The sequence below is a fragment of the Solanum verrucosum genome, unplaced genomic scaffold (assembly GCF_900185275.1).
Source record: "Solanum verrucosum unplaced genomic scaffold, falcon-dt-bn FXZP01000060.1, whole genome shotgun sequence".
NCBI classification, from domain to species: Eukaryota; Viridiplantae; Streptophyta; class Magnoliopsida; order Solanales; family Solanaceae; genus Solanum; species Solanum verrucosum.
The window spans coordinates 7,505,603-7,648,516 of NW_026020129.1; the positions used below are offsets into that span (position 1 = coordinate 7,505,603).

The 142,914-nt window shown below is 33.3% G+C and overlaps 16 protein-coding genes, 1 long non-coding RNA gene and 3 pseudogenes across 20 annotated transcripts; 11 read left to right on the top strand and 9 right to left on the bottom strand.

The window, feature by feature from the left end:
* The first annotated feature begins 4,288 nt into the window (after positions 1–4,288).
* On the top strand, positions 4,289–7,795 carry LOC125826586 (phosphatidylinositol/phosphatidylcholine transfer protein SFH11). Its single transcript, XM_049505937.1, has 11 exons — positions 4,289–4,666; positions 4,772–4,871; positions 5,076–5,342; positions 6,086–6,163; positions 6,376–6,477; positions 6,578–6,627; positions 6,746–6,854; positions 6,951–7,034; positions 7,307–7,426; positions 7,501–7,542; positions 7,616–7,795. The coding sequence occupies exons 1-11, from the start codon at positions 4,305–4,307 to the stop codon at positions 7,685–7,687; spliced, it is 1,386 nt and encodes a 461-aa protein (XP_049361894.1). The 5' UTR covers positions 4,289–4,304; the 3' UTR covers positions 7,688–7,795.
* Positions 7,796–8,772: 977 nt separating this feature from the next.
* LOC125827132 (vesicle-associated protein 1-1-like) lies at positions 8,773–13,849 on the top strand. Its single transcript, XM_049506493.1, has 7 exons — positions 8,773–8,955; positions 9,057–9,127; positions 9,208–9,289; positions 9,768–9,883; positions 10,084–10,239; positions 13,164–13,241; positions 13,483–13,849. The coding sequence occupies exons 1-7, from the start codon at positions 8,904–8,906 to the stop codon at positions 13,594–13,596; spliced, it is 669 nt and encodes a 222-aa protein (XP_049362450.1). The 5' UTR covers positions 8,773–8,903; the 3' UTR covers positions 13,597–13,849.
* Positions 13,850–14,422: 573 nt separating this feature from the next.
* On the top strand, positions 14,423–15,575 carry LOC125827133 (small heat shock protein, chloroplastic-like). Its single transcript, XM_049506494.1, has 2 exons — positions 14,423–14,724; positions 14,951–15,575. The coding sequence occupies exons 1-2, from the start codon at positions 14,517–14,519 to the stop codon at positions 15,376–15,378; spliced, it is 636 nt and encodes a 211-aa protein (XP_049362451.1). The 5' UTR covers positions 14,423–14,516; the 3' UTR covers positions 15,379–15,575.
* A 3,371-nt stretch (positions 15,576–18,946) lies between these two features.
* On the bottom strand, positions 18,947–20,248 carry LOC125826696 (F-box/kelch-repeat protein At3g23880-like). The gene has a single exon (XM_049506047.1). It carries the CDS (start codon positions 20,246–20,248, stop codon positions 18,947–18,949), a length of 1,302 nt encoding a protein of 433 aa, XP_049362004.1.
* Positions 20,249–20,676: 428 nt separating this feature from the next.
* Positions 20,677–21,894, top strand: LOC125827136 (small heat shock protein, chloroplastic-like). Its single transcript, XM_049506497.1, has 2 exons — positions 20,677–20,918; positions 21,504–21,894. The coding sequence occupies exons 1-2, from the start codon at positions 20,687–20,689 to the stop codon at positions 21,857–21,859; spliced, it is 588 nt and encodes a 195-aa protein (XP_049362454.1). The 5' UTR covers positions 20,677–20,686; the 3' UTR covers positions 21,860–21,894.
* Positions 21,895–24,860: 2,966 nt separating this feature from the next.
* Positions 24,861–26,421, top strand: LOC125827134 (14.7 kDa heat shock protein-like). Its single transcript, XM_049506495.1, has 2 exons — positions 24,861–25,047; positions 25,970–26,421. Exons 1-2 carry the CDS (start codon positions 24,873–24,875, stop codon positions 26,305–26,307), a joined length of 513 nt encoding a protein of 170 aa, XP_049362452.1. The 5' UTR covers positions 24,861–24,872; the 3' UTR covers positions 26,308–26,421.
* A 577-nt stretch (positions 26,422–26,998) lies between these two features.
* Positions 26,999–28,249, bottom strand: LOC125827135 (uncharacterized). Its single transcript, XM_049506496.1, has 3 exons — positions 28,119–28,249; positions 27,924–28,005; positions 26,999–27,189 (listed from the first exon to the last, which is right to left on the bottom strand). Exons 1-3 carry the CDS (start codon positions 28,179–28,181, stop codon positions 26,999–27,001), a joined length of 336 nt encoding a protein of 111 aa, XP_049362453.1. The 5' UTR covers positions 28,182–28,249.
* Positions 28,250–31,013: 2,764 nt separating this feature from the next.
* On the bottom strand, positions 31,014–33,887 carry LOC125826697 (putative late blight resistance protein homolog R1A-10; annotated as a pseudogene).
* Positions 33,888–34,951: 1,064 nt separating this feature from the next.
* LOC125827130 (uncharacterized) lies at positions 34,952–37,793 on the bottom strand. Of its 2 annotated transcripts, none has more exons than XM_049506491.1 (2): positions 37,023–37,793; positions 34,952–35,572 (listed from the first exon to the last, which is right to left on the bottom strand). In XM_049506491.1, the coding sequence occupies exon 1, from the start codon at positions 37,696–37,698 to the stop codon at positions 37,024–37,026; it is 675 nt and encodes a 224-aa protein (XP_049362448.1). In that variant the 5' UTR covers positions 37,699–37,793; the 3' UTR covers positions 34,952–35,572; position 37,023. The 2 variants fall into 2 exon arrangements, with proteins under 2 accessions (XP_049362448.1, XP_049362449.1); XM_049506492.1 differs by lacking the exon at positions 34,952–35,572 and adding an exon at positions 36,550–36,567.
* A 1,287-nt stretch (positions 37,794–39,080) lies between these two features.
* Positions 39,081–59,732, bottom strand: LOC125827129 (uncharacterized). Of its 3 annotated transcripts, none has more exons than XM_049506488.1 (15): positions 59,622–59,732; positions 59,378–59,549; positions 47,673–47,724; positions 47,537–47,576; positions 46,814–46,888; positions 44,762–44,874; positions 44,599–44,664; positions 42,689–42,831; positions 42,353–42,455; positions 42,216–42,274; positions 41,307–41,411; positions 40,730–40,805; positions 39,872–39,984; positions 39,318–39,377; positions 39,081–39,235 (listed from the first exon to the last, which is right to left on the bottom strand). In XM_049506488.1, exons 1-15 carry the CDS (start codon positions 59,707–59,709, stop codon positions 39,133–39,135), a joined length of 1,368 nt encoding a protein of 455 aa, XP_049362445.1. In that variant the 5' UTR covers positions 59,710–59,732; the 3' UTR covers positions 39,081–39,132. The 3 variants fall into 3 exon arrangements, with proteins under 3 accessions (XP_049362445.1, XP_049362447.1, XP_049362446.1); XM_049506490.1 differs by lacking the exon at positions 47,673–47,724 and adding an exon at positions 59,192–59,243; XM_049506489.1 differs by lacking the exons at positions 47,537–47,576; positions 47,673–47,724 and adding exons at positions 59,056–59,095; positions 59,192–59,243.
* Positions 48,960–74,762, top strand: LOC125827127 (uncharacterized; annotated as a pseudogene).
* On the bottom strand, positions 50,963–53,469 carry LOC125827128 (BTB/POZ domain-containing protein At1g63850-like). The gene is made up of 2 exons (XM_049506487.1): positions 52,477–53,469; positions 50,963–51,978 (listed from the first exon to the last, which is right to left on the bottom strand). Exons 1-2 carry the CDS (start codon positions 53,467–53,469, stop codon positions 51,037–51,039), a joined length of 1,935 nt encoding a protein of 644 aa, XP_049362444.1. The 3' UTR covers positions 50,963–51,036.
* A 1,477-nt stretch (positions 74,763–76,239) lies between the features above and the next one.
* Positions 76,240–78,808, top strand: LOC125826370 (uncharacterized; annotated as a pseudogene).
* Positions 78,809–80,654: 1,846 nt separating this feature from the next.
* On the top strand, positions 80,655–84,215 carry LOC125826371 (uncharacterized). Its single transcript, XM_049505676.1, has 2 exons — positions 80,655–82,802; positions 83,858–84,215. Exons 1-2 carry the CDS (start codon positions 80,843–80,845, stop codon positions 84,142–84,144), a joined length of 2,247 nt encoding a protein of 748 aa, XP_049361633.1. The 5' UTR covers positions 80,655–80,842; the 3' UTR covers positions 84,145–84,215.
* A 2,448-nt stretch (positions 84,216–86,663) lies between these two features.
* LOC125826698 (uncharacterized) lies at positions 86,664–89,716 on the top strand. The gene is made up of 4 exons (XM_049506048.1): positions 86,664–87,689; positions 88,318–88,689; positions 88,795–89,313; positions 89,412–89,716. Exons 1-4 carry the CDS (start codon positions 86,834–86,836, stop codon positions 89,714–89,716), a joined length of 2,052 nt encoding a protein of 683 aa, XP_049362005.1. The 5' UTR covers positions 86,664–86,833.
* Positions 89,717–94,115: 4,399 nt separating this feature from the next.
* Positions 94,116–94,448, bottom strand: LOC125826597 (uncharacterized). The gene has a single exon (XM_049505948.1). It carries the CDS (start codon positions 94,334–94,336, stop codon positions 94,163–94,165), a length of 174 nt encoding a protein of 57 aa, XP_049361905.1. The 5' UTR covers positions 94,337–94,448; the 3' UTR covers positions 94,116–94,162.
* A 9,616-nt stretch (positions 94,449–104,064) lies between these two features.
* LOC125826425 (scarecrow-like protein 22) lies at positions 104,065–107,056 on the bottom strand. Its single transcript, XM_049505751.1, has 2 exons — positions 106,602–107,056; positions 104,065–106,408 (listed from the first exon to the last, which is right to left on the bottom strand). The coding sequence occupies exon 2, from the start codon at positions 106,406–106,408 to the stop codon at positions 104,306–104,308; it is 2,103 nt and encodes a 700-aa protein (XP_049361708.1). The 5' UTR covers positions 106,602–107,056; the 3' UTR covers positions 104,065–104,305.
* Positions 107,057–126,661: 19,605 nt separating this feature from the next.
* LOC125826969 (autophagy-related protein 8f) lies at positions 126,662–130,487 on the top strand. The gene is made up of 6 exons (XM_049506321.1): positions 126,662–126,712; positions 127,065–127,106; positions 127,241–127,296; positions 129,353–129,405; positions 129,852–129,970; positions 130,077–130,487. Exons 2-6 carry the CDS (start codon positions 127,070–127,072, stop codon positions 130,178–130,180), a joined length of 369 nt encoding a protein of 122 aa, XP_049362278.1. The 5' UTR covers positions 126,662–126,712; positions 127,065–127,069; the 3' UTR covers positions 130,181–130,487.
* Positions 130,488–137,142: 6,655 nt separating this feature from the next.
* Positions 137,143–139,363, top strand: LOC125826572 (uncharacterized). Its single transcript, XM_049505923.1, has 4 exons — positions 137,143–137,439; positions 137,603–137,747; positions 138,395–138,438; positions 138,860–139,363. Exons 1-4 carry the CDS (start codon positions 137,317–137,319, stop codon positions 139,019–139,021), a joined length of 474 nt encoding a protein of 157 aa, XP_049361880.1. The 5' UTR covers positions 137,143–137,316; the 3' UTR covers positions 139,022–139,363.
* A 986-nt stretch (positions 139,364–140,349) lies between these two features.
* Positions 140,350–141,885, bottom strand: LOC125826561 (uncharacterized). The gene is made up of 2 exons (XR_007442944.1): positions 141,453–141,885; positions 140,350–140,437 (listed from the first exon to the last, which is right to left on the bottom strand). It is a non-coding gene; the product is annotated as an uncharacterized LOC125826561 (long non-coding RNA).
* Positions 141,886–142,914: the final 1,029 nt, after the last annotated feature.

The following is a 142,914-nucleotide window of genomic DNA, read 5'->3' on the forward strand; positions in this document are numbered from 1 at the left end:
ACATATATATTTAGAGGTAGCAAAGTTCCAGTTGTCTTTTTTAAAATTTATATGTTGTTTGTGCTTTTTGGTAGGGAGCCATTTGTCTGGTATAGACTAATAGCAACAACAAATTATAATAAGTGAAATTCTAGACCTATAATATGCCACTTGAAAAACAATGGCTTAAAACACAACCAAGTGGTTCAACCATTTTCTTTCCATCCATAATTTTTTATTTTTTATTTGTTAAATAAGTGAAGTGGAAAAGAAAAAAGAGGGGAAATTGTCTCACATCAAGTAGCTTTTATTGATAGTGGTGGAGACAAAAATTTAAAAATACAAAAATATCACACCTAGAATTTTAAATTAGGGTGTATTTGATGCCGATAAAAATATTTTTTTGAAAAATAAGTAATATGACAGATATTTTAAAAATATTTATATATATAATTTAGATGAATATTATAAAAGAATAAATACAACAAAAGTGTAGCGGAGATGAGGGGTTGGGGTGAGGGTAAATATTTTCTCTATTTATACTAGGAAAGTTCATATATGACGATGGAATATTGGTGTATCTATTCATTTTGTCTCAAATTAATAGTATGAAATTGATAATTTAAAATCTTGAATCTATTTCTATATTCAACACAATTTTAATTAAAATATGTTGCGAATTAGTACTTCATAGGTAAATAATGAAAGGAACTTTCAACTATTATGGTACTTTATTATAATTTTGGTACTTTATTATACTCGATTCCTTTTATTTCATTTGAATCCAATCAAAAGCGTTTTATTACTTATTCTTTCTCATACATAGAGGCGAAGCTACAGTATCATTAGGTGACTAGTTGGACACTCTTTATTGAAAATTACAATATATGTATAAATGAAATCTTACTATTTTAAACACCCTCAAAATCAATAGAGACCTGTAGCATAGTGGCAAAGGTATGCACAAAACTTTCACGACGTCCAAGTTCAATTTCTTGTGTCCGCACAATTTTGATGTGAAGTGAGTAGTAGCTCGGTGACAATTGGGTGCAGAAGTATGCAAGGCATGCAAGAATCGAATCCCTATGAAGTTACTTTCTTTTAGTGTGCTATCTAAAATTTGAACACCTTTAATGAAATTTTCTGGCTACGTTACTTTTTATACTGCCTTTAGTAATAAATAGCTACGTAAAATAGTAATAGTCACATTTAAAATTTCAAAGCATCATTAACAAAAGATTAGTTTAACATAATATTTCCTCTAACTAATACATTCTTAAAAGGTGTTTCAGGTCAATAAGGATGAAATAATATGAAACCAATGAAATATTAAATTTAACACACAATATGTCCATAGATGTAAACTTCTAAATCATTGAATTCTTAACCCACAATAATTGAAGATTTCTGTGGTTCTAAATTTGTTAAGGTATCACACTCAACAGTCTTTTCCACCAATTTATGAACTTTGTCAAGTAATTGTTAGGTCCCCATAATTAAATACAACCCCATTATTACATATATATATATATGCTAATAGATCAAAGAACACTTATATATGTACAACAAATTTGTCTTAGTAAAAAACAAGATAACAAAATATGATGGCTATTGCAATGATTGTGATCATGAGTTAAATTTTTTTTTCTAAAAAACTGATTAGGATATGAAACCATGAAAATTGAAAAATAATACTTTTATTTTTCAGTTGTAATACAGTTAAACTTCGCTATAACAGATTAACAATATTGTTCATTTATTCAAATATATATTTTGGCTGTTATAAAAGAATGATGTTATTAAAAAATAATAATATAAAATAATATGTAAAAAAGTTATAGTGAAATGTTTCTATAGAGAATGATTGTTATAGAGAAATCTAATTGCATGAGAGATGTTCTCGCGAAAATTAATTATTCAATGTACCAACTTAATCATTGTTTGTTTAGCACCTCATATTTTATTTAAAATACAAAGTTTTAGCATCTAAAATTGGTGAAAAATTAACCTTTTGTTCCTTTGTACTTAATTTTATTTAAATAAAACTTATGAATTTAAAAATTACATGAAAAGTAATTACATTTAAAATATTTGTAAGTTGTTGCCAAAGAAAAAAAGTTAAATTTGAATCTTTAAATAATTGTGACCCAAATTTAACTATTTTGGTGGGCGAAGCTTAATGGGTTTCTGATGATCCAATATGCACGATCCACTTTAAAACTAAAATTGGGCCTTGAGTCCAAATTGGAGAAAATAAACAAAAATAGTCCCTTATATTAAAAAAATTAGTCTCTTAAATATTCTCCCAAGTAGTTTTGCTCTTTTAATTTTGTCAAAAGTGAGCATTTTTTTAATTTTCGTAAAATATTTAACAAATCTATTAGTTAGACAAAAGAGATTATGGGAAAAAAACTTTTTAAACTAGAAATATCAAAGAAAAAAAACATATCAAATCCTATAAATCGTAACACCAAAAACTATTCCAAACACCGAAAATAGAAATATAAAAAAATATAAAGTAGCAAAAGTCACACATAAATCAAAAATAGATCAGAAATAACAAAAACTTTATCTCCAAATATGAGTTCATGTTAAATTATTTTTTCACAATTTCTACTAAATTTAACATTTGATGTTTATTATCAACTTTCGATAGACCAAAGTCATTTCCTTTGTTCAGATCGGGAAGAAATGAGGTGACTGAGCCCTATCACAAAATGAGCAAATTAGCGACTTATTAAAATAATACATACAATTTATGCCGATGCTAACGCCTATGTAAGGGATTATTTTGAACCTACCCTCACACTTTCTTTTACCATCATTTTCTCAAATACAAGTAGCTACTTTCCTTAGTGTAAACCACGTTTCACAATAAGAATATGCATTTCTCTCGGATTGAGAAAAGGTATTTTGTGCTTTTTTTTGTAACCTATATTTTACTTTTATTTGTTGTTGTACTATTGCTAAATACTTTCGCCCATTTCAATATGTTTGACATATTTTAACTTACACAAAATTTAAGAAAGTAAAGAAACTTTCGAATTTTGTGGTAATCTCATAGTATTAAATATGTCAGGTGAAAAGTTGAAATAAAAAAATTGGAAAAAAAGGAAAAGAATCACTTTTTGAAACAGACTAAAAATGAAAATGGGCTAAACAAATCGAAATGGAGTTAAGTTCTACTCCATCTGTTCTAATTTATGTGACTTACTTTTCTTTTTAGTCAGTTAAAACAAATGACATATTTCTATATTAAGTAACAATTTAACTATAAAATGTCTATTTTACAGCCACACAAATTTCTATCATTTATTTTGGATTACAAGTTTTAAAAGTCTTTTTTTTTTTAAACTCCGTGTCAAATCAAACTACCTTACAAAAAATGAGACGGGAAGTAGTATTTATTACTTATAACAGTTAATCCATAGTTAGCTGTCACTAAGGTTTCCCGGGGTTTTCTTGACATTAAAACATTCGAAAATTATGAAGTATATGATTCCATATACTCACAAAAAGTTAATTCCTTTCAATAACTCTCAATGCATCTATTTATCTTTTCTTCATTCTTCAATCAATTCATTCTCTTTTGGGATTCTTCTTTCTTAATTTTCCAAAATTTATTGGCAAGTTTCTCTCTTTTCATCATATTTATTTTACCTTTTTCCAATTCTTGATTTTTGATTGTACTTTCCTTGTTTCAACCATATATTTGATTAAGATTATTGTTGGATTTACACTTAATACAAAAAAAAGAACTTTTTTTTTCTTCTTACATTGTGTTATTGTGTATGGTATAATTAATGTTGTATGATGTTTGGATTTGATATTAGTTGCAACCCCCCTCCCCTTAATGTTGTATGGAAATGAATGTTGCCCCTCTAAAGCCAATATCCTCGAGATGAGTGATCGTAGAGATGCAAATGTTAGGATGAATATGCGGTGTTACAAGATTAGATAAGATAAGAAATGATGATATTTGTTAGAAGATGCAAGTAACTCGCATAGAGGATAGAATGAGGTAGACCTAAATTTACGAGGAATGAAGTTATCTCGTAAGATCTAGCAAAAGATAGAACACGAGGAAGATTAAAAACTAGTGTGCTTATGGAAGACTGATCTTCGTAATGTTAAAGATATAACCACTAAAGTGTATTAGTGAAACCTCTAGTAGTGTTAGATTATCTTTTGATACAGAGTATTTAGAATTCACATTGCTGATCCCAACTATAGACAGGGATTGAGATATGAACTTGTGCTTTAATTTCATGATTCGCAAACTAAAACTTGATTCTGTTGTTTGTTTACAGTTTAACTAGCTACACATGCGTACATCCAAAGAAACGTTTAAGGAAATACTAATTTCCGCTGGCATTAAAGGAAGCAGACAATCTTCAAGTTCTAATAAAGAAGGAGAGTCTACTAAACAAAAGGCCAAAATTCTCCATCCTCCCATAGAAACGTTTTGGCATTTACCTCCAACAAAAGAGCAAAAGAAGTCTACCAAATCAAGAACCAAGAAAACCATAATGTCTTTGCCATTTAAGAGAAAGAGCAAAGATTTGCAAACAATTCTTGGAGGATCACATGATCCTAAGGATGAACAAATTGTTGATTCATTTCGTGAGTTGCTTTTTCTTGAGGGTCAGCAGATAGATAAAAACAATGACTACCATACACTTTTAAGGTAATGTTTCGCTGGTAAATTTAGTCACTGCTTCTACTCCATGTCAGACTCTAGTTAGAAAAGAGAAAGATTAATTGAGTTTGATGTTACTTTATGTGAATACAGATTTCTTAGAATGAGGGATTATGATCTTCCAAAAGCAAAGAACATGTATTTGAACTATTTGAAGTGGCGAGAGGAGTTTCATGTGGATGAAATTTCCAAGGTGATTGAAAGACAGTATTGTTAGTAGACGTCCTTCGATTTCTGTTACTATCAGTTGTTCCTTGTACCTCGATTATTGTATTGTTTTGTTACTATCTGTTGTTTTTGTTATTATCTGTTGTCTCTTACTTCTTGATTGAAAACTTGCTTTATGTTCGACAGTCCTTTGATTCTTTGTTCATTTTTGGGTTGAATGATGCTGCAGGAGTTCAAGTTTGAGGAATTCAATGAGGTTAAACAGTGTTATCCTCATGGATTTCACGGAGTAGATAGATATGGTAGACCAATTTACATTGACAGAATTGGAATGGTAAATCTCACTAGGCTCCTTGAAGTAACTACTACTGAGAGATTTGTGAAATATCATGTGTCTGAACAAGAGAAAACATTGAACTGGAGATTCCCTGCATGTTCACTTGCTGCAAAGAAACATATAGCTTCCACCGTCAGCATCGTGGATGTGAAGGATGTGGTGAAAATCTGCTTGTCCATTTGATCTTTCACTTATTTGATAAGCATATTCACACTTTATTTGTTTTGATAAGAATATTACAGAGGACATGGCCTTAGATTAGGAGGTATGGATGACATGGATTATGGTTGAAGGTTATTTAGATAGTTGAGCGTTGTCTCTCTTATCCTTCTGGCTTCTGTGTAGGGATTACTGAGGACATGATCTTAGATAGGAGGTATGAATGACATTGTGTTCGTGCTGCATAGCATTCTCTGTCCCTGACCTATCTTGACAAAATGATTTGATCTTGGCTTGGTTAACACAATGAAATTAATTTGCTCAACGCAACCATAAGATGCTTGAGTTGTCCCACCACACATAGCAAGTTTAGATCTCTTACCGTGTCTGATCATTGGACAAATCTCTGGCATGATCTATCGAGTCTTCATTTATAGGTATCAATATACGTCCACAGGATAGTTTCTTTAAGTTGTATTTTCATGTGAATTGGCATATTGTATGGTTTTTTACTAAATTCAACATTCATTCTCCTGTTATGAGTTTCACATATTATAAATGGTTGACTAGTTGTTTCACTATGTCAGTTGCTTTAAGAAAAAATCGAACTTCTTTGATGACAAAGTTCCATACATAGATGCTCAGCACTTCCAAGAATTCTGCATTGCTGATAACAAATGGATGCTTAGATTCTTTATGCTTCGAAGAATCTCTAAACGAAACAAACCAATCTTCTTTGACAGGGAATTTCAAGTTTTTCAAAGCCTGCAAGGCTTCTCTTTCTGGAAATTCAGAAGATAGACAGTCACTATTATCCAGAGGTATGCTAGGTGATGCAAGTCTATTCTTTCTCTTCTCGAAATACCAACTTTTTCAGTTAGTTTAACTCCCTATAAGAAAGTGGGAAGAAGGAGCAAATATATATTGGCATAGTACTGTTATGCACATGATAATAGATTCAACTATGGTAAAAGAAGAACGACTAAACGCAAGAAAACTTATATTTGCTAATCATCAACTTGCATTTTTACAGACGTTGCATCGCCTTTTTATCATTAATGCTGGATCTGGATTCAAAGTCCTGTGGAAAGCAATCAAGGCATTTCTTGATCAACGCACCCTAGCAAAGATTCAAGTACTTTCTTTTCCTTCTCCGTCACCCTCCCTCTATGTTTCTCGACTAAGGCCAACTAGGGAAGGGAATTATACTTTTAAGACATACACCACAATTACAGGTGCTCGGGAGCAACTACACGAAGACCTTACTAGAAGTTATTGATCCAAGGTAAAAAATTAATCAGCTCAACATTTTTCCATTTTGTGTTTAGCACCTGATGAATGGATGCAAATACAAGGTTGCTGTAGGAGTTGTTTTCTTCTGATGCATGAAATTGCTACTGCAGTAATCTTCCAACTTTCCTCGGTGGCAACTGCACATGTTCCGACTATGGAGGCTGCCTCTTTAGCGATAAAGGACCATGGAATGATCCTTCAGTTACAACTATATTTCAGGTTTTAACCTGTCGCGATGTTGATTCAAATTTAATGATGTTTGGTATATCATGACATGTCTGAAAATGTTGAGTAAGATGTCACATTTTTGCATAGGCAATGCTTGAAGCCGAAGAGGAGAATATCGACGATGAAGAACAGAATTGTTCTGCTTCAAAAGATTCCTTTGGTGGTTTTACTGTAAGCAAATTTAGTTCAAAAAACATCAATAAGTAGAGAACATCTAAGATAACTTACTAACATATTTGTTAGGCCTATCTAAAATGTCTAGTAAATACTCCATCCGTTTCAACCTGTTTGTCTGGTTTTGGCTTGACACGAAGTTTAAACAAGTAAAGAAGACTTTTGAATTTTGCAGTCTTATGACTTAAACTAAAGAATGTACCAAAATGTCTTTTAATCTTGTGGTCTTCTGAGAGTCAAGAGTCTGATCTCGAGCTTTGTAAATGCAGCCGGATAATGTAAGTATTAAGGATGTCTATGATGTGACTCCATCAAGAAATGATACTTTTGGACAGCCAGTTCTACAGAAGATCCTAACACTTCAAAGTGTTGTCAATGACACAAAATCAGTAAGTTGATTTTTTTTCGTCTTCCTGGTTCTTCCTCTGTACTAAAGTACATCGATACGATGTTTATGGCACAGAAAATCCAGGCATTGGAAGCTGCTCTTAAGGACACAACATCGGTTAGTATGACAAAAATATTGTTGTACTGTTAATTGTTGCTGCAAACAGAACCTAAATGATCATGTTTTATAGGTGATAGAAGGACTTGGACAACCAATTGAAGAGCTGAAAAAACATATTTTAGTATCAAAGTTAAGAGCTTGAGTTACCAAATGAAGAATTTCAACTTTTTTTTTTTGAAGTTTCTTGCTGTTGTCAATTGATTTTAAATAAAAAAGAGTAACTATGTTAAATAAGACAACCTGTTTACAGATAAAATTCAAGTTAAAGAATCAGTTCTCTTTAAATTTTGGTATAGTTTTGCTCCTACCTTTTCAATTTTTATGCATGTTGTTGTATCTATGGCTAAATACAAACTACATATCCGATTTGACCTATGGACGAATATGTTTATATGTTACGAAAATTGGAATAGACAGGGGTGTGGTGTGAAGTATATGTATCTAGAGTTTGTTCTTCGTGGAATAACAATAATAACTACGCCTTAATTCCAAGCAAGTTGAATTCGATCATGTTTCAGATAAATAGACAAAATTGAATGGACTGGGTAAAGACAATGATTTGAATTTGAGCTGCTGGAGACAAATTAAGTATTTGACATATTATTGGTTTTGGTTAATTTTACTTTGCATGTTAATGTACCACAGCCCTTCTCTTTTATTCGAATTTGAGATCAATAATATGAACAAGCTCACACATAAATTTTTATTTAAAATTTAATAATTAGGCAAGTCGCAACTAAGCAAACCTACTATATATGATCGCCAACAAGCCACCCGTGGAAGCTAAACGTTTTCTTTTTGGACCAAAGTATTAATGATAGAAGCATTTTTTGGACCAAAGTATTGACAATAAAGACATCTTTGAACCAAAGTATTAACGGTGGACATTTTACATTTTTGTTTAATTTTACATAATCTCAGAAATATTTTTGGACCAAAATATTGACAACATCTTTAAACCAAATTATTAACTGTGGATATTTTTGTTTAATTTACATAGTTTAAATGCATTTTTAATCTTTTTCCGTAATATATATAGATTCTAAATTTTTTTAAAAGTAAATATTTTCTAATTATTGTAAATTCGAGACTTGAAAAAGGAAACAAATATTTTGAAATATATGTAAACTAAAGAGAAGAAATTAGTATTTACGGATCACTCCCCATATTTTTACTAAAATGTAAATTGAGTCCACTTCAAAAAGCTTTGTGAATTGGGGTTTTTTCCCTCACAAGTACAGAATCAGAAGAGATATATACGGATCACCCCCAAGTTTTATTACATTGTAAATTACCAGACGAAAAAAAAGTATCGATTTTTCCCCTTTTGATTCACCTTTTTGTGCTTTCAGAAGAAAATGAGCAGTGGAGAGCTTCTGAAAATCGAACCCCTTGAGCTCAAATTTTCCTGTTAGTTTCCTCAGTTTCTCATACCCTTTTTTCCTGTTTTTTTGCACAATTTTTTCGTATTTTTTTTTTGATGCATTTCTGTGTATAATGTGTTTGATTAGTCGAGTTGAAGAAGCAGATCTGTTGCTCGATTCATTTGTCAAATAATACTGAAGAGCATGTCGCTTTCAAGGTAATATTAATTATGTAATTATATTTTCTTGTTGAATTTTCGAATTAGCAACTTCGAATTGTTGTATATACTGTTTTCAGGTCAAAACGACAAACCCCAAAAAGTATTGTGTTCGACCCAATACAGGGATTGTGTTGCCCCGATCGACTTCTGAAGTTATAGGTACATATTATAATTTTGTCCACTAAAAATAGTGATAATAGTACTTTGAATCACTGAAAATATTCTTAATTTAGTCCTTGTGATGTTTAAAACATATTTAATCGTCGATTGATTGAAATGTGTATGTTTGGTTCCTTTAGAGTAACAGTGGAACATATGGTAATCATGGAAAAATTGTGAATTTTCACAAGCAAAGTATCAACAGTGCGCATTTCAAGTAATTGAAGGTTAAATGAGCTTAGTTGGATGCACAAGGACTAAAATTAGAGTTTATCAAAAATTGAGACAAAAATTATTATTAGCCCAAAAATATTGAAAAAAAAATGATTTTTTGGAAAGTGAAGTCATCTAAGATGTTTTGAATTTTGAGGATGAAAAGTTAAAGAAAATGTAGATTGAATTTTGAAATAAGCGTTGTGATTTATGCTAGTAAAATGTCATGGTTGGTGAATAGTGTTTGGTTATGCATCTTTTGTAGTTACAATGCAAGCTCAGAAGGAGGCCCCTTCTGACATGCAATGCAAGGACAAGTTTCTACTTCAGAGTGTTGTTGCAACTCCTGGTGTCGCTGCAAAAGATATTACTCAAGAAATGGTAACAGTACCATTCTTTTTTGTCCTTTTTAGTTTGTCAAGACTAGAAATGTGGAACCGTTGCATATTTTACTGTCCAACTAGTGTTTGATTCTAAACTTAGTGTTGACGATTGAATAAGATAAAAAGAAGTTGGATCAACTATAGTTTCTGTATTAAACTTAAGTTTTAGTTTGCTGAATTGTAATGATCTCTTTGTAGTTCAATAAGGCAGAAGGACGTGTTGTTGATGAGTGCAAGTTGAAAGTGATTTATCTTCCCCCAGCTCAGCCACCATCCCTGGTTGCAGAAGGATCAGAAGAAGGTTTTTCACCAAAGGAATCCATGAAAGATAATGGCCATCAAAATGGTTCTGAGGTTATTTACTTATTATATCACTTGTTTATGATGTTAATGGATGTGAGTTTTGTGCACTGGGAACCATGATCATTATTTTGATATTATTGTTACTTTCAGTTGTCTAGAACTTCATTGAAACTGATGAAAATTATCAGAGATGAATGTTCCACTTGCATTCTATAGTTTCTAACCATGTTACCAATAAAATGTCATTAACCGATGTGCTTCAGAGTGTGTGCCATACTTTTATGTATGAGGATCAAAATTTAATGCATTTTCTAGACACATGTCAAATGAAAAATTCATTAATATGTGTTTCTGAGTGTCCATACATATATGTGTGAATATAAAAAGTTTTTAAGAGTGTGTAGCAGGCTCTTATTGGTTACTAGTTACATCTGGTGAGTTGTGGTAGGTCGACTTTGGCATTATGGCATGTGTGCGATGCCTGTTCCTACAATTAACTCAAGCCATATTTATTCTATGTCCTTGTATAAATGTCATATGTGGATAAAAATAGCACAAATGAGCTAGATAATTCAGAAATATCTTAGATGTGCAAGATACGATTTTGATGGTGTCAACATTAGACACAATATGTCGTGGCTACAAGAACACTGATTCTTCCAAAATATCTCTAAAGCCACAAAGCATGAATGCTCCATTGGTATAGGAAGCTGATAGTGGTTTGATTAACATGAGAGAGAGAGAGAAGGGTGTTGTTGGGATCTACGCCTCCTGCTAACAATTGGTATTGCCTTCTTAAAGTTAAGATTTTCTCATGACATTTTCCTTACATTTATGTTATGGTAGAAGATTTTAAGCGAAATTGCAATTTGTAGTGTGTTGGGATCTAACCGCTCCTGCTAACGACTTGTATGGTAGAATGGTGTTAGCAACGTAAACTTATGGTTGTTGTTCACATCAGAAAGGATATTTAAATTCTTTGGCTGAACTATAATTCAGAAAGAACTAGCTTTATCCTTGACCTCTTTTCAGTTAGTTTCAAGTTTTTACATTACCACTCAAGAATATCAGTAATAGAAGTCTACCATGCTGAAATATCTGTTTCACTAGTTTTCTCTCCCAAGATGTCAGAAGTGTCTAATATGTTAAGATCAAAATCATTTTGTATAACTTTGGAACTTGATCACTCATTCGGTCTGCTGGCTGCTAAGGTACCAGTAATGTCCCAAAGCTATCTTAGAACAAATTCTCTTTGAGAAACCATCAGACTATACAACAACATACCCAGTATAGTCCCACAAGTTACCAGCGGACTATAAATTTTCATATTATCCCATGTGACATTGAGCTGTGAACAAGCTGGTTTAGCACAGTTGCTTTCTTTTCTTAATTAGTCCATGGAATTATTTTGCTTCGAGCAATTGATAAGCTGAGATAGATGGTAGAAACATGTGGTATTACAGTCATAATCACCTATTCATCTTGATAACTAGGTCTACGCAACTATGACATAGCATTTGTTTACGCAAGAACTTCTAATTTATTATTCTAACCTTCCTAATTTGTTTGATACTCTTTCCATTTTTGTCCATCCCCAAAAAATATTCAGAATGTATCTACTAATTTTAACATTCCAATTTTACCATTGACATGACTTCTTGTTGGCTCCACCAGATACAAGACAGTGTTTGGTACAAGGGCACTTTGGTAGTTTATTCATAAATGGGTTAAGTTTCAAACGTCTTTTTTTTCTTTCTGAAACTTCATGTCTGGTCAAACTTCATGAGGGATAGATGGACTATTAAATATTTTTAGGTTTTTTCTCCAGTGTTGATTCTTTCTGAAACTTCATGTCTGGTCAAACTTCATGAGGGATAGATGGACTATTAAATATTTTTAGGTTTTTTCTCCAGTGTTGATTCTTCAAACATTCTTTATCTTGAAATCTAGTGGATGATGCAATTAAGTGAATATCACTCTTTTCATGTTTAATTCTACATTTCTTCCTTCATTCTTTTATGCTATGTATGGTTCCGAAAAGTAGGAGGAAAAGATAAGTGAGGGAAGTTCACTGGTTAATTACTTCCTAGGTGGAGCATCAGTCATTCTGGGGTATAGTTGCAATCAGAAGGTTGTCGTGAAATAGATACTTCCTCTCCTTTTTATCCAAAACTTCCTCATTTCCTTCCTTGTAGAATGAGGGCAATGACCAATTGGCCTTCCTCTTTTACTTCCCCTTTTTACCGTATAACTAAAATTAGTGTGCATATTAGTGCACTTGCTTTTTGGTCCTATTTTGGGTAAGTGGCTGCTAGATTTGTACTACCATCTCACTTTCTCTTATACATTTAACTCCTTTATCAAAACCAAAAAAGGTGAAATACCTGACTTAACTACAGGACGTAAATCCAAAGATAGCTTGGTGTATGAGGCAGTGATACTGGTGTCTAGTTGACATAGTGCTGGCCTGGTTAGTTTCACCTTTTGCTTTGTTAAAAAGTGAATGAACAAAGCTGTCATGTATTTAATGTGTTTGTCGGTTAAGCATCCGTCAGATGAAAGCACTTCTTAAGGTATGTGGTTGCATTATGTTATGTCTACTAAGAACAAATGAGGGAAGGAAACACAGGATTAAAATTCCTGATTGGCTTTCCAATTGGATTACTTGCTTCAATTATGTTCCCCTTCTTCAGCAAAGGCTTTTCTGTTTCCCCTTTCCTAATTTTCCCACTTCTGGAATGGACTACTATCAGCGTAGGACCTTTTGGGTCCACTTGGTATGCGTTAATAGTTCCTTGGTTGTTGAAAAGTGAGAACGCCTACTATTTATAATCTAGCAACTCAGGCTTTATGTCCTTCTAGATTCCTTTGATCGTTTGATGCTTGGAGTTAATCTATAAATATGTCCAAAAGGATATATAAGCCTGCTTTCTTATTACAGTTGATATGACTAAACGGAACGTTGTAAATTTCAGGCAAAATCAGTTATTTCCAGATTGATGGCTGAAAAGGCTGCTGCCCTTCAGCAGAGTATCAAACTTCGTCAAGAGCTGGTGAGCTTTCATCTTTGTTTCTTTGATTTCTTTTTCACGTCGCATAAAATTCCAATGCTTTTCTGTCATTCATTTAGCTGTCATCCTTTCCCATCTTTGGTTTTGTTTTTCTTTTCTCCTGATTAGTCCAGGTCTCATTCTTGTGCTTTAAACTTTAAACAATGTCTGCTTTCAACAGTTTGGGTCTGACTGTTTGTTATCCTTTAGTCACAATGCTCTACTTCATGAATCCTTTCTGTAGGAACTTGTAAAACGTGATATGACTAGAAGTCGCAGAGGTGGCGTTTCCTTCATCCTTATCGTCGTGGTTGGCTTGCTGGGAATACTTTTGGGGTACATTCTCAAAAAGTCATGAGCATTCATCAGATGATCAGTCATTTTACATTGTATCTCGACTCTACAGAATCGATCAGTGAAAAAAAGGAGATTGTGGCCGGTGATAGCAGCAATTCTCACATTGTCTTAGTTAGCTGCAGCCTTTAGTAGGAAAAAATTGTGCAGCTAGAACCTTTCAATTGGCCTATATTTATATTTTTATTTAACTCATAGTTTCTCTTGTATTGGATCGTTAATTGTTATGAATAGCTAAATCAATCGTTTGTCCTCGAGGAATCTGCTCGGCTTCTGTTTCTACTTTCTGTAAATGTGAACGAGCTTTTTTGAATACTTCAAGTATGATGGTTCAAAATCATACTTCAATCAAAACATTTGATAATGTAAGGTAGAACAAACATTTAAAAAGTCAATTAAGGTAAAGGGAGAAGAATGACTGTTTTTTGCAAAGTTGAGGCACAAGTTAGATTTTTAAATCAAAGTTGAGGATGTAAATGACTTTAATTAATATTTTAATTGATAAATATTTAATGACACTATCGACATATTGTTCATGTTAAGTCTCACTTATTTGATAAAGAAATTACATATAAATTCGAACCGCTTCACATAAATTGAAAGGGAGAGAATTTTATGTTTTAATCTTAATAAATTAAATGAAAAGTTGAGAGCATAATACTTTAGTAATTTGAAAAATCCGGAAGCGTTATGTCTATTTTCTACTAGCTTCTAGAAACGTCTTCATAAATCGTCACGCCACAATTCTGGAACTTTCTACATGGTGCTTCTATGAGTTTCTCGAGTCCTTTTTTCCCCTTCTCCAAGCCGCTAACAAAATATAAAACCCAATCACCAGAGTCTCATTTGTCATCCTTATCCAACAAAAACACAACGTGAAGCTTACTCAATCGGCAAGTTATTCAGAAATCTTTGATAGCAGAAATGGCAACTTCACTTGCTCTCAGGAGGGCCACCGCCTCAGCACTCTTCAACAAGCTCGTCAATCCTGTTCGTTCTGCATCTGCTTTCCGTTCATTCAATACTAACACTCAGATGACAGCTTATGATCAGGATGATCGCGGTGTTGATGTTAACCGCCGGTCCGATCGCTCTGTCTCTCGCCGGGATGCTTTCCCTAGTTTATTCTCAGGTTACTTCTCCAATCTCTGTTTTATTCAAATATGTGATTCAGTATGACAATTAGTTCGCTCAGTTACTGTTAAACTAGAAACTACTGTACTTTTAGACTCGTTTGGACTTTAACTTGGTTTTACAAATGTATTTCTTCAGATTTGTGATTTAGTGTATAATAATAACAAGTCGGATCTGTTACACTATTATTTTAGTGGACTCATTTGGAATTTTTGGTTTGACAGATGTATTTGATCCATTTTCACCACCAATTAGAAGCGTGAGCCAGCTGCTGAACATGATGGACCAAATGATGGATTCTCCATTTGTAGCTGCACCGCGTGCTATGGGCACCGGAGTTGGAGCAAGAAGAGGATGGGACGTGAAGGAGGACGATAACGCTCTGTATATAAAAATGGACATGCCTGGGCTCGATAAAGAGAACGTAAAGGTGGCGGTGGAGGAGAACACGCTGATAATCAAAGGAGAAGGTGAGAAAGAGTCAGAGAATGAAGAGTATAGAAGGAGGTACTCTACCAGACTAGAAATTCCTCAAAATATCTACAAATTGGATGGAATTAAGGCGGAGATGAAGAATGGAGTGCTGAAGGTAGCTGTTCCAAAGGTGAAGCAAGAAGAGAGGAAAGATGTTTTTGATGTTAAAATTGAGTGAGCTTTTTAGCTATGCCAAATTTGTGCAATTTGAGTCTGATGTTGTAAACTTCTTCCTCTTTTTGGTTCTTAAGCTAGGTTGGTCTCTGGAAAATAAAAGATGATGTGCTAAAAATTGGAAATGTGATTGTAAGAGTCTGTTTAATTAGCAAACTGGAAAGTTGTTGAGTGTACTGTTCTCTTATGTTTTTTTTTTTTTGTTCTCTTAACAATTGCAGCTATCTTATGAGCTTTAAGACTCTTCTAATTCTTTTTTTTTTTTTTAAGTCAAATTTTTGGTGGCCTAGAATTTAAGGCTGGGCACCGGACCCAGTCCGGTACCATTTTGGTCCTTTCCAGTCCGGTAGTCTATGGAACGGAATGGGACACCGTGAATTAGTACTTGAGACGGAACCATTTTAGTCCGTTTTGGTCCCCTAGTCTACGGAACGGAATGGGACACGACCCGAATCACAATTTCATCCCGGAATTATCGGTTGATTCCAATATATTCCGGTTCCGGTAATTTGGTTAATTATTTTTTATTAATTAATTTATATTTATAATTTATATGTAGGCATATTTTTTTTTTAAAAAAAAATATTGGATTGGATTGATATTTTTTTAATTTGTGTAATTGTTTTATCCTTATTTTTATTTAATTTTTTAAAATTACAAACTTAACTTATTTAAATTACAAGTTATAAGTATAACTTATAACATATTAATAAGTAATAACTTACAAACTTCAAAATCTTGAAAACTTAAGTTCAAAAACTTTAAAACTAATTTTTTTTATTAAACTTAAACTTAATATTTTAAAAATAAACTTTTAAGTAAAATTAAGTTATAAATTTCAGCGTACCACCAACACTTGGTTGTCTGTATTAGATTTTTTTCTTCTATGTCCAGACCTACACAAGAAGCAAAGTACCTCCACAGCTTTTAGGCTATGTAGGCGGTTAGGAATAAGTGGGACATTGTTTCTATTTGTTGTGTTTCACAGCACTAACATCGGGATACAATATTAATTCTCATCCTCCTCAAATTATCATCAGTGGCAATCCTCCCTTTCCATGATCTCCATAGGAAAAAAATGATCTTAAAAGGCAGCCTTTTCATCCATATTAGAGCATATTTTTCTTCCCTCTCTCTTTTCTTCCTCATAACTTCCCATACCGATTTTACAGAAAAAAACCCATTTGCATTGCTCATCCACCATGGTTTGTCCTAATCTCCACTACTGATTTTCGGCGATATCGTGGTCATAATATGCTCAGTCATTTCCTCCGATACATAGTTTAATAGTTTGTCCTTGTCCCACTGATTTCTAACTATGAAACTTCTGACTTCCATCTCCTCTTCCCTTCTTCTGTCCTCTTCAACATAATACAATGCCTCTTGCTTTGTCCAGTTATCATACCAGAAGCTCGCATCTCCCGATTTGATATGCCACCATATATTATGTTCTACATCTTCCCTGATTTTAATCATTTTTTTTTCCACACAAGTGAGGCTCCAATTCCCTGAGCCATAATAGGATGCCATTTTTTACAGTATTTATTCCATATGAATTCACTCCATAGGGAATTGGTGGCAGTTCTGAATACCCACCAGAGTTTAGCAAACAAAGCATCTGAAACATCATGGAGCGATCTAAATCCCAAACCACCCTCATCCTTAGGCAAGCATAATAAATCCCATACAACCCAATGTTTCCCTTTAACTCCTCTTATATGTCCCCAAAAGAATGTAGCTAATATCTTGTGAATCTAATTCACTAACCCTTTAGGGGGATTCATTGCTGATAATAAATAAATAGGCATTGATTGTAGAACATGAGCTATTAAAACATACCTCCCTCCATATGTTAGCAATGTATTCTGCCATCCCATCACACCAAGGCCGTCTCGATCATAAGGCTACTAAAGCAATCGCTTGGGGCCCCGACTTTTTTGGGGCCCCCACTTTCTGCCAAATATATATAGTTAAAAAAATCTTATGTATTGATGAATTTGAGAAGAATTTTTTTGATAAAACATATAATAATTTTCTACCTCATATAATATAGGGATCAATAATTGAGAAATGGAATAGTGTGAGTTAATCGTAGCATCATTTCTATGTGACTATCTATATTGTTGCCTCATTTATATTCTGGCAATTATCATGAACCAACATTCTTATATTTACTTTTCTTATTCTCCTTTCACTATTTTTATTCTCTCATAATTGAATATTTTAAAGCCTCTCAAACAGTCAAACCTTCTACATTATGCAAAATCTATTGTTGTATGTTCATAAACAAATCAAATTTATTTTTTGGTGTCTTCTTCAAATTTCAAGCACTAAAACTAATCAATACTGTATTAATATCATTATATCAACCTATCAAATTCAACACAACACTATTTTGATATAATTATATAAATTTTTCAAAATTTGAGTCAGGTTTTATTATTGTAACCTTATATTATATATTTTTTGTTTGAAGCTTACATTGTTTACATTCTTAGTTCATAATTTTCGCGTACATCCAACCTCTCCAACCTCATGTATAGGATTAAACTGCGTATGTTATAAAGGCCTCTTTATGAAGTTTGGCTTTAGGCCCCCAAACTCGTTGAGACGACCCTGCATCACACGTTTTGTCACTTTTTTTATGAGATCTTCATAGTGTGCTATCCTTCTCCTCCCATAGAATATAGGACATCCAAGATATGTAAATGGAAAAGCTCCTTGAGAAATACCAGTAATTCTCCTAATCTTGTGACAAACAGCAATCAGCACATTCTCATGCAAATATACCTAACTCTTTGTGAGATTAATGAGTTGCCCCGATACATATTCATATCTCTTCAACACTTTCATCACTTTCCTCATCGACCTCTCATGCCCCGAACAAAATAAGAATGTGTCATCTGCATATAATAGGTAATTAATCTCTTTGCTCCATTTAGGCATGCCAAATTTTCTAAAATTCACATCATTATTCAGTCTGTTAAGACTTCTCGCTAGCACCTCCGCATGACGAACACTGTGGGAGATAGGGGATCACTTTGCTTCAATCCTCTCGATGATTCAAAGAATCCAAAGGAAGGCCTGCCCGTTGACCAACATTGAATACCTATTATCTGATATTAATCTCCATACCATATCAATAATTCTTTCATCAAATCCAAAGTTCCTCATAACTTTTGTAAGGAAAATCCATGACACCCTATCGTATGCTTTTGTCATATCTAATTTCACCACCACATTATGAAATTCATTTCTTCTATTAATATCTCTGATAATCTCTTGAGCTAAAAGAGCATTTTTTGCAGTACTTCTTCCTTTCATAAATCCCGACTGATTTTGTGATAGGATATTAGGAAGAATTGGTGCTATCCTCGCATGCAACACTTCTAATTTTGGGTTCTAAATTTTAAATTTTATAATATTTAGCCTTCAGGTAAAATTGAAAAGATACTTTTTTTTTTCCAGGTGCATTCAAAAAGATCAATTCAGAAATGACAAAAAAAAAACAAAATTTAAGAGTTGTTACATGTGATGAACATAAAAACGACTCAATCATACCTAACCAAATATTAAATAAGTGTCTTTGGATCGATCAAACTCTCGTTGAAAGTGACTATATTAATCATGTCACCACGTTTAACGAATGAATCACACCATAACCGAAATCTTCCTTTGGATGTCTTGAATGAATCACGTATTACATCGCGGTACTGAAATAGTACATCACCATCTGCAAACCTATAAACAGGTTTGACTATAGAAATAGCGGCAATTTTTATTTTAAATAATTGAGTCCAAGATTCTTTGACACCATATTCTTTCATTTCCCACAATGTAAAAGCATACTCCCCATCAACCTTACAAGCAGAAGAAAAGCAAGCCATTCCATCTAATATTGAAACATGATAGTCCCCGGAGACAATATGGGAAAGATAAGAGGACATTTGCTCTGAGAATGGTATAATTGTATATACCTCATTTGAAATATTGAATGAACCCACACAAAGACGCCAAGTAACCCAATGAAATGCTCCATGTACAAATGACAAAGGATTCTCAAAACCGAACGGATCCTCCCGAGTTGTAAATAAGATAGGTGACTCAATATAAACATTTCTCCAAGAACCACTTTTTAGTGCGAGAATTCCACATTGTGGTTGTGATTTGATTTTGTGAATTGCAAGTATCTTATAGTCATGAGTAGTTGGGTCATATCCAAATCCAAAAGTAGAATTTTTTAATCCAAATATCGGAAAGGGAATATGTACTGATTCTCTTGTTGAGGGGTTCCACAACAAGAGAAGTTCATGATTGGGTCTATTAGGAAGTCGGATGAGAACCAATCCATCACAAGAACCACATAGTATGTGAAAACGTGTATCGTCTGAAGTGAGATAATCAATATTTTGTAGGTCGTCAGGGGAGGATAAAGAAGAAGTAGAATATAAGTTATGAACATTCTGAGGGCGACGGAAGTTGGTATGGGCAAGAAGAAATCTAAGGGAATTGACATTATGCTTCAATCTAAAGTAAGGATCGGATGTTATATCCCAAGATTTTGCAACCCATTTGAATCGTAAAAGAGATTGCACGGGCAAACAACTGAGGATCTGCCTTAGTAAGTCTTGTTGGGAAATAATTGATCCCTGAGAATTATCCATCTCCACAATGCGGCAAGTATGAATTGATTTCTTCTTTTTCTTTTGTTGGCATCTGGAAAGATTGAACTTTTTGACATCGCTAATCCGATTCCCTTTTGTGGTATTTGCATTGGATACCTTCTTCTTCATCATCCCTGCCTTTGGTGTCATCCTTGGAGCTTCTCGATTTGCTAATGTTCCCCTCACCAACTTCATCCTCTTTTGTGTCATCTTGGTATACTGGGTTTCTCTATGGAAATGAAAATATCCCCTTATTGGATCTGGAAATGCTAGAATCTTGGCTGGTGAGATGAACAGAAAGAAAGATCTACATTGCAAGGCTCAAGACGAAAACGACGGCGGCGGCAGAGTAGGGTTTTCAGAGAGTATTGAAAAGATACTTTAAATATTTATTTTTAATTTAATTCTTTCATACATACCTAAAGTAGTTAAAATCCCAATTACATACCTAGTGTAGTTAAAATCCCTTATTATAAAGGCTATATTTTTAAAAATATGAATAAAGTCTATTTTACCCTGTCCAGTCAGTCACATTTTTAGCGTAAATATTGGGGGAGCTGGCTTGAAGGTCAAGACATATCTCTATACAAAACTCTGTTTTCTGCTTGGGCGAGAAGATTATTGCAACAACTCTCTTCTGCTACAACAATGGCGTTTCGTACTGCTTTACGGAGAATGAGCTCTTCATCAGTTCTTTTCTCCAACTTACTCAACAATGCGCCTTCTTCACGAGGACTTACTGGTTCGCTTGCACCGTTAACTTCTCGTTTCTTAAGCTACGCAGGTAGTGTTTCTGTTACGGATTCCAATGAAGAAAGCTTCATCATCAATGCCTGTGGAGGTTCCTTTGTTCGATCTGAGCAGTTCCCTATTCAACGCGGTATCGTTGTTTTTTTCTTTCTCTTTAGCCCAATTTCGTGTGGCAGAATTTTGAATATCCTTTTTGTTTTATTCCGTGATCACTTCTTCAACAACAACATATCTAGTGTAATCTCACAAGTTGACCCATGATCACTTATGACACTTTATCCTGAAGCTAGACTCAAAAACATATTGATCACGCTTCATCCATCTAGGCTCTAAGACATACTTTTTCTTACTAATTAGGGTAATACAATTGATATTTCACTTTGTCGAAGTTTTGTTTCAATTTTTTTGTGCATATAATTATTTGAGTTGGATTACACATGTATATTTGTATTTTTTCTTCATTAGAGCCCTTTATTTGTTCTTTGCGCTTAGAGACCTAACAGGCCTTAGAGTTGTTTTTTGAGCCTTTTGCCTTTGATATAACATTGCTAAGTACCTGAAAATATTGTTAACTAGGACTCAAATTTAAGAGCTGATGTTAAATTGCTTACCATATGTATGTTAGAGATAGCTGATTTTATTCATTTATTTTATGTCTGGAACAATTTTTGAAATGTCTGATAATTTTTGGGTTTTTTTCATACTCTATGTCAAGGTGTATGTGATGTATACATGTTAAATCCGTTTCAAATTTCTGGACCTTGTGGGGCATACGAGGCGAAGAATATAGATGAGGGGATGTACGTGAGAATGGAAATGCCGGGAATTAATAAAGAAGACGTGAAGGTGTTGATTTCGTATGGGACTATCATCATAAAGGGTGAAGGAAAGAAGGAGTCTACGCATGAGGAAAGCGGAAGAACCTACAGTGCTAACATTGAAATCCGTTCGAATTCGTATCAGGCTCAGTTTATGGAAGCAAATATGAAGAATGGTGTTCTTAGGATGCTAATCCCCAAGTCTAAGACTCCTCAGGAGGTGACTGGTTCTTATGAGAGAAAAGTTAAGTAAGTTTGCTTTGGAATATCATTTCATTGATCTCATTAGGTGAATAGATTGCTATTTGATAATTATGTCGTTTTGGAAAATTTTCTCATCTGGCATTTTTGAGTATTTGAGGGTAGCACGGGGTTTTTATTTGTCTTATTTTAGTATATTAACCGTGAAGAGAGTATGTGTGCGTGACATTTAAGCTCCATACCGTTGGTAGGCTGAAATCTTATGAGCAAAGACTTGTTCTGCTCCTATGAACGTCAGGATTCGAAATGGAGTAAGCGAAAAATAATGAGCACTCCTGCACTATATGGACGACTTTTTGGTAGTAGGGGTTGGGGTGGCTTGCTTGAGGCAGATTAAAAACATAAGTGATTGATTACTCAAATTGGTTCTCACATCCCTATATTTAAGGTAGCATTGGTTAGTTCTGTTTAGGCATGATGTGTTATGATATGAGTACTAAAAAAAAGAACATTGGTTTCTTTTGGAAATTTTGATGTGTTATTGAGCTTGATTGTGTACTTCTGGTATAATTACTAGTTTACTACAAATCAAATGCACTGTCTTTGCTGAAATTAGAACGTTTATTCCATATCATTAACATCGTGAAAATCAACTCATTCTCTTATATAAACATGTTTTCTGGGAATCTTGTCGGTGATATTTAAGCAGTAATGAACAAGTTTTTTTAAGCTTCTTGAAGTTTTTAGTGATTTGTCTAATGAAATCTCAACAGACTTTACTAGTAAAATAAGTGTTTATTTGGTTCAATTACTATCAACATGGACATGTAGTACCATGTCTGGTTTTCTTAATTCTTATGATTGCAAAGCACACAACTAGGAGTTACTTTTGAATTTATTATCAGAAGGTCTGAACTTGCACCTTGTAAGATCTAATCTATGTTGCTCGGACTCTTCAAAAATAATTAATTTTTTAGGATCCGACAAGAGTGCAGCAACATTATGGAGTATTTGAGCAGTTTTTGAACACACATTGGTATGTTACAAGAGCAACAATAGTGATGGTGATACATGAACTATGTTGTACAACAGGGTGAGAGGATAGGGAATAACAGAAGCTGGCAAATATTAGCTTTATTTTCCTTTAAATGGATCGATAAGAAGTGTAGCTACTCATTTGTTCAATTCTTAGTGGACAGAGTTATCCATTATCTTTGAACGTGTGAGGTAGCAGATAATCTGTGGAACTAATCGAGGTGTGCCCTAGACACTAGTCTGGAAGTATATTAATAGTAAATTGTTGTGCTGTATTAATAACGAAAAGCTAGATAACAATTAATGTGTAGCTAGAAGAATTTAAAATCCCTTTGAGTGGACTTCCAAAATTGTTCAAGTGAATCAAGATTTAAAATTTTATGCCCCTAAATTCATGTTCACAATATCATACCCAACAAGTAGTTCATGTTACGCAAAGGAGTTTATACTTTTAAGTGTGCACAATATGAATCTTTTGCTTAAGTACTGATATTTAATCTCAACACAATTACACAATTAATTAAATAGGAAATCAATAATTGAAAATGTATGATATGAAGTGAATGTATGACGTACATGATGCACGTATGAAACAGACGAGCTAATTTAAATAAATATATTAGTAAAATATTCACAATGTATTTCACTCCTCAACCAAAATTTCTTATTTCTTGGTTATTCATAATTTTACGTGCATTTTTCTCCTTATTCCCAAAATTAATTTAACAGCGTATACTGAATTGATAGATGACATGTCCTATTTGTTGCCAAGATTATAATCAAATCATGGCTCAATAATTATTTGATTTTCTTTGTTGAATATTCTAGTCGATGGATAGTAGTTTCAATGATTAATATACAATATTAATTATAACCTTACATGGTGAATATTAATATTCAAAGAGATTTATTGGCCATTTTCTTACATTTTGTGTGATTTATTTAGATGAAACGTCCGACTTTCATCACGATTATAGCCAAATTGTGGCTCAACAATTAATTGTTTAAATTTCTTTGTTGAATGTAGTCTTATAGAAAGTTTAAAATAAGTGGAAATGCACACAAACTCGCTTCATTTTAAAATGTTAATTAAAATCAACCATTGGCTTAAAATAGCCAGAACTCCTCATCTGAAAAGTTTATCAGTTTTTTTTTTTAACAATTGATCAGTAGTTTGCACAATGATCTTTAACATTAGGGCTAAGAATAAAGACTATTTTTATTTTTAATTTCTTAAAATTTAACATCAAGTTGAATCATGGTGTTTTTTTTTTTAAAAAAAATATTATTTATTTAAGGTCTTAATTAGCTATTTTTAATTCTACAATCAATTTTCACTCAATTCTCACATTGGGGTCTCTCTTTTCTTTCCACGACTATTTTTTAAAAACTAATATTATGATTTTTTTTTCTCTGTTTTCTTGGGGTGGGAGAGGGGGGAGAGATGAGTTTTAATTAAGGGGAAACTTTCGCAAATAGCCACTATAATAAACTTAATTATGCTATATAGCTATAGTTTACATATTTACGGGTTGTAGCTACAGTTTAAGCTGTCTCATTGGTATAATTCACAGGTTTGTTTAATTCATGGGTATATTTTTATTTAGTTATTTTTGTATAAACTCAAAATAACGAATTTATGCAATTACAAACATCAGAAGTGTAATCAGTTATTCAAATTATATATATTATACAAATTTTGAATTATACAAAAGTTATACAAATTATATTATACAAATTCCAAATTATACAAAAAATTTATAAATTTTATTATACAAATTCCGAATTATACAAACGTGCAAATTATACAAAACTAAATCAACTAATTAACTAGTATATGTTTGCTTATACGTGTAATTTTCCCTTTTAAGTGTTGGTTTGTTTGACTATGGGCCTATATGTCTCAACCCATGTAGTTAACATGGGCCTAATGGTCCAAAATTAGGCCCAAGATAGCAAACAGGAAGGTACCATTTCCATAAACCACTCTAAAACCCTTGATCGAGATAATCACAGATCGATCGGAAAAAATGTCAATGGCTCTAAGTATCAGAAAAGCCGCCGGAGCTTCGACACTGTTCAAATTACTCAACTCCAAATCCCAAATTACTACTGCCGCTCCTTCAATCACACGCTTTTTTTCCTCCATTACAACTTCAGATTCAAATTCCTTGAGCAATGAGCAGAAAAACTCTACTGAGCCAAGTAATTGATTCATCCGTTTACCTCTTTTTCTTATTTACACTTTATGTTATGTGATATTTGTTCATTTACATTAGGTAGAATGTATATTTTATGTCGAGCCGATTATCAACACATTTAAGTTGGCTGTATTTCGCATATGGTTATTCAATTAATAGTTATTATCTCATAAAGTTGTATTTTTGTTGAAGAAAATTGGAGTCTAAGAAAAAGAAAGCGACTAAGTGATCATTTGAGAAATCAACTCCATTTATGTTGTGTTCAGAGTATTTTTGGTTTAGTTAGAGATTTGATTAAAGTATTGAAATTGGTGTGTTAGAGAATATTGCTAATTTATTTATCCTAAAAGAAATTGAGTAGGAGTATGAAACAAACCAAAAATGGAACTATAGGTTTCTTTCCATTTGCCGAAACTTTGCTCAATTTTTGTGAGTAGAGTCACTTGGTAACTATGTATTTGTGCGGGTGGGAGGTAACATGTATCTAGTGGAATAGTCCATGTGCGCGCAAGCTGGCAAAACATCATCATTATTGGGGGAAAAAAAATCTATACTTGATTTATATATATGGCTGGAGCACCCAAAGGTGTAGCGTAGTAGCATAGTGGTCAATGACATGAATGCAAACCTTGGAGTCTAGGTTCAAATCTCAGCAAGAAACAAAAGCACAATAATTAATTTCTTCTCACGTGCCTATGCCTTGGTGAGCCGAGTTACTTGATGTGTCTATGTTGGGGGAGGTAGCGTTATCTGGTGGTAAAGTTGAGGTTTACGAAATTAGCTCATACGTCAGTGTTATCCAAAAAGAATTAAATGATTAATATGGCCAGTCGTAACTAGTTTGAGATTGAGCTCTAATGGTTGGTTTTGTTTACTTCCATTGAAGGTCGACGCTCTGTTATTCATTTCCCTGTGTTTATTTGCAGTTCTGGTGACGGGTGCTCCACAAGAATTCAAGATGGAGAACCCGTTTCAGTCAGTAGGACCAAAAGAGGTGCTAGAAGTGGATACACTGAAGGATGGTATACTTGTGAGAGTGGCAATGCCTGGCGTTGGTGAAGATGGGATTAAGGTCTGGTTAGAGAACAACACGGTTTACTTCACTGGCAAAGGAGAAATAGAAGTGGAATCTGAGGAATCAGGGAGGAAATACGGAGGGAGTCTCGAGTTTAGTACTGATTGCTGTAAAGCTGAGAAGGTTGAAGCACAAATGAAAAATGGTATTCTTAGAATGGTAATTAAAGGTGAGATGGGACAAGATTGAATGTCTTAATGTTCTCTTTTTGTTCATCTTGTTGATATATCCTTTGTAGTATGAAAACTTTGTACTATTTTGGGAAATGCTTGTTCAATGGTCTATACTATATGATGGTTGTTGAAATTACTCAATTAATATGGATCAGAATGCTTGCAAATATTGTTTGAGAAAAATGATATTTCTTGTTGTGCGTCTCTTGAATCTTTGGTACTCCATTCCACTTAGTTTGACATGTTTACTATTTGGAGAGTTTGAAGGTTCGTTTTAGCTACACAAATGAAATGACTTGTAGCCACACAAATATCTATGGTTTGTTCTAAATCACACGTTTCAACAGTCTTTCTTTCATTCTGAAACTTTGTGCCTAGTGAAACACTATCACATAAATTGATATGACCTTACCTCTTCGTTAAAAAGGAAGAGAGGTTGTTGTTTCCAAAAGATCCTCAACTAGCAGGTTGTTTAAGTTCACTATTGAATTGATTTATGTTTTTCTTATCTGGTACAGTATAAAGAAACTAGAAACTTTATACAAGGAACAAAAGGAGAAACTCAAAAGTAATCAAATGGAAACACAACATTCCCAACAAATAAACATTTGAAAGAATATGTATTTGACTCCTTTGTTAGCATGATAAATTCATACATGTCAACCCCATGAATGAATGTTCATCAATCAAACTCTTTGTTCTTTCGATTAATCAACCATCTTCATGGTTGTGCTCCAACGGAAGTTCAGTAAACTAAAGAAGAAGGTGAAAATTCGGCTATGGTGTTCATTGATCTTGTGGTTCTTTACTGCACCATTTTTTTCCTGGTGATGATTTCTAACATCTCCTCTTACAATCACTTGCTTTTTCCCAACATCTATTGTATACTCCCTCATCCCTGTCAATATTAGTCACAATAATTTAAATTTCAGAACTTTATGAGCATGTATAAAAACTCTATACAAGTGCATAAAGGTAGCTAAGAGTAAAACACCTAATTAGTAGAAATAGGCAAATTTAACTTAAAATTCCCGCTTCAGGAGTTGAGAATCATAAAATTTCATGTCAAATTACAGCGGAAACAAAAATAGTACTCCTTATGTCTCAATTTATATGGTCCACTCTCTTTTTTAGTCCATCCTAAAAACTAAAAAGAATGAAATATTTTTATATTTAATAATAATTTAAGTTTAAAATATTCATTTTATTCTTGATGAAATGATTTATACCTACACAAACATATACAACTTATTTTAAAGTACAAATTTCAAAAGCTTTCTTTTCTTTCTTAAATTCTTCGAACTTCATCACGTACATTAGAACAGAGAAGAACAGAGCAAGTATGATTTTTTCCATTTGTCGATATATGTAACCGTGGGAGGCGTAGGTACCCTATGTAATTAGTGATTTATGCAAGCAAGAATATGATCAAGTTGTCAATGAAATGGATTAAGAGCCATTCATTTCTCGCTGAGGCAAAAAAAAAATACTAACACCTCATACAAAATTTCTGAACTTCCCTACTTTTACTTTTATATGTTAACATAAAAATAACGAGCTGACTCTGGAAATCACGATTATAAAAATGAAATAAAAATTCACAAACATATAATAACCCTAAGTTTTTTTTACCTGTTATCCTTGACATGATTTGAGATATTCTGCTCCTGCAATGTGTGCATCCCAAATCTGCATTCACCACCACCACCTGAAACTAATATCCACTAACCTTCATTAGAAAACTAAATACATAATTATATTTTTTCCTTTGCTAAAACACAAATTAAGATGATGAAAGAAAAAAGTTATAATTAATTAAGAACTTACTGATGGAAGCTTGAGATTAGCAACACTTAACAAAGTTTGTTTTTGACATTTTGATTTCTCCATTCTATTGCTATGAGATTTTTCCTCTGATTAAGAGGAAGAGAATTGTTGGCCTAATGGACTAATTATTGTATTCTAAAGCCTGGTCAACATATATATTAATACATCCTACTAAAACTTATCTATCCTAATTATATATTTAATACTTTTCAACATTTATACTCTAATACATTTAACGTATAGGAACAAACTAGAATATTTATTATTATAATCCTGGCTTTATGTCATTATGTGCCAGATTACATAGATTGTTAGGATGTGTTTGGAAAACGTTTCTCTGCAAAATTAGCGATTTTTAATTTCTTACGTATTTGATAAGTAAACAGAAAATATTATTCCAAAAATATTTATATATAATTTACGAGAATTAGTGCAGAGAGGCGGAGCTAAGTGGGGGTTTCTTGTATTTGTATTAGAAAATTAAATAAATATATATGTATACTAAGTTGTAAACCCCTTAATAAAATGATTTGATGGCTTAGTAGAACCCCAAACTCCTAATCCTGACTCAACCTGTGTGTGTATGAGTGGGGGTGTGTTGTGGGTATGGAGGAGACCAATAACGTGGAATTGTGACTTGTAAAATTTATCTTTCCTACTCTTTCTAAGAAAGTCGCTTTTTTTTATTTTTGAAAACATTTTAATTAATCAAACATATGAGATAATAGCAAAACATTTTTTTTTTTCAAAAAAAATGTATTCCTTTGGTACCAAACAGACCCTAAGATAAATGTATTCAAAATTAGAGTCATGAAGAATAGTTGGGTAAGAGTTTGGCATGTTATGGCCATCAATAACGAACTTGTACCTTCAAGGTGGTTTTCATGTTCCCATCACATACTTTTATTTAAATACTTTATCTTAATATATGTCGCACTCTTCCTTTTTTTAATCTGTTTCGAAAAAAATGTTACCTTTTTATAATTAAAAATACATTAACTTTAAATTATTTTTCTTACACTTAATGAGATGATTTATAGTAATTCAAATATCTAAAATTTGTTTATTTTTTCTTAAATTTTATATGAAGTCCACTAGTATTACATAAATTGAGACGGAGTAGTAAAATAATAGTAGGTGCTCATATTCAGAAGAATCAGAGAGCTTTGCCAAAAGGTATTAGTAGTTTATTTTATCTGTATGGGAAGTACCATAATTTATTTATTAGTCTGTGTAGCAGGTAAAACAGCTACTGGTAAGAGATGATTGAAGTTTTTAATATACTCCTTCTGTTTCAATTTATGTGATACATTTCATTTTTTGAAAATCAAACCATTTCAGTTTGACTGAAACTTTTTTCATGAAATCTTCAAACTTTTTAAAATGAAATTTATATATTTGTAAACTATATAAAAAAATACTATAAGTCACAATAATTGACAATTTAAAATATTTAAAAGATACAAGAAAAAATTATTATAAAAAATATTCTTATTTAAATTTCAAAATACGAAATATATCACATAAAGAAACATATGGAGTAATATATAAGAACGAGATACCTAATTATAGTTGGAATAATTTAATAATGCCGCCAACTAACCATATGAGTAATGAGGAGCAGGTCGATCAGTTGACCCCTACTAGCCTAATCCCACTAGGTCCAGTACTTTAGACGGTTAGACCATATTTTTTTTCTTATTTGGTAATTGCTATGTTCGAGTCAGTTTACCTGTGCAGTTAAAATTTTGGACATACGAAAAGCATTTTTGTTAGTAATTTAAACTTGAAAATTTATAATTCCTAACTCACTTTATCAACCGTTATATCACATGTTACAATTAGCTCATATGTATACTCTTATTTTTATAGCATATTTTCAAAAGGAAAAAACAATCATAAGGTTACACACAAATTTTATACTAGTACAAATGATAGAGTTTAAACCAAGTAAATCAGATATGTTGTGATAGAATTTCGAACTTATAAAATTTAAATCTTGAATTTGATGTAGATCTTATCTCTACCTCAAAGATAGAGAAGTTTTTAAACTCCTGACTCAAGGAAAAACATTCCAAGATAAAAATAAAAAGTAAAAGCATAACAAAGCATTCTAAACAGTGACTACAACAAAATAATACATAATCAAAGTATAAGAAATAATATCTAGTAGTAGAAATCAAAGGACAAAAAACTACTCGAGCAACACCACTACCTACTAACCTATTACCCTAATTTGTGTTCTTCACAACCTCCTATCTAAAGTCATATTTTTGGTAAGTTGAAACTGAGTCATGTGTGGCCTAATCACCTTTCTCCAATACTTCTTCGTCTACCTCTCTACCTCTCCTAAAACCATTCAAAGTCAACCTTTCACACCTTCACATTGGGGGCATCCGTACCTCTCATCTTCACATGCTCAAATCATCTAAGTCTTGTTTCACACATTTGTCCTCCAACGGACCACTTTCATCTCGTCTCAGATATCCTTATTTCTAATTTTATCTCTCCTAATATACACACACATCAAACGCAGCAAAACACGATTTTGTAAATGAAGAAATTTGAAGATAGACAAACTTGACAAGTACAGCTTTCAAGTCTAAGGGATATCAAACAAATACATGTGGATGTGAAACAGAACTTCTAAAATATTTAAAAAGGGACAGCCCGGTGCACTAAAGTTTTTTATTCTTATAAAAACTTGAATCGGTGACTTCCTAGTCACATGATAACAACTTTACCAGTTACTCCAAAGTTCTCTCTTGCAGAATACTTGCAAATAATGCCCGTCGAACAATATGTGCAAAAATCTTCAAATTACAATACAAAATCTTAGACCAAAGGTATTTTTGTTATCTGGAGAAGTTTTGATGATGAAATCAGCTGCTTTTACTACCAGGAGAAAAAACAGAAGAACAAATTCCCACAGGGAAGACAACACTTGGTGTCTTCCTCTGAATCTTCGTCAACCTTGTCCGAAATTCCCTCTTTTGCTTCTTCATCAGTATCTCTTTGTACAATGGCCGGGTTTACAGTAACTGTAAAGCGAATATTATTGAGAGATTGAAAACTCAATACAATGCAAATTCACATATGTATACTTGAAAAGACTTAAACATACTAACTTCGATTAGACAACCAAATTTGATCGTAAATCATTTTACTTACCTCTATTATCAAAGGCATAAACTTTAAGCAGGTTGTTTCCCAAATCTTCCTGCTCTTTTTGAATCTGCTCGGCAAAATTCACAAGGGTAGGAGAACATTGATGCAACTCAACTAACTGTAGTGTCATACTATCCGCGAATCCTTGAGGAATCTCTTCTAAATGACGGCAATATCTGATAATTACGCGCTCAAGGCATGGGAAATAATCATCAGCAGCTCTCCAATACATGATGTCCAAATCGTCAAGGAGAAGGAACTTCAATTCAAGATATCCTATCTCTGTGACTTCCCACATTTCTTCTGACCCCACTTCAGCATAGAAGGCACTAGACTTCAATTGGAGCACCTCGAGTTTGGGCAACTTGCTAATGATTGTCATGTCCTCCCATGGTAAAAAAGTGCGACGAAGTGTCAACTTTTTGAGATTTTGTGGGAAAGAATCCGCACACGGAAGCCTGAAACCTGAACATTTCAAGCCATAGCCACCAGCTGCAATTTTTAGTGCCTCAAGCTCATGCAGATGTTTTAGATTATCTAGCCATTCGGGCTCATCAAAAAATTCGTCAGAACCACCAAGAACCCCCAATTTTTTAACATTCCTAATCCTTTCAAATATTTCCCTTGTACAACAAGAAGGATTCAAACCAGAAACATTTAGCAAATTTTCTAAAATCGGGTGCTTAGCTGATATGTTCCGAGGAGGATATAAGAACATGGATGTACAACGAAGATACCTCAACTGATACACTTGCCAAATTCCAATTGGTAAGGATACACTCCTTTTTAGTGCTAGACGGGGTTGAGAAACAATGAGAGTCTCTAAATTCCAAAAATCGGCAAGTGCTAGATCCTCAGGAACCTTACAAGCTGTCAATGCCAAATACCTTAAACCAACTAGGTGTAGTATTTCACTAGGGAAATCACTGAATCTCACCGCCTTCAAGTCCAATACTCGAAGAAGTTTAAAATGACCCAGGCTGAAAAATAAATCTGTCCATAATTCATCGGCAGAAGAATGAAGAGAACGTGTTTTTCTTATGAGTAACATCATCAAAATGAATATGACGATAAGTACCATTTGAACAAACTGACATCCAGCGACAACCTTCAGGAGGAAACTCAGGTCCAATGGATTTGCGATATATAACATAGGAATACAAAAGCCTCTCCCCTTCTGCTTCTCTCAAGCATAAATCATGTAGAAGATCATGAATTCTACATGCCTTGATTGATCCTGCCAAATTTCATCTGCTAACAACAAGAAGATTTTTATCAATAAGATCATGTAAAAGATTAGCAGCCACTTTTTCCAATCCCTCGAGCCCCTTTAGCTCTATGAGTCCTTCTGCAACCCATAATCTAATCAGTTTCTTCACAGAAATCTCTCTAGCTTTCGGAAAAACTCCAAAATACAGAAAACAAGCTTTCAAATGAGATGGAAGATGTTTATAGCTCAAAGCGAGCACACTTGAGCAATGTTGATAATCATCAAGGTTTACTAATAAGCTCATACTTTGAGCTACTTTCATCCACTCATCGAGTGTCTTGCTAGAAGGAAGACCTGCAACCACAGAAATCATTAGTGGTAATCCTTTGCAACTTTCTACAACTACCTTTGCGACGTTGTCAAATTCATTTGGACAATCCTTTTTGCCAAACGCCTTTTGGCAAAACAAATTCCAACTTTCTTCTGGCTCCAGGAAACGCATTGGAAACGGATCCTTAGGAGAGCTAGCACATTGAGCAACATTCATGTCCCGAGTAGTCAACAATATTCGACTTCTATTATTGTTTTCTGGAAAACATAATCTAATGTCATCCCATGCCTCCGTGCTCCATATGTCATCCACAACAATCAAATACCTCCTACTCTTTAAACTTTTTTGCAAGCGATCTGCTAGATCTCCATCGCTTACCTTATCAAGCTCTCCTTTCACCCCAATAGCATCTTGAAGGAGACATAAAAACATCTTTCTTAAACTGTAGTCCTTGGACATAGTAATCCATCCACGTACACCAAAGAAGCTCAGAATTGAAGGATCATAAAACATCTTTTTGGCAAAAGTTGACTTACCCATACCACCCATCCCAGCAAAGTTGAGATGAGTATCCCATAAGTTGACTCCTTATGAAATCCTGTTCAATGTTGTACCCCACCATATCATTCTCCAACATTGAAACATGCGATCGTGGTACGCTAGAACCACCAAGTGAAAGACTTCCAGGTTTCAAATTGTTATTCTTGATTTGCTTGATGAGCTCTTTCTTGACAGACTCAACGTCTTCTATAGTTTGTTGCAACATCTCAAGAAGCCTCTTGTTTGCCTTTCTTCGAACATTTTCATCCTTCTCTATAATCAGTTGTTGTAAATGTGATTCAATTTGGTCTTCTGCTTCATGTGCTAGATCTTTGACTTTCTCTTGCAAATCATTTGTTGGTTCGTTATCAATATTGTCAAGAAGCTCTTGCAGAGAGCTAACCTTTTCGTAGAGTAATTTCAAATGTTCTTTGTGACTCTCCTGAAGGTCCAAGCGAGATTGTGGAAACTGATGTATTGTTCCTATCAGAGAAATTACAGCAGCATAAGCAGCCATATCTGCAAAGCAGAGATCTATGCAAAATTTGTGAATAGTTGGAACTTAAAATGATAAATAGAGACAAGCACTTGGACTTAACTACAATTTGCAAATTAAGTATGGCAATTGTTAAGTCAACTAATCTTTTTATATTCAATCTCACCTTCCCTGAAGCAACACATAAGCAGGGTAGAGATATATAACAAGGAAAATAAATTTTTTATTATAAGTTACTGTCTCCATTGACTTGATCAGTCTCTGAAAAGTTCAATGTATAATATATCTTTATATCAATCTCTAAACTTAATTTTAAAGATGGAGGTTAACATGATTGGTTTGTTTACCGAGAAGCAAAAAGAAAGAGTAATACTTGGTTTTATCTTGAAAATGTAGAGTAATACTTGGTTTTATCTTGAAAATGTATTTTCAATTATTTGGCTTTAATCTCTTTCTTGAATGTTAACATATTGTATCATAATATGAAAAGAATTAAAACCAAAGAGCCAACATTAACAGTTCTAAGACTTTTTCTGAAGCTTTGATCTGTAGATGTTAAAAGAGAGCCTTGGAACAATGGTAAAGTTATCTCCACATGACCTATAGATCATGGGTTCAAGCAACCACTAATATTTGTGTTAGAATAGACAGTCTATATCACACCTCTTGGGGTGTGGTCCTTCTCCAAATGCTACTGACGTGGAATATTTTGTACACCAGACTGCCTTTTTTTTTTTTTAGATGCTATAACCGTTACTTAAAATCAAGTTCAGGGTGCTAAAATGATGCAGTTAGCAAGTTACCCAATTATTAGGTATCTAAAACGAATTCTCCAAAGAAAAGGAAGACACCGAAAGAAATATTAATCAACATTCAACACTAATGAACTCGTTTCCACTACAATGCAGAAAAAATTAACCTGGAAAGGTCCAATCATAGTGAAATAATACCTTAAAAGCCCAAAAAAGATATAAGGAAAAATAAAACAGAATGACGAAAAAAATTCAACAGAAGACCCCCCTAAAATTTTCAATTTTTTAAAGGGAATTTATCTTCAAGTGAAACGGATGACATGAACATACAAAAATGCAAAGAAACAAAACCCAGCCAAATCAAAGATCCAAATTAACAAATTCAAGACTTCTTTTGGATAAAGATTTCGAAAAGCCGATTATCTTTGAGAGTCTTCTGTAGCCTATGACTGTCCTAATTTATTCTCTAAAGCACAAATATCTTCAGCAACTTACAGCTAACAATACAGGAGCAATACCTACTATAAGAAGGAAATTCAACTTTTCACTTCATAACTTCTATGGCATGTACACAAGGGAAGAAAGCAGAACATTTTGCTGCTCAGAAACATTTTTGGAATCGGCTTCCCAGGGGTATTGGTTTGTGACTTATTCTTTTTCAGAAAGTATAAACCCAGGCTAAGCAAGAATTCCATAATCCACTCCCAGGTCAATCAGGCCCTTCAAACTGAACGGTTCCCTCGAGCATACGATTTGCTCTCTGTAAGATATGGACTCTCCGATGCACTTGACAAACTAAAGTAGATACAATGAGAGCATGGAACTTTTCGCACATGTTCCTGTGAAATGAAAATAGACATATTCAAGAATGGAACTGCATCCAGCCATGCTTTTTCCTGGAGAGCTCTCAGTAAACAATTCTAGGTACACAGATCCACTTTCTTTGTGTTCTTTGCCCTGCATGAAGACGTACAAAAAGGAAAAGCAATCATGCTGATGATTCCCCAGCTCCCGAAGTATTGCAAAATCTAAAGTAACAATAAACTAGAGGAAAATACAGACAAAAAGGTAAAGAAAGATTCCAGCTTTTAACAAATGAAAACAATCTCTACTCAGCCAGAGATTTTACCAACCAACCGAAGCTTTGCAGTTGCTCAAATGATCCATAATTAGAAATGCATCAATTCCTCCCACCCCACCTTTTTCTAAAACATATGATATACAGATGTACCCTCAAGAACTTTCCCTTTCCCCCACACACAATCTCTCCTTTCTCCAAATTGAGTACACAACACCGTGTGGATACACCTCAAGAGTGCTTCGAAAATACAAAAAATCTATTGAAAATAAAATAATATATGTCCCACTCTTGACTCGTCTTGTAACTTAAGCTATATCAAAATGTTCGACAGCATTCTTGTTGAATGAACAAATATTTTAAGGAAAAAAAAGAATCCTGATGAGATTTATAAGAGGTCTCAAAATGGAAATTACTCTCCCAAATTAATTGCCACAGGACTAACAGGTATTCTCACAAGAAGTCTGTGTAAGCAGTCAAGGAACAAAACAATCTTGCAGAAATTCCATTTAAATCAGTACCAAGATGACTCATAAATTTTTGGTAAACAGACTGACATTTACCTTCTCACCCACTATTTTACGCTGGGTCACCACACTATAAACCCTGCAAAGCCTATGTAATGCTCCAATAGAGTTCATGAAATTCAACTCAAAACCCCTAACATCCTACAAGAAATCTGAAGCATGGGTTGATTCTGTACCTCTATGAAGCTTTCTGAAACCAGAAGACACAGGATGGAAAACTACAGAGTTCACTTGGTAGAGTCTTGTCGGAAATTCTTCTAGAATAGGGACTACTTCTAACTTCTTTTTCTTTCAGAAAAATAAGGAATCATGCAATCTACCCATGAGAATCTCTCCATCTGAACCGCCTGAAACTTAGAGAAGCTCGGTAAAGAAGAAATCTTTACTTCATTATTCAAAGAGCCATCCTTGGTTTCCAAGAGAGAGGTTTAGGCTTTATGTAGTATTGTTTAAAATGTTAGGATCACAAGTAATTGAGATTTGGGGCACTTTGATTTGCTCACAAAGAGAAATCTTTATCACTTGTCAGTTCTAATTAACCTACTTCTGAACCTAAGCCACCACCCAAGTACCAAAACTTCACTTACTGAGAAATTGTCATACCAGCTTGAAAGAAGTTGAAATACATTAAAACTCAGGAAAATGTTAACTACAAGCAATGATCTTTACAAAGCTTTACGAATCACCAGAATTGGTAGCTTGTTACATTGAAAAACATCAACAAATTGTAAATCAAACAAGCAATGATCTTTACAAAGCATACCGACTAACTCATTAGCCACTTTAAAGTGCCAATACTCACCTCATCTTCGTCGTGAGAATCCTCCATCTTTTCGATTCTTCTCCATTAACAAAGCTCTTTCTCTTCCCTTTTCCTTCCTCTCCCTCTCCAACCTCTCTTGTCGCAATTCCTCCACCGTCTTTTTCCCATTACTCTTTTTCACAGGCCTTGAATAATCATTATCTTCGTCACTCTTTTCACTAGAATCCTCTTTCGGTTTCTCCAAATACCAAGGCAATTTCGTTCCTTTACCAACAATTCCATACCCTAACCTATACTTCTCATCCTCCGGAGTAATAACTCTCGGTGGTTGCTCTTTCTTCGCTCTCTTCTTATCCCTTCCGTCTTTCTCCTCATCTTTTGCTTTAACTGGATCGAAGATTCGAATCCCTTCGAACAAGTTGATGTGGTTAGAATCCTTCTTTCCCGGTTTCTCCTCCGGCGATTTCTGTTCTGACGACGATTTTTTGACGTGACTTGACGATGAAGACGACGGCGCTGCTGATGATGATAAGCCACGGGCTTGACGGAGCTGCTCGAGTCGATACTCAGAATCGCGCTTACGAGATTGTTCCTGCTTGAGCTGTTCCTCTTTAGCCGCGGCTTCCTCGTCTCGCTTTACTTTCTCACGGTTGTCGAAGTTGTACACGTTCCATCGCTTCTGTGGGAGAATGTTCAAACCTCCATGGCCTCCCATAGCTTGATTGCTTTAGATCTCTGGAACAACAGACGATGAATTGGGGAAACTAATAGACCTAATTTCTGATGAATTGAAGTTGATCAGGAAATCGATATCGGGTCGGTTTCTAGTTCATGCTTTGTTTTATAATGGGCCGAGCCCGACGCTTTACAGCACTGGCCAGGCGGGTGATTTAAAACTTTTTGACCTAGAAATGTCAAATGAGCGGGTTGGTTTGAAATTGAAGATATTAAAATGGAAAATTGTATGAAATAACAAATTATTAATTCAAATTAAATGTTATAGCCATAGTTTATTTTATTTGTAATTCGTAGCAAACATCTCATTTTTTTGACATCTGATTCGGTATACAATTAGTCATTTTCGATATACAATTAGCCATTTTATACATTTCGATATACAATGCGTTTGTGTTTGTATAAAGTGAGAGAAAACTGTGTATACAAATACAAATACATATATTTTTGTCATATACACTTATAATTAACAAATATAGATCTTATTATACAAATTACAATGTATAAATGAATTTATACAAAACTAAACAAATTGTATAAATTTGGATGTATCTAGCGAATTATACAAATCAAAAGTTTTATAGCAAACATAAAATTTGCTATGGAACGCAATTATGCAAACTATAACTATAACATACAAATATGATTTTTATGTTTGCTATATATGAAAGTTGCTCTAAAAATAATGGGCAGTTTGGCAGGTTACTATAGTTAAACTCGTTTTTGACACCTCTATTTTAACCTTATTTTAAGTTTGACAAGTTTTTTGACTTTTGACCTTCAAAGTTTGTTCGTGGAGCAAATGAGAAGATCAAAGAGTTCAAACACTATTCATTTTCAAGATTTGGGTAAATTTTTTTGAAGAATTATCCAAGTGATTTGCAAGAATAGCCTCCATAATGGATGATTTTAAATTTTAAATGCATGAACTTGCTCATATGGTAATAAGTTTTGTGGTAAAAGTAATGTATGTTGCTCAATTGTTCGAAAAGTCAAAAACAAGTAAAATTTATACATAGTTCCGCCCCTGGTTATGGTATATTTACAACATAGAGAACATGGAAATGAATGTTATGGCATCATAAGTATCTCATATCCTCTCCCACCTCCAAATTTCCAAGAATATACAAACCAAATGGACATTGGCACCTCAGCACACGACAAACATCAGAAACCATTGCCTTGCAATTGACATTGGCAAATCCTTCTCTCTTTTCAGCTGTGCTTCGAGAAAGCTTCTGGAGTCTGAATTTAGAATGGTGCTAGAAAGTTGAATCATTTATCGGACAGTAGCTCAGCAAACATCAACCACAGACGATGATGAAAAGTAGTATAGCAGCTTCAGACCGAATCTTCACACAGATTTTCGTACTGCTCATGATTTCTGATGCATGGAACCTTGCTGCTCATCTATTCAGAAGATGAAGTCACTCAAAGCATAGTTCTCACTAGCAGAATGTTTCTTTAAGATGTAGGAACTGTCTTCTACACCCGCACTCAAGCAATTTATCCTGTGCCTGTGGAGGTAGCTCTTGTAGTAGAGTTGTGGAGAAGGGGTATTTCACGACATGCAAGAAATTATTAAAATTTATTACTTACCATTCAAAGTGATCCTCACAGCAAATAGAATTGCAGATAATTGAAAGTCCAGCTGCTTTCCTGAACATAGCAACATAAATTAACTGCTTATTTACGAGGAATAAAATACTTACCCCAGGCACTGAACAAGTTTCAGAGAGGTGATAACTTACGAATTGGATTCAAGAGAATTTTAAATGTAACATGCTATACAACAGACATCTTTTGAACTAAACCACATTGTAATGGAATATCAATCATTTTATCAAGACATTAGAATAAGTTGTCTTAGTTTTTTATACAGGAGAAAAGTTCTGTTTCCCAGTTGGGATGGGTCTTATGAAAGGGGCATCAATAGCAATTATCGCTCTGTCCCTGGGACCTAAATTCTTGAACTTGAGAATTTCAAATGACAATGATATGATCTGGTGTTCTAATGAGTAGGAGTCACTGTCCAGTTAGCTAACACAATGAAGGGAGTGGGTCGGGAGTTTCCAGGCGATTACTGAGTTGACCGGCCTAGTCATGCTTTCATATAATACATCAGCATCATTAGATGTAACACCATCACATACCAAGTTGCTGAATACATATCGTAGAACTTGTCGAAAGCCTTATCAAAACAATAGTGACAAGCTAAAAGATCCTTGATGTCTGTCACTCTGCACGTAGATTTGCAGCATTTTACCTATGTTTAATAAAGATTGCATCATTAAGCATGTCAAACATACAGGTAAATATGATAAACTCAAGCTACATATAAAAATATCAAGAGCAACCAAGATGGTGATAAAATTAAAATCAGTGTCAAATATAAATCAATCAACTATACGTCAATGCAAACAAGTTGGGCTGCCAAGGAACACAACACAAGGACTTCGTAGGGGATCACCTACCCTAGTACTACCCTCTCCCATGAATGCTTTGGTTTGGAGTTTGCATCCCTCACATAACTAGATTACTTTTACATTGGCAATCAACCTATAGCAATCCTCCTTTAGGGTGTGGGAATGGGTATACCTGGCAAATCTCTCTTAGGAGGAGTTAAAAATCAGAAGCAGTGATTCAGAATGCTGACAGACAATGAAACAGGGAGTTCTGCTCAATCTTAGTACTATGACAAGCTTATATGACTTTGCACTCCAATGATACACCACATTAACTAAACTTTTTTCATGATGCTCCAAAAGTAAGTATAAACAAACTAAAGCTTGTATTTATTTAATACTCCAATATTATGTTTTGACACAATTGATCTTCAACAAAATTGATAAACGTCCTAATAATGACTAAAATGCAAAGAAATATAGTACTACAACAAGAATTAGAAGCCTTAAACTCTTCATAACTGTCACATTTTACATGTATGTACGATATGAATCATAACTTAAGACAAATTGAAATTACAGGAACTAAGATAGGCATAGTTTTACCAAACGCTTGAGCTTATAGGAGTAATATTGTCGGTGAGAAGGGTGTCCAGTGATGTGTTCTCTCAGGTGACCTGCACTGAGATCACCATAGATAAAGATTAATCAATTCTCCTTAATTACAAATTGAATAAATCATAAGCTTCACTGGTTAAGAAGACCAAGAACTGTGATGTTCAAAAGGTATCAGAATTATAAATCCTAGCATCCCTTCAGTTTCATCACAAAATCCCAGCTCCTCATTTGAATCCTTATAGGTTATGTTCAACCATGATAGTAGGGGACCTTCCCCATTATCTCCCAATAAAAGAGAACAGATTCTTTAAGAGTCATCGGTCACGTTGTCCCATGAAAGCTCAAGCAACATGTATAGACCTACTTTAGGGGTCACACAGAATGAGGAAGGGAAAAGGGTGGGGGGATTCCAAACTAGGAGAAGGCACCAAAAATTATGCCATCCTAACATGTCATCAATCCCTTCTGGTTTGAGCAATTTGATGCTGTCAAAAGAGGTGACACGTGAATTCACCAAGCAACATAGCACATAAAGCTGAGCTCACTTCAACTGCTGCTAAATTACCTGTCACAAAAGGTATTACTACAATCAAGACACATGGCTAAAGTAGTTGATCTTCGGCAGGTGTTACAGTTAGCATCCAATGAACTTTTGCCAATTTGATGGCATCTGCAGATAAAGAGAGACCAAAAACCAATATTAGTGATGGGCCTTCATATTCGGCATAAAATGCATACATTTAACTGTTACATATGTGTTCTTTTGCCACCACTTGATAATTATTAGAATAGTTATGTGCTAATTACGTGTGTTTGTTTGCATAGAAGCTAGGAGAAGAGCCGATAACTTGGAATTCGCAGGTAAACTGATAACTTGGAATTCGCAGGTAAACAATTGATAACATAGGGCTGTCAATTGTGTTGATTATCTTGAACCATACTTGCTAAATTGTCCTAAATTGGTGGAGAGAAAGAGCTATCATCTCCTTATATCGTTTTAGACATTCCTCAGCTCGGTTGACTTAGCCAAGATCTATTTTCATAACAAGATATTAGAGTCAAACCATTGCTATTCTTGATATACCTGATGTCAGGCCCCCCATGGAATGTTGTTCACATTCCAGATGTCTAGACCTTAGCATACGGGGCTAATTTGTTGAGGGAATATGTTGTTGTGACCATACATGGTCTTAGGCAATTCTCATGTCATGAACTAACTTTTGAGGTTGAGTTACGCCCAAGGTCCATTTTCTAACGACAGTGTATGGAGGATACTCATTCACACACAAAGTGTAGGTCAAGACACACCAAACATATAAAAAAACTAGCATACACGGTCAATGTACTCTCTCCTTCTTCCACCTTCCTTCGGCAGGGAGGAAGCGGGAGGCTGCTGTATTGTTGCAGGGATACAAATTAAAATGTAGTATACAAGACGAAACTTAAGAAATAAAACTACAAGGAATTAAGGAACCTTTTATACAGTTGCAGAAGCTCTTTGGATATACTGGGTTTACTTTGAGCCACTTCCACCTGCGTAAGGCATTTACTAAGAATAGCATAACAAAATATAACTAGACTTTTCTAAGATCTTAAGAAAGGAAGTAGAACCTGTTCGCTGGATTCACCAGCTTGACCAGAGGAAAGGGGTAGAACTTTTGATGCCATGATCAAACAATCTTCAGGAAGATGACCTGGCCTCTTACATTTCCAACTACACCAGTGAAATTGTAATTTAGAAAAAAGATCAGGAGCACAAAACCAGGCACATTTGACTTTTGATCATAAAGGTGGTTGCCACATCCAGCACATAGTGTAATTATCCTAGTCCAAGCAGAGCTTGATTGCTGAGAATGACCATCCAAATATAACAGATCAAAGTCTTCGGTGCCCAAGACCCAATCTAGAGAGACTACTCATCTTCAAACTGAATGTCAACAAGCTTACCACTCATAAGTACAAAGAGCAGATCTATTCTTGGACCATCGATGACGGTCATAATCCCAGATGTTGCCTCCAGATCCAGGAACCTCCAATTTGCATTTTTGTCCAGAAAAAGTTTCAGCTTTGACTTTGCTACTTAAGGCCCCCTAAGACATCGTCAGAGAAACAGTTGGAGTTGAAGAAGCAGGAATCTCATTCATACGTATATAAAAGTATGTATAGCTCAAATGTTTTTTTCATTTTTTGGTGTAACAGTATAGCTCAAATGATTTACAGATTGGGTGCGTACTCTACATATCCTAAATTCTGACCAACATATTAGAAGCTCTAGTGTTCAAGACATGGGTCCCTTTAAAAATGCTGAATTCTTATCGGTTTAGACTCTAACATTCTCTAACGAATTAAAGTAGTACAAAAACACTATAAAAATATAAAAATGTGTCTAGCAAGGGAATTAGCACAATCAGATCAGCTGTTTTTTGTTCCTTTTGACAATTGTTGGCTCCCTGAACTTGTTTGGGACTGAGACGTAGTTGTTGAACAATTGTTGGCTCATCAAGCTTCATAGTTAATTTCTGTTATTAGGTTTGAACTTTTTTATTCGAAATTCGTATAGTTTCTCTTTGAAATATTTTCAGAACCCATATGCATAAGAAGTGCTAAAAGAACATGCATCATTCTGAGTTATAAGTTTCTATTTTCATTAGCTTTCTATTTCTTCCTAGACTTCCAAATAACCAGGTATGTTGTATGAAGAGAAATAAAATCATTTTATTCAACTTCACCTTACAATAGAGTAGCCAGAAAATTCTTAGTTCATTTGACTTGTTTCCTAACAGTTGGTTAAATAATACAGTCTAAATTGAAATAGTGAAAGTAAAAAAATTTACCGTCATAATTCTGTCAATTAGTAAGGTCTCTCAAATTTCCAAATAAAATACTCTTGAAAAATAACATAATCCACTTTGGAATGGAATCATTTCTTCAGAAAGAAAAAAATGTATTATGGTAACATATCCAATCATAAGTTTGAGAACTTTTATGAAAAATAAAAATGAGTTCTAGATCATAGAATCTAATGTAAACCGACAGATTCTTATTTGCTACTAAACATTGTGATCTTTCCACTTGAATTAATATTAAATGCTAAACTACTTAAATATGTAGTACATCTATCTAAGAAATTAGACTAATTTACTATATAACTTTATTAACCAAACTAAATATGAAGAGTATCCTTTCCAGGTTATGTATATTTCTTCTATTTTACAAAATTTTCTGTCACTTCATTATTGAATTATTGTATTACCTATTTAACGAGTACATAACCTATTTTCAAACAAACCTCACTTTGTGCGATTTCACTGGGTATGTTGTTGTATTATTTTTTAAATTGGATTCTTATAAACTCCAATTTGAGAGTAGGAATCTTAGTATGTCCCATTAAAAAGCATGAGGGGGGAGGGGGGAGAGGTGAAAGAGAATATGAGCAGGTGCCAACACTTGTATCATCGAGTTAAATTAATTTTTTAAGTATGGCGAGTTAAACTAGTGCATGAAAAAGAAAATAATTCAAAAAAAATGCAGCATAACTGAGTCTGAGCGTTTCTTTATGTTTGAATGAAAAGTTGAACATCTCAACTCTACATTTGACCATTTCTTGGAAGTTTAATTAGTTTTATTGAGTCTTACTGTTTAAACTTATCTACATTTAAAACATATCAGAGAGAATGAGAACTCGAATAATAAAAAAGAAAATCTCAAAATGACCCAGAATCTCTACTACTTGACCAATCAATTTTCTTTTACCTTTTTTTTTGCATATACCATTTTGAAAAGGAATTGTTAAATCCCAAATCATTACACATGTATCCATGCTGGTCTATATATATACAAATAGAAAGAACAAATACCTGCTGGAGTTTAAGATTTTGCAGAAGGTCAGATTTGCAATCCGTACTGCAGATGTCTTCTTCAGTCTACAAGCAAAGCAAACAAGGATTTGGGGTTCGTTAAGAGAGGAACACAAAGTACAAGCTAACAAAAGAGAAATAGACCCGTGATCCAGTGACTTACCTCATCACATATATATTCCCCATACTTCCCACATACCACACAAGCAGGTTCTCCTGGAAGAGGAAATCGCTGCTCACTGCGAGTTTTAACTCTATCTGTTTCATTTCCACTACCTAAAAAAGTTAATGGAGAAAATTAGGCAAGAGAGAATGAACGGAAACCTCTTGAAAGCCATAATAAAAAAGCTGTTCACAAATTTCAGACTTGAAGATAAAATTTATTAACAATCTGTCAAGGGGTTTCGATGTGGTGGGAATTATATTATATAGATACAATGCCAGATTAGTAGTTAACGGATTCCTTTAAGAATATTGAGTCAAACCTTTAAAGATAGGAAAAACATTTGTTCCATGTTGCTAAACACCTTTTATGGCATTCTTTCCTTGGATGCAATCAAAAGGTGGCACTATACTCAATTTGACTTGACGAATAAAAAGTTTTATACATATGCATATATCTGCATAGATATGTATATCTACATAAACAGACACATCTGTATGTATGGACATATATACCTTATGAAAATGCATGGACAGAGATTTGATAGCAATCCAGAGTGGTGAAAATATAGCAATGTTTTTTCTGTATTTGGTATTTTCCGATACAACAACAAAAACCCAGTAGAGTCCCAAAAGCGGGGTATGGGAAGGGTAGAGTGTACACAAACCTTACTACTACCTCGAGGAGGTAGAGAGGTTGTTTCCGGAAGACCATCAGCTAGAGTAACAAACATCAGAGCAGCTAACAGTACAATACAGAAGTAAAGAGGACATAGAAAATGATAAGGAAAACATAAGATAACATATCAAAGAGGGGGAATAACCATAACAAACTAGTGTGATAACTGAAGCACAGTAAATAACGAGGAATAACAAAAGTCATAAAATAGGCCAACTATGAGACAAATGCTACTACTACTGGTAAAAAAATAAGAATCGGGAAACAGATACAATGCACCACTTTATCCTGCTAGGAAATGAAACAAACTCTCAACTGCCTACTAACCTTTTGCCCTAATCCGCAACCTCCATAACTTCCTATCTAAGGTCATGTCCTTGGATAGTTGGAGTTGCACCATGTCTAGTTTAATCAACTCTCCCCAATACTTCTTCGGCCTACCTCTACCTCTCTTTAAGCCCATTGTGGCCAACCTTTCACACCTCTTCACTGGGCCTCTGCGCACCTCCTCTTCATATGCCCAAACCATCTCAATCTCTCTTCCCACATCTTGTCCACCGTAGAGGCCACTCCCACCTTGTCCTGGATATCTTCATTCTTAATCTTATCTCTACATAATTGAAAGAAATCTCCACTTGCACAAGAATCTCCTATAATAACCTCCATTATGATAGAAATCGACGATTATTTTACAATGGCTTTCGAGTAGTGTGGAATAGGATAACCACCAAATTGGCATGGAATAAGTTCATTATTAGAAACAATGTCGGAAAGAAGAACAAGTGGATCTAGTTTCAAGAGAATGCCTTACTCTAATGGGCATATAGTTTCCAAGTGAAGGAAAGTAAAAACATATTTTTATTTTGGTTTCCTGGCCAGTGTCCAGTACTCGCATTGGGCCCCGACTAAACCAGATTCATGCCATGTTAGGCCCATTTAAGGGGGAAGCGCTCCCTAACAAATTGTCTTCCACACCTAGGGCTCAAACTCAAGACCTTTGGTTACGGGTGGATGGATCCTATCCATCCCACCACATAACCCTTGTTGGTGAAGGGAAGTGAAACATATATGTAATGTCCTAGTTATCTTGCCGGTCCATTATAAACCCTGACTGACCAGAAAATCTTTTAGAATGAGAAAGAGCAACCAAAAGGTTGTTCCATAGATGACTCTAACAGGAAGTTTTTTAAGAATGAGAAATCCAACTAAAAGGCTATTCCATAACCAATTTATGTATAGACACATATTCATACAGATGTGTGTATGTACTTCTACCCCGCATGACCCTTATAGATACTTCTGATGAAAAGAATACATAACTAGACAGTATACAAAATCACAAAGTAAAAAAAATGAAATTCCAGTTCTACTAACCTTTAACCAGTAAAATTTCTGTATTCAGATAAGGATTATCCCCCTTTTCACATTCTGACGAAGTGCTCGCATCACCTGAACAATTCATGAACATTTTTCATGAGCTCAGTCTTGGCAAGAAAAACTTCCTACTCGTAGCTCATTCAAGTAAAAGGACAAAAGGAGAAATGGGAATTAAAAGATTCAACAAGTCTAAACTTAAGGGATAAACACGATTGACACATAGGAGTACTTTTTTCCTGACAAGTAGATGAGTGATATGTATCTAGAACTCATAAAACATATACAAAAGAAGAGAAATGACTCATGAGAAAGAGAGAGAGACTCCCTAAGTATGACTGATATTTTTCTGCACAATAAGTAAAGGATGAACAAGGGAAGCGCAGAGAAATGTCAAAGATGTTCAATTTAGCAAGTATATGTAAACGATAGACACCAAAGTATCCAGTACACCAATCCTTGCTCTTAGCATCAGTAAGAGGAACCCTCAAAATACAAAGATAGAGTCCTTTTAAAAGTCAAACTACTCTTTTCCAAATGAATCCATATAACACAGATGATGGGAACACTAAAAAATATGGACTTCTTAAAACAAGCAAGGATGCTTTGAGTTCAAATCAACACACATAATCAATTGCATACCCAAACTAAAATTAAACCTTTTTAATTCATCGAGAATTAACCCAAAAGAAAAAAGAGAAAAAAGCCAAATGAAGCTCTTACTGTCGTACTCCACCAAATGCAGTGCTGAACTTGACGGTTCCTGGAACAGAATTAGAACCCAAACAATCACTAAACTATAGCTTACGTGATATTAAACAAAATTACAGAACACATTAAAGCAAACAGTTCCAATTACCAACACTTCTGCAGTCAATTCTTCATAAGGCTGCGTTGAAGTAGCCTCCTTCCTGCATTTCAAATACAAAATGATCAACTAACAACTCCAGATTTCACAAGTGAATTTTTCCTTTCTGGCACACCCTAGCTTATTGAAGTGAATAGTAAAATATACTTGATAATTTGAAATCAATACTAAAATCACCTCCTTTTTTCAATGTAATCCTGATGAGACATAGGCAAATCAATCACTTCCACTTCATTGTTCTGCTGCACCTTAGATTTCCGTTCCCGTCGGCGTTTCCTGTGGCTCGTTTTTTCCTCGACGGAATTCGTCTCAGCCGGAGGAGGAACGTTACCGGTGACGGCATTATAAGCTGGAATAGAAGAAAAAACACGAATTAAATTGAAGAAAATACAAAACCGAAACGATGAATAAGAATTGAAACCTTGAAGATTTTGAATTGCAGAATTGAGATTAAATGCTTTGTTGTATGCATAAGAAGGGTTCTTGTAGAAATTGCTCCTCGTCGTCATTTCCCTCTTTTGCCTTTCTGTGTTTTTTTTAGCTCAAGATTTTGAACTGTAAAAGGTGCCTAAATAATTTACTTCACCTTTATTTTATTTTTTTGAGTGGCAAGGAAATGCTAAATAATAATAATAATAATAATAATAATAATATATAACAGTCTAGTTTCGAATCTGGAATAAAAAAAGTCGAATTTTAATATAAATATGGAAAACTAGATAGAAATTGGAGTTTTATATACAAGTGTTCGATATGTCCTTTTAACATCAAATAGATGTAGGAAACTTATCAATTGCCAACAAGTTTTACACTTGCACTAGAAAAAAAACAAAGAAAAAAGAATTCCAATACGAGGAACTGGAATCTGTTATCCAGCTCAAATTTGAAGTGATGGTTAACAGGTTTCCACGAGTTGTGTCCCATTTGACATGGAAATTTCCCAGTGAATGTCACATTAGATGCTGAAAGGCTTGGTCTTTAGTATCCAGATACTTCCTCCGTTCTCCATTTCAATTTGTTTGTACTTTGTAGTCTATTTAAAAAAGAATGTCTTTTTACATGTTAGACAACAACTTTTTGAAATTACATGTTTAAAACTACAAGATTAAAAGACATTTTAGTATATTCTACATATATTTGGTTTGAGACCGCAAGATTTAGAAGTCTTCTTTTACTATTTTAAACTCTGTGTTAAGTCAAAATCAGACAATCAAATTGAAACAGAGGAGTAGTACATTAGAAGGAAAGCATAGAGAAAACACTGAACATAGTGATTTGTGGTGCTCTCTTTGTGGAAAAGTCTTTTGTCACTTTACATCAAATTGTCAATCATCTAATTCAATTGAAAGCTCAGTCATCCTTCCATGTTGGTTTCAAATCACAAGGCAAAAAATACAGATAAACCATTTGATGTAGGTCTTCATATTCTTGCTCCTGAATTTAGCATCCACAAGGGAAATAGGAGTCTGAAGATGAATGAGGCGTCGTGTGATAATCCTTAATGCCATACGATCACCAACGCATGTAACAAAAGATGCTACAGTGAAACATTCAGTAGCCCAATGCCAATGATCGGTATCTATGTAGCAGCAGCATCTCTACTTTGTATCCTTGCTATGGCTGCTGATGCTTTCCAAGCCTTCCGCTTAAAGAGACTTTGGTTCCCATGCAAATTATTTGCTCTGAATGCTGCTTCTCTTACAGTGTTAGCTGTAGCAATGAAGTTGCCTGTCGATATATCTGAACCGATGCCAGGTCATACCGGCCAGCACTGCTTTCGTGTGTGTTGTAATAGGTAACTTCATGCCATCAATAGGAGCCACGAGTAACAAAGAAATCTTGTCGAACGTTGTAGCTCTGGACATCCTGGTAATCACAATCATTGTCAATCTATGCATTGAAATACATACTGGTTTGATTGTTAACCTGATATATGAATTTATAGCAACTATATTCCTCATGTTTCTTCTGATATTGGTACTGAGTTTCTCCTCTTTAACACTTGCAACCACCAAAAAAATTCTTGAACTTAACTATAAAGAAGCATATCAAATTACCTTGAAGAATGATGCACTAGCATTCGGAAGGTTGTCCATCGATAGACTGAGAGACACTGTGGAGAAGTGTTGGATGATGGTCGAAACTAGTAACCCTCAATTTGTGATGGCACGTTCTGTAACCCTTTCGACTTCAGGGACAATCTGTGTGTTGGCATCTCTAATTTTGAAGGAAGCTCTTATAAGGATATATAATTCACCTCCATATTTCCCAAATAGTTCAACATACAAATGGACAACAAGCTTAATTCTTATTGTTCAGTCTATTGGGGTGGTAGTGGGTACTTTTGCTCCAGCACTCAGATGGTTTATCTGTATAAGCTTTAAGTGTTCCAACAAAACAGGCAATGCCAATGCTAATTTCTTTAAAGTCAAACACTACTGGATCCGAAAGCTGATTGAGTGGAAGGAGAGACCATTGTCATTAAACATCAGGGGAACAAAATTTAGAAAATATCTTCTAGGTACAAGAAACTTAATTCTTGCCTTCTGCATAAGAAGTCAGATTCTGTCAACGAGCAAATTTGTGCGGTTTGTCTCAGTTGTTTCCTTCAACTTGATGTTTTTGTGTCAACTTCAGGGCCCAAACTATCATCAATCAGAACCAGAACACAGAAGAGAGACTGAATTGCACCACTATGTTCTGTTACTAGAAGGCGAAGAAGAACTTCCTGAAAGAATCTTTAAGAACATATCTGGTAATGCAAACCGACTAGTAAACACAGGAAGGAAACGACAGCCAAAACAACTGGTTAATTTGTTAAGAAAGTTTAGCAGCTTTTCTGGGGTGGCAGATATTTACTGCCACCAAGTTCCAGTACTGCATTCAGTAGAACCTTCAAACTACTGGACCTTAGGCCTAGTGACACTCACTAGCATTACTGTTGCACTTCCCAAAGTGAGAGATCAGATAGACTATCGCCCTTATGTCTCAAATAACCTAAATTGTCAACTTGCTTGAATTGATCATCCATATCTTGTTATACTGAGGATATGAATTCTCCCTGTCACAGAATTTAAGCATTTAGGAAGTCGCACAACTTTTAAGTAGGATGACCCTTTGTGATAAAACCACTGATTCAGGAAATTCAGTCACAGACAAGAGAGCTCTACATGGGATCAGAAAGAAAAAAATTATCATATCACATGACACCTAAACTGAAAAAAAAAAAGTGTCTACTTTCTTCCGGATTAAAAACAATAAAAATTGGTATAAGATGAGGGCTGAGGAATAGCAAGAGTTGAAACAAGACAATCACAGAGTGGTTGTCGACCTCATCTCATTCACAGGTTAAGTCTCAAGAGTTCTCAATTGTTGCAGTCATGACACGCATTTGACGAGGGCGTTCAGGCTCACCATTTCGCCTCCAGAAAGACCTTCTCCACCAAATTTCAAATCCCCTCTGGATATTTGGACAGTCATCTCCGGAGTTCAAAAACCGATCAAACCAAGACATCAGAATATCTTGCTGCAACGCCATTGGTAGGGTCAGAATAGTATTGCTGAGACCATCCTCAATTAAATGCCGATCAAGACCTCTTGATGCCCTCCTCATCCATCCAAAATCCTCATAGAAAGGCACTAACCATGTTTGCAAAAGAGAGCACCTAGCAACCTTGGAAGCTAGTAATTGCCCTTTACCAATACCAACAAACAGTCTAGCCGTGACTCTACTAACCTCATACCTATGGAGTGCAGGCACCTTAGAATGTGCTTCAGATAATTCAGACTGAGAAGCCCAAGTCCTCAAAAAATCTTCAGCTATCTGTCTATCAATCAAGATATCCAAAATCCAATGTAGATTATCAGCCTGTCGTGCAATCTGACCCACATCCATCATGTCTGCCTCTGCTGCCCGTAAAAAATGGTGGCGGAGCAATTGCAGGCATGCATTGCAAGCTGAATACAATGACTCCTTCCTCAAATCGTTATGAGATGAATTCTCATGCAACATTTTGGATACTAACCCTTTCATCTCTCGTCTCGCCTTCTCATCTTTCCCTTCAAGAACCACATGCAATAGCTTGAGAAGCACTTCCTCATTCCCATTTCCATTCTCTGTTCCCGATGTAACATCAAGAGATACCCTCCTTAAAACTTCCCCAGCACCTACTCCTTCAAGCTGAAGCTCAGACAACAGTGAAGCTACCTTTTCTTCTTCATCTTCAGCCCAAGGAGCAGCTTCCAAGTACTCCAGGCACGATAACACCCCCGCGTCGAACCCAATTTCAGCAGAAACCTATAAAACAATATAATCGGCTAAGGTAAAATACAATTGCACATTTCTATTCACCCTATGAGTCTGAGCATAAAGACTAGACTTCATCTCTAAAAGATTTCAATATCCTAAAGTAGCACAGAAAATCAACTATCCCATCACAAAGCACATTGCAATATATTTGCAAGCAATACAGATGCAGCCACATGAATTAACTTTTGGACACAAACATATATGCATGGGCTAATGAACAAAGACGATAACTTTGACACCTAATTCACATGAATTCACAGTTCAAAATTGAGCAAACATATACTTAATTTGAGGTCACACATCTATCTAGCAATGTGATTTCAACAATAATCAACCAGGAGTCAATTCCAAATCAGTTAGGTCGGCTATGTGAATCCTCTATTTCATTAATCACAATTTACTTTAAAAAGAACACATTGTCGCACAATTCCGTTACTAGGCAATTATACAACACAAAAAAAGTAAATTTAGATGCATAGGCATTACCTTTAAGATCCCAAGGACTTTGGAAACATCTACCTTCATGAGCCTTCTCCTCAAATCCTTGCAATACATCAATCTCAAAGTCTCAATATACACTTCAATATCATCACAATCCGCAATCTCAACAATGTAAGGACCTGAATTTCTCTGTTGCTTTACCCATTTCTCCGACAACTTCACAGCGAAAAAACGACTATGAACCACCAAGATCTGCCTATGAACATTCATAGCAACACTCAAACCATCCTTAGAACTCAATGTTAACTTCACATCACTTGAACCCGAATCATTAAACTGATTCCCTGGGCTTCTACAAGCTAAAAGATCCAAAAGTCGCTGTTGCATTAACGCCTGTTTGTCCAGTGGTACAAACGAAGCTGGCTTCTGATTTGAGCATCCATTCGAAATGGGTGTGTTAATAGTCGATCTCGTAATACATTCAGGTTCATTCGCCATCATTTCGAAAAGGGTCGGACTCGAACGAGTCTTATCCATAGAAGGTGGCGGTGACATTGGGTTCAGCAACCCCGCCGTAAGCGCTGAGTTGAATTTACTGAAAGACGACGGAAATCCTTCGTGGGTGTTGTTATTTGGGATCGGAGTACCACCTCCTCCACCACCGCCGTAAAGGGTGCCGATAGATTCCATTACTCGAGGGAACGTCGTCGGCGAGTATCGGATCTTGGTATTATCCGAAATCGAGGAGGAACAGGAGGAAATGGGTTGCGGCGGCGACGGCAACGGCAACGGCGACGGTGATTTAGATGCAGGACAACACCATGAGTTGTCCGGTGAGACAATAGTGGGTGTATCAACTTTACGAGTTTGGTTGAGGCATTGTGTCGAACAGTTGGTGGGCGAATAATGTGAAGGGTTAGTAGAAGTAGTAATGGTGGTTTCACGGCAACGTCGGCGTTTGGGTTTAATGGGTTGGATTTGGTCTTTGAGATTTGTAGAAGTAGAAGTAGAAGTAGTACTAGTTGCACTTGCAGCCATATGGTAAAATCAGGGTGGGTCTTGGTAGTAGTAATATTTTGTGGTTTTAGTTTGTCCTTTAGGGCCCAAAATCTCATAGCATTCATCGTCACACACATACATATGGACAACATCAATAAAAATGGTGGTTGATAAACCCAATATGTGTCTGTGTTGGTGAGAGATAGCAGGTATCACGTGTAATAAGTTGGACTAAGTGTAGTGGTTGATAAACTTGGTATGTATATGTGTTGGTGAGAAATAGCATGTATCACGTGTAATTAGTTGAGTTAAGGTCGATAAACTCGATAATACATGTGTTGGTGAGAAACGATAGGTATTACGTGCAATTAGTTGAGTTAAGCATAGTGGTTGATGAACTCGGTACATACATGTGTTGGTAAGGAATATCATGTATCATGCGTAATTAGTCGAATTAAATGTAGCGGTTGATAAACTCGATAGTATTAGTGAGAAATAACAGTTATCACATGTAATTAGGAGAACTAAGCAAAGTCGTTGAGAAACTCAGTACATAATGACATAGCTATATTGGTGAGAGATAGCATATTAGTAAGTATCACGTGTAGCTAGTCGAGCTAAGTGTAGTGGTTGATAAATTTAGTACATACATGTGCTGGTAAAATATAACATGTATTGCGTGTAATTAATTGAATTAAGCAAAGTGATGAATAAACTTGATTGTGCATGTGCTGGTGAGAGATAGCAGAAATCACATGTAATCAAACTAAGCATATAATTGATAAACTCAGTATATACTTATACCGGTGAGCTATAACAAATATCACATATAATTAATGGAACTGTGTACAAGCTGAGCTTAACAACATAATCATATAAAAAGATAGTGGATGATTCAAAGGTTTTAATATTACTATATGTATATGTTGTTGAATGTCAAAGTGAGATGAGAAAAAAGGGATGGGAAAGGTATAATGAGCATTGAATGAAGGAGATAGAGTGGCTTTAAATTAAATTTTGTTTTTGTTTAGATACTATGCTTTATTTATACGTATGGATATGGAATTATCTTCATTACTCTTTTATCAACTTTACGACACAAATTTGGGGACCATTTAGAGTGAAATGACTACTAATTTCAATCATATAAATAAAGTTGATAATGACATAATGGATAAATTTTATATTCCAATATAGTATTCGAGGCATAACATTTGTTACAAAAGAATATTAATATTATCATTAAATTATTACTGTAAAAAAACATTTAAATATTATTCAGAGAAGAATGACTCAGAAAAAATAAATTTATTTACCTAAAGTTTTGTTATAGAGTTGTTGAGTGTTAAACAAACTTTTTAGCTATTGTTATTGAAGATTTTAAGTACTTGTTGAAAATAAAGAAGACGATTATTATTTATAATTGGAAAGAGACAAACAAATGTACAGATTTTTTTTAGTGAATGAAGATTTTACACACATAAAAAAGAATTGACAATATGAAAAAATGTAATTAACGAGATGAAAGTTTTTTCTCAACTGAGTCAAACGATATTATAGCTTATAACTTATGAACAACTTTTAAGTAGTCTACATAGTATTTTTCAATGTACCAAAAAAAATTCAAGATTAAATTTTATCGATCATTTAACCACTATTGTGTAATAACAAAGCAAAGCTAGAGGGACGGAAAGGAGTTTATATATATATTTCATGTTAACACTCTTCGACTCCTATGGAATTTTGCTACTTTATATTTTGACACCCCTTGATCAAAATTCTGACTTTGCCATTATAATCTTTAAAAACTTGACAAGAGACAGAGAGAGGGTCCTCCCAAAAATAAACCACACTTGAATTTAATTCTTTAATTGTTTTTTGTTTCTTTACCACCACTCCCTCCCCCCCCCCCCCCTCACCCACACCCCTTCACACAACAACAACTCCCTTTTTTACTTTTTTTTTTCTCCTACAAAATCAAAAACTAGCCATAGATTTGTGCCAGTTGTGAATTCTCATTGCAAATTGGTTTTGGATTTTGTAACCTTAGTGGTGAGTTCAATGATCACTGTTTTTGTCACATAGAAGCATAGGACCACAAAAGATCATTATTTTAAAGCATGTTTGTCAATATTCTTCTTGCAATTTAATAATTTATATGCATTCTAATAACTACTACTAGTATTTTGTATAGTTTGAGGTTTTGAATTAATGTGTATATACACATTGGAAAAGTTGCGATTTTTCCGCACTTAATCAGAATTTTCGAGTTTAAATTTTAAACATGGAGAATCTCTTAGTAAAAACAATTAGGAGTAACCTAGTTTGAGCTTATATTATGGTGATCTTAATTAACGTCGACAAACAGATCAAACTGACATAAACAAAAATCTGAATTTGATTTGAGCTTGTTGTATTAATGTGTGTGTACATATAAAATATGTGCCAAAATTAATGAATATTATCAAATTCGTAATCGAAATATTGACTCTATCCTAACATTCGATGCGAATAAATATTTACCATAAGGTACTAATTATATATAGGCATAGTGAAAAGCATTAAAAATAAGACCACGTGATGGTCCCTTCTAAAATTTATTATCTGTCAGCCTTTATGTATAAAGAACTCATAGGCCATGTATAATATGATTGATTCAGAAAAAAAATTATTCAATTTGTTTCAATATGTTTACCTATTTTTTTAGTTTATTTGAAAAAGAATTATTCTTTTTTTTTAAGCAATTCTTTAATTTCGACTTTCGCATGATTACATGTTTACAATCATGAAATTAGAGGATATTTTGGTACATTTGACATTTTTTAATTAATTAAAACCACAAAATTCAAATATTATATATATTCTCTTAAACTTCGTGTTAAATTAAAATAGACCAAACAAACTTAAACAGAAGGGAGTAGCATTCTTAGCTAGCCGGTTAAAAAAAAACGTTCACCCGTCTAGCCTATAGTAGCTTGTAGCCGTATAGTAAAGGTATCGGGTTCGAGCCTTGAGTATAGAAAAAATCTTGTTGAGAGTGTCATCCCCGAAGCATGATTCGAATTTAGTCTAACTCCAATACAGACTCTAAACATCGAATTGGAAACAAACAAAAAAAGCTTATAGTCGCGGTTGATGTTTATTAAGTATATAGTGTACAAATTGAATATACACCATATACTTACTTAAGTTTATAAGAGATATAAAGATTAAATATATTTTTTGTTGTGTATTTTATTGCGTAAAACTTATTTAATTTCCTAGGATTGCTTTTTCACTTTATTCAGTGCTTCTTGAACTCTGAGTATCATGTGCTCCTCTGCCCAACACTTATTTATTTATACCAAATTTTGGTATAATTTTTTTAAAAAAATAATGTATTTTTTGTTCTACCGACCAAATTTACAGTTACGTAGCCATTTATATATAGTGAAGGGTGGCCAGTCGAATACACTTCACCAAAAAGTTGTACTATGTATATAGAAAACTATATAGGTCAATATTTTTCATACATATAAATTCAATCTTGAACACTCTTAAATAAAATTTCTAATTTCGTCACGGCAAAATTGGTACCATCACTTTCCAATTAACTTGCTCTTTTCTGCTTGTGCTTTTTGGGCCAAAATAAAGACCAAAAAGGGCCTAAAAAATTGGTTTCTTAACAATCAATTAGCCCAAGACTTTCTTGGATTGGGCTGAGCTAATATGAAAGAGTTTGATATGTGCAGCATGAATTAGGCAAAACTACCGAATTACACAAACATTCCAACCATAATATTTATTAATTCTCCCTATAGTTTAAAATAATTACATTTTATACCACTAATTCATAATTTTGTACCAAAATTCAAGTCGGATAAACTTAGATACATGTATTTTTGCCACCAAATATAGATGCTCTAAAATAACAATCATAGGGAGGAAGCAAGCACAAGAGAAGGAGAGAGGCAAGTGGGATAGGAGAGAGATGCACGAGATTGGAGGGAGGCGAGTGATATAGGAAAGAGGCTTAGCGAGAGAGTCATATATATGTGAACTCAATTGGATATAGTGTATCTAGAATAAATTACACCTAATTTTGACCTGATGTATTCGAGATACATTGTATCTGGACACGCACGGGTACATGTATGTAGAGACCAAAATCTGACATGAATGATAATTTTAAAAACTCACGAAAAGTCACATAATTAAGTCATAAAGTAGTGAGATTTCTAAAAATTATTCAAAGAAGGCCTCACTTGGTTTCAATTAGCACAAGACTTTCTTGGGCTTGGGATGATTTGCTTACTGAATAATTTGCATAGATCCTAATATGTTTTCTTATAAATTTGCATGTCTATTTATTTTTGGAATAACTTCGTAAAGTTTCATATGATAAAGTTCAACCATTTTTATATAAATTTTTTAAAGTCATTTACCCCTAATTTTCATGTAAAAATGTATAAACTTCGGACATATTCAATTGCATATACGGTATATATAAAGTTATTTCAAAGTGAGCAATAAGGCTATCTTGCTGTTGCTTCATAGTGAAGGACACAATGACTTGGTTGATGAAAAACTATTCGAGAGATTACCCATTACAATAGCAGATATACCAAGTGCTTGCTTCACTAATCTGCCACGAGCTATAACTATGGCTTGTAATTTTAGTGCCATTGAGGAGAGGGAAAAAAGTGTGCACAGAGCAGCTTTATTAGTCGGTAAAACCGAAGAGATCTTGAAGATAATTCAACATCATGAACTTCCAAATATAAATGCTGATCTATCAGCTTATATTGATCAGTGGAACCTTACACGCCAGCCAACAAACCTTGTTCCTGTCATCCCTTTCGATAGTGACATACCGATCTGAGCTATATACCTAATCGAGAGCCATCATATTCAGATGGTAAGTTACATATCTTGAGCTATCATATGAGTAGCAATGTATACATAACCAGTATTTCCAGACGAAGTGCTCGCATCACCTGAACAATTCATGAACATTTTTCATGAGCTCAGTCTTGGCAAGAAAAACTTCCTACTCGTAGCTCATTCAAGTAAAAGGACAAAAGGAGAAAATGGGAATTAAAAGATTCAACAAGTCTAAACTTAAGGGATAAACACGATTGACACATAGGAGTACTTTTTTCCTGACAAGTAGATGAGTGATATGTATCTAGAACTCATAAAACATATACAAAAGAAGAGAAATGACTCATGAGAAAGAGAGAGAGACTCCCTAAGTATGACTGATATTTTTCTGCACAATAAGTACAGGATGAACAAGGGAAGTGCAGAGAAATGTCAAAGATGCTCAATTTAGCAAGTATATGTAAACGATAGACACCAAAGTATCCAGTACACCAATCCTTGCTCTTAGCATCAGTAAGAGGAACCCTCAAAATACAAAGATAGAGTCCTTTTAAAAGTCAAACTACTCTTTTCCAAATGAATCCATATAACAAAGATGATGGGAACACTAAAAAATATGGACTTCTTAAAACAAGCAAGGATACTTTGAGTTCAAATCAACACACATAATCAATTGCATACCCAAACTAAAATTAAACCTTTTTAATTCATCGAGAATTAACCCAAAAGAAAAAAGAGAAAAAAGCCAAATGAAGCTCTTACTGTCGTACTCCACCAAATGCAGTGCTGAACTTGACGGTTCCTGGAACAGAAATAGAACCCAAACAATCACTAAACTATAGCTTACGTGATATTAAACAAAATTACAGAACACATTAAAGCAAACAGTTCCAATTACCAACACTTCTGCAGTCAATTCTTCATAAGGCTGCGTTGAAGTAGCCTCCTTCCTGCATTTCAAATACAAAATGATCAACTAACAACTCCAGATTTCACAAGTGAATTTTTCCTTTCTGGTACACCCTAGCTTATTGAAGTGAATAGTAAAATCTACTTGATAATTTGAAATCAATACTAAAATCACCTCCTTTTTTCAATATAATCCTGATGAGACATAGGCAAATCAATCACTTCCACTTCATTGTTCTGCTGCACCTTAGATTTCCGTTCCCGTCGGCGTTTCCTGTGGCTCGTTTTTTCCTCGACGGAATTCGTCTCAGCCGGAGGAGGAACGTTACCGGTGACGGCATTATAAGCTGGAAAAGAAGAAAAAACACGAATTAAATTGAAGAAAATACAAAACCGAAACGATGAATAAGAATTGAAACCTTGAAGATTTTGAATTGCAGAATTGAGATTAAACGCTTTGTTGTATGCATAAGAAGGGTTCTTGTAGAAATTGCTCCTCGTCGTCATTTCCCTCTTTTGCCTTTCTGTGTTTTTTTTTAACTCAAGATTTTAAACTGTAAAAGGTGCCTAAATAATTTACTTCACCTTTATTTTTATTTTTTTTAGTGGCATGGAAATGCTAAATAATAATAATAACAATAATAATATATACTAACAGTCTAGTTTCGAATCTAGAATAGAAAAAGTCGAATTTTAATATAAATGTCGAACACTAAATATAAATTTTGATTTTTACATATCAAGTGTTCGATATGTCCTTTAACATCAAGAGTAGTGCTAAATGGCAAGACACTTTTTTGGCATCAATTGGCAAGACACGGCGAAATGACCAAATAGCCCTTAGGTGACAAAACTACTTGTGGTTTTCCCTCCAAAATAGAAAACCACTCTTTGACTTTTTCTTTCTTGTTTTCTCTCTCTCTTACTTTACTCATTTTTTTTCTTTACTTCACTCATTAGTTTTATTTTATTTTGTTGTTAGATTTATATTATTTTATTTTGTTGACATGTACCATAACTAATTGTATTATCCGATTATTGATTATGCTTATATAATCGCATTCAACTGACTTGTATTTGTGAGAGAGCATAACTCATATAATACTATATCTATTACATTTATTTAATCATAATGATTCGACTTATAATAGTGAAAAATCTTCAATTTTTGTGAAACAATTCAAATATAAACTTTTACAATCATATTTACCAAAGTAATATAAAATTAAAAATTATTTAAGTACTAATAGACATTGATTTTTTAGGATAAATTTTTACATTCTATTATTTTATTAATAAATGGTCCGTAATGATTTTACGTATAACCCTCTTCAAAACTGAAAAAAAAATTGTTCTCTTTGTTAGTATTCATGTGTTTCTCTTTATAATAATCAAATTTTATTGCATTTACTTCGTAGTTTAATTTATAGTTTTATTTTGATATTGTTGATAGTGCTTTTTCTTGTTGATATGACTCGTAATTTTATTGATTATTTTTATTTAAATCAAATATTAACAAGACATCTTGATATATCGTCATTAAATAATAAAATCATTGGAAATAATTTATCATATTTCTTTAAAATGATTAAATTCTTAGATAATGCGTAATTTGTTTTTTTTTGAAGGATCCTATATAGATGTACCCTAGAAAAAATTTATAGTATCGTATATTTTTGAGAAGTCCACAAAAATTAAATAGCAAGAAAAATAAAAAAGGTTAAAGTGATGAAAAATTTCACCTAGCTGGAATTTCAAGAATAAAAATCGTATAAATTGACGGAAAGAATATCCATTTATATAGGTATTTATGGATGCTTTCCGTTTTTTTAATTTCATGAAATTAGTATAAAAACTTATGTAATTTAAAATTTATAAATTTTAAACACTTACAAAAAGAAAAAAAATGTTATAATAAAAAAAATTGTAATTAATTATATTTTGTAAATTAACAAATAATTTTATCTAACTATTTTTAGTAATATAAATAATTAATTTTAAAATATTAGAAATTGAATGAATATTTTCTTTTTGGATTTCATATTTTTATATTTTCCATGAATAAAATTATACAAGTATGGAAGTAGAGAAATTTGAAACATTAATTTGAAAAGAAAAGTCAAAGAAAAAGAAGTAAAAAAAAAGTAGGAAAGAGGAAAAAAACGTTTAAGAAGAGAGAGAAAATCATTTTCTGAAATGGGACCCAACACTTTCCACGTGGCACAATATAAGTGGAGCCGATGGTCAGTCAAAATTTTGGCATGAATTGACAAGACACAGGTAAATGACAAAAATGTCCCTTTTGCTCCAAAACCTCTTATATTTCCCTCCAAAAATGAAAATCACCTTTGACATTTTAATAATTATTTACTCTCTCTCTCTTACTTTACTCTTTATATCACCTTCCACCACCTCTCCTACATCTATCACCCTTCACTCTCATCCTTTCTTATTTTAATTTGTTGATCAAGAATTTATTTTGTTGTTGGTTTTATATAATTTTAACAAAATGGAATCGATTAGTCAGAATAACCAATTAAACGATTTATTGAATAATGTTTTGGGGTTAGATGAGGATGATAGTTTGTTGTCCCAAAATGATGAACATTATGAAGATTCTGATGATGCATACGATGGGCCAGAACATTATTTGCATAGTGATGATGAAGATGTTATTAACAAGCTCTTTGAAGAAATGAATCAACCGGAGCAAGAGGAATCAATAAGTGTTAGTGACGGAGAGGAATATGAAGCTGAAAAAGAAGGTGAAGAACAGACAGATTCAGCCAATGATGATAATTTTTCAGACCAATAATATATGGAAGGCCTTCTTGTAGATATGGTCTATTGTAGTGTAGAATCTCTTTTTGCTTTTTATAAAGAATATAGTCGTTTAAATGGATTTGGAGTTCTTAAAAAGACTTCAAAAAAGAGAGGTTGTGAATACGCTAGGTATGTCTCATTCGCTTGTGATAAAAGTAGAAAACCAACTGCTAAGAATTATAGTAAAAGGGTTGATTGCAAATGCAAAGTTAATTGTGTTGTGCTGCCTGATGGTTCATGTTGCGTAACAATAGTTACGACGGAGCACAATCATGAGTTGCAACCATCTTTAACACGTTTTTTTGGTTGCCACAGGAAAATAAGTAAGGCATTAAAACGAAAACTTGAAGCTTATGACATCGCAGGAATTAGACCTGCCAAAAGCATTAGACTTTTGGAAGTACAAGCAGGTGGTCTAGATAAAATGGGATGCACACCTAAAGATTGTCGAAACTACATTCTTCAACAACGCAGGATGAGGACATTGTCATGCGATGCTGCGACAATACAGAAATTTTTCGCTTTAATGCAGATGAAGGACGATGAATTTTTTTATGTAATTGACACGGATAATGTTGGTAGACTTCGCAACGTAGTGTGGGTTCACACACATTGCAAGTATGCGTATCGGGAGTTTAGTGATGTTGTTTGTTTCGATTCAACGTACTTGGTGAATCAATGGCGCATGCCGTTTGCATCTTTTGTTGGTGTGAATCAACACAAACAATCTATTCTTTTGGGTTGCGCTTTGCTCACAAGTGAGGATATTGAAACATATAAATTTGTTTTCTCTACTTGGCTGGCAGCAATGAGTAATGCACCTCCAACGGCTATCCTCACTGATCAATGTGAGAGTATCAAGGCAGAAATTGCAGAGGTACTTCCAGACACCATCCATAGGTACTGTATTTGACATATTATGATAAAGCTGCCTGCAAAGCTTAAGGGTATGTGGGACTTTAAGACTGCCAAGTCCGAATTTAAATCAATAATATATAACAGCATTACTATCAACGAATTTGAGGAAAAATGGGCTGGCTTTATTAAAAAATACGAGCTTCAGCATAGACTATGGTTTCATAATCTATACTTGGAGAAGGAAAAATGGATCCCTGTCTTCCTGAAGCATTATTTTTGGGTTGGCATGATGTCCACCCAAAGAAGTGAGTCAATGCATGCATTTTTTTATGGTTATATATCCGGTCGAAGCTCTCTAAAGCAGTTCGTCGAGCAGTATGAATTAGCCTTGCGATTTAAATATGAGAAGGAACTTCAAGCAGAAGCTGACTCACGAAAAAAGCATGCAGCGCCTTGTAGTGGTTTTGATTGGGATTTGCAGCTTCAAACCCATTATACTCGACCTATATACGATGCCTTTGCAGCAGAGCATTTGAAGCGGTTGTACCATTGTGAAATTGAAAGACACCGTGACTTCAATGTCGTGGAGGGAGTTGAGAAGTACAGTGTAACAGATTATTCCATATCTAATGATTTTCATGGAAATCGATTTGTTTACATTGTGGAATATCGGCCACAGAATCAATATCTGGATTGCAATTGCAAGAATTTTCAAAGTGAAGGTGTTGTCTGCTGCCACATTTTAAAGACTGTCTCATTGTAGAATTAAAATGTTCCATGACAGATATATTTTACGCCGGTGGAGAAGGGACGTAATACGACCACACATAGGTAAATTCTTTCAAGGAGGCTATCCATCTATAACGGACGAGTACAAGAAGTACAATTCCTTGAAGAAATGGTTTGATAGGAATTGTGATGCTGTGTTGGACAACAACGCTAAATATGCAGATTTCAAAAATGTTTTGAAAGGACGTTTCAATGCATATTGTAATTGGAATGACGAAATGACAGTCCCTAGCGTTGGTGATCCAGACTCGGAAGAAGATGTAACATTCATTAGGAACCCAAGGGAAATCCGAACACGTGGAAGGCCTCCGACTAATAGATGTAGGAGAGGTGGTGGAAGGTGGAATAGAACATATTTTCATGCAGATCAAGTGGGTGAGACTAGTCAAGGTCGGAGGGGTAGTGGGAGACGGGGTGTAGGTCGAAGGGTTGGTAGAGGTAGTCGAGGCGGTGGTATAATGACGTAGATTATTCATCCTTTGATAATAGTTTGCTTGGTGAAATTGTAGAAAGGGTTGTAGTGCTGATGAAGAAATTACATAGTTTTATGGTGGCTAACAATGCTTATGATTTAATTATGTCTTTTTATCCGTTTTTGTAACTTTGTTTTTTAATGGTATATTAGTTCGTCATTGTTTACTTTCGAAAACATGGATCTATGTTAAATTTTATGAGTAAATTTAGCAAACACACCTAACACTAGAAGTAGCTAATGGCTATTTCATAATCATAGATAGAAAACAAAAAAAATTTACATACTAACCCATGCATTATGCAATGGGAGTAAACATAACCAAAAAAAAAAAACTAAAATAAAATACAACAAAAAGGACCTCATCCAGCGTCCTTGTGCGAAACCTACAACTCCAGATTCCTTTTGCAAGCCCTCTTTTCCTCGGACCAACCATCAAGTGAAGTTCCCTCTCCAACTCGTGGAGTAATTTCAGAAACTCTGTTAGCGCCAACGGCGAAACCATTTAGTGATTTAGCAACCACTTTCTCGTATATTTCGAAAGTTTGGGTGAGGGGTGGCTCATCCATTAAAAGCATCATTTCGACCCACCTCTTACCCTTCCATTCGATCAGCCGCTTCAGGAACTCAGCTATTTCCTTCTCCATTTTCTGGTATGACTCCCGTTTTATGTAATATAACCTTTCCACAACCTCCGGAGAGGTTGGGAATGACATTGCCCTTCTTTTGTTATAAGGAGTTACGTAGTTCTCAGAACTCATTTTTTTTCAAGTAAGTATAAATTTATATTTTGGAATGGTTCTGTGTGTGAGGAATACATTTATAAGGAGTCTCAATTTATAGTGAAAAGATTGGAGCCAAAAAGTGACGTGTTTGGCTCCCAAAAATTTGTTTATCGAAGATAAAAGAGAAGGAACGATTATTTATCTATTTTTTACTACAACATTAAAAAATTTACTATTAAATTTGCCACTAGATAATAAAGAACCAAAATGTGAGAATGGATGGAATTATTCACTCTTCTTTTTTAATCCATTTATTGAACAAGTTTTTAGAAGGTAAGAATATAAAATGTTACGTGTGTTCAAAAATGATTATTTGATACGAGTAAATTTGTCACTAGATAATTGGTCTCTAACAATTGTTAGTCGAAAAATAAAAGAAAAAGAAATAAATTTTGTGAATGAACGAGAAATAAATGACTAATTTTATAAGGTAAGAAAATATAGTTCGATTAATTAATTTAATCATTAATATTTTCAATGTTACGTAATAATTATTTGAGGCATTTAAAATACAAATTTCATGAAAAATAAATTTTATTCTTATATCAAAAGGTAAATAACGTGAAATGACGGAATGAATTAGTTGTTCAAACCTAAAAGAAGTACTTGAGTACACCTAGAGGCTAGGAAGTTGACAAAATTTGAATTGATTAGTTGAATTTTCTTGCACTCTTCCTTTGTAAGGCAAATCCATTAATTAAGATCTTTTATTGGAAGGTAAGAATATAAAATTTAATTAATTAATTTAATCATCAAAATATTCTATGATATAAAAATTTTCAGACCCTTAGTTATTATTATTATTGAAAATAAACTTATTCTTATATCAAAAATTTGTAGTAGTAAATATAACAAAGGCGAACCGACGGAATAGTTTTATTATTTTTTCAAGTCTAAGATAAGTTCTTGAGTACACCTAGAATTTTGACAAGATTTGATTTGATAAGTTGAATTTCTTACACTCTTCTTTTTTAAGATCAATTTTATTGGAAGATAATAATTTAAAATATAATTAAATTAATGCATTATCAAAATTTATTATGATATAAGTTATTTCAGACCTTTAATTATTAATTTCATAGATAATAAATTTAATCAAAAACTTTGAGTCGAAAATTAAAATAAAATGAACAGGAAGCGACGCAAAAATAATAACATAAATATGGGGACCTAACCTAGACTCGAACTCATGACTAATTGACTAAACGTTTAATCTTGCTTTAAACATTTGCGCTGCAATAGCATTCGTTTATAATTACGAAAAGAACTATATAAAATGTTACGTGTGTTCAAAAATGATTATTTGATACGAGTAAATTTGTCACTAGATAATTGGTCTCTAACAATTGTTAGTCGAAAAATAAAAGAAAATGAAATAAAATCTGTGGATGGACGAGAAATAAATGACTAATTTTTATAAGGTAAGAAAATATAGTTCGATTAATTAATTTAATCATTAATATTTTCAATGTTACGTAATAATTATTTGAGGCGTTTAAAATACAAATTTCATGAAAAATAAATTTTATTCTTATATCAAAAGGTAAATAACGTGAAATGACGGAATGAATTAGTTGTTCAAACCTAAAAGAAGTACTTGAGTACACCGAGAGGCTAGGAAGTTGACAAAATTTGAATTGATTAGTTGAATTTTCTTGCACTATTCCTTTGTAAGGCAAATCCATTAATTAAGATCTTTTATCAGAAGGTAAGAATATAAAATTTAATTAATTAATTTAATCATCAAAATATTCTATGATATAAAAATTTTCAGACCCTTAGTTATTATTATTATTGAAAATAAACTTATTCTTATATCAAAAATTTGAAGTAGTAAATATAACAAAGGCGAACCGACGGAATAGTTTTATTATTTTTTCAAGTCTAAGATAAGTTCTTGAGTACACTTAGAATTTTGACAAGATTTGATTTGATAAGTTGAATTTCTTACTCTCTTCTTTTTTAAGATCAATTTTATTGGAAGATAATAATTTAAAATATAATTAAATTAATGCATTATCAAAATTTATTATGATATAAGTTATTTCAGACCTTTAATTATTAATTTCATAGATAATAAATTTAATCAAAAACTTTGAGTCGAAAATTAAAATAAAATGAACGGGAAGCTATGCAAAAATAATAACATAAATATGGGGACCTAACCTAGACTCGAACTCATGACTAATTGACTAAACGTTTAATCTTGCTTTAAACATTTGCGCTGCAATAGCATTCGTTTATAATTACGAAAAGAACTATATAAAATGTTAAGTGTGTTCAAAAATGATTATTTGATACGAGTAAATTTGTCACTAGATAATTGGTCTCTAACAATTGTTAGTCGAAAAATAAAAGAAAATGAAATAAAATCTGTGGATGGACGAGAAATAAATGACTAATTTTTATAAGGTAAGAAAATATAGTTCGATTAATTAATTTAATCATTAATATTTTCAATGTTACGTAATAATTATTTGAGGCGTTTAAAATACAAATTTCATGAAAAATAAATTTTATTCTTATATCAAAAGGTAAATAACGTGAAATGACGGAATGAATTAGTTGTTCAAACCTAAAAGAAGTACTTGAGTACACCGAGAGGCTAGGAAGTTGACAAAATTTGAATTGATTAGTTGAATTTTCTTGCACTCTTCCTTTGTAAGGCAAATCCATTAATTAAGATCTTTTATCAGAAGGTAAGAATATAAAATTTAATTAATTAATTTAATCATCAAAATATTCTATGATATAAAATTTTTTAGACCCTTAGTTATTATTATTATTGAAAATAAACTTATTCTTATATCAAAAATTTGTAGTAGTAAATATAACAAAGGCGAACCGACGGAATAGTTTTATTATTTTTTCAAGTCTAAGATAAGTTCTTGAGTACACTTAGAATTTTGACAAGATTTGATTTGATAAGTTGAATTTCTTACTCTCTTCTTTTTTAAGATCAATTTTATTGGAAGATAATAATTTAAAATATAATTAAATTAATGCATTATCAAAATTTATTATGATATAAGTTATTTCAGACCTTTAATTATTAATTTCATAGATAATAAATTTAATCAAAAACTTTGAGTCGAAAATTAAAATAAAATGAACTGGAAGCGATGCAAAAATAATAACATAAATATGGGGACCTAACCTAGACTCGAACTCATGACTAATTGACTAAACGTTTAATCTTGCTTTAAACATTTGCGCTGCAATAACATTCGTTTATAATTACGAAAAGAACTATATTTACGCTTCTTAATGAATATCAACTCTCTCGTAGAAGGAGTAGCTAGCTGTCTTTGGAAAGTGTGTGGAAACTTTATGTACAAGCTATTAACTTAGGGAAGACAAACACTCAAGTTAGATTTTCGGATTCAAAGAATTTCAAGTTTGAAGAGTTGTGACTTATCAGTTGAGATGAATGGTATTGAGAGTGCTTTGGAAGTTGTTCCATAAATCAGATCATTTAATGAAGGGGATTGTGAGAAGTAGTTGTCTAGGTATTCGTTTCAAAAAGCTACTCTCTTCTATTTCCATTACTTCATACTTTTATCGACCGACTCTTTTATTGAAAGATTTATCTTCTAAGTTAATTCAATGACAAATATTATGTGTGAAGTTGTTTGTATCTAAAATACAAAATAAACATATAAGTATCTCTTTTAACCCTACAAATTATTTTATAGGATGTGCTATCACAAAATCACAATCCACATGGAATGAACATCCATTTTCAATTAATGATAAGGAACTCTTAATGATCATTAAGTTCCAATGTCTGATCTATGGGAAGAATAAAAAAAATAGATTTTTTTATCACATTAATAAATGCAAAATAAATACAGTTTGCCACATTTAATGAAAATCATTGAATTCAGAGGAATAATTCGGCTAGATAACTTAATGTAATAAAATCCCTACATTTTTTAATTCATATAATCATGAATGTGTCATTTTTTATTTTATAACTTTTATCATTACATATAACTCATTTAATACCATATCCTTTTGGTTTATTTTCATCATAAGGATTCAACTTGGAATACTCAAAAATCTTCAATTTTTGTCAAGAAGATCTAAATATAAACTTTTACAATCTTATTTACCAATTGTCTTTACCCCTTGATCTTCATATACACCGCCTATGAAGATAGATATTATGCCAAAAGCATATTTTGCAGCGCCGTATCCTCCTTTTGAAGCTTTGTGAATTAGTTTTAGGGCAGCATCTGAATTTATATTTTTTTAAAATAGTTCTACTGAAAAATAATTAAATTAAACACACATCTGTAAATTAAAATGAATTAAGGAGTCGAATACAAACGGAAACAAAATTAAATGTAACACACATCAGTGAAATTTTCGCTCTCTTCATTTTTTTGATTAAAGGCAAATTTTCGGATTCAAAATGAACTTTTCGGTGTTTGGCAGTAATAGTGAAATGAAGAGTTTGAAACCCTTTTAAGTAGTGACAAATTGTGACTTTTCGTTTTGTGTAGTGATGTACTATTTTGCGGGCAGATTACACTGTGTAACAATGAATGGTACTGACAGTGTATTGGAAGTTGTTCCAAAAATCAGATCATTTAATGAAGCAAATTGTGTAATTATCTAGGCATTCGTTCCAAAAGCAACTACTTGAGAGGAGCCGCATCGTCTCCTCTTTTCATTACTTCATCCGTTTTTATAATGAAAGATTTATCTTCTAAGCTAATTTAATGACAAAAAAATACTTGCAATAATATAGTTCGAACAATATATTATGTGTGAAGTTTTAGTTTATTATATTAGTATATTTTAGATTTTATGTTATTTATATATATCATAAAAAGAGTTGGTTTGAATCTAATTTTCAAATTATAAAATAAACATATATGTATAGTTTGTAACAACTCCACAATCAACATGCAATGAACATCCATTTTCAAATAATTGATAATTATTGAGTTCCTATAAGCTATGGGTAGAATAAATAAATGCATTTTGAATGACATTAATAAATGCATAATAAATACATTTTGACACGTTTTAATGAACATCAATGAGTTCAAAGGTTAAATTGGGGTTGATAGCTTAGAGAATGTAATAAATACCTTACATAAATCATACAACAATAATTGACAATTTAGAATGTTAAAAGACATAAAAAAATTTTTTACCATAGTAAACAATAATTAAAAATTTAAACTATTTTAAATTAATATTAAAGTTTGACTAACTTTTTAATTTTGTCCTTGTCACATAAATTGAAACAAAAAATGATATATATTGGGCCGTGCTAGCATGGACTCCGAAGTCTAGTATATATATATATGACAAATCAATAATAACAATAATATAGTTCATACTAATCCAATTATCTTGAACATGTAATAATTATGTCGGAGATGTCAAATTTCTTCATCACTGCTACATCCATAGCAATGCTCTTGTTCTTCATCCTCTGCACTATCCCATTCTTGCGAACAAGAGGAACATGCTTAATAGTGCAACAACGCGGTAGTTTATTATAGTCCACTAAATCAAATAACTGGAAAAAAATAGGATAAAATATCTTTAAATCTATGTCGATACTGCCTCGTTATCGCTTTTTGTTTTTGAGTGACTTTCATTTCGCGAATTGTCTTTAACCCCTCGCGGCTATATTTACCGCCTATATTCAAGTCAAATGGTCAAACTTGCACATTCTTGTCAACTACAATATATAGAAGATTGATATATTTGAACACAGGCAGTTTAATCAACTTGGATTTGTCGTTGATTTATTATTCCAAATTAAAATTATGAACGAAAAGGAAACAAAAAAACACTATTTAAAATGACAACGTATGGAGACCCAAATTTGGTAGAAATAGAAGTAAACCTTACCAAAAAAAAAACGAAAAAGCTCAATAAAGTATCAAATTAAAGTGATATGTTAGAAAAAAAAATAAAAAATAAAATATATATATATATATCATTTATTTGAGGGAAAATTAAAGTGATATGTTAGAATTTTTTTAATTTTTCTTGGAGAAATTCAAAGAAATTGAAGATAGTGAAATTAAAAAAACAAATTGAACTCTCACCCATAAAGTAAAAAATCACTCAATTATTTTAATTATTTAAATTTTAGTCAAAAATTTATTTTTTGAGATTTCAATTTTAATCACTCAATTTTTAATTGCCAAATATATTTTTATTTTTATTTATTCTATAACCACTTAATGTTTAATATTAATAAATTTTTTCGTTCTTCATCTTTTTTCAATGCAAAAATCCATTTTTTATTTTATCTTTGCATCTTCTAAAGTTTTTTTTTTTTAGTTCTACCTCTCGGTGTAAAAAACATTTATTCATACTATTATTATTTTGTGCTTTCACAAATTTATTTGGTTAATTTTTTTTTATTATTAATTTTATCTTTGTAAATAAACAAATAATTTTATATAACTATTTTTAATAATATAAATAATCAATATCGAGATAAAAATTAATATCAAAATGTTAGAAATAGAATGAGTCCGGCAATTTTTTTTGGATTTCATATTTTTCATGAATAAAGTTATTTAAGTGGAAGTATAAAATTTGGAAGAATTGTTAGAAAAGAAACTGAAGTAAAAAAAGTAAGAAAGAGAAAAAGAAAACGTTAAAAGGTAAAGAGAGAAAGATGTTTGGCCATTTGAAATGGATCCACTTGGCAAAATATAAATGGGCCTTATACAATTTTTATCTGTCACATCATATTTGTGCCTCATGGATATTTCAAAAGTTGTGGTTTTAAAAGTATTAAAAGTGGTTTTACTTTTGAGGGTAATTTAGGTATACGAAATAAATGAATTTACCCAAATATCCTTAACTTTTCACGGAAATTACGAAAATACTTTAACTTTTGTTGCTCGTATCATTTCGTGTCAAAAATCTGTCTTGCCAATTATATTTTCCGTAACATCAAATAGATGTAGGTAACTTATCAGTTGCCAATGGTACACTTACAGTAAAAACTTTGAAAGGATGGTTAACAGATTTCCACGAGTTGTGTCCCATTTGACATGGAAATTTCCCAGTGAATGTCACATTAGATGTTGAAAGGCTTGGTCTTTAGTATCCACATACTTCCTCCGTTCTCCGTTTCAATTTGTTTGTACTTTGTAGTCCGTTTAAAAAAGAATGTCTTTTTACCTGTTAGACAACAACTTTTCGAAATTACATGTTTAAAACTACAAGACTAAAAGACATTTTAGTATATTCTACATATATTTGGTTTGAGACCGCAAGATTTAGAAGTCTTCTTTTACTATTTTAAACTCTGTGTTAAGTCAAAATCAGACAATCAAATTGAAACAGAGGAGTAGTACATTAGAAGGAAAGCATAGAGAAAACACTGAACATAGTGATTTGTGGTGCTCTCTTTGTGGAAAAGTCTTTTGTCACTTTACATCAAATTGTCAATCATCTAATTCAATTGAAAGCTCAGTCATCCTTCCATGTTGGTTTCAAATCACAAGGCAAAAAATACAGATAAACCATTTGAAGTAGCTCTTCATATTCTTGCTCCTGAATTTAGCATCCACAAGGGAAATAGGAGTCATGGTGAACATGAATGAGGCGTCGTGTGATAATCCTTATTGCCATATGATCACCAACGCATGTAACAAACGATGCTACAACGAATCATTCAGTAGCCCAATGCCAATGATTGGTATCTATGTAGCAGCAGCATCTCTACTTTGTATCCTTGCTATGGCTGCTGATGCTTTCCAAGCCTTCTGCGTAAAGAGACTTTGGTTCCCATGCAAATTCTTTGCTCTGAATGCTGCTTCTCTTACAGTGTTAGCTGTAGCAATGAAGTTGCCTGTCGAGATATCTGAACCGATGCCAGGTCATACTGACCAGCTATCCAAACTGGCCAGTACTGCTTTCATGTGTGTTGTAATAGGTAACTGCATGCCATCAATAGGAGCCATGAGTAACAAAGAAATCCTGTCGAACGTTGTAGCTCTGGACATCCTGGTAATCACAATCATTGTCAATCTATGCATTGAAATACATACTGGTTTGATTTTTAACCTGAAATATGAATTTATAGCAACTATATTCCTCATGTTTCTTCTGATATTGGTACTGAGTTTCTCCTCTTTAACACTTGCAACCACCAAAAAAATTCTTGAACTTAACTATAAAGAAGCATATCAAATTACCTTGAGGAATGATGCACTAGCATTCGGAAGGTTGTCCATCGATAGACTGAGAGACACTGTGGAGAAGTGTTGGATGATGGTCGAAACTAGTAACCCTCAATTTGTGATGGCACGTTCTGTAACCCTTTCGACTTCAGGGACAATCTGTGTGTTGGCATCTCTAATTTTGATGGAAGCTCTTATAAGAATATATAATTCACCTCCATATTTCCCAAATAGTTCAACATACAAATGGACAACAAGCTTAATTCTTATTGTTCAGTCTATTGGGGTGGTAGTGGGTACTGTTGCTCCAGCACTCAGATGGTTTATCTGTATAAGCTTTAAGCGTTCCAACAAAACAGGCAATGCCAATGCTAATTTCTTTAAAGTCGAAGACTACTGGATCCGAAAGCTGATTGAGTGGAAGGAGAGACCATTGTCTTTAAACATCAGGGGAACAAAATTTAGAAAATATCTCCAAGGTACAAGAAACTTTATTCTTGCCTTCTGCATAAGAAGTCAGATTCTGGTTGTGTCAACGAGCAAATTTGTGCGGCTTGTCTCAGTTGTTTCCTTCAACTTGATGTTTTTGTGTCAACTTCAGGGCCCAAACTATCATCAATCAGAACCAGAATACAGAAGAGAGACTGAATTGCACCACTATGTTCTGTTACTAGAAGGAGAAGAAGAACTTCCTGAAAGAATCTTTAAGAACATATCTGGTAATGCAAACCGACTAGTAAACACAGGAAGGAAACGACAGCCAAAACAACTGGTTAATTTGTAAAGAAAATCTAGCAGCTTTTCTGGGGTGGCAGATATTTACTGCCACCAAGTTCCAGTACTGCATTCAGTAGAACCTTCAAACTGCTGGACCTTAAGCTTAGTGACACTCACTAGCATTACTGTTGCACTTCCCAAAGTGAGAGATCAGATGGACTATCAGCTGATAAGGAGTGTCCATGAAGGTCTTACATACGCCAGCTTCATAGAGGAAACTATGTACCCTGAAGGTGAGTTCAGAAACATTAGAAATGCAGCACATATAGTGTGGGAAGAACTGGAGATCCATCAAAAATGGTTGGATGAGGACTTGCAGAAACCGACCCTCGAAGGAAAAACTCCTAAGGAAACACTTGAGATGCTTACAGGAATAGCTTCAAAGAAGGTGATGGATTTCAAACAAACCACTGATGGAAGAATGCTCGATAACCCTCTCAACTGGCCAGTCAGAATAATAGCTGCCAACTCAATGTATAAAATTGGGAAGGCTATCTTGCTGTTGCTGCATAGTGAAGGACACGATGACTTGGTTGATGAAAAACTATTCAAGAGATTATCCATTACAATAGCAGATATACTAAGTGCTTGCTTTACTAATCTGCCACGAGCTATAACTATGGCTTGTAATTCTGGTGCCATTGAGGAGAGGGAAAAAAGTGTGCACAGAGCAGTTTTATTAGTTGGTAAAACCGAAGAGATCTTGAAGATAATTCAACATCATGAACTTCCAAATATAAATGCTGATCAATCAGCTTATATTGATCAGTGGAACCTTACACGCCAGCCAACAAACCTTGTTCCTGTCATCCCTTTCGATAGTGAGATACCGATCTGAGCTATATACCTAATCGAGAGCCATCATATTCAGATGGTAAGTTACATATCTTGAGCTATCATATGAGTAGCAATGTATAAATAACCAGTATTTCCATAACTACCACGGTATTTATCAAATTATGCATATCTTAGAATGATTTAACTTAATGAAGATTTTAGTTTTCCAAGTAGTTTTTCTTGAACTTCCATTGGCAGGAACAAGCGTATGTATGACTATATGTGACTTGCTTACCAATATTACGTTCAAGTATTTCCAAACGGACTCTCTAGGCTTACTTTCCAATTACTGATTAACTGCTTTTTTATGCTTCTAAAGCGATTAATTCTATCTAGTTGAACAAGTGTTGACAATTCTGATGTTTTGAAAGGTAGAATTAATCTAACTGATAAAGAATACCTCAGAGATCTTCTCAGATAATAGTGACTTGAGAAAATGTATAGCATGTTTTATAACTTATTTGTCCCAAATGTTAAAGATAATATTACTAACTAATTCAGTGGATTCACCACTTGCTTTTCATTTAACAGATCTGGAAATAGAACCAAAGTCAACACAGTGAGCGCACTAATAGCACTCGATGATCCCAATGCTTCTCTGTGGATATCTAGCTTACAGTTCTCTGATGTTTACCTGAGACAAATTCAGCTGTAATAATTTAGATGATCTAGTATATTACTCCATGAACTCTACAGTGGATTGTTGTAGTTTCTGTTCTATTACTATCTATTGTTTCTTGTACTTCCGTTACTTCTTGTTCAGGACTGCTTTGGATTGTTTTTCTTTGAGTCGAGGGTCTATTGGAAACAACTTCTCTACCTTTAAGGTAGGGGTAAGGTCTTGTGAACACTGTACCTTCCCCACACCCCACTTTGTAGGATTACACTGGGTATGCTGTTGTTGTTGACCTTTACGGTGCATGCTTATTTTTTGCTACATGTTGTTATGTCTTATCCCTACCTCTGCGGGGGTAGAGAGACTGTTTCCGGAAGATCAAGGAAGATGTGAACTGAAAAGTCAACCCATTTCCCTGGATTTTTTTTAATTTTTTTTTTGCAAGGGTGGTTGGGATTGGTTTGGGAAGGAAAAAAAGAAGAAGAAAATTAGAGATGGGAGAACTTGACCGGCACTAATATTAACAATCCAAAGATAATAATATAACAGTTCAAAGTCTCCTTGTTAATAATTTTTGTTTTATAATACCTTTGAAAACAAGAGAGTAATGCAGTGAGATTCTACAGATAAACACAATCCGGAGAAATATTATTTTCTACATAAACACTGGTCAGTTTTGGACCTATCAACTTAGTTAATTAACATAATCAACAATTTATTTTTCTAAGTATTGTCTACCTTGACTAGCAGACAATCTTGGCAACCACCTGAGAAACAGTCAGATATGAGGTTCAAAGAAAACCTTAAAAAATTCTATCATATCCCACTATTTTTCACTAAAAAATTCATGTCGAAGTCCTGATTCATCTTGATTTGCTGACATTTTAAACAGCCTTTAATGTGTGAATTCATCTATGACCAAAGCAAGTAAATAGCTCAAATGATAGTGAAGATGTTTATTAGAAAGAGTAAATCTTGGAAATAGCTTGAAACATAGTGAATGAAACAAATAGATATGGTTGTACCAAAAAGAACAACCTAGACAATACCCAAAGGAAATATATCAAATAGGGAGTATTGAAGCTCTACCATAGACAAAGATTTCAGCTTTAAGCAAGAGATAACCGGCGAAGAGATTGAAACACCATGGGGAAGATAGGTTGCACCATAGATGGAAACTTGAATGACTCGGAATTCAGCCAGCCAATGCCATGGATAGGTGTCTATGTAGCAGCAGCTTCTGCAGCTTGTGCACTGGGGATGGCAATGGATGCTTTTCATGGACTGCGCCACAGAAAATTCTGGTTTCCTTGCAACTTCTTCTCTCTCAACGCTACAACCTTGACGCTACTAGCTGTTGCCACCAAGTTGTCTGTTGATCTAAATACCTCCATGCCTCGTCAACAAGATCAGTTGACAAAACTTAGCAGTGCTGCTCTAATCTGTACGGTAATTGCTAATTTCATGCCTTCTTTAGGTCTCATGGAGAATAAAGAGCTGTTGATGAACATAATGGCTTTGGGAATTTTCGTTATCACAGCCATTGTGAACATTGGCATACAATTAGCTACTGGTGTAATCTATGTTTTCTTCAAAGAGCATATAGCCCTCATGTTTCTCATGCTTGTTTTGCTTCTACTACTGATCTCCTCAGCTGTGACAACACCAACTACAAAGCATTATTTGGACCTGAAATATAAAAAGAAGTACAAGTTAGCAAACAAAGAATGCAACATCATGGATACATGCACAACTGAGAAACTTAAGTACGAATTGATGAAATTTTGGACCATGGCCTATACCTCCTGCCCTCATTTGGTTGGGGGGCGCTTAGTAACATGCACTGCTTCTGGAGTTTTTTGCCTTATGAGCACAGGAATTTATGTTGATGCCATGTTTAGGTCATACATCCTCCATAAGAGCTTCAACTTTTGTAGTGGAGACTCTGAATACAAGTGGTCCACAACCTTGATTCTTGTAACTCACACAGTGGCAATAGGAGTAGGAGCTGTTGCACCAGCTTCTAGATGGTTCAGAGCCATAAATTTTGACTGCCCCAAAAAAGCAAATAATGCCTGCAAAGTCAAGTTGTTCAAAGTGGAGAACTATTGGATCCGTATCCTGCTTCAGTGGAAAGAATGCCCACTGGATTTCAGATATTGTGGTCGGCATGGTAGAAAATTTACTCATAAATCAAAGAACAAACTTCTTGATTTATGTATTTTGGTGCAAATTATGATGGTGTCACTTAGTAAGCTAGTCCAGCTCGTTTCCATTTTCTCTGTAAGCCAGTCACTGATATACTGTCGGAAAGCAATCAAGATGCTAAAATGCAACAGTATGGTGTCAAGTCTCGATACAGGATTGAGGTCCCAAACCAGTTCAAAACCAGCTCTTAGCTGCTATGCTTTACACCTTGAAGGAGAGGAAGCATTAATTGATTTGATGATGCACAGCAACAATGATCTGGTAGATCATTGGATTGGGATAGGGAAAAAGAAGCAGCCTAAACATCTTCTACGACTTCTGGAGAAACTGAAATCATCACCTGGATTCAGAGGAGTGCATAAATTTGATAGTGCCCACATTCCTTCACTAAACTCAGAAAATCCTCCTAATTGTTGGGCTCTCCCTGTAGTGACACTAACAAGCATAGCAATTGCACTTCCAAACATCGACTTTCATTCAATCAAGGAACTAATCAGTTGTGTGCATGAAGGTCTCATGTATATCAAAGTGGTGGAAGATAACCTGGATGCAAGAAAAGACCTCGCAAATATCAGGCGGGCAGCAGAATTAGTGTGGTTAGAAGTTGATTTATGTTACAAGTGGCTGGATGTGGATCTCCGGAAGACAGCCACTGAAAGAAAAAATCCGAAAGACATGCTTGAAGGTCTCTCTGAGAAAGCAAAGCAGAGATTCATTGAATTCAGGAAGAAAGATTCGACTGTTTGTCCAAAGGAATCACCTTCAAAATGGCCTATCAATATGTTGGCAGCCAACAGTATGTACAGAATCTGTCAAACTCTTTTGGTAAGCTCTGATAGCATAGAGTTTGAGAACAGCAAATCATGTTTGATAAACTGTCAACCATGATCACGGACATAACAGGCGCTTGTCTTACCAACCTACAAAGAGTTATGCAATGCCACCATGGCACCATTAAGGAGAGATCAAAAGGTGTCCGATCTGCCATCTTACTTCTCGGAAAAGCAGAGAATATTCTGGAAATTCTTCGTTCATAGCCACTTCCAAGTTCAGTACCAGATCAATTGTCAAAAATTGATCATTGGTGTACACTGAGCAAAGAGGAAGACTACCTCTCCTGCAGTCGTAGTTCAACCTCAAATTGTACTCCAACTTCCCAAAGTTCATCTGACTTGTATCTAACTGTGGACTAAGAAACAAATGCCACCTTGTTTGGATAGTCGTTACATATTGTTTTATAATGTATCATATTATATTGCATTTGTATTGATGTGCTATTTTGATGAATACAATGTTTGGAGAGATTGTATCCTGCCCCTTCGTAACATTATGCTATACATCACCAATTTGAAGGATAAAACATTGTATTTAAACTAACAACACAATACAATATAATAGGTAACAACCATCCAAACAAGCTGTGAAAGTGAAAGAAGAAAAAGGTAGGTTAAGTTCTGTTGCAATAGTAACATATTTGTCAACAGAATCATATTTGTTTCACATCAAATCTCCAGCTTGTTCTCTAAATAGTAACTCAATTACTACTTCCCCTTGAAAATACTAGAGAACCATTCCAACTTAATCAACAGTTAAACAAAATCTACGATGATGAGCTACAATAATTCTGATATTTCTAAGCCATTATTATGGTTCATTGTGTAAGGTAATTATTCAATTGAAATAAGCAATAGTCCTCTAATATAGCACACAAAATAACCTGCAATTTCTATTAATTGGTGAATTCAGTCAAAACTACCATACTAGTCCTCCTTTTTCAGTCTAACGTCGTCTTGAGTGTAGCACTAACAGAAAAAACCTCTTTGAATTACAACATCCCAACCCTATAAGTCTTTCTTACAAGTCATATAGACCTGCCTAGTACTTCAGATAGAAAAACAGAATAGATTATTATGTATGTTGGATCAGGTAAAAGCAAAAAAATTATCTCTAAATAGCACCAAGAAAGTGCTTAAACTGTACACAGACAAAAGTGAACACCAGTGTTACACAACTAGTACATTTCTGAATATTGTCTTCAGTAACCACCTGGTTTATACTATGCCCACAGCATCTACATTCAGGTTCCTAATCTGAAGTCTACTAATGAATTCTATGAGATCCCTATCAACATTACCAAGCAGATCCCAATCTTAATACGAAATCCTATGAAGCTGAGAAAAAAGTAGTGAATTTTATTAGACAGAATTGAACTTGTTCGTAAATTTCATTTAGACATTCGAACCACAGTTACTTTGTATCTTAGGTGTCATCTTCAAACATATAGCCAGACGAATAGTAGTTGAGTATCTTAATATTCAATGAATAGAAAAACTAATTCAACATGACAGAACCCTAAGAAAAGTCATCTATGGTTAGCTGTTTGATCTAGATTTTTTCAAAGGTTGCAATTTCTAGTGATTTTGGAGTCAAAGACGAGAAAAGTCTATTGAAGAAGATGCAGTCTGAAAAGTCAACCCATTTCCTTGTTGGGTGGAAAGGTTTCCCCTTCTTATTTTATTTTTAAAACTAAATAAGGGACTGAATTATGTGAAGGGAATAACAATTCATTGTGGGAAAGACCAGTGGCACCACAAGCTAATAATGAGTAGTAAACCTCAGTTCTTTTCATATTCTTTTTGTTTTTTAAAAGTTAGTACTGTGTATTACACTGGGTAATCAGAGAAGGGAACATTGAAAATTCATCTCACAGTATTACTAATTTGGGACCCATCAAGTGAGCTAATCAACATGGCCTGTACTATACCTATTGTCCCACCTTTGACTAGCAGACAATCCTGGCAACTAGCAACTACTTGGACCCACCATCCCACCCACCCCTATCTAGGGGGTGGGCATCAGATAATAACAATGAAAATAACATACTAGTATATGTCGAGTGTACGCAAACCTTATCTTTTTGGTGAAATAGAGAGGTTGTTTCCAAGAGGCTTCGGAAAATTCTAGACATGCGTGCTTGACTTTAATGCAAAACACATCAGAGGAACCCCTCCAGCAATCAAAACCAATTATAACTCACTAAATTTCAAATAAATAATAATGTTGTTGACTTTTTTAACATCATTCAATAAGTGAAATCATCCATGACGAAATCAAGTAAATGGCATAATTTCAGTGAAGATGTTACCAGAAAGAGTAAATCTTGGAAAACACTGGAAATAGCTTGAAAGAGAGTCAAAGAAACAAATAGATATGATTGCAGCAAAAAACCCAGAGTAGATACACCCCACAAGAAATTCTCAAAATACTCCACCATAGACAAAGATTTCAGATTTGAAACGAGATGGGAAAGATTGGTTGCACCATAGATGGCAGCCTAGATGACTCGAAATACAGCGAGCCGATGCCATGGATCGGTATCTATGTTGCAGCAGCATCTGCAGCTTGTGCACTGGCCATGGCGATTGATGTCCTTCATGGCCTGCGCCGTAGAAAATTATGGTTTCCTTGCAACTTCTTCTCTCTTAACGCTACAACCTTGACGCTCCTAGCTGTTGCCACCAAGATGTCTGTTGATCTAAATACATCCATGCCTCGCCGACAAGATCAGCTGACAAAACTTAGCAGCACTGCTCTAATCTGTACGGTAATTGCTAATTTTTTGCCTTCTTTAGGTCTCATGGAGAATACAGACCTGTTGATGAACATAATGGCTTTGGGGATTTTCGTCATCACGGCCATCGTGAACATTGGCATACAATTAGCTACTGGTGTTATCTATGTTTTCAGCAAAGAGCATATAGCCCTCATGTTTCTTATGCTTATTTTGCTTCTGTTGCTGATCTCCTCAGCCTTGACAATACCAACTACAAAAAGTTATTTGGACCTGAAATATAACAAGAGGTACAAGTTAGCAAACAAAGAATGCAACATCAGCTATACATGCAAAACTCAGAAACTGAAGGACGAACTGATGAGATTATGGACCATGGCCTATACCTCTAGCCCCCACTTTGTCGCGGGACGCTTAGCAACATGCACTGCCTCTGGAGGTTTCTGCCTTCTGAGCACAGTAATTTATGCTCAAGCCATGCTTAGGTCTTACTTTCTCCATTCGAACTTCAGCTTTTGTAGTGGAGAATCTGAATACAAGTGGTCCACAATCTTAATTCTTGTAACTCACACAGTGGCAATAGGAGTAGGAACTATTGCACCAGCTTTTAGATGGTTCATAGCCATAAATTTCCAATGCCCCAAAAAAACAAATAATGCCTGCAAACTCACGTTGTTCAAAGTGGAGAACTACTGGATTCATATACTGCTTAAGTGGAAAGAATGCCCGTTGGATTTCAGAATTTGTGGCCGGCATGGTAGAAAATTCGCTCATAAGACAAAGAACAAACTTCTTGATTTCTGCATTTGGATGCAAATTCTGATGGTGTCACTCAGTAAGGTAGTTCGGGTCATTTCCACTTTCTCTGTGAGTTGGTTACTGATAAGCTGTCAGAAAGCAACCAGGATGCTGAAATGCAAAAATGTGGTGTCTAGTCATGATATAGAATCACAAGCTAGTCTAAAGCCAGATCTTAGCCACTATGTTTTACACCTCGAAGGAGAGGAAGTATTAATTGATTTGATGATGCAAAGCAACTGTGATGTGGTAGACAAATGGATAGGGATGGGGAAAAAGGAGCAACCTAAACATCTAATACGATTTTTAGAGAAAGTGAAGTCATCACCTGGATTCAGGGGAGTGCACGAATTCGACCATGCTAAAATTCCTTCTTTAGACACGGAAGAACCTCCTAATTGCTGGGCTCTTCCTATAGTGACACTGACAAGCATTGCAATTGCACTTCCAGACATTGATTTCCACTTAATCAAGGAATTAATAAGGAGTGTGTATGAAGGTCTCATGTACGTCAAACTTGTTGAAGAGAACCTGGATAGCAGAAAAGACCTAGTATACATCAGGAAGGCGGCAGAGTTAGTGTGGGTAGAAGTTGACTTATGTTACAAGTGGCTGGACATCGATCTCCGCAAAGCTGCCACTGAAGGACAAAATCCAAAAGGTGTGCTTGAAGGACTCTCTGAGAAAGCAAAGCAGAGATTCGTCGAATTCAGAAAGAAAGATCCAAATGCTTGTTTAAAGGATTCACCTTCAAATTGGCCTACCAATATGTTGGCAGCAAACTGTATGTACAGAGTATGTCAAACTCTTCTGCAAAGTTCTGATAGCAAAGCCTTTGAGAACAGCAAAACCATGTTTGACAGATTGTCAACAATGATTGCGGATATAACAAGTGCTTGTCTTACCAACCTTGATAGAGTTATATCCATGCAATGCCACCATGGCACCATTGAAGAGAGAGCAGCAGGTGTCCGCTCTGCCATCTTGCTTCTGGGGAAAGCAGAGAGTTTTCTGCATATTCTTCGTTCACAGACACTCCCAAGTTCAGCACCAGATCAATTGGGAAAAATTGATCATTGGCGCTCACATAGCAAAGAGGTAGATTACCTCTCCTGTAGTAGTAGCTCACCCTCAAATTTTTCTCCAACTTCCCAAAGTTCGTCTGACTTGTATCTAACTGTGGACTAAGAAGCAAATGCCTGAAAGTGGAAAAAGAATAAAGATGCTGCTTAAGTTCTATTGCAATAGTACCATATTTGTTTATTTTTATGCTTTGTAAGATACAACTGAAATTTATTTGTTTCACATCAAGACTCTAGCTTGTTTTATAAATAAAAACACCTTGAAGGAGAGGAAGCTTTAATTGATTTGATGATGCAAAGCAACAGTGGTCTGGTAGATCATTGGATTGGGATAGGGAAAAAGAAGCAGCCTAAACATCTTCTACGACTTCTGGAGAAACTGAAATCATCACCTGGATTCAGAGGAGTGCATGAATTTGATAGTGCTCACATTCCTTCGCCTAACTAGGAAGATCCTCCTAATTGCTGGGCTCTCTCAGTAGTGACACTAACAAGCGTAGCAATTGCACTTCCAAACATCAACTTTCATTCAATCAAGGAACTCATCAGGTGTGTGAATGAAGGTCTCATGTACATCAAAGTAGCGGAAGATAACCTGGATGCAAGAAAAGACCTCGCAAATATCAGGCGGGCAGCAGAATTAGTGTGGTTAGATGTTGATCTATGTTACAAGTGGCTGGATGTGGATCTCCAGAAGACAGCCACTGAAGGACAAAATCCAAAAGACATGCTTGAAGGTCTCTCTGAGAAAGCAAAGCAGAGATTCATCGAATTCAGAAAGAAAGATTTGACTGTTTGTCCAAAGGAATCACCTTCAAAATGGCCTACCAATATGTTGGTTCAACCATGATCACGGACATAACAGGCGCTTGTCTTACAAACCTACAAAGAGTTGTGCAATGCCACCATGGCACCATTAAGGAGAGATCAAAAGGTGTCCGTTCTGCCATCTTACTTATCGGAAAAGCAGAGAATATTCTGGAAATTCTTCATTCACAGCCACTTCCAAGTTCAGCACCAGATCAATTGGCGAAAATTGATCATTGGTGTACAATTAGCAAAGGAGACTACCTCTCCTGCGGTAGTAGTTTAACCTCAAATTGTACTCCAACTTCCCAAAGTTCATTTGACTTGTATCTAGCAGTGGACTGAGAAGTAAATGCCTGACATCTTGTTTGGATGGTTGTTACATATTGTTTCATATTGTATTGCATTATATTGTAGTGTGTTGTATTGTTTTGATGAATACAACATTTAGATAGATTGTATCGTTTCTTGTCACTACATAATGTCATACATCAGCAATTTGAGGATTAACCTACAAGAACGGTAGGGTGAAGGATAAAATAGGATTATCACATAATAAGCAAAGACAAAATGAGAAAAAGAAAAAAAAAGAGAAGGTAACGATGCAATCACACCAAATCGGTCTTGACATAAAATGAGTCTTTGTCATTACATAACGTTCAAGTAACAATCAAAACAAACATTGTAAAAACTAACACAACACAATACAATAGATCACAATCATCCAAACAAAATCTTTGATTAAAAAGGTATGCTAAGTTCTGTTGCAGTAGTATCATATTTGAAAAAGTGGTTTACATGAAATAACATGATGCAAGAAAACTAACCTGCAACACTGTCTTTTTGGCTGCTAAATTGGTCTTAGAGATTGCCAAGTTTTCCTCTACTTGGTCTAATATTTGCTTGTGCTCTTTGAATTCTGCATTAGCCTTATTGTCCTACCCTACTTGTATAGCTCACATAAGAAAACAAACTATTTCGATATAGTAAGATATTTGTATGTTGAGAAGTTAAGACTAGAGTAGTTAGAAAGTTTGTATGTTTTTTGTAGTTTAGTTAGTCCCTAATTTATTCAATATAGTTTTCAGTTGAATCACTTTGAATGTTGTTGGTAAACTTAGCTTTGATCTATGAAAATCCTTATAAATAATTATTCTTTTTGGAACCTCAGGAAATCCGTAGTCGCTATCCTTCCAGTGACAGCATGTGAACCAATAGTAAACCGCGCAAGGCTAACCCGTTGCGACAAGCTTAATTGAGAAGGCCTTGGTAGGAGATATTGATCTCTGGCTACCCTTGTGGGATACACCTAGTGCACCAATTCAGACACCCTTACGGGTCCTTATAAATAGTTACAATAGGCATTATGTTGAATGAAAAATCAAAATTATCTTCACTCTTGCATTTTCTATTCTTCATTTTTCTTAATTATGTATGCTTTACGTTTGTGAATATTTACTAGCTTACTCGCTACAAATGATATAGAGACGACGAACTTACACCTCGCTTTAAGTTGCAATGCTCAATATATTCACTGATAGACCAATGTGAACTTCATTTAGATATTGGAACTACACACTAAATCTTATGTGTCATCTACAAACATATAGCCAGAGAAATAATAGCTGAATGAGTGTCTTAAAATTCAGTAAATAGAAAAACTAATTCAACATGACAGAACCCTAAGAAAAGTAATCCATGGTTGGCTGTTTGATCTAGATTTATTCATAAGTCCAATATCCAATGTTGTTGGAGTCAAAGACAAGAAAAGTCTACTGAAGAAGATGCAGACTGAAAAGTCAAACTATTTCCTTGGATAGTTGTTATTGCAGGGGTGGGTGGAGGGGTTTCCCCTTTTTAATTTTTTTAATTTTAAATTTTAATTATTTATTACTAAATAAGGAACTGAATTATGTGAAGGGGATAACAAAAATTGAAACTACACTTACCGTGGAAAAGACTAGTAGTACTACTACAAGCTAATAAATAAGTAGTAAACCTTAGTTCTTTTCACGAACTTATTTTTTAAGAGTTAGTACTATACACTTCACTGGGTAATCAGAGAAGGGAACATTGAAAACAGTGTTACTAAACTGTAATAATGGGGTGAATTGATTTGGGAAGTAAAAAGTTCTTTTTATAAAAATTACGTATAAGAAAAGCAAAATTCAAGGAGGCGGCCCTCAGTTCCCGCGCACCAAAAAGTACTCCCTCTATCCCATCCGTGTAAAGAGTCATTCTTGGGTCATCAGCTTGGCTGCATTAGGGGAGTGGGGGGAATAAGTTCTCTTTTATAATACTTCATTTATTCATACTTGTTACAGTTGAATTTGACTCGCTCATTAAAAAAATAATGATTGACATGACTATTTTAGTACACTACCACATTATCCATATTAATTGATGTATAGTATGAGATCATGAAAAATGATTTGGGATTAAGTAATTAATGTTAAGAATAAAACATGTAAAGAATAATTTGATATATTAAAAGCAATAAGTAAAAGTAAAAATGAACTGAGGGAGTACCTTACTAAACAATCAGTGGTCTGTTGCACCCATCAAGTGAGCAAATCAACGTGGTCCAAGTTTGTATTAGACCTACTATTGTCCCACCTTTGACTTTCAGACAATCTTGGCAACCAATTGGGGACCCCCATGACATAGGCGCTTCAGATAGACTTCAAAAATTTCTAAACATGTGCTTGACTTTAATATAATAAACACATCAGAGGAACCACTCCAGCAACCAAAGCCAATAATACTCACCAGATTTCAAATAAATAATCATGTCAGCGTCCATCTTGCTAACATTCTAATATCATTCACAAAGTGAAATCATCCATGACAAAATCAAGTAAGTGGCCAAATTTCAGTGGAGATGCTACCAGAAAAAGTAAATCTTGGAAATAGCTTGAAAGAGAGTCAAAGAAACAAATAGATATGGCTGCAGCTAAATACCCAGAGTAGAAACACCCCCCTCAAGAAATCCTCAAATACTCCACATACACAAAGATTTCAGATTTGAAACGAGATGGGAAAGATTGGTTGCACCATAGATGGCAACCTGGATGACTCAAAATTCAGCGAGCCGATGCCATGGATCGGTATCTATGTTGCAGCAGCATCTGCAGCTTGTGCACTGGCCATGGCGATTGATGTCCTTCATGGCCTGCGCCATAGAAAATTTTGGTTTCCTTGCAACTTCTTCTCTCTTAATGCTACAACATTGACGCTCCTAGCTGTTGCCACCAAGTTGTCTGTTGATCTAAATACATCCATGCCTCACCGACAAGATCAGCTGACAAAACTTAGCAGTGCTGCTCTACTCTGTACGGTAATTGCTAATTTTTTTCCTTCCTTGGGTCAAATGGAGAATAAAGAGTTGTTGATGAACATAGTGGCTTTGGGGATTTTCATCATCACGGCCATCGTGAACATTGGCATACAATTAGCTACTGGTGTTATCTATGTTTTCTGCAAAGAGCATATAGCCCTCATGTTTCTTATGCTTATTTTGCTTCTGTTACTGATCTCCTCAGCCTTGACAATGCCAACTACAAAGTGTTATTTGGACCTGAAATATAACAACAGTTACAAGTTAGCTAATAAAGAACGCAACATCAGCTATAAATGCAAAACTCAGAAACTGAAGGACGAACTGATGATATTATGGACCATGGCCTATACCTCTAGCCCCCACTTTGTCGCAGGGCGCTTAGCAACATGCACTGCCTCTGGAGGTTTCTGCCTTCTGAGCACAGTAATTTATGCTCAAGCCATGCTTAGGTCTTACTTTCTTCATTCGAGCTTAAGCTTTTGTAGTGGAGACTCTGAATACAAGTGGTCCATAACCTTGATTCTTGTAACTCACACAGTGGCAATCAGGGGCGAATTTAAGGGTAAAAATTGGGTCACTCGAACCCGTGGTCATCCCACAAAACTCGATATATTATTTGTATAATTTTTAAAATATACTAAATATTAAATAAAGGAACCCATGATCACAAATGATTGGATGGCTCACTGGTTCAAGGGTTGGTTTTTGATTGTGAGGTTGAGGGTTCGATTCCTAGAGAGGACCTCTTTTTAAAATCAATTAAAAAGCACCATTGTTTGTTATTTTTTTGAAAAAAAACCATTTTCTTTTTATAAAGTGTACTTTTTAAATTTCTTGATATGCGAAATTGCATATATATATTTTTTATAAATGGTTTCTTTTAATAATTCTTTTTCAATCAATAATTCATATAAAAATGCATTTAATTTTTCTTGTGACATAATACTCGAGATTTATCAAACTTCTAATAATTTTTTCCTTTAATATTATTTTTTCCCGAAAATCGTATTTAATAGTTTTCTTATGAAAAACCTATAATCTATTATTGTTATATTAAATGAGCCCCTCAAATTTGTGAGACTAAAATGGTTGCCCTTTTCTTAAGGGGCAGAGTCACCCCTGACAATGGTGCACCTGTCTTTTTGAAATCTTGAATTCGCCTCTGGTGGCAATAGGAGTGGGAACTATTGCACCAGCTTTTAGATGGTTCATAGCCATAAATTTCCGCTGCCCCCAAAAAACAAATAATGCCTGCAAACTCACGTTGTTCAAAGTGGAGAACTACTGGATCCATACACTGCTAAAGTGGAAAGAATGTTTGTTGGATTTCAGAATTTGTGGCCGGCATGGTAGAAAATTCATTCATAAAACAAGGAACAAACTTCTCGATTTCTGCATTTGGATACAAATTCTGATGGTGTCACTCAGTAAGGTAGTTCGGGTCATTTCCACTTGCTCTGTGAGTTGGTTACTGATAAGCTGTCACAAAGCAACCAGGATGCTGAAATGCAAAAATGTGGTGTGGAGTCATGATATAGAGTCACAAGCTAGTCTAAAGCCAGATCTTAGGCACTATGTTTTACACCTTTAAGGAGAGGAAGTATTAATTGATTTGATGATGCAAAGCAACTGTGATGTGGTGGACAAATGGATAGGGATGGGGAAAAAGGAGCAGCCTAAACATCTAATACAATTTTTGGAGAAAGTGAAGGCATCACCTGGATTCAGGGGAGTGCACGAATTCGACCATGCTAAAATTCCATCTTTAGACTCAGAAGAACCTCCTAATTGCTGGGCTCTTCCTATAGTGACACTAACAAGCATTGCAATTGCACTTCCAGACATTGGTTTCCACTTAATCGAGGAATTAATAAGGAGTGTGTATGAAGGTTTCATGTACATCAAACTTGTTGAAGAGAACCTGGATAGCAGAAATGACCTAGTATACATCAGGAAGGCAGCAGAGTTAGTGTGGGTAGAAGTTGACTTATGTTACAAGTGGCTGGACGTCGATCTCCGCAAAGCTGCCACTGAAGGACAGAATCCAAAAGGCGTGCTTGAAGGACTCTCTGAGAAAGCAAAGGAAAGATTCATCGAATTCAGAAAGAAAGATCCAAATGCTTGTATAAAGGGTTCGCCTTCAACATGGCCTCCCAATATGTTGGCAGCCAACTGTATGTACAGAGTGTGTAAACTCTTCTGCAAAGTTCTGATAGCAGGGTGTTTGAGAACAGCAAATCCATGTTTGACAGATTGTCAACCATGATTGCAGATATAACAGGTGCTTGTCTTACCAACCTTGATAAAGTTATATCCATGCGATGCCACCATGGCACCATTGAAGAGAGAGCAGCAGGTGTCCGCTCTGCCATCTTACTTCTGGGGAAAGCAGAGAGTGTTCTGCATATTCTTTGTTCACAGTCACTTCCAAGTTCAGCACCAGATCAATTGGAAAAAATTGATCATTGGCGCTCACATAGCAAAGAGGTAGACAACCTCTCCTGCAGTAGTAGCTCACCCTCAAATTGTTCTCTAACTTCCCAAAGTTCATCGGACTTGTATCTAACTGTGGACTAAGAAGCAAATGCCTGGAAGTGGAGAAAGAAAAAAGATGCTGCTTATGTTCTATTGCAATAGTATCATATTTGTTTATTTTTATTTTATGTAAGATACAACCGAAATTTATTTGTTTCACATCAAGACTCTAGCTTGTTCTCTAAATAATAACTCCATCACAATTTTCCCTATGAAAATAACATAGAAATGTTCCAACTCAATCCAGTGTCAAAATCTGCAGTGATGATCATGACCTACAATAGTTCAGTTAATTTTTTTGAAACTGAATAGTTCAGTTATTTCATTGCCAAATTCTGTTTATTTGTGTAAGCCTGTAAGGTAATAATTATTTATGCAAGCAATACTCCTGTATACACGGTACACAATGTGAGCATCTAGAGAGTTTAGCCTCCTGATACATGACTTTACAAAAAGGCATGCAGTCATCTATGTAATTGGCACATCATACTTGCTCAAAAATATCACAAAAACAAAAAACTTGAAAATTATTCTAATGGTACAAAAATATTTTCCAACCCTTCAAGCAATTTTCTGTATCCTAATGAATACAAAAGACTGACTTCCACTAAGCAGTAAGAATTTAAATCAGTTATGAGTTTATAACTATTCCCAGTGAGGCAAGAGTTTTATGATGAAGATAAAGTGTTGTGCTAAACAATAATTTAGTTTAAGGTTAAATAATATCCTCCTATCTAAAATAACTACCAACCAATTTCCCAGTCAAGTGCGAAGTTGGAAAATTCCACACCATACCCTGGAAATTACTGAAGATGCCAAAAAACATCCCTTTTCCTCAAAGCTGAAGATCCACATCACAGTGCGAGCACCAAAAGACCAAGAAACAACAGACTCAACAGCGCATAACTGGACACCGCCCTCTCCTAATATAACTTTTATTTTATGGTCTACCCCTCCATCCTACAAACAAAATCAAGTGGGTGTGTGTGGTAAACAAAAGAAAACAGAAGCAGAGAAGAAAAATAGAGATAGTACCAAATATAGAGGAGCACTCAGCGGCTATCAACGTGCATAATCAAATATTTATCAAGTTTCAGGAACCAAGAGGTCCCATCAGTTAGATCATCGAAGAACATAAGCATCTGGAATAACACAGAAGCACACTTTACACACTTTTAAAGAAGAGATTGCACATAATTGAGAACTTACATAAGAACAGCAGTTTAAAGAAAGCTTCGAGACATGAAAAGAAAATATTCAACACCTATTAGAATACAGAAGATGGAGGAGCATGCTCTGCATCTTTCCCAACACAGAGACGGTTAGCAAAACAATTATTCCATTAGGACCACTTGCACCCTTGAGTCAAATCTAAAATACCCAACCATATCCTTGAGACCACTCCAAGGAAGAATCCACCAAACCAAGCAAGAACCCGAAGAAGTCTAAGAAGAGAGACAAGACATCAAATCCAAACAGATTGCTCCACGATCTAGCCTGCTAGTGCCACATAGGGACTCATTTGCATCAACATAGAGAAGGTTATTTTATTAGTAAAAAAGGACAGAATTCCTTTAGCAATGTTGTTGTTTTTTGAACAGGTAACATTTTTGTGTATTAATAACAAAACTGAACGAAGGGTGTGTAGTCCCCCATATTTACATCCAGATGAGCAAAAACAAACATGCTCCTAGTCCTTAATCTTCTCATAAAGAATCGATCAGATCATAAACTGATTCTAACTCCTCCATTAAGCTATGTTTACACCAAAAAAAAGAAAAGCCCTAAACATTTCATCTTTAGTTTCTGTATACTAATGGCTTTGTCTTCAAAACAAACTTGATTTTTTTTCTCCCCACACAGTCCACCAAAAGCAAGCTGGGACAATTTTCCATCTCTCTTTCTGATTGGGGGGATTGGTATCACTGTTCCAGCAATGTTTTTATTTTTGACAAGGTAAACTAATTTCATTTATAATGGGATGAGAACTCTGGTATACAAGTGGTATCCCAAGAAGTACAAAACCTATGTAGCGATAATAGACACCCAATCTTCCATACATAGTGGAATCTCATGGGTGCACCAAAAAGAAAGAATCTGACTAGAGGTTGTTGTTCCTCAAATGTACAAAATCGTTCTGTTCCTTCAAAAGCGATCCTGTTTCTCTTTTTCCATACAATAAATGGGTGCTAGTGGGGTGATATCCCACACCTTCTGGTTTCTCCTCATTCTTCTAAATGTTCAGTTGAACAGGCTCCCTCACGGTGCATGCACCACCCATTGAAGTCCGAACCATCTAAAGGTGTTCAATCAAAAGAACAAGCGAGATACTCAATGACAATGTAAAAGGAGGTGGTCCACACCCGAGCTCTTACACATAAAACACCAACTGGTATATGTTATACTCCTCTTCATCAAGTTTCAGCTGTCAAAACCGCTACCAGGTTCCAGTCAAGTCAAGAAACACACCTTCTGAGCACCCTGGATATCTAAATTGATAGATGTGGAAAGGAAAGAGTCCTCATTCTTTAAAACTGCTCCAATCCAGATGGGGTCTCACAAACTGAGTGCAGAAATAACTCTCAAGAGTGTCTGGTCATAAACAATAGGAATTGAAGCTTTAAGCAAGGTTTGCATCACCAACCTCGTCCCACTCATTGTAAAACTAGTTCACAAATGGACAGCTAATAAGTAGATAGCAATGCCTAAATCAAAGCTGAGAATCATTTTGAGTACCTACTTTTGCAATTTTTTCAACCAAAGGATCAATAAGTTTTCCAAACTACCAGACACCAATTAGTACTTTGAAGAAGTAAATTAAGCTTATGTTACACTCACCCCTTCATAAAATCAACTATTTCCTGCACACAAATGTTCGCTTTTTTACCAGAAAATCATTCTATCAAACATTAACGGTAAGTTTAATGCTTGATGACATGGATCCTAATGAAGCATTTTCAATCAATCTTAATGATCGCAAATGCTTCAATAACACAACTACACAAGTAGCATAAAACACTGTCAGCTAGGATCATTGCTGATCCTAACCGCAAGCATACACATTTCCAGAGAAGTTATTAATCTGTTCCCTTCACTGTTTCATCACATAAGTTGTTTCAATAGCCACTTCTTTCCTGTTCAGGACACATTGCATATCTAAATTACTTGTTAGGAATTTTGCTGATATATTTTCTGCTTAATCTCCACTGAAGAAAAAGTTGGATAAGTAAATCCTGAAAACTGATGCTCATAGCAGATATCTGACTGTGAATGAGGGCGTTGAAAGATTACGAACACTTCTGCATGACTTAATTATCACTAAATGCAATAAATCGTTAAATTCATTCTATCCCCTTGCACTTTTATGTTGATATAGAAGATTAGAGGTATCAATCGAGAATGAGATTTTTTCTGTTGTCAGCAATAACTGTAGTACATCAACAGGATATAAAATTAGGGGAAAATGTAGTTACCGTTTGCCAAGCAAAATACAACTTGAAATACTCATAACCAGATGAAGTTCCTTAGATCAGTGCTAACACAAGTTGCAAATATTTTGATTCTGTTATTGGTTGTATAGTCTTGGAAGTCATCATATCGGCAGGGAAATGATTCAGTCAGAGACTCGCACAACAATTGAAATATGTCAATCACAAAAACGCCATACTCAACTTGTTAAAAGAATGGGCTTTAGAACCAGACCTCCCTGTTAGTGGAATAGAGGTCTGCTTTCTACACATCTGTTTGTGTTTCCTTTCTATTTATTTAATAAACTTTGGCTAGCTGGAGGTGAAATAAGATGCATAAACTGTGATTATTAAAGAGGAAATTCCATCCATTTAAAAAAAAAAAACACATCCAAAGGGAATACTACTGCATGTAATCTCATCTAACAATTACATCAGCTGGTCTTATCCCTACAATCATTTATCCCTTTCACAAATCGTGTTCATCTCAGTGTATTCTGATATTTGACAGCCAACAAATGAGATATAGGCTCATCGAAATTCGCCAAACTCTCATATTTCACAAATCTCCTAACCATTGTCTTTATTATTCACTGGAAAATTTCCATCTAAAGTTTATTCTCTCAATCAACAACGCCTCAATACCAAACTCAACTTTATAAATCCGTATTCACTGCAAAATTCAGCTCTATTTCATTCCTATATTACTTTTGTATGCACAGATATAAAAGTAAAAAGACATAATTTTTCCTTTGTTTCCACCACCAAAAAAGAGATAGCAATAAAAGGAACATCAATCATATCAAAACAACTGAAGCAAAATCACATTTCACTGATAAATCGTATAGATAAAAACATTGACAAAATTCAGTAAACTTCCTCAAATTCCCAAAACTCACCCTCCCAAAAAAAACTCTAATTTGCTAACCCCCTTCCCACCCACCCCACACCCGCCATAGAGGTTAAAATTCAAACACTAAGCACGTGGTGAATGACCAAACGACGCCGTAACGAACCGGTACTAATTATCATCGTCCCTCTTCTTCGGTTTGCGATAATTCTCTTCAAAATGCTTGGCGATAACAACTCCAGTGTTGACGAGCTTCTGGATATTGGGAACGTTGTAGTTTTGGGCCAAGTAGATACCCAAACCCGTACCCATAGCAAACGAAAATGTGCTTCTGAAAAACCCCATTGAAGATCAAAATTGTTTGTGTTTTCTTCTTCAATTAACCTTTTTTGGGTTCGATTTGAATGGAATCAAGGGTTTTACAGCAGTTAGGATTTTGTTAATTCTTTGAGGCTTTGGATTTTGGAGAATTATATAAAGGTTTGCGTTTGCAAATTTGGCCCCTTCTCCAAGGTTCTTGCTGTCTTGCGGAGCAGGGAATGTGGGACCCGTATTGTTTTCCCGGGTTTTGGGTTAGGGAATAGTCCAGAAACTTCTAATGGGCTTTACGGCCCAGCAATTGTGAGACTTACAACTTATAATGGCCCAATTCAAATGGGACCGAGGGGGAAGAAAGAGGCCCAATGTCGTTCCTTTGTGCTCTTAAAATTGACTGGTTTTTAATTTTTGCTCCACCTATCTCATATATTTAATTTTTTGTTTCTATTGCTTATTTAAAAAAAAGTTAATGGAGAAGTATTTTTATTTATGCATACTTGCTTCGTTTGGCAAAAAGCTTTTGTAACATTAATAGAGTTTATTATCTTCTGAAACTAAACTTTTTGTTCGATATAAATTATGTATGAATTAAGTTATCTGACATAATATTTGTAGTATTTTATCTAAATTTGTTATAGTGTTTAAAAAGTGAAGTTCAATATTTTTATAGACATGTGCTTTATTCCTTTTTAGTTGAATAGCGCGCGTGTTTTTTTGGAGTTTGATGTGTTTTTGGCCATTTTGTGTAGGGGTGTACAAAATCGAACCGCAAATCGAACCAAATCGCAAACCGAGTCAAATCGGAAAAAAAGCCCGACTAGTGGTTTGGTTTGGCTTGGTTTGGTATTGAAAAAAAAACCCAACTATATTTGGGTTGGTTTGGTTTTAACTAAAAAAAACCAACCCGACATTATATATGTAATTTTAAAATTTTATTTTATACATAAAAATGTTTATTAATATATAATTTATATATTTTTCTTAATCTTTCTCACAATTTTATGTTTAATATTAGTGGACCTTGGGCTACATTGTTGACTTGAGCCCACTTGTTATTTTTAGGTAAAAATTAGGCAAATGACATAGTATAAGAAAGAAATTACTTACTTTCCCTACTCTTTCATTAATTACCAAAAATCCCTTTTTTTAGTGTTTTTCGGATACATAATATAACAGTGTGGATACTTAATATAGCAGCGCGGATACTTTAATTAATAACGGGCGGATACTTAAATTATTAAGTTGTTAGCAGCACGGATACTTAATTAACGAGCGGATGCATAATATAGCAGCGCGGATACTTTAATTAATAACGGGCAGATACTTAAATTATTAAGTTGTTAGCAGCACGGATACTTAATTAACGGGAGGATGCATAATATAGCAGCGCGGATACTTTAATTAATAACGGACGGATACTTAAACTAATAAAGTATCCGGTTAAGTTGAATTGGGAGAAATTAAGGGATTTTTGTATTTTAGTAAAAGAGTAGGGAAATATTGAGAATAGGTAAAGAAGTGTTGTGTATTTAAGTAATTTTTCCTATTTTTAGGAATAAACAAAAGCCCAAATAAATTATACAATTCAACTAGCCCTATTCAATTAGGTCAGCAGCTCAAAAACAGCTCTTCACCTTCAAAGACTTAGTCACTGTTAGGTTTTACTCCTTAGGTATTAGGACATATATTGAGCTCGTCTTTTGGATTTTAGTTCAAATCATCATCAACTCATCTTAATCTGGGTAAGTAATTGCTACTAACTCGTTTTTAGATATTTTTCTTGTATTGCCATTGTCAACAACATCACATTTTTGGGTAGTTGAATCATAGATATAAACCTAAAAATTATACATCTTGGTGTGTTAAGCTTAGCAACAAGATGATAAAGATGATGATAAATTTTTTGTATATAAGTTTCACTTATTTCTCTCTTTACTTATGTTGTTTCAATGCAATGAAAAAGGGGCAAGTGTTCGACTCATTGCTTTTGGTTCCATTTGTATGGAGGTTTTGTACTGTAAACATTGTGATGGTCCGCAGAGATAAGGAAAAACAAGTGATAGAGATAAAAATTTAAGAGACTATTAGATTTGATAGCAGTAGCCAGTAATATACATCATACTTTTTTAACCAAATATTTTGTACTATATTTGTATCTGTTTTGGTTTCAAAGTGAAATATACTTCTAAGTCTTGTGCACAATACATGAATGAAAGTCTTCTTGAAACACAATCTTGTATCAGAATACTAATAACTATTGTTATGTATGTGCAAAAACTTTCTTTTTGGATGGAAACTATACCTTCTGTAACGGATGTAGAGGTGATTAATAATATTCCTTCAACTATGTCGACAACAACAAGGCAAAGTAACTCCACATCGACGCATACCTCCTAAGAAGTAAAAAAGAGCAGCTCCTCCGGTCGCTCCTAACTCTGGAACTACAGGTAGAGAAACATCCAAATTTGGGATCATTTCTCCAAGTTTATTGCTAAAGGAGGTAAATGTAGGGCAAAATGTAATTATTGTACTAAAACATTTGCTGCCGACAGTGTCAATGGGACAACTACGTTATGGAATCATTTAATTGTGAAATGTCTGAAGTTTCCATTTAAGTCTGATAAGTGGCAAACAACATTAAAACCTATCAAAAGAGGTTGGCCAGAAGGTGGTTCCACTGAAAAAAGGGTTTTTAATATGGATGAAATTAAGAGAACAATTACCGAATTTATAATTATTGATGAACCGTTTAGTGCTGTTGAGGGAGAAGGATTCAAAAAATTAATGGCTAAAGCCTTTCCAAATTTTGAAGTACCTTTTCGTGTAACTGTTGCTCGACATTGTCTAAGGATTTATCAAGAAGAGAAAGAAAGGCTTAAAGAGCTTATAAAAACACCAACGTGTTTGTCTTACCAGTAATACATGAACATCAATCCAAAATTATACTTATATGATCGTCACTGCACATTGGATTGATGATCAATGGAATCTACAAAAGAGAATTCTTAATTTTTTTCAAACACCAGATCACAAAGGTGAGACTATTGCCAAGGAGATTGAGGATTGCTTATTAGGTTGGGGCATTGAGAACTTATTTACAGTGACCTTGGATAATGCAATCGCAAATGATGTTGTCATTAAAAGTTTAAAGGGGCTAATTGAAGATTGGAAAGGTGTAATGTTTGAAAATCAGTTTTTACATGTTAGATGTAATGCTCATATTTTAAACTTGATTGTAAAAGAGGGGCTGGATGAACAAATTGAGCCTATTTCTCATATAAGAAGTGCTATAAAATATGTCAGGTCTTCTTCTTCAAGATTTGCTACTTTTAAGTCTGTTATTGAGAAAGTTAAAATTGACACCCGTGGTCTTGTAAGTCTGGATGTTGAGACTAGATAGAACTCGACATACACAATGTTGGATAAAGCTTTGAAATTTGAAAAAGCTTTTACAAGAATGTATGTGGATGACCATAATTATCAAAAGCAATGTCGATAAATAAGTACAACAACAAAAAATCCATCAACAGATGATTGGAAGAATGTGAAGGCTTTTGTGAAGTTTCTTAATATTTTTTATCAGGCAACTTTAAAATTTTCGAGCAGCTTATATTCTACTTCTCACTCTTTCTTTCATGATATTTTCAATCTCCGAAATGATATTATCAAGTATACTAAACATGATGATCTCATTTTGGTTGATATGGCAACAAGAATGAAATCCAAGATGGATAAATATTGGGGTAAGTTTGAGAGTATGAATATGTTACTGACGGTTGCTGTTGTGTTGGATCCTAGATACAAGATGCAATATGTAGAGTATATTCTTTCTATTGCATATGGCTCTTTGATGGGAAGATTAAAGTCTCAAGATGTGAGAAATGTTTTGAATCTCTTATATAATCACTACAATTGTTCTTGCTCTGAAGATCCTAACGAAAATATTGAAAATGATAATTGTGTGATGGGTGAATCCAGTGATTTGTTGCAATCTCAGTGGGAGAAACACATGAATAAAGAGGGATTTGTTGTAAAAAAATTTGATCTGGAAATATACTTGAAAGATGATGTAGTGAAGATCAATGATTTTAATATTTTGAGTTGGTGGAAAGTTTCGTCCAGTGGATACCCAATTGTTGCGAAAATTGCTAGGGATATCCTTTCTATTCCTATTTCTACTGTTGCATCTGAGTCAGCTTTTAGTACAGGTGATCGAATTCTTGATAGTTATCGAAGTTGTTTATCTCCAAAAACAGTAGAAGCGCTTATTTGCACTCAACAATGGCTACGATCGCCTTCTAAAGAATGCAAGCTTGAAGATATATTAGAGGAAGTCCAAAAAATTGACGAAATTGAAGAAGGTAACTTTATATATTCTAATTGTTATTAAAATGATTCTCTGCTTTTGAATTTTATTTAGTATTCAATTTGTTTCAGTTCTTTCAGAATACCCCGACTCACCTTTGAGGATTGATTAGCCAGTTGATGTATTTTAATTTCACTACATGGAACAAAGGTATTAGTTCATTCTTTTGTGATTGTTAATTACCTAATTACTGTTTGCTCTAAATAGCAATAAGAACTAAGGACTAAACATCAACTTAGTTTATATGTTGCTAATCAACTTAATTGATTTGTATTGTCTACTTTGCAGATGCAGGCTATGGTTTTTGGAAAATATGTAAAGAAGATCTCACTTCAAAAATGTTTTGTTCCTCTAGGTACAAGGTCCTAGGTTGTAATTAATGATAGTGTAGAATTTAAAGATTTGAATGTAAATAACTCGTATTAACTTTTGATGACAATATTTTGACTATGCAAAAATTGTTTAAGTCACTATGTTACTTTCATGAATTTCTCTAATGTATAATGAATCACTCTTGATTATTGATATTATTTTATGATTTGTCCAAAATAGTAATAGTAGTAATTTTTTGAGAATTTGTGTTCCAAATAGAATGGAGAATTGCCTATTGAACTCATGGGCTTGCAATGCCAAAAGAAACTACTAAATGCTTTTCTAGGATGAAAAATCATGTTAGTGTTCAACGTTTTTTTTAAATCACTGAAAGAACACTAGTTCTTTAGTCTTTATAAAAAAACCCGAGAAAACCCGAATAACCCGAGAAAATCGAATAACCCGAAAAAACCCGAGATTGAAAAAACCTGACTATTATTGGTTTGGTTTGGTTTATATATATTTTAACCCGATACAAATGGTTTGGTTTGATTTTAAAAAAATCCAAACCCACCCGGTAATGTACACCCCTAATTTTGTGTTTGAAAGTTCATTTTATTTAGTTTTACTTGAAGTATTGAAGGACAAAATAAGGGCATTTCTGCGAAAGAACCTTCCTTAATTTGTAAAAAGTTTGTTGATATCCTATTTAGTGAAATGCACAAAGACCCGTTATGGGTGTCGCCCTTTAATTTATACTCAAATTGATTCTTTTTGTAAGTTTATATGTTTTACGAAATAACATGAGACATACGTAACTGAAAGTAAAATTTTATATTTGACTCAGATATTTTTATCTAAAATGTGTTCTTGTGAAATTCAAACACCAAAATCTTTTGTTTGAAGTTTGATAAAATAATCTTCACTAAAATTTTACCTAATTATATGATTCTTATTGATTATGTTATTCTATTTAACAAATCTCAAACTAATGTTATTCGAAATGAAAATAAAAGTACTAGAACTCCACTATATGTTTTAATTTTTTTGGCAGGACTAAGAAACTTCTATAAACATAAGAATTAAAGTGAACAAGCAAACATACCTAACACTGATCACAATTAGTTAGTCTATATATAATATTTCTTTCTTGTTTTGTTTCTCACCTGGTATTCAGTATCTATATTGGCACCCGACTAAATTTGAATTCGCGTAGGAAAGTCTTACATTAGGGATAAAGCGTTCTCTAATAAAGGTCACTCCGTAACAATGGAGACTCGAACGCGAGACCTCTTGATTAAGGATGAAAGAGTACTTATCACTCCCCGTGCAACTCTTATTGGTATATATGAAATACTTGTAAGTTGAAACAACGCAATATAGAATTGAATAGACTTTTGCTTTTTTTTGCAAGTTGTGTCATCACTAGATGTCTAAGAGTTGTGAGAAAGACAAGACCAAAGTGCTTGGTTGCCATTACCCTTTGCCCATCACTTGTTTTTTTATCAGTTGAAGAGGAAGGATGGATATAAAATCACCAAGTTATATTTTTAAAAAGAAACATTTTTAAAAACTTTTATTTTTTATAAATAAAATAAGTTTAGAAAAACAATCCACACCACAATCTAGTTAGAAGAATGTCTGCCAAAACCAAAGAAATGTTATTATTCATTGGATGGGCTAAGGATGGACCACTTTAGCACCCCAAAACTAATATTCAATGGATCACATTCTTTCTCCCTTACTCCATCACATGGGCTTTGCCTCTAGGCCTTCACATTTTGTAGTATAGCCTATATTTGAAAAAATATATTCCTTTTATTACTAAAAAAAATGAAACACTTTTAGTCAAGATGAAATGTGTTTGGTAGGGTTGTTTATCGGTCGATTTGTTTTGATTTAGAATGACATTGATTCATTTATTAGACATTAGTTTATTAATATGTTAAACTGATAATCGAACTATTAACTTATGGGTTTTTTCGAAAATAGTCTATTTACCTTCAGGAGGTAGTGGTAAGACCTGTGTAATACTTTAGCCTCCTCAGACTCAACTTTTCACTGAATATGTTATTGTTTGATATGGGTTATTTCACAATCGTTAACACCACTTCGTGATTCAGTCATCGATTTAATCGATATTGACTGTTAACTTATATTTTTGAACGTTGTAATAAAATATAAAAAGGAACATGTGATTCTACAGTCTACACGATATATATATAGTAGTATGTAGAACCAAAAGAAAATCTATAATACATAAACTGGATAATCTTATTTGGAACCACCAAAATATCTATGAAGCTAGTGTGAAAATAAATCTTATTAGGTAATCGATTAAATCATTAAGGAAATTTAAAGGAATTGTTAAGCGAATTGATAATAAGTTAATATAAATACACAATTATTTTCAAATTGTTATATATATGAGAAATTTAGTTCTGCTTGTGCAAGCTTGTTCATATTATCATCCCAAATTTGAATAAAGAAAACACGTGGTAAATTGCTAGCCAATGTTGAGCTAGTCAATTTCGTGATGAATTCTTATAGTACCATTCATAAAAATTCATATAAATGATCCCAACTTTATTGAAATTAAGCTTTGTTGCCATAGAAATCTCATGGAATATTTGGTTCCTAACCGGTGATTGTAAATATTTTTTTTTGTTTTTTTACTTATAAGTTTTTATTTGGGGGTGGGGTGAGGGTGAATTCACAAGCTTATTTTTTTATATGCTTTTTGGCATAAATTAAAGGTACCTATCAAGTTTAATATTGAAGTCTTTCAAAAATGAAAACGACATATTGTTTGTATTTGCTTCTTTGAGGTAGATTGTATATAATTAAATGATTAATGTTTGTCATGTTCAACATTATATTATATCTATTTCCTAAAGATAAAATATTATCCAAAAATATTGGTCCTACTAATTAATTTCATGTCCACTTGCCTTGTGGTCTACGTTGGATTTGAGATAAAGTTTTACTTTGAAAATATTACAAATATTTTTAGATTATATTATTGAGTTCAATCAAACATGACCCATGTGGTCTGGTTAAGTGGATGGACTAAATTATTCAAGCTGATGATAACAAATTCAATGAATGAAATGTATAATAATAACTTAGCATGTATTATGTAATCCTAATTACCTACCACCATTCTAAAATAATGATTAGAATTTTGTATTTTCAAAAGAATGATGGAGCTAATGACGTACGATACTCATAAAATATAATATAACAATCATATAATATATAGTTGTTATTTGTTATAATATAACAATGATATTATATATAGTTGTTATAATAATGACTCTTTAACTAATTTTTTAACCACTCCAAATTCAGGGCCATTGTATAATGGGAATGCTCTAACTACATGGCTTTGGGAAATATACATTTGTTTATTTAATAACAATAATGTTCGAATCAATTTGAATGCATCTCAATTTTTTCATCGACAAATACTCAATAACTCAAGGTATCAAAGTTATAAGCAAATAGAAGAAATCATCTCGTCTCGCATTTTATCCATTTTCATTAACCACAAGTCCACACTCTTAGTCGTAGAAAATTCTGTGTTTCAAATTTTAAAAATACAGGCGTTTTTGTTGTTACCAGACTTTTGAAACTTGTTAACTTAAGCATATATCATAACATTGTGTCGCTATAGAACTTTCTCAATAAGAGAACATAGAAATGTGTTTTTTTAAACGGAACTAATAAGAAAATAGTGTCATATAAACTGGGACGAAATGAAAGAATCTCATAGAGTAAGAATAATAATAGGCAAAAAAATGAATATTGTGCAACATGTACTTGAGAGTATTATCAGATCAGATGACCAAAATAAAAGAGTAAAAGAAGTACAAACCTTTAGAAAACAATATGCATGTCAAGAAAGAATAGACAACCAAAAAGTAAGGACCATTTTGTTCCCTCTTTATTTCCTTATAAGCAAAAACTCCAACTATGTAAATCCCATTAGTGGGGTCTGGGGAGGGTGGTGTATACACAGCCTTACCCCTACCTACCTGCCTTGTGAAGATACAGAGGTTATTTCCGATAAACTCTGGGTCTGGGCTCTCAAGTAAAGCTTAAAAGATTGATTACAGAAGAATGAATTCATTCCTTCATAGCAGCAATCAAATACTAGATGTGTTGCCTGTGACTTGCACCAAATAGAACAGAAGCAACACTAGTGTCAATTCTCACAAGGACTCATAGATATTTGTGGCTACTTTGTGGAGTATATACTTGCAACCCGTAAACGTGAATAATTTTAACTAAATGCGGACGGAGAAGGAGCCACATATCAATCAATTCATCAACTACGCCTCAGAGCAGAAACTGAATCGACTACAACCTTTATACGTATGCTGATAGAATCAGCACACTAGATTCTTCGTATCATATGATCATTTTACTAAGTTGCAAGTATCAGGACGGTTATACAGTCAAACTAGATTCCTTCATTCTCCTCGGAAACTACATAAGACAGACCTTTGGTTAGACATCTTAGTCTACCCGACTTTTGACATCAACTTGAAGGAGCAAGTTTTCGCATCTGTTGTTGAGTTGCAAAGTCAGGATCCACTAGTAATCTATTCTAGACCGACCTATCGGCCATAAATCTATCTTACTCTTTCCTTGGTGATCTCTTTTTTGCACTCTTAACTGAAGTTTAGAATACTGTTTCTTGATTAGTACAGTAAAGAGTGTAGACATGTCATAAATTGCTGTCCAGGACATGCCTCTTATCTGGTTCTAATCTATCCTGCCAATATATCTATCAAGATGAAAATATACAACCCCATCATTTTAGGGAAAAAAAACTATTCAATTAGGAACGGACTTGCATTTGAACAAGAAACTAAGCACAACCAACCAGAGAAATAGGTTATAACTATACAGCTACATACAATTTTCACTAAAGCAAACAACTGAATGATGACATTAGCATTCATCAATCAAGGATCAAACAGTACTTATCCAGAAATCATTTTAATATTTGTTAGAATTTAGCGATTGTATAAAAACATAGAAAAGATAGCAATAGATAGACAGGAAAATGTAGGAAGATACAGCAAACTGAATATAAAACAGCAACGATAGTTAGGATTTGTTTAATGCGGAACACATGCCTCAAAGTCAAGACTACATAAGGAAAATGAGACATAAACGTAAAATTGTACAGGGACACAGATAGCAATGTAATTCTGATTTTTTAACAGACATCAAATTTGAAGAGTCAAAACCTCTAGTAGTAGTTGCTGTTATAAGAAAATCTCTTCTGGCTTCAGAAGAAAAGCTCCTCAGCACCTCCAAGTCACAGCTGACAAGAGCTCCTGCTGCTTCCAGCATAGCACAAGTGACGTCTGTCGCTTCTGGACGTGAAACCCTCTTACCTGAGTTCTCTTAACAACACATTCAGCCTGGATTTCAGTCATATTACTAAATGCAACAGGCAAAAATCCTGCAGAAGCAAAAAGGTTTCTCCATGGGGGCAGCTGATCAGGGGATCGGAGACGCCCCAAGATCATGTTCTCAATGCTAGGCTGGAAGAGAGATCTCTCTATCTTTTTCTCAGTGTCTGGACTTATATTAGCAGCATCAATACTAGCTAAGAGTGTCTCGTAATACTGGAGAGCATGGATGAGGTGATGCTTTAAGGGGAGTTCAGTACGTTCACATCCGCGTTCCAGTGATACAACAACTTTAGGAGATAGTTGCTTCATGCAGTGAAGAAGTGAAGGAAATGCAAACGGACAGCTTGAAATAGACCAGATAGGGAAATTTATAGCAATTGCCTCACACTCAGATGACCTCAAGGTGGATAAGGGATAAAACTTAGGGTCAAAGGAATCCAAGTTAATAACTTCAAGCTCAAATCGTATTCCCGCATCATTAGCAAACTGTGTTAAACTTTCATGCATGATGCCAATTTCGACAGAGTGGTGGGTTGATGGGGAGGCAAAGGCTGTAATCTTTAGAGATGTTGCCTTTCTATTGCTACTTGGAAGCTCTTGCATAAACGAGGACCATTGAGCACCAAAACCAATGTCAAAATCTATTATGTGAATTTGCTCAGCATCCCCAAGAGCTTCAAGAATAGCCTGATTGGAGGTGAAATTCATAAATTGGATAAGTGGAGATATTTCGGAAAAGGCCTTGTAAGCATCCATTTTAAGCACACAATCAAATGGGGTGGGACTTCTTGGAGGCAAAAACGTGGATGTGCAAGGCAAAAGGAAAGGCAACTGCAGAGCCTCCTTGATATAAAAAGCAGCCCTCCTTGAGGGTTTCCCAATGGGAGAAAGCTGTTGATTGAGCCGCGCCAATATCATTTGCGCGTTTGAGAATTGTCCAGCCAGCAATAGTTCAGAGGCCTGAAAAATCTGGTCATAAATAAACTGTTGTTCCTGCAACTGATGACGAGGCACCATCAAATTACCATTACCACCACCACCAGCTGCCTCAAGCTTAGGTACAATCAATGGCTTTGGCTGAAACTGGTGAGGAGGCAGCAAATTGACTTGTGGTTGCATTTGTCCCAGTGGTTGTTTCCTCAACATGAAGTCACAATTGGCATCAAAAAATGAAACTTTGGGCAATAGAGCACCTCCGAGGGTACCCGAATTGTGGCGTTTGGGCGGAGGCTGTTCTTGATTGATGTCATAAGACGACCCTAAAATGTTAACACAAGCAACATTCTGGAATTGAGTTTGGTTTGCCATTACTTGTGGACCAAAAGGATGAGGCTTCTGTTCTAGAGAAGGATTGACATTCAGGTTTTCGAAGTTACTGTTTCGACTATTTATTGAATCTATGACAGAACTAAGTTTTTCAATGTTGGCATTCAGACAGATATTTGAACCAGAAAAAGAGACATTATCTGAATGAGCTAAAGAACCTGTAGCTGAAACCTCAAATCCAGAGCTTTGAAGAGAGACTCCACAACCCAAATCCCCATTGAGTAATTGCTTCAAGCTGACTGATGGGTCCTCCACATCGCCGGAAATCCACCGGAGAAAGCTTTGGTCGGAGCCAGCAAACTCAGGCGACAAATTATCCAAATCTCCAAATCCAAGACCAGATTTTTCAGGCTCCAACCCTACCGTGAATGGCTGCAGCTCCGTCACTAACTCCTCCTTCCGGCCATCAGTTTTCCCACTTCCGACACCGGGAACAGCAGTATTTCCACCATGTTGAGCACCATAAGAGCATGAGGAAGATGAAGCTGAAGGACTTGGACTTCTTGTATCCAACACAGAAACAGGTTCATTTCTTGTAAAGTTTGCGTCTTTCTTGCAAATTGCTGCTTCTGGTGAAGAAGATGAAGAAATTGAAGGCACAAAACCAGAAACACCAAGAACCCCTTTTGCTGGTAGGTTGCTACTTTGAGGTATTACAATCATCTGAACAGAAAAACAAAAAAAAATCAGCAAACCCCACCACAAAAACAGCAACAAAAGAGGGAAAAATGGTTTTCTTGCCTTTTTCTACTTGGTGGATCTTATATTTTACCAAGATTTTACCAAAAATATGAACTTGGTCTCCATTTCATCTGACAAACATTGAAAAAAACCAACAAGATATTTCATTTCTTACCTTCAAGATCTTATTTTTCTACCAAGATTTCTTCAAGAACAGCTTCTTTTCCACAGAAAAACAAATCCCCCAAACAGAAAACAGAGTCATTTGCTGTAAAAATATAAACTTGGTCCCCATTTGAGCTCCATTAAAGCAAATAACCCTATAATCCTCTGGTTCTTCTTGCTCTTCACTATTCTTGTCTATGGGTTGCCTCTTTTCTTTGTATAGACTATAGAAGCTAGGGCCAGTAGCTAAGCTTTCTTGATTTTCTTCTGCTTTAATTTTTTTTTTCTTTGTTTTTTTCTGACCTCTTTTATGTCGCAGTCTGTAGAGTCACCCTCTGTTCTGCCACGGATGTCTGCATCAGAAAAAAAGTAAAACAAGGTGACCCTCTTTCCTCTATCTTCCTCTGTTTTCTCTCTACTCTATTCTACTTCTTCACCCCCATTCTTTGTTTTCATCTTTACCCTTCTCTCCTCCCCACCCCATTCCTTTTTCGTATTTATATTGAAATTCGATTAAATTTATATTAAAATTTCATTAATTTGAATTTGTGATATAAGTATTATAAAGTATACAATAAATGAAAGAAAAATTCTTTTGGCCAAAAAATTTGATCAGAATGATATTATAGATTTTTTTAATTTTTAACCAAATTTTCTGCATTATCCTAAATGAAATATTGGTTTAGAGTATTTGAAAGCATCTACAAAACCAATAACGAGCATAGTTGATTGTAGAATCTGTACCCTCACGCAATCTTATTTATCGCTCGAGCTAACTTTCGATCGAAGACTATCGTTGAAAAATATTTTTTCTTTCCGTAACATGAACAAGAGAAGAAATACCTTTGAGTGAGATCTGAATATAAGAAATAAGACTCATTTAAACATCTATTTTACTTTTTAAAAAGATTATAATTTTATGAATAAAAACCTCATAAATTGATCTTATCAAAATTAAATTTAAAATCTATAATTAAATACTAGTTAATCCAAAATTTTGTAAATAAGAGTAGATAAATTTAATCAATCTCAATACAAATTTTGAAATTTGGAATTTAAAATGGATGAGCAAATAATAGAAAAGTTATTTGTCAGTTTTTGAGGGTTAACGAGAAGAAAGTGGTAAAAAGTCATTTTAACTTTGGTGACATGTGTTTTTACCCATCGGGAAACGAGAAGGGAGAAAAAGGTAATAATAGAGCAGGGTCCGCACCGCAGGCAAATTGGAGGTCACTGAACTATTAAAAAGTACGATATAGTCCCTTGAGTTCTGTTATCTACTGTATAGTCCTGTAAATTATATATTTTTCTTGTGGGGATGGAAATTGGGACCATTTTGTAGTTCTCTATAGGGTGTAAAATATAATTTAAAATGAATCAAATTGAGCCTATAAGTACTATTATATGGTCCATCAAGTACTGTTTGCTAGTACTATTTAGTCCTGCAAATTTTACTTTCAAGTCCTTTTCTTAAATATAAAGATCTTATGTAGGATATATTAGTTATGATGTTATTTAATTTTTTAATTAAAATGATTTTGAGCCTATTTTTTAACTAAGTCAAGTACTATTGAATAATCCTTTAATGTTCGTCCTTCTTGTATGTCTTTTTTTTTTTAAAGTTGAAAGTGTTATATTGAAGCTTTTTGTTTTGAAATTTCAAGTTACAAATGCAAAATCATAATGAAGTTGGAATCTTTATCTTCCATTTTATCATAAATGTCAAATTTGAAATTTTGAATTTTTTAAGTTTGACATGTATTTTATTTGAAAAAAAAAGGGTAAAATACTGCGAGTAAAATTTCTTCCAAAAATATAATATAAATGAAATTTCAAAATCTAATTTAAAATCTATGGACAAACAAACATTAAAGAGACAACAATAACATACCCCGTGAAATTTCACATGTGGTGTATAGGAATTAGGAAGGATAGAGTGTATTCAAATTCTTACTCCTACCTTATGGAGGTAAGAAAACTATTTTTGGAGAATCCTTGACTCGAGAATAACATATCAGAATAATGAAAAGGAAAACGGCAGGAGAAACAAAACCACTTAAAGAAACATATAGCAATCACATAATAATGTGATAACGTAAACACAAATAAACAATAGAAAATGACTGAATAAAAAATAAAAACACTATAAGAAAACGACTAAATCCCTCAAAAATCAAGACAACACTTCATACCTACTAACATTCTACCCTAATACGCGACCTCCACACCCTCATATCTAATGACATGTCCTCGATAATATGGAGTTGCGTCATGTCCTGTTTAATCATCTCTATTCAATATTTTTTTGGATTACCTCTACTTTTTTCGTACCCATGATATCTTGCCTCTCGCACCTCCTCACTAAGATATTTGCGCATTTGTTTTTCATATGTACAAATCATCTTAGTCTTGCTTCCTTCATCTTATCAAACTACGAAGATCACTTTCACCTTGTCACATATATCTTCATTTCTAATCTTACTAGTTCTTGTATGCTAACACATCCATCTCAACATCCTCATTTTCACGACTTACATCTTCTGCACATGGGAATTCTTGACTGACCAACAGTACTCTGCCCCATATAACAACGTTAATCTAACCATTACTTTGTAGAACTTACCTTTACATTTAGGTGGTACCTTCTGCCTTCGGAGACAAGCCTCCATTTCATCTACACAACATCAATACAATGAGTGACATCATTATCGATGTTTCTACTTACCTGAATTACCGACCCAAAATACTTAATCTCAAATATTTGATTAAACACTAGCTTATTTGATAGTTAAAAGATATACTATCAAAAATAACGAACCAAACTGAAGAGAAATTAAGACGATTGAAATAGTGATAAACTTCACATTCAAGTGTTCATCTTTTACAAAAAAAAATAAGTCAAGTTGAATAGTTTTATATTATATTTATTAAAACGAGATAATAATGTACTCTATTTATAATCGTACCTAACTAATATGTGAACCAAACCACTTTGCGATTTTTAAAATGACAGTGGAACATCCCTTGGAATATTGTGCAAATTGTTGTACAATTATTTTGGAAGTTCTCAAATTTTCACGACAAAATTGTTGGTGCAAATTGAGGATTGAAAATAACCTTAGCTTGCAGATATTTTGTCCTCTTTTGCTGCGTAGACCCAAGGTTTTGCATGTAAAAATAATAATATTAGTACATGATTCGTATAAATTTTCATACTCAAATTGAATTGGTTAAATGTGTTATTTAAAATTAAATCGATCAATAAAAAAATGATTTAAAAATCATAATATAAAGGAGGGAAAGTAGTATATTAATTTTATTTGATGATTAAATAAATTATAAAAAAATATGTTATTCCCTTGTCATGCCAAGACCCTTTCACCGAGGGTATACCATTAGCTAAAAGATTAGTTAATGAGTCCTGCAATACGCAAATCAAATTTCAACGGAGCCTTAATGTGGACATCAAACACTATTGGGGTGGATTTTTTTTTTAAAAAAAATTAACTAAAAGATTATGGAAGATATAAATTAGTGTGGAAGGTTAATAAGTAATTGGGCATAGTATTTTGTTATTCGATTTCTATTAGCTATGTGTTATTTCTTGTATTTCGACATAGTATGTTGTAGGTATTGTTCTTTTCTTTTTCTTTTTTTCTTTTCAAACTGCTTTCTCATGTTATTTTTAGTAGTTTGTTAGAGCTTTATCGTCACTTTTGTTGGTATTTCTTTTCCGAATTGCTTTGTTATGTGTTTTCTTGAGTTCGAGATCGTCTATCGCTCTCTACCTTCCAAGATAGAGATAAGCAAGTTCTCATACAAACCATCCACCGTAAATACATTTATGCGTTTACACTAGATATGTTATTACTAAATGTTTGATGAGTTACTTTTGAATTTATCATAAATTCTAAATATTTTATCTCACTTTATTTGAATTTTATTTTATTTTTTGTAAAAATGAGAGAAAAGATATCAATTTTCTCATATTTAAAGCACTTTTTCAATTACTGAAGTTTGAAAATAAAATCCAATATTTCATCTAATCTTTAATCTTTCCCGCTTAAATCAAATCAAAACGAGTAAAGTTCTCTATCCGGTCTGGAAAAAAACCCGGTTTATCTTTCGCAGTAGTGAAGCGTTTGAAGTCCAAATAAAGTAAAGCGCGTGGGTCAAAGAAAGTTAAACCATGGTTAATAAATGACGGCGAAGTTCCCCCGTTCCTGGATTTATTTACCCGCTTAACTTTTTTACTTTTTGCAAAGTTGCAAGGATAAAACGGTAAAAAAGTGACCAGTCAGTATTCCTTTTTTTTTTTTTCCCTTTTTTATTTAAGCTTTGCAGGCTTTTGTTTTTCCTCAAGTTGCTATCTAGGGGTATTTTGGTCCATGAAAAGACTAATCATTTTTTCCCCTTTTGTCTCTTTGTTTAAATTAAAGTAGAAATATTGAATTAAGGACTAATTTTGCTTGATTTATACTCCTTTTTATCCCATTATTAATTATATAATCTCTTTGTCCCTAATTAGTTGTTCACTTCTGAATTAACACACCTATTAAAAAAATAATTATTGACATAGTGAGTTTACCATTTTACCTCTATTAATTATGATGTTAATAAATTAAAAACTTAAGAGTTTCAAGAAGCTCTACATTTTTCAAAGTAATTAATTAAGGATATAATAAGTAAAAAAATTGTTTTTTCTTGATTTATCAAAATGGACAAGTAATTAGAGACAACTAAAAAAAAAAGTGGACAAATAATTAGGGACAGAGGGTATATTACTAGTCAATTTTCAACTCCAATTTAGAAGATAACAGTTGCATTCGAGGATAACCTATTTTTACTACTTTGAAGCGTATGTTAAAATTAATGCGTTCAAATTTTCCTTACTAATAAAGTTATAACCTTAGATAAAAATATTGAAAGTTTACTGTCAAATATCATATCTGAATTATTGCAACTTTTAATAGAAATACATGAAGTTAATACTAAAACAAATAAACTTGTAAAATTTGTATATTGGGGTTATAATAGCATAAAACGGTGAAAAGCTCTGCCAACTCTTTGAATTAATTGGCATACCTCTGCAAATTTTCAATAATTTTTAAAGTCCAAGTGTACGTTCAAATATAACTTCAATTTTTAAATACCATTAATCACCTTTCTTAAGCAAATGATATGCAAAATGACAGACATGCCCTTGAGAATTTGGCATATTTACCACAAGGCTAAAGGTAAGCTTTTCTTTTGAGTTAAAGCTTAGGAAAAGAAGGTCGTTTTGGCTGAGCATTGTTCACTTTTTATACCTTCCTATTTTTAAGTATACTTTGTAGTAAAAATTTAGTTCCTCGTAAACTGAGCCAATTTCATTGCTTTTTTAGGCAATTAACTACTGTTTCTTTACCTTTTTCCTTTTCTCACCTTTTATAATTTATGGTTATGACATATGGGACCACATTATTATTTTCTTGATATTATGGTGTTCGGACTTCGGATCAATTTCTACACAACTCGATTATTTTCATATGATATCAACTACTTTTCGTTAACAATAGATATTTATGTAATTCTATCTATCAAAATCAGGATAAAAAATTACTTAGTTTTTGTCTAAGATATGAACTTGGGACTTCACATTCTCCTCCTACTTCATTGACCACTAAACTATTTTCTTGAACCATATTTTATTGTAACATATGAAAATAATATAAAATAATAATAATTCTTGGAGCAAACTATACTCTGATTGAGATTTAAGGTATTTTGGACTAAGCATTATAATCAATATTTTAATTTTCAAATTAAGGTTACGAATCTTTAGTGTCACCAAACAGGAATTACATTTGCTTGAACATTAATAAAAACATAATTTGCCAAAAAACTTGGCCTAATTAATTATTTTTCTTCTGTTGATAAACTTTTAATATAGGATAGGGTTAGTTTTTTTTTCTTTCCCCTAATGGTTAATAGATCGAGTACGAAGGTGGGGGGTTTGGAGTTATAAAATTATATTTGTGTTTAATAGGATATAGTTAGTGCAAATCGAGATGTTTAATAGGTAGTATGTGAAGATGAAGTATCGAAATGAAAATTCATGACAAGTTTGAAGGGTCGCCAATGTATATGGCCTTGAAACAATATACTTTTTATAAGATTATCATTTATCATCAACAAAAATTGTGACAGAATGAATAAGATTTCTTCATCTTTAATCAAAAAAATTTAATTGAGCACTTGAACTTTGAGAGTGTTGAAACCCTGGGTAGGAGCACTTTTTCCTATAATTGGTCATACAAATTGTGAATTTAAATTAATTTGATTATTGAAATAAGACCGGCAAGATTATTCAATGCCCTTAATAAGCAAGGAAATGAGACATAAAAGTGGGATTTGATTTTGTAGCTTTTTATCAAATTATTTTTAATTTTATGTGATTTTTACAAAAAAAAATAAAAAATTCCACAATATAAAATAGAAAATACACTAGATATCTCATAATAGTAACATGGAAGTAAGATAGCAAGTAGCAACCACAGCCACTTAATTAATATGTTTGTATTCATCGAAAAATGTTGAAACAAATGTTAAAAAGGAAGACCTAAAAATGGAAACATTGACCAAAAAGAGTGTTATTTTGCCTAGCAATCTTGTCTTTCTTTGATTTCAAATTTTTCATTTCTTATAGATAAATTTTCACATGTTATAAACTTATAATCCATCAAAAAGAAGACAAGGGAAAAATGCATAATCCAATAAGAAGAAGCAGTGAGTCGGTCCACAATGTTATGGAGCATTTTATCTTTTTATATAAAAATTTTCAACGTAAATTTAAAATTAATCGACTCTATTATAGATATCAGGGTGACTTTAGAAGAGTCCGGAGCCTAAAGGGCAAAAAAAATTGTCAAAAATTCCAAAAGGGCACATCACTTTTTATTCTAGCCAAAAGGGCAAAATCGCTGCGTCAGCAGCGATTTTTCTATGACAAAATGATGAAATAGCAGCGATTTCATCTAAATTTTTTTTTTTTTTAATTAAAAATCACTGCTGTGGCAGCGATTTTGTAAAAAAAAAATATAAATATATTTTTTATTAAAAATCGCTGCCACAGCAGCGATTTTGTTAAATTTTGTTTTTATTATTATTATTAAAAATCGCTGCCATTGTAAAAAATAAAAAAAAAATTGCTGTGGCAGCGATCTTAAGTCAGAATTTATTTTTTCCTTACACATCGCTGCAGGGGCAGCGTTTTTCATGCCGAGTGCTATTATTTTCATGCCTATTACTACTTATTAATAATATAAAAATGATAAACAAGACGACAGTATACTCAATAAAATTGTTGAAGCATGAGGAAAATTGAATTACATATCATAAATAATAATAAAAGAATATTAAATTAAAAAAAGTTATTTTTTTTTTGAGAAAATATGCAGCGATTTTTATTTTTGTTTTGTCAGAAGCCCTTTTGGTTAATTTTTTTTTTGATGTGCCGTTTTAGTTTTTTTAAAGAAAAAGCAGCGATCTTTAATTAAAAAAAATTACAAAATCGCAGCGATTTTTAATTAATTTTTTTTTTTTTTACAAAATCGTTGCTGTGGCAGCGATTTTTAATTAAAATAAATAAATAAAACTTTTTAGACGAAATCACTACTATTTCGTCATTTTGTTAGAGGAAAATCGCTGCTGACGCAACGATTTTGCCCTTTTGGCTAGAATAAAAAGTGATGTGCCCTTTTGGAATTTTTGATAATTTTTTTTGTCCTTTAGGCTCCGGACTCGACTTTAGAAATTGAGCGATTGTAAAGTGAAGCATTTCCACATCAAATTGATTTCTTTGTGACCAAGAAATTAACTTTGCTTAATACACATTGTGCCCACTAGGTCAAATTGTTGTTTTATATATCTGTCATCTTTTTTTTGGTTATTATAATTAAATAATTCTTTTTTCTCCGATATTCATATTTTATTCTTCATGTCCATTGATTAACTTTTATTACATTTATATAATTAGTGCCACATTCCTCACACACATATAATTTAAAATTTCTATTTGAATTGTACGTGGTAGAATAATTATGATCTTATTATTCTTAAGTAGAGGTTTCAATTTGAGTCCTACATATTGCTAACAATTATATTAGAGTGTGCTTTTTTCTTAAATAGGTCTTATATGATGCGAATTTGAATTAATCAAAATTCTAATATGAATATCAAACACCGAATACAAACCATAAGAAAAGAAAATCTTCTTTAATATACTGTTCTTAATGTGGATGTGTTCTTTCAAACATATATATTTTATCATGTTATAAGTAACAACATAGATTGTTTTGACATGGATAGGCATTAAGCACTTGCCTTGTAAGACTAAGCTACAAAAGATTGGTTTGAAATTTCGATGCAAATCGTAGTAAGATAAATAAGATCTTTCCACTTTTAATTAGAGGTGTTAGTTTGAGTCTTACGTATGATAAAAATCATGTTGGGATGACTTCTTTCTTAGGTGTGAATTCAAATTAATCGAAATCATAACATGAATGCCAAACACTAGATAATGCCATATTTCTCACACTCCCTCCAAATAAAGTTTGAAAGTTCTATGTGAATTATGGTAAGATGAATAAAATCTTTCTACTCTTGATTTGAGGTATCTGCTTGAGTCCTACGTATAATAACAATCATATTAAAATGTGTTTTTCCTTTAATAAATCTTACATGTCACAAATTCAAATTAATCAAAATCCTAATAGAAATATACCAATGTACACTCGATAGAAACTAAAAAAAAATAAAACTTCTTTAGTATACTGTACTTAATATTGATATGTTCTTTCAAATATATTCAATCATGTTAGTAGCAACGTATAGACTTTTAATTTGTCTGTTAATTACTGGACATGGATAAACATTAAGCACTTGCCTTGAAAGACTAAGCTACATAAGATTGTTTAATTCACTAATAAGCCATAATGTTTGATTGACCTAATCATTGATGATAAAGCAAATAGGATCAATTAATCCAAAAGTTAAATTTTATTAATAATAGATACAAAAATATATTATCTTCACATGCATGATGTTTATTACTTAATTGTAATTAATTGGTAATTTTATAATTATTTATTTTTATCATCTAATATTTAAATTATTTGATATGATATAAATATCGAGTATGAATATATATATCAGAGGAAGTAAAATCCCCAAAAGAGTGATTTGATTACGTGATTGATCAATCAAAGTCATACAACCATCCATAGTGGTGTCACAGCTAAGTCTTCAACCATAATAATCAACAATTATTTAATTTTTTCCCTAATATAATTCAAAACTAAAGCAAGTAGAAGTTTATGATATACAATATAATACCTACCTAAAACTAGTATAAGTGACAAATGAAAGCCCATATAGTCAAAGTCTCCTCTCAGTGTGTTTGGTAGGTAAGAAAATATTTTTAAATAATTTATATTTGATTAATCAAAATTTTTTATCCGGAAGTTAATTATTTATTTTTAAATGAGAAGAATATTTTTTTTACTGATTGAAGTAAGAAAAATAAAGTTGAATAAGTGACATTTTCTATTGATGGTGTGCTTCTTAATTTACACCCTGCAACACACCTCATCTTCATCTTAACTCTATAACTCTTAATCAGCCATCCCCATCCCACCTTTCATATTATTTGTCTAAATTATATATAATTATTTTTATTTTTTTTTCTGTTTAACTATCAAACAAAAAATATCATCTGGCCAATTACACCCTTGGCCTTAGTTGGAATGCGATGTTTATTATCTTGGTTTATAAATAAAGATCAACTATTAATAGCCTCTAAAATTAGAAATTTTTGAGATCGTGGTTAGATAGGTTATACGCAAAGTAAAGGCGAACTCAGAATTTGAAGATTTCGGGTATGCTAAATATGATTTCTAAGCTAAAAAAAAATTAAAAAAATTAGCATAGTGCTCTAGCTAGATTCAAACCCTGGTCTTTCATTTGCTTTATACCAGCTGCACAAGAGCACTCCTATGCTCCTCATGAGTGCAGTGTTAATTATGTCCTAGTTTCTACCAGGATCTCAAGATAAATACATATATACACATGATTTTTCCGAAGTTAACAGGTGCACGTGAACCCCAACAGATAAAAGAAGGGTCCGCCTCTAGACGGACACAAGTGCCATTTCATCAAAAATTAAAATCGCTCATGATTGAAAAAATTAGTTCATAAAAGTATTTCAAGTTTAATCGACTAAAATTTGGGTAGGTTATTAACTTGTTTATTTAATAATTCAATTCATTTTGATCGTTAAAGTTCAATCAACCTAAAGTTGGTTGAACTTATGCTAAGTATGTTATCCAAATTGAGATTAAGGTGTTTAAATATTCTTTTTGTTTGATATATGTATTACATATAACTGTAATTCAAAAGGAAGAAAACGTTTTATTAATTTTGTTTGATAATTATTAAACAAATAAAAAGTAATCAAGAAAATTAAAACTTGATAAGTACATTATTCCCGTTGGATTGACCATTATTTAGCCATCTTAACCTATTATCTCAACTTAAATAAGTTTTGCATTATATTTGCATTAACTTTTCAAAATTTAAATAGTTGCCTAAAAGATATTTTCACAAATCAGTCCCCTACCATATTTTGGGCTACATTTATCAACAGGCCATGTAGTTATTGGGCTAGCTTGAACAGAAAAGCCCAGACAAGTAATTTAATATAAGCCCATTAATAATTTCAAACTTATTGTTTCTAGGAAAAATCACCCCATATACACATTTAAGAGTCAATATTACAGGTTTTAAATCTACTTTAAAAAAATTCTTGCTTATAACAGTTTAATTATGGGTTATAACATATCACTAATTATTTTTAAATTAATTAAATTTTACTTTATTAAATAAGTAATTTTTTGTAATTTTATATTATTATTAAATTATTTAAATAAAGAATACCTCATAATTATCTCTTACACAATTATATGGATTTTACATTGATTACACTTCCTTATTTAATGTTATACTCAAAACCTCCATTAGTCAATCCCACCACCCTTCCCCCACACATATCCAACTATACACGCTATTACCCCACTTTCATCTTCTTCTCTCCCATTTTTCTCACCGGCCAACTACATCAACATTCAATCTTTCATCCAAATTTTTTTTTCCAATAAAATTATGTTTAAGAAACCCATTGAAACGCCTCAAAAGAGTCCCAAATTGGGTGAAATTGTTGAAAATCCGACGAATATTCAAAATCCGGCGACGGATGGTTCATCTAAGTTGAAGGAGTGACAAAGAGAGAAAAAATGAAGAAAAAAAAGGTCACCCCTGCAAATCAAAAGGGGAAGAAGATGAAGGGGAAAATTGTTGAAACCCCTTCTGATTCCGATTTTGATTTTGTTACTGAAATCAAAAAGAAAAAAAGAAAAAAAAATGTAGAAGTTGGAGCATCTTCAAAACCATCAACAAGAAGAACAACAAAAAGTTATTTTTTTAACTTTTGGACAATTTTTTTGTGTTTAAGTATTTGATGATATATAATATCATATGTTTTCTTTCAGGCAGATACCGTTTACATATGAATTACTGATGGCCTATTACAATTTCAAGATACTATTTTGAAAATATTAGTGTGTTTCCAAACTGTACATTTATTGGATGAAATCTGTATGAAATATGATTAATATGTATATGACTACGCTTAAATGTTTTGATTTTGAAAATTTTATGAATTGTGATATAATAATGGTATACAAATGGTATGAATTGCGTTTTAACATTGATATGATTGTCTATTAACTGTGTTTATGGTATAAATTATTAAATTGGTATGAAAATGGTATGATTTGTCAAACTACTGATTTTTTCTTTAAAAAAATCACATTATGCTTACTTTATATTCTAAACATGTTTTTGGATGAAACATGTATGAAATTTGATTAATACGTGTATGCCTATGAGTTTAATATTTTATTGTTGGATATTGTATGAATTGTGATATAATATTGATATACAAATGGTATAAATTGTGTGATTATATGAATTTATCAATTTTTATACATGTTGTTTGGATAAAACGTGTATGAAATTTTGATAATATGTGTATGACACTAATTGAAGTTAGTGTGGGAATGAAACACTAACTGCAATTTGTTTTAAATTTATTTATAGTAGGACATCAGTTGAAAACCAAATTAATATTCATGTAAACTTACATTAAATTAAATACTCAGGATACCATAATTACCTTTTAAAATTATCACTAATATTTACACTATCTTATGTATTAAGTTGGAATAAATTTTATTTTTAGCAGTATGCAATCTGTATGATTAATGAATGAACAATGTATAAAGAATGAACGGTATATTAAACACTAAGTTTATAATGCAATTCAAATCAATTATGTTTCATATCAAAACAAAACATTAATCTAAACGACAAAATAAAATAAAAATTATATATAGTCTAAACAAATAAACAATCATTAGTTTTGCACAAGATAATTTGAACATGCTTCATGTTGTGGCCAACTTGACAACATCTACTGCAAATAACTTTGGACCTTTTGAATTTCACATCAGCAACCTTTTTCATATATAATTCATTTCATTTGAAAATCATCATAATTCTCTGTTTCATTTTAAAAAAAAACAATTAGTCTAACATTATACAAATCAATTAAAAATATGTTAAATAATATTAACTTTTCATTTCAAAGACAATACAAATTTCATCCATAAAAATCATTATAATAACAATAAAATTATACACACTCGTCATTATTTTTTTATACAAATATCATTCAGACAGTACATTACAAAACAAATTTCATACAAAACATAATATTTCACATTTAATATTCACTTAATACACATTTCATACAACAATCATCATTCATACCAAATTTATACATTTTCATACTCATTTAATACACATTTCATACAAAACGATTATTCATTCAAACTATATACATTTCTCGTCCCAAATAATTAATTACTGCCACCCAACTTTATACAGAAATAACAAAACTAATATAAACTCAACAATTTCACATTTAATACCAATTTAAAACACTTGTAATACACTTCGTCAAGAATTCCAATATTTTTTTTTACATATTTCTTAACACACTTTTCATACATAATTCATTCGACTTATACTGTCAAATTCATTATCAAATAAAATAAATTTTCATAAATTCGTCAACATTATAATTAAATTATTTTTACAGAATAATTAAGACACTTTCATACAAATTTCATTTAATTTATTCTATCAAATTTATTCATAAAATCACATTAAATTTATAATTTCACAAAACAATAACCGTATACAAAATAAACAAATAAACAAAAAAAAACACTAAATTTTTTACATTTCACAACAGTAAACATAATATGATATCAACAGTTAACAAAATATGACTTCACCTTCAATTAATCGACAGTTTGATCATTGTTGTTTCATTTCGCTATCATTCTAAAACAAACATTAAACAATAATAAATACTTACCCGAAGGATCCCATCTTTCACCATATTTGATTAAAACTAATACGTAGTTGTCCATCACAACAAAATCAAGAATTTTCAAAGATGAAAAAAACCTCAATTACTCGAATGTGAGATTTTTTTTTTTGTTGAAAATTGAAGAGAGAGAAACGTTGAAAAAAGAAGAAGATAAAATCTGAATTTTTATTTGATTTTAACTGATTTGAGTGAATTAAGGATACTAAATAATCTTAATTAGTTTAAATCCCTTAATTCGTGCTATTTATTAATTATCTACAAAAGAATGATATGATCTGATTTTTTAATTTATCTTAACTGATTTTTGAGTGAATTAAGGATAAAAAATATTGTTAATTTGTTTGAATCCCTTATTTCATGCTAATCATTAATTATCTACAATAAATTCAAATTAAATTACAGCCACACTTTCAGTTTTTTACTTTATTATCTATAATTCCATTTTTTTTATAAAAAATTATTATTTTTTAAAACTTTTTTCAAATTAATAAAAACATTTCTTTTATTTGTAAATTTGTTATAACCTGAAATTTTTAATGTTATAGCTTGAAAGTCTAAATCTACTGCTATAGCCTGAAAATAATACTATAATATATGTCATATATGAAATTTACACTTGTTTCTAGGGTAGTTCTTACAAAAATTCCTCTTTATTACCAATGAAACAATTTCATATTTAATCAATTATTGATAACTAAGATGCCATTTAATGATTTACAACAATATAAGAACTTCAAATTTAAGCTCCAAATTACATGATCAAACGCCTACTAATAATAATAATAAGCAACACAAACAAGCATTTTTTTTATATAAAAAAAACCCTATGTAGATTGTAATATAAGGATTACTATTCCATGTATCATTATTATTCTATCGTATAATTAGGAATAAATTAATATATAACTTGTCACACCCCTTTTCGCGCACGGCGGCGGGAAGATAGGTTTTTTCCAATTTAAGCGACGATATTGATTAAGGGATTATATTTTATTATTTCAGAGTCGCCACTTGGAATTGAGTTATGGTGTTCCAAGTCACCTTTTCGAATCCCTAATCAATAGGAAATGACTCTTTTAGTTTTGGTCTACGAACTAGAAATTCGGGTAAGGAATTCTGTTGACCGAGGGGAAGGTATTAGGCATCCCTCGAGTCCCGTGGTTCTAGCACGGTCGCTTTTATTGACTTATATTTATTTTAATATGTTTTTGGATAATTTGTGTCTACGGCCCTGGTTCACTTATTTTTTTTAATTGTTGACTTATACTTATTTTAACTCTCTTTCGGATATATTTTTATAGGCCATGATTTGCTCGCATTTTTTATCTGTTGAACTTTTACTTGGTCTCAACCTAGATGCGTAACCGCATTCTTGGTCTTGATATTTAGATGCATAGCTGCCTTCCTCCCATCACACTTAATAATGTTGTCTTTGAGTTTCTACTTTAAATTAATGAAGTTAGTTACATTAGTGGACAAGGTGCGTCATCGCATCCTTGAGTTTATTTTTTTATGTCTCAAGAAAGATGTGTAACCACATTCTTAATCGAAACAGACTGTTGAAATGAGTCATAAAAACTCATATAACGTTATAAGAAAATATTAGTTATGTCTCACATCTTGATTTTAATTAAATAAAATATTTGTTAGAATAATTTGGTAAAGGTGTATCACTACATCCTTAAATTTCTTTAAAGTATTTCAAAAAGATGTGTAACCATATTCTTAATTGAAACTATTTTTATGGTCTAAATTTGCCTAACATTAACACTATGAACATTTATTATGTAAGAGACATCCGCATATTCCTAAGAAAATGTACATATACTATAAACACTAAATCAATAAATGATAATATCCTAACTAGATTTGTAATATTTTTTAATGAACAAATTCAACACAAAAATAAAACAAAAGCATACGTCAAAGATATAGTATGCCGTCACAATGAACTAACAAATAATAATAAAAAATTAACATACAATGAGTTATTCTTATAATAGTTGTCAATATACTAGATTAAGAATATTTCCTTAAATATGAAAATAAATAATTTCAACATTCTAAAGATCTTCATTGTTAGCGATATGTAAGATTTAAATAATTATATTTCAACATTATAATATAAAAATTAAACACACATAAAATTCGAGCAACTTCATATCATATTAGAATCAAATATTATATAATCATGAAATCAAACTATACAATAAAAATTAAACAATACCTCTTGCGAAAATTCAATTCACAAAAAAAAGAAGCAATCCTAATAAGGAACCATGAACTCGAAACCATGAAAGTGAACCTCGACCTCAACTTTTGTTTGTGAGTGAAAGAAAAAATATAAATAAAATATGAGTTGTTTTTTCCCTTTCTTCGTGTGTGTGTTGTGTATTGTGTGTTGTTTTTCTGATCCTGTCCGGTTTTTTTTTTTTTTTCTGTCCTCCCCCTTTTCCTTTTATTCCCCCGTTGTTGTGTTGTGTATATATGTTGGAGTAGTGTGCAGAGGGGTTGGGTAGATGAGGGTAATGGGGGTTGATGTGGGATTGTGGGGTGAGTGAATGGGAGTGTGAGGTGTACGTGGGGGTGAGGGAGTGGGAGTGTGAGGGGTACGTGGGGTTGTGGGGGGTTTTTATTTTTATTTTATTATTTTTTCTTTCATAATTAATATATAAGATAATATAATGATAAGAATATTATTTATCTATTTTTAACTATTATTTATCTATTTTTAACTTGTAGAAAATTAAGTAGCTAATAATAAATTGTAATTATAAAATATTAGCTTATTTATTAAATTAAAATTAAAGAAACATATATTTTTTGTAACTTTTCATTTCTTTTTTAAACAATTGAAAATAAAACTTACCTTAAAAAGTGATTCTATTTTTGTTGTTTTCAACTTTTTTTAAAATAAACTTAAAAAAAATAAGATAAAAGTCATAAATATTTAGTTTAGATTTATAAAATATTTAAGCTCTAAAAATGGTGTTAAACTTAAGTTCGGTAAAAAATTACGTGTCTACATAACTGATATAGTAATTATACCAAAAATAGTGATTCAGGTCTATAAAAACCAATCAAAAACTAATAAAACATACCCACTCCATCAAATATGTAATTAATGGCCTAATTGACTTATAACACGTTAATATAGTTCGTAAAGTTTGAAGTAGCAAACGAAAATTTTATATATACCTAACTACATTAATTTATTACGGTTACGTAATGACAGAAGTTTAATATACATTACATTATCTATCTGTCATTTAATAAAAAGAATATAAAGTATGCATTGGCACACGCCCAATTAAAAAATGGATTTTTCGTAAAAAAAATTACAATTACAATAAACTATTCAGTAAAACTCATAGGAGAATAGAGTATACACAAATTTTATCACCACCTTTGAGTTTAGGTGGTACCTTCATAACACACAAAACCTCAAAGGCAAGCCTTCATTTCATCCAAACCACCTATTGTAGACTGTAGTGTGTGATATCAAAGTCGATGTCGCCACTGTCCTAGGCTACAGATCCAAGCTATTTAAAGTTTTTTTTTTTGAGATTGTGTGACAAACCTTAGTTCCACGTCCGCTTCATCTATCACCATACTGAATTTGCACTCCAAATATTTTGTTTTGATCTTGAACAACTTGGTGATTCCTTTGGACTTAGAGTCTGTCTCCAAACCTCCAAACTAGCATCGCCTATATCCCAAATCTCATCAATCAGTGCGATATCCACAGAGTCAAAAATGTTTTCCATAGAGTTTTCATCAAAAGATTCTAAAAAATTTATAAAATGACATACGATAAATAATTTCCCATCTAAACAATAGTCTAATACCATCGTTAATTTCAATTACATTAAATTTTTTTAATTAAAAATAAATAAATGCTATCTATTTTAGCATTTAGCGGTGTAATTCAAGACTATCGAATTCCAAAAGTTGAAAGATGAGAGAAGACAAAGAAAGCAGTACACTTGGATGATTCTTAAGGTATATCCCCTTTCCCCTTTCTCTTTTTTTTTATAAAGATTTTTGACTCGTTGATCAAATTTGAATTCACGTATTTCAACGCTTAATTATTATGGATAAAATTCAGAGGATCAATTTCAAAATATGTAATTAAGGACGAAGAAATTCCAATAGTAATCTATATTGATAATATAGTGGTATATCCTTCCTTGAATCCTTGTGGTACAGGACACATCGTTTACACTTTACAAAGTGGTCCTTAATAAGGACTCCTTATATTAAAAAAAAGGGAAAAAGGATAAATATATCCCTGAATTATCGTAAATGGTATGCAAATACTCTTCGTCATATTTTTGGGACATTGGTGCCCCTGCCGTCCAAAAATTAGAGCATATATACCCTTTAGAGTGAAGGGCATATATGCTCTAGTTTTTAGACGGCATGGGCACCAATGTCCCAAAAGTATGACGAAAAGTATCTGCATACCATTTACGATAGTTCAAAAATATATTGTCCTTTTTCCTTTTAAAAAAAAAAAAGCCTCATCAAATTTCCTAGTTAATGGATCTATCACAATCGTTTATCTTCGAAAAATAAAATAACTTTAAGAAAGCATTAAAATAAATTGATTGGGGAGAAAAAGTCGAACACTAATTTATTAATCATGAAAAGTTCATTAGAATTCTTTGCCAAGTACTTGCCAACCAAACAATAATGCTATAATATAAGTATATTATATATAACTATTAAACAATCTAATTTTTTTTTTTGAAACATACAAGAAACCTACTCCGTGGTACAATAAATAAACTTTATAAATACATTTATCAAAATAATTGAAGTGTTTTCTTCCATTTGCATTTTTGGTCCAAATTACTCTATTACTTGACTATAAGCCATTTTACTAAATGTGAAATTCATAAAAATTAGATAAGCCATTTTGCTAAATGTGAAATTTCATTGCAAACCTTGCATCTAGCCCTAAATAAAAAAATGATCTTTAACGGCACTTAATTAACGGCAATAGCTCAATTGCCGCTAAATATGTATTTTTAGCGACAATTAGTACTCTTTGTATGTGTCCTTAAAGCCTTTAGCGACATTGGATCTAATGACACTTAACTAATATCGGTAAAGACTTTAACACTCTTTATTAATGTGTCTATTTATTGCCGCTAAAAGTTATTTTTATTATAGTGTAGCCGTGTAAACTTTATATTATTAGAAAATTATCTCAAAAGATTAAGTTGAGTTTGAGATAGGATAATCACAGCTTCTTTGGATGATTGCAACCTAATAGAGTCTTTAGTTTAAATACAACGTATCAAAACTTGATTGTTACTTTATTTTATTATATTATATTGTTATATTTATTATTGTGTAACAATGGAAATTTTCATTTTATGCAATAATCGAGTTGGTATATTAATGCGTTATTACTTTTTCCTTCTTGGAAAATCACAATCGCTAATCTTTGAATACGCACAGGATAAATCCTCTCATGTGCAATAGCTTGCAATAAGCAAATCCTTTCCAATGAGTTTAACCGAAAAAGGAACTACGTGGGGACATCTCCTAACACCTCTTTTTGGAATACCACACTCATTGCACCAAATTCAATCGAGTGAAAAAAGATTCAATGTAATTCGGTCTCTGATTAGATACCCCTACTGCATCAACTCAACCATCATTTCGAGTTAAAATGGCTGAAAAAAGAATTGAATCGCCATTTCAAACACCCTTAACCGTTGAACTATCCAGTAATCATAATTTTATTTATTTATCATATCTTTAATAATACCATTTTAAATTTTATTCTTTAAACCACTAATATGTGACATTACAATAGTATAACTTTGTTCAAATATTATATTCATAAATTTATGTAACATTACAACAATAATATAACTTTATTCATATATTATATAAATCAAAATAATATCAAATAAAACTCAAAGTCATGAAATTTACTCAAAAGTCAAATATACAAATGGATAGAAAGAAAAAAAGGCAAATTACAGAAATCACATACTTTTAAAGCAAAATTACAATCTATCCCTTAAAAGTTTATAATTATAGAAATCCCTCAAACGAATACAATAATATAAACATTGATACATTAATCTGATACGCGAGATACAATAATATAAGCGTTGATACATTAATCTGATGTGCGAGATACAATAATATAAGCGTTGATACATTAATCTGATGCGCGAAATACAATAATATAAGCGCTGATACACTAATCTGATGCGCGAAAATGAGGAATTTTGAAGATTTGTAAAACTTATAGGGGATAATGGTAATAAGTAAATTAAAATATGGGATTTATGTAATTTTTCCAAGAAACCCGAAATAATCTTCAATTTAATTAGACTTTTTCTTCTTCTTCTTCTTGAAGCCCACGTCTATCAATACTTGCGTGTATAAAGTATAAACTAAAAAGTAAAAAGAGTTTTGGATAATGATTATTTTTTATACATAAAAGAGTCCTAAATCAAAGCAAAAGCAAAGTCCAAATTACTCAACCTTCATTCTTTATCTTTTTTTCTCTCTATTGACCATAATTTTTTCACAAAAAGGTTGGTTCTTTACTCCTTTTAATCGGTATTATTTAATTTTTTTGATGAATTTTGATGTTTATTTTACTTCTAATAGTTAAAGATTCAAGCTTTATCAATTGGGTTGTTTCTGTTTTATGTTTTTGATGAATATTTTCTTGATGGGGGGTTGTTCTAGAAGCAGCAAAATTAAAAGTTATTTGAGGGTTTGATTAAGTTTGTATCAGTTTAGGTCAAAAGATGCTTGCTTTGAAGTTTTGTGTTTGTGTTGGAAGAATTAGTTGATTGTTCTGTAAAGCTATTGGGGTTATTTGGGTTGTGGATGATGTGTTAATTAAGTCAATAATTCTGTTTATTTGATTGTTTGATTCAGGAAAAATGGCTAAGAGCTCATTCAAGCAAGAACATGATCTTGGTTTGTTTGGATTCTTTTTATTATTTATTTTTTTAGGTTTTTGTAGTTTCTGTTGTGTTATGATTTTCTTTTTGTGAAAAGAATTGTGGGTGTTTGTGATTGTTTTGACTTTGTTGTTTTGGATGATCCTTCAGAGAAGAGGCGCGCTGAGGCTGCTAGGATTAGGGAAAAATACGCAGATAGGATTCCGGTGAGAACAAAGTTTATGTGAATGGATTTTAATTTTCTGTGGTAGCTGGTAGTTTCAATGTGAATAATGTGATTTATTGATTTTATTGACAAAAGCATTATGAAATTTGAACTATTGCCTTGTAGTATAAACTGCATATGTTGTTTTTTGGTGTTTTTCTGTGTTTGCGAGGGTTAGAGCTCCACGTTGGTTAGGGAACGGATTGGTGATTTGCTTATATAGACTTGGGAAATTCTCATGGGCCTAGGTATCATATATTTACATGTCCCAGTCCACACTCCAGTTGTGCCTGGGCATGAAGGGGCTGTTAGAGTGGTTAGAGTCCCACGTTGGTTGGGGAACAAACTAGTGTTTTGCTTATATGGACTTGCTCAATCCTCCCCTATTGAGCTAACTTTTGAGGTTGAGTTGGGCCTAGGTGTCATATCTCTACATTCTGAATAGACTTCGAGTCATTGGCATTGGTACAATGCCAAGTTGTCTGTGGTGAGATTATCTTTTAAATAAATTTGGATTCAACCGGTATAAATTTGGAAGTTATATAGTTGAGCTTTCTGAATTCCAGACTTTCCTCTTCTTGCCTCTTACTTGCAGTTCGTTGTTATTTACTATTCTCAAAAGGTAGTGACTGATACAAGGGATTAGAGGTGTTATAATGTGATTGCATTGAAATTTCCTTGTTTCACTACCAAATGGAAATTGCCATAGAATGTGAATCTTCTGTATCTAGTTATTCAAATACCATCTCAATTACATAAGAAAGAAATATAGGTATTCTCACGTGGTGACCGGGAAGAGAACCCAAATAGTTCCACTGGACGCCTAATACCACAACTAACTCACAGACCAACTGGGAGCCTTGGGGCAGAGAATGAACAGACTCTGGAGTTTTGATGAAGATGAATGAGTTTCCTCTTTATTGGCAACGCGAGTTCCCATATTCATCCGAGACTTAAATGCACAATAGAAAAGGATAATACACCGTGAAATTATTGAAGGCACCTAACATGCTTTCTGAGTCTGAATAAAACAACAAAGGTAATAACACATTCTTGTTGACATGTCTCTTGGTACTATCAATTCTGTTTTCCTGATCCCTAGTTCTACAATTCCAATGTCACCGGTGGTTTCATTTATATCAAGTTGACAATTAAGTCAGAATCTTAGTTTGCTTTTTCCTTGTCCAAAGGCCATCCCACTCTGTTTCTCTCAGTCTGGAAGCCCAACAGCTCTCTTGTGTACTGAAACGGGTATGATAGTTTTTTAGAGGTGAATGGGGTAGAGTTATCTTACTGCAGATGAGTTCTTTGGTAGTTGGATGTGTTCCCCAACGATTTGAAGGTAGAAAGAATGACAATAGGTACATTTGAGTTGATCATTCGGCAAGACCTAAACTTCAAAAGTAAGAGATGAAAGATTCGCAGAGGTCGAAGTAGTAAGCTTATTTAGTCAAAGTTTTGATGACAAAAGTATGTAGATTTGATATGATGTAAACTATAATGCAGTTTTAAGTATTGATGAACAACGTCGAAACCAGTAAGTCAAATTTAAGCTAATAGAAAAAGCATGTTAATCACTTACTGATGCCTAACACAATTGCTTAGATTCTGATCCCTGGAGATGTTGGAATCACGTGTAGACGTATATAATATGAACATTTTATGTGGATCAAGGAATAATAACAACTGCAACCACACCTCTATCCCAAGCAGCTTTAATCGGGCTACATGAATACTCACTGAAGTCTGAACAATACTTCAAAATTTGTTCATAGCAGAATATTATTTATCCTCGTCACAGTTGACAATTATCTCAAATCAAATTGGATAATGGCCAAGAGGGTATTGTCCAATTGTAAGCTTTGATATTATGTACCAATTATATGATTGTCATAGTTGAGTCTTGTTTAAACTCAAACTGGATATGAGTCCAAAGAGGGTGCTGTCCAATTTTCACTCAAGAATTTCTCCTTAGTATTTGTTTTGTTTGGTATTATGTGCGAATCCATCCAGAATTCTGTTGTGCTCCTTTTTCACAGTATTTCTGTAATATGCAGGTGATAGTTGAAAAGGCTGAAAAAAGCGATATTCCTAACATCGATAAGAAAAAGTAAGGAGTAAGGACTGACCAACCTTCAAGTTAATTTTTTGTTTTACTTATATCTATGTTCGGTTGTGCTACAGCCAAGGGAGAAACATATTACCTCTCAGAAATTGTTTCTCCCTTATTCCGTCATTTCTTGTGTCCCTTTTCAATTGGTGCCCCTTCAGATTGGCAATTGACATTTTCCTTAACTTGCTCATTGCTTCTTGCTATTTTGTCCCCAACATTAGCTTAATTTAGGTGATAATTGGTGTCATTCATGCGATATGTTGAGAAAAATATTGTCGTTTCTCGTAGGCTGTATGTGTCAAATTTACAAATATCACCTTTTTCTTTCTCCTTAGTACATCTGTTTTTTCCTGCCAACGAAGGACGCCACAATAAGCATGACCCTTCTTTCTATCGTTATTGCAAAAACTTGATTCATGTTTTCCTGATTGGCAAAATTACAGGTATCTTGTGCCAGCTGACTTGACAGTTGGGCAATTTGTCTATGTCATTCGTAAAAGAATCAAATTGAGTGCAGAAAAGGCAATATTCATATTTATTGACAATGTGCTACCGCCAACAGGTGTTTCTTTACTACTAATATCTGTTTTTTTGGAAGCTGGCATAGCAATTTGGAGAGCAGTTCTCTCTTTTACTATGAAGTGAGCTGACTGTGTTTGGTTTCGCAGGGGCAATCATGTCTGCAATCTACGATGAGAAGAAGGATGATGATGGTTTCCTCTATGTTACCTACAGTGGAGAAAACACATTCGGGGGACTGAGCGAACTGTAGCTTTGACATCCATTCATTTGCTTACATTTCCCCTGTTTATCGTCCTGTGACACTTCTCCGTCCTGCTAATATCTTCCACTGCTTCCAAAATCTTCAAGATTATACCGGTAAAAATTATGTATAGCATATATTTATGTATAGTTCAAGAGCACAAGTGTTGCAATCTTCTGACTTACGATGCTAATAATCAGTCGGATTTGACCTCCTTAAAGATTGCGTCTGTGTCCGAATAATTTGCGATTTTATAAAAGGGCAACACTGAGGTGCCTAATTTCATTCTTGATTGCTTTCCTATTTCAACATTCTATTTGAATTTGTGCTTACTATTATTGCGCTTTATCTTTTTAGGACTTTTCGGCGTGAATTCGGATTTAGTCGCCTTTATCGGTCATACTTTTCAAATTTAGTTAATGATGAAAACAAATCCTGAGGGAAATCTTGTGCCTAAAAAAATGGTGTCATATAGCTTGGGAGATTGCGAAATATATTTGAGTTTATAGACAAAGTGGTCGAAGATGCTGACTTAAAGAGGGAAGAATTTTTCAAAGGGAGCATCAAGGCCTACCATTTTGTCCTTAAACTAGAGCATCTTCTCTTTGAGTAACTATGGTATTCAAACTAGTTTGCGCGACTGTTGACTAATTCCATGAAATACCTATCATCTCTTACCCAACAATAAGTATCAGGTATCTCTCTATCAATAACAAGTATCAGATAACTTCACGACAGACAGTGGAAAAATCACCACTAAAACTAGAATATCTATTTGGCAATGGAAAATGAGCTTATGGGCTACGACTAGCAAATTAACGGAAAGTTTTTGTTGTAAAGGTCATGTCCACACCTTTCGTATGGGTAAAATCTTGCAAAAATAGATATTTGTCTGTGAAAGCACAACACAAGCATGGTACACTACTTTCTCTAATGTTCATATTTTCTTTCTACTTAATTAAAACAAAAATAATCGAATTTTAAATTCGTGATCTAAAGAGGAGAGCATAGAATCATATGAAAGAAAAAGAAACAGAGAATAGAGGCTTTGAGGCATGAAAAATCGACTATCTTTATAAGTCCCCAAAGAAGCCGTTCACCACCGATGTGGGAGAGCAATTCATTTCCTATGATTAGAGGTGGCAGAATGGTAATTTATATGGGTATCCATTCATATTTACCCATTTTAAATAGATTGGGTACTCAACTCATTTTAAAATGGGTAAAAATGAAATACTCATATTTACCCATTTAAAAGTGGATAGTTAAATGGATAATACGGGTAAAATATGTTCATTAATAAAAGAAAGAAAATTGATTAGGGGTGAGTGGTAAAAAAAGCTTTTTAAAAAAATTATTCTGATATAGCAAACTATTCTAACACCATATACCCTCCACATAGATCAGCCAATGTTTACACTATTAAAAAATCGTCTTTGAAAAATGTCCAGTGGTTATTCTAGATATTTTAATTAAATAGGTGAGAAAAAGACGAAGTAGGAGTACGTGTTTTCATATAGAGAAATTAGAAAGCTTTCCAGTATTTCAGTGAGAATCTGTTTTTCGCCATGCCTTTTTCATTAAAAATATTTGGTAAAAATGATTGAAAAAATCATATTTTATAACATGATTGTTTTATTAATTCGTGGTGGTGGGAAAAATATCTGCTTCTAGTAGTGTCATGCCTACTGCCTAGCCAGTAGGAAAACATAATTTCGAAACTCCCCAAAATTTCCACAACAATATCCAATGTTATATAGTAAATGACAAGATCCTATGGCTCCTCTTAATTAGCACTTGGTATATAGTGAAATTTCTTAGGTATAATAACATAAAATAAACAGAGAAGGTTTATGCCAACTTTTGTCAACTTAAATACGTATACGAATATGAATAATCAAAGTTTAAAAACATATCACAAAATTCACCATGTTATTAATACACACATGTCCATTAACTATTTAATTATCATCGAAATATTTTAGCTAATGTTCATACATAATTATACGTATATATATCGATCAATTAATGAATAGTGGGTTGACATGTTTCTCCAAGCGTCCTAATATACTTTACTTGTTGACCAATAATATATCGGTTTGGAGTAAGGTTAATTCATCAAAAGGATTTTCATCCCAAAATATACATATATAGACTCAAAAAAGGACTAATAATGAGATTTCTAAGGCAAAGCAAGAAAGGCTAATGTCAACATAAGTTGGCACAAACAGGAAAAAACACTTGTAGTAACACATCATATTCATGATAGTTTGTTAAGGTATACAAGAATTAATACTAATGTTTTCCCAAATAACAATATTCCAAAACATCAAATTAAAGGTCTTTCCAATGGAGATTTCATTTGATCCACTAAAATTGTCAGCAGTTAGAGAAAGGAGGAGGAGTCGGAGAGCATGACATATCCGCTATGATCAGTTGAATTCAGTAGTTTTGATCTAAGCGCGCTTTACATAAATAAAAATATATAATCACTAATCACTCTAACAACTTATGCTTTTAGATGAAATTAATGTCCATATGATATATGAACAGATAGAAGAGTGAGTTCGAGTTTCAACATCTATTATCAAAATGAACTTTTACGTATTTAACTCATGAAAAAGAACCTGGCTGCATGTGAGAGGACATGTTAATATACATATAATCGAATAAAAAAAACTATATATTAGATGAAGTGGTCACACATTTCAATACCGATATTTGTTATATGAAATCTATTACTTCCTTCATAGGCCAATTTATGTATCACTCTTTTTTTTTTTAAAGTTAGTCTGTTGAAGAATGAAAAAGTCTCACATCAATGATTAATAAGATAAGTGATCTCTTTATATGGACTTAAATAATTATGTTCTCATGATAACCTAACTTTTGGGGTCGAATAATTCTCCATAAGATCCATTTCTTTATATATGAAGTACGTACATAGTTTTAAATTCATAAACTTCATATCCTCAATCCATTGTTTATAATTTTCACATGTCTAGGACACATGGGAATAGATGCCACGTGTCATGTATTGATTGGGACCCCCATGTCATGGAGTGTTGGGTGACAATGGCAGTATGGCCATGCTGCTTTGTCTCCCCATAATCATAAATTCTTCTCCTTTGAGGTCCCAAACTCCCATTCTCTTTTAGGGTCCCATATGTTTATATGTTAGGCTACTCATAATCTATATTTATTTTTTAATTTCTCTCCCGGTGTTCGGAGCCCACATTGAAGCTTCGATTAAATTTGGATCACGCCCATTCAGAGGTGGCGCTCCTAATAGGAATTTTTCCATACCCAAGGCTCGAACCGAAACCTCTAGTTAAGGGTGAAGAACTCCCACTAGTGCACTAGTTGGTACTCATAATCTTTTATTTCCTCTTATCTTTGTCTGATAAGTTCTGTTAGGTAAGTTACAATTTTGATTTTGGTCCTCATCATTTCTGATTAGGTATATTTAACTTTTAATTAATTGACCAGTGACCTAGATTTTGAGTTATTCAATTATTGATGTATAATATTGAATTTATATCGTTATTTCCTATTTGATGATAGCACAAGTAGTTCTAAAAATGATTTAAGTATTATATCATATCTTTCTAATATAAAGGGAGAAAAACAAATATCTTGTAAAACTACTTAGCTTAATATTATAAGGACTACAATGAGAATTTATTAATAATGGAAGAATTAAAAGTGCAATCACCCTTAAAAATATAGCCATATATTATTAGAGGTGAATTCAAATTTTAGAAAAGGCAAATTACTAGGTTTTGAATAAATATTTGTATACATTAAGTAAATTATATTATTGAATCTATAATATTACTAAAGCTCTAGCTCCGTTCTAAATTTTTGAGATATATAAATTTTGATTATTTTTATCATATGTATAAAAGGAAAAGAATCCAAATGGGCTCTCATATAGTTATTATGACCTCACATTTAAAAAAAAAAAGGTCCATTATGGTGTAAACAAAACGTCAATTACACTACAAATCATGTCTATACTTCTGTTTTCACTATTCTTTATGTCGGTTTTACCATGCAGATCATGAACTATTTATCTTAAAGTTTTACGAGTTTCTAAGATTATTGAGTTTTCATGAACCAGTAAATTATCGTGTGTGCATTTCATAATTCCTTATATATAGATATATAAGGTCATGCTAATCATGCTAATTTTCTCTGTATCATTATAATTTTATCAGATATTCCAAAAGGAATGCATACCTCTACGATGTTGGTAGGAGCGAAGCCAGGATCTGATCATCTAAACCCCCTCTGACGAAAATATTATTTTTTATATTTATACTTTATACGGTAGATGTTGAACTCCCTTTGATCAATACGGTAGATGTTGAACTCCCTTTGATCAACATGTTCATATATTTACTTCTTCTTATTCTAAATTCCCTTAATGAAAATTATGATTCCGTTACTAAACGCTACCATGGCACGAGTCATGGCCAAGTTAAAGATGAGCACAAAAATGAGATACAAGCATGTTAAAGTAGGAGAGGCCGTTACTTTTTGTGTTTTTTTTTCTTCATATTAGACAAAAAAAACTAGCTTATCTCACATCCAAAATCCTGACATCCTTTGACTTCATTGCATATTCTTTTCTATGTTCAAACTTATTATTATTGAGCTAAATGAAGAATTGCCCTCCAATTTTGATCAAAGAGTATTCATGTATAATTTCCTAAAAGTGTTGAACAACAACTTTATTAGAAGCAAGAAAACAAATACATGTGCCAATGAACCAGTTTTCCCAACTTTGAAAGGGCTAATAGGACAATGTTAGCAAGATGACAAAATCTGTAGTTCTTTTGGAGTTTGCAAATAACGTACTCCATATTATAAGAATTACTTTTTGAAAGACAAATTATGATTTGTACTAATGTGGTAGACATCACTAAACTACCATAGAATACTAATGCTCTTTCTAATTTGTAATTTTGCCTAGTACATATATTTATAATATTATCATGTTAACGCAAAAAATAGAGTAGCTTAAAAAGAGTTATAAATAAAACAAGGTTAGCAGGGTGACAAAAAGTTGTAGTTGCTCAGATATTTGCAAATGATGCAGTATTGTGACGCCCATAGGTTTCTTGTGTGAAACTTAGATGTTGAAGCACGCATCTTAATCACCCTGTCTGTGTGAATTGAACGAAGTTCAAAGTACAAATGAATTTTACATATTGAAATAGGAGAAGAAAGTTAGGAATCTTACAAGAATGGGTTCATAATTAACTATTTGTGACATATTTTGGGTTAAAACTCAAGAAATAATTTTTTGCTGGCCTAGACCCAAAATAAATAATAGCTTAACAGTTGATTCAAGACATTACAAGAGCATGACTCTTCCTCAGTACTGTGATAGGGAAAACCTTAGAGAGGACGTGAGTCCCAGGGTGTGCATGTATGTGACGTCCATGACGGAGAGCAAGCCTTTAAAAAGAAGGTTGTACACTACACCTTATGAATCCCACATAAGAAAAACCTTTTAGAAAGGCTAGATAGGACAAGGTTAGAAAGATGACAAAAATTGTACAATTTATTTTAGGGGATAAAAAAAGTAGCATAGCAAAAGTAATAAATTACAAAGGCAAGGAGTGCCATTTACTAAGCCATGCTGAAAATCTAAAACAAAGATATGAAAGGGTGGTAGGAATCCTGCACAAACACATGGGACATGTCCTAGAATTCTCTTATTCTTATTTATTGCATGTATTATATGTATATGAATTATGTTATGATCAAATTAATTATGTAATTATGTAAACTATATATTAAATGCTTCACCTAATTACATGAAGATGGGGTTGTTATAAAGGAGGATTTCCAATCACAAGAGAATGAACAACATAAGTGATCTTTAATTAACAACATGTTACATGTGAGATCCATAAGAAAGATTTTTGACTCCATTACCTTGTATTTGTCATGTGTTTTTGTTAAGCTTTTTGTATATCCTTGACTTCTAAAATTTGAACTTAAGACTAAAGATTTGTCGGTAGATCAACAAGCTCGATCTCTAATTTTTCAATAATCTTTTCAATTTTGTAAAAATATTAGCATACTTTATAATTTACTTCATTATATACTCAATATGTCAATAGCTAGAACACTTTATTAATAACTTATTAGAGTAATATTTTGATAATGCTAGTGAGACTCAAACCCAAAATGAGTTCTGCTCTAATAATATTATTGAAGTGTGTATGATAATCTCTAATTCTAAAAATTTAAATTATTAAAGAGATCATATATTTTAATTTATTTAATTATATTTTCATCGACTAGATGTTTTACTTCCCCGGGTCAATAGATCTTCCTATCCTTATCCATCAAAAAATGTTATTTATATTTTTCCATTGTGTATATATATCCTATATCGATATCTATATATCACCAATGACCCCTTTTCCTTTTGATTTTATTCATTCTTGAACAACATTAATAAACTTGACCTAAATCATTCAACTTTGCATAATTTTAATATCTTAGAAATTAATTAAAGTGAGTAAACTATTAATCTTTTTGTAATGAAAAGTCATTCAATTTTATCAAAATATCACGTAGAGTCACTAGTTAATTCACACACAAGAAGGTGTTACGTTGCAACCACATTCTCTAGTAACTTAGGTTGGCATACAACTCGATCACTCTCTCCAGATTTCACTTGTGAAATCTCACTAGACATGTTATTGTTGATTGAATTTGAATTCATAATTTCAAAAAAACAATGAGTCAACATTAATAAATTAAAAACGTTAATTATTATACGGAACAAATTAAATTCTGAATCCGTCTCTGTGTCTAAATCCGAGTGGGGCCATGGTGATTGAGAAGTTTAAAGGAAGGAGGAGACATGGGGAGGCCGCCAATATCTTCAAAAATGTAGTGAAGGATGAGCATATCCAAGCACCTGCATGTTCTACCTTCATCTCCCTACAAAACCTGCATTTAATGCCATTCATTGCCCTTTTCCTACTACTTATATGCCCACTAAATTCATTGCCAATATCCCAACACAACCCTAGCTAGCTACCAAGTTGCAATATTTTCAAGAAAATAATACCCTATAACCTATTATATTCATAAGCTTGCCCAAAAAAAACAAAAAAATGTTCATCAATATGTCTAAGTTTCTTGTTTATCTTTTGGTTTGTATTTCTCTTCATGCATGTAGTGCTAGACCACTAGCAAGTGTTGATGATAAAGAAAACAAAATACTACTCTCTAGCAAGGTTTGCTCACAAATATTTCTTTCCTTCTTGATTTGTATAACCGTCCATCAAAATAATAGCAATACTCTCTAGCCAATATATACTAGTATCTTTTACTAGAGAGTGTAATTATTTTAATTTGATTGACCGATCAAATATGTAACTTGTCCTTGTTTATTTGCAGGAAGTAACAATTATGACTAGTGACACATCAAAAACAGAAGGAAGAATAATTATGTCTGAAGATATTGGAAAAGATGATGGAAAACTTATGTGGAAAAAGACATCAATTGTTGCACGAAATCAATTAGACGATGAAGAAAATAAAGGTAGTTTTGGCACGTTAAAAATTTCCGTTATTGTTGAAACATGTTAATTGTCATAGCTTGTGTAGTTCCTTTCAGAGCTTACTTTTATTAAATTATACCTCACTACACCCGGTGGGTTCGATGACTTAAACACGTGGAAATTCTTTTTAATAAGTATATATATATATGGTAGTGAGACTCAAATCCATGCGGCAAAACCTCTTGCCTGCTATGATATATTATGACCATGTTATCGGAAAAACTTGAGCTACTAAAGAAAATATACTTTTATTTACTCAATATCTCTCAATAACTATAAGGTTGTACATATATATAATACCCGATCATTATTGTCTAAGGTAACAACATAGTCTATGTATGAAAAAATAAGAAGAAAAGAAACTCACATTTTATAATATGTATTACTTCCTTTGTAACTCACCTAACCAAGCTTGTTTGGTGACTTTAGAATTAATGTCATATTTTCCCATGTTATGAGTGACAATATTTTCAAGAACAGATAAAAAAAATAGAGGGAATTTTTATTTTATTTTTTATGTTTTGCTTCCTTTTAAATTCATGAATGCAACTTTTTTTCTTCTTTACAACGTTAATTTACCCTTTAGTAATTTTCTTATATATGACGAAATATGTGTTGTGACTAACAGGAAACAAGGTTGAGATATCGTTTCATGAGGGAGCTCAAGTAAAGGTAAAACTCTAATTTCTCTCTCTCTAGCTCTACACAATATAATTAGTGTTTAATTAATTCATGTCACTGAATAATTAAAATTAGTACTATATATTATATGATGCAGTATTTTTGGGAAAAGTCAAGTTTTACCCTCATACTTAATAATTATAAGAAACAATAAAACTTCTTTTGTGACCCAAGAATCCTGTTTTTTATTGTTAAAATAAGTGGAGTCCAAGATTTGTATTTCATTTTTTATCAACTATCGACATGCACATTGTCGTCAACTTAAAGGACAACATAGATGCAATTTCTATGCATGTATAATCACTTTATATGTAAGTCTATATATCGAGGTTAAAATGTAAAATGCATGGATTCTTTGAAAACACTATCGATATATATAAGTTAATGTGCTTATACTAAACATTGTATGCAGATATCGAGGAGAGAATCGCGGTTGATGCTAGAATCTCCACTGTCAACACAACATGAGGAAGAAGCAGTAAACTCCATTGAAAAGGAACTTGTGGAAGACGTAGTAGTTATGGATTATGCACAACCCCATAGAAAACCACCTATTCACAACACGAAACACTAAAATATATTGTAGATGAAAATCATCATATACTTATATGTATTTTATTTTCTCGTTTATACGTATGTGAGACCTGTCAGTTTTCGTTTTTTTTTTCTTCTTAAAATTATTATTATTATTGTTTTGGCAAATGAAGGAGAATCCTAGATGAGATCATACTCCATGTATGTACAAATAGAAATGACTAAAAATTGCAAAACTCCTAGCAAAAAATATCAATGTTATATATTATGTTACATTAATGCATATGGTTGAGGTTTATTGAGGGCATGATGTGGATGTATATGGTCCCTCATATTATTGTCTTGTTTTTATCAAGTGTACCTTATATTAAAAAAGAAAGAAAGAGTGCATATAAATAAATAGGAAAAAAATTAGCAGTGGTCTCTCTGCTGTGAATGTGTTGGTTGGTTTCTTCTTTAATGATGGAGATAGTTATGTGGTAGTTTCTGTTTTTTGTCTCTTTTTTAAAGTCCTTTGCATTTGCTATCCAAGAAACCAAATCTATTTTTGTCATTTATTATGTGTACAGCCATAAGCAGGCAACAAATTTGCTATTTGTCCCCTCTTGTTCTTGAGTTTGGTTGGGCGGATTGAATCAAATAGATTATCGGATCAAGACTCAACCCACCCATCCAAAGTTTGGGTCATAACCCGAATCATCTAGCATAACCCAAACCAATTGAAGGCAGCAAGTAATAAGAGTCTCAACAAATTGGAAGGATTAGTTTACTGTTTTCTGCATTTATCCTGACCTCAAATGTCATACCTAATTTTTTCTATTTTGTATCTAGAAATGGTCTTTTTTAAGAGGAAATTCATACAATTGTTTAAAGCTAACACCTAACTAGAAAAGATCCCAAATTCAAACATCAATAAAAAGAGAATAAGCAATTGCTTTCATCACCGATCGCATTACAGAAAACAGGAAGGGGAAAATCAGTTTAAAATTATACGGAACATAATTCTATATATAAGAACCTGAGCGCAGGACAATTGGGCTTGCAGCTGCAGTTCTATCCTTTTGCAATCAATCAGTATTGAGATGTGGCAACTATGTTGATCATTCTACCACCAGGGATGTCGTAGGATGGTTGGGATCCCTCTATCTTTAACCAGAGATCACAATGCAAGAGGGACAGACCCAACTATTGACGAATCACAATCACGTCACACAGCCTGGAAACTAATTTTGAAGTAAAATCAAATAGAAGCATTTTGCAAGTTTCACAGAGCAAAAATGCCTACAGCAGTACCCATTTTACCTAATTGAGGGGATTTTTCACTACAGTTGACAATGAATAGTTTCACAAAATTGATGAATTCTGATGTTCTGATCCCCAGTTTAAGATCAATCTCATCAACTCCAAACCAGAAGAAGTCAGGATTGAGGTTGGTGATTGCTTCATCCAAAATCACCTGGTAAAATTAGAATGAATTACAGTTATATAGTAGTACAAAACTATTTTCCATAATAGTTGATGTTTGGCTTTAAACAGTGGATGTCTAAGGCTGAATAATTTAATAAATGTATTCACGAAGAGAATCATCAATAAAGTATTTCTTCACCTATCACTTTAAAAGGTTAGCTTTTTTCAGCTAAACATAATTCGTTAGTTGTTGAACAAGTCGCGGTGGCCTTTCCTCTGCTGCCTACTAGTTGCAAAAAGGAAAGCTTCTTATATGTAATTTAATTGTAGGCGAAAGGGTAATTGAAGTGGCCTCTAATGTGAGGTAATGACAAAGTGAGAAAAACTGGCAGGCTGCACATCTAGATCAACAACATTGACAGATACAGATTTTAGGAACAGTGAGCAGTAGCACAGCTGGCACAATGAATAGCATAGAGTCCATTTATTGAAGGGAATGATGGAGAGTAAAACACATACCAAATAGTCCACTTTTCGTCTAAAAGTGGAAAAATGGGGACCCCTCAACATGTATCACATATTATTAGCAATTGGTGTAAGCAAGAGAGTGACAGGAACTGACCCTGGCAACTAGACCGCAGGGCCCAATTTGCTCAAGCTACAGCAAACAGCAATGGACAAGAAGGTTGCACTAGATAATATACCTTGATGTGATGCAAATGAGTGCAGGAGGCAAGAAAGACAGATATTGTGTGGTTTAACCAACAATACGTAGGAGGAATCAATAATTTGCAACATAAGTGTTCTAGTCCAGTTAAAACCTTCATAACCGTGTTATTCACCTATTCTTGGCTTTCATTAGAAGCAACTCAGAAGCTAGCCGATATGGCATTAGCTACTATCAGCAGCAGCATTAGAGAATGTAATGACTTTGACGAGCTGCACAACATTTCAATAACTAATGTGGGAAATGACATGGGAACAACTCATATGTGAAACTGTAAGCAGAAGAATCTTGGGAAACATTATGACAATTACAGCGAAAAAACAGAGAGACAGAGTACCGGTATGTAGGTCCTCATGCCAATACATGTGACTGCGTTGTGCTTTCATAACCAGTCAGCTTTGCTGATATCTCCTCAGGATCCAGCCTCACTGCATAAGGTATTCAGTTTCTAAAATCATTCTATATGAACTACTCAAACATAATGACGACCCCACAGAACACTTCAGACCTCAGAAACTTAGAGCATCCAAATTTCTTTGCTCCCAGTAAAGACATGGTTGGAACAGGTCAACAATCATAAGGCATATGAATGATAAAAAGAATGCATAAAACAAGTCCATCTTTAAAAAATTATGCTTTTTAACTGTCGTGTTTTTAGTAAGGTATCGAATCCAAAGGCCAAAAGTAGTTAACACATTCATTGCCACTCTCAAGGAATTACTTTGGAGTTGCTCAGAGAGAATCTAGAACTGAAGTAAACCATTCATGTAAAGAAGTAAGGAAAGAAATTCCAGAATGAGATTTTTTCAGGCCATCCAAGCATTAGAATAACAATTGTCGATTTGTTCCAGTAGTCCATGCTGCCAGACACCCTTCTAACATCTTTAAGGTGCCTGGTGAAGCCATTAACAAGGTTGAACTTTCTTTAATGCAATGGAGTACCCAAATAGTTGAAGATTTTCAACAAGAAGATAAGATTATAAACCTAAAATCAAACTTTAGTGTAGGACAAGCAACATGGATAATCTCCTGATAAGTTGAACATAAAACAAGAGCTGCTCAGATCAAATTTAGCAAAAAGCCTTCTGGACATAAACTATCCAGATTGGTTAAGACGACTAGAAATGGGCATGAATATGGTAGACATTTGGAGAACAACAAAAATAAAGAGTTAAGTAAACTGAGAACTCCCTTATGCTGTGTTTGAATGGAATGGAAAGAGTGGGTTATAACTCTTGTCAAAAAAACAAGAGTGGGTTAAAAGTCCTTATTTTACATTTGATGAGGTTATTTTTTACAGAAAAGGGAAATTGCGCACATAGAAGACATACACATAACTGGGAATTAAGGAATGTATTCCTACCTACAAAGTTCATCCAATGATCCATACAAGAAGGAATCACTTTCATTCCCCAGAAATTTTGAAAAAAACAAAAAAAACAAAACAAAGAGATGGACAGAATTTGATTAAGAACTTTTCTGATCCTTAAAAAGCCCTATGGTTTATTTTCACCAAACAGCACAGAGTAACAGTTTGTGGGATAACATCCCATGTTCTTCTCTGATATCTCCTTTGTTCACTCCTTTTGAGCATTATCCAACGTAACTAACTCCAATAGGCTATAAAAGGAATCTCCAGACAGCTAATGGTGATTCTACAATGTAAGAAAAAATCAGCTAACATGTATCCTGTTCTTTGAACTCAGGTTCTGCTATATTTACATTCCAAATTAGTAATTACACATTTGGGAGCATTAGCATTTAGAGGACAATATTGCACTTGATGAAACAATCCTTCT

Coding starts and splice junctions, on each gene's coding strand:
- LOC125827132 (XM_049506493.1), top strand. CDS start 8,904: ATGAGCAGTGGAGAGCTTCTGAAAATCGAACCCCTTGAGCTCAAATTT. Junction 10,240..13,163: donor GCCATCAAAATGGTTCTGAG/GTTATTTACTTA, acceptor TGTAAATTTCAG/GCAAAATCAGTTATTTCCAG. Junction 13,242..13,482: donor TCAAACTTCGTCAAGAGCTG/GTGAGCTTTCAT, acceptor TCCTTTCTGTAG/GAACTTGTAAAACGTGATAT.
- LOC125826586 (XM_049505937.1), top strand. CDS start 4,305: ATGCGTACATCCAAAGAAACGTTTAAGGAAATACTAATTTCCGCTGGC. Junction 4,667..4,771: donor GACTACCATACACTTTTAAG/GTAATGTTTCGC, acceptor ATGTGAATACAG/ATTTCTTAGAATGAGGGATT. Junction 6,628..6,745: donor CTAGAAGTTATTGATCCAAG/GTAAAAAATTAA, acceptor TTGCTACTGCAG/TAATCTTCCAACTTTCCTCG.
- LOC125826371 (XM_049505676.1), top strand. CDS start 80,843: ATGGGAAAGATTGGTTGCACCATAGATGGCAGCCTAGATGACTCGAAA. Junction 82,803..83,857: donor AATGATTGCGGATATAACAA/GTGCTTGTCTTA, acceptor CGGACATAACAG/GCGCTTGTCTTACAAACCTA.
- LOC125826425 (XM_049505751.1), bottom strand. CDS start 106,408: ATGATTGTAATACCTCAAAGTAGCAACCTACCAGCAAAAGGGGTTCTT.
- LOC125827135 (XM_049506496.1), bottom strand. CDS start 28,181: ATGGAGAAATCAAAATGTCAAAAACAAACTTTGTTAAGTGTTGCTAAT. Junction 28,006..28,118: donor CTAATCTCAAGCTTCCATCA/GTAAGTTCTTAA, acceptor AGTGGATATTAG/TTTCAGGTGGTGGTGGTGAA. Junction 27,190..27,923: donor AATCATGTCAAGGATAACAG/GTAAAAAAAACT, acceptor TAATATTGACAG/GGATGAGGGAGTATACAATA.
- LOC125827136 (XM_049506497.1), top strand. CDS start 20,687: ATGGCGTTTCGTACTGCTTTACGGAGAATGAGCTCTTCATCAGTTCTT. Junction 20,919..21,503: donor GCAGTTCCCTATTCAACGCG/GTATCGTTGTTT, acceptor CTCTATGTCAAG/GTGTATGTGATGTATACATG.
- LOC125826572 (XM_049505923.1), top strand. CDS start 137,317: ATGTTCATCAATATGTCTAAGTTTCTTGTTTATCTTTTGGTTTGTATT. Junction 137,440..137,602: donor AAATACTACTCTCTAGCAAG/GTTTGCTCACAA, acceptor GTTTATTTGCAG/GAAGTAACAATTATGACTAG. Junction 138,439..138,859: donor ATGAGGGAGCTCAAGTAAAG/GTAAAACTCTAA, acceptor CATTGTATGCAG/ATATCGAGGAGAGAATCGCG.
- LOC125826969 (XM_049506321.1), top strand. CDS start 127,070: ATGGCTAAGAGCTCATTCAAGCAAGAACATGATCTTG. Junction 127,297..129,352: donor AATACGCAGATAGGATTCCG/GTGAGAACAAAG, acceptor TGTAATATGCAG/GTGATAGTTGAAAAGGCTGA. Junction 129,406..129,851: donor CCTAACATCGATAAGAAAAA/GTAAGGAGTAAG, acceptor GCAAAATTACAG/GTATCTTGTGCCAGCTGACT.
- LOC125827128 (XM_049506487.1), bottom strand. CDS start 53,469: ATGGCTGCAAGTGCAACTAGTACTACTTCTACTTCTACTTCTACAAAT. Junction 51,979..52,476: donor AAGTCCTTGGGATCTTAAAG/GTAATGCCTATG, acceptor ATTGTTTTATAG/GTTTCTGCTGAAATTGGGTT.
- LOC125827134 (XM_049506495.1), top strand. CDS start 24,873: ATGTCAATGGCTCTAAGTATCAGAAAAGCCGCCGGAGCTTCGACACTG. Junction 25,048..25,969: donor GAAAAACTCTACTGAGCCAA/GTAATTGATTCA, acceptor GTTTATTTGCAG/TTCTGGTGACGGGTGCTCCA.
- LOC125827133 (XM_049506494.1), top strand. CDS start 14,517: ATGGCAACTTCACTTGCTCTCAGGAGGGCCACCGCCTCAGCACTCTTC. Junction 14,725..14,950: donor TTTCCCTAGTTTATTCTCAG/GTTACTTCTCCA, acceptor TTGGTTTGACAG/ATGTATTTGATCCATTTTCA.
- LOC125826597 (XM_049505948.1), bottom strand. CDS start 94,336: ATGGGGTTTTTCAGAAGCACATTTTCGTTTGCTATGGGTACGGGTTTG.
- LOC125826698 (XM_049506048.1), top strand. CDS start 86,834: ATGGGAAAGATTGGTTGCACCATAGATGGCAACCTGGATGACTCAAAA. Junction 87,690..88,317: donor TCACACAGTGGCAATCAGGG/GCGAATTTAAGG, acceptor TGGCAATAGGAG/TGGGAACTATTGCACCAGCT. Junction 88,690..88,794: donor TGATATAGAGTCACAAGCTA/GTCTAAAGCCAG, acceptor ACAAATGGATAG/GGATGGGGAAAAAGGAGCAG.
- LOC125827129 (XM_049506488.1), bottom strand. CDS start 59,709: ATGACGACGAGGAGCAATTTCTACAAGAACCCTTCTTATGCATACAAC. Junction 46,889..47,536: donor GCATTTGGTGGAGTACGACA/GTAAGAGCTTCA, acceptor TGAATTGTTCAG/GTGATGCGAGCACTTCGTCA. Junction 42,456..42,688: donor GCTCTTTGTACTTATGAGTG/GTAAGCTTGTTG, acceptor TCACTGGTGTAG/TTGGAAATGTAAGAGGCCAG.
- LOC125827130 (XM_049506491.1), bottom strand. CDS start 37,698: ATGGGAGGCCATGGAGGTTTGAACATTCTCCCACAGAAGCGATGGAAC.
- LOC125826696 (XM_049506047.1), bottom strand. CDS start 20,248: ATGACACAAAAGAGGATGAAGTTGGTGAGGGGAACATTAGCAAATCGA.